At 40.2% G+C, this 144,179-nt stretch overlaps 2 protein-coding genes and 1 long non-coding RNA gene across 3 annotated transcripts; 1 reads left to right on the forward strand and 2 right to left on the reverse strand.

The window, feature by feature from the left end:
* Positions 1–8,780: 8,780 nt before the first annotated feature.
* ATP6V0D1 (ATPase H+ transporting V0 subunit d1) lies at positions 8,781–73,337 on the reverse strand. The gene is made up of 8 exons (XM_075188877.1): positions 73,059–73,337; positions 45,649–45,820; positions 26,798–26,976; positions 26,294–26,373; positions 22,700–22,777; positions 18,471–18,647; positions 16,871–16,948; positions 8,781–11,270 (listed from the first exon to the last, which is right to left on the reverse strand). The coding sequence occupies exons 1-8, from the start codon at positions 73,186–73,188 to the stop codon at positions 11,109–11,111; spliced, it is 1,056 nt and encodes a 351-aa protein (XP_075044978.1). The 5' UTR covers positions 73,189–73,337; the 3' UTR covers positions 8,781–11,108.
* A 16,152-nt stretch (positions 73,338–89,489) lies between these two features.
* On the reverse strand, positions 89,490–96,332 carry AGRP (agouti related neuropeptide). Its single transcript, XM_075187538.1, has 4 exons — positions 96,264–96,332; positions 92,009–92,195; positions 90,355–90,443; positions 89,490–89,961 (listed from the first exon to the last, which is right to left on the reverse strand). The coding sequence occupies exons 2-4, from the start codon at positions 92,178–92,180 to the stop codon at positions 89,779–89,781; spliced, it is 444 nt and encodes a 147-aa protein (XP_075043639.1). The 5' UTR covers positions 92,181–92,195; positions 96,264–96,332; the 3' UTR covers positions 89,490–89,778.
* Positions 96,333–130,865: 34,533 nt separating this feature from the next.
* LOC142103500 (uncharacterized) lies at positions 130,866–132,246 on the forward strand. The gene is made up of 2 exons (XR_012679378.1): positions 130,866–131,206; positions 131,240–132,246. It is a non-coding gene; the product is annotated as an uncharacterized LOC142103500 (long non-coding RNA).
* The last annotated feature ends 11,933 nt before the right edge of the window (positions 132,247–144,179 follow it).

Genomic DNA, 144,179 nt, shown 5'->3' on the forward strand with positions numbered 1-144,179 from the left:
TTCCATTTCATGTTCGCACTTCTGCCTTACAGCACTGGGGTCATGAGTTCGATGCCCAACCATGGCCTTATCTGTGAGGAGTTTGTATGATCTCCCTGTGTTTGCGTGGGTTTCCTCCGGGTGCTCTGGTTTCCTTCCACACTCCAAAAACATACTGGTAGGTTAATTGGCTGCTATCTAAGTGTGTGTGTGTGTGTGTGTGTGTGTGTATGTGTGTGTGTATGTGTGTGTGTGTGTGTGTGTGTGTGTGTATTTAGACTTTAAGCTCCAATGGGGCAGAGACTGATGTGAATGAGTTCGCTGCGGAATTAGTGGCGCTATATAAATAACATGATGATGATGATAATGCCAATTATTCAAAATGGCAACGGACGACTGAATATAATAACAATAAACTAAATATATACAATATATCAATTGTAAAACGCTACGGAATTTGCTGGCGCTATATAAATAAATGTTGATGTTGATGATGATGAATATATGAGCAGACCGTTGAGGTGCACTCAGTCATTTGTTATGCTAATTGAAGTAACAACTGATGGCCAACAACCCTCAAAGCAAAGCAACAGTCACCTTAACACGGAGGGAGTTACACAAGGATCTCATTGTCAATTGCAGAGGGTGATACCAAGTACATTGCAAATGATAATTACCAAAGGAAAGAAAATAGAAAAGGGTCCTTTTATTAAGCACTTATGAAACTTGCAAAAGTCAGGTCCATGAGTGTTTAATAATGATACGTTTTTCATTCCTTTGGTATCTATTGTGTGGGAGGGAGTTGTAATCTAACTGACATTACTGTAATACAAATAATTAAAAATGTTTATAACAGAAAAGACATTACGTGAGCTTGTAATTTAAGAAAATGTTTTAGAAACGCTTGACAGTATTAAAGGATCAAAATATGGATCTGTACACCTTCGTGCGTGGATCCAGACATATAGACATATAATCAGTACGTCATGATATTAGTTTTTCTAGTACTGAATGATGACAATTATGTTACTGGGGCACTTACACTGGCACCTCTGTGTTACCTACTTTCTCTCTGCAGGGGCGGATCTAGAAAACTACTGTACCTGGGGCAATTTGGGGGGGGGGGGCGATTTAGGCCCCGCCCCTTTCTAACAGTTTAAGCTGCCGACGGCTGCACACTATGTGCAGGTCCGTCCAGCCGTGACAGGCAGGGACAGTGTGCTGCCCGGCTGCTCTGATTGTGTTTTAAACACAATCAGAGCAGCCGGGCAGAACACTGTCCCTGCCTGTCACGGCTGGACGGACCTGCACATATTGTGGGGTCCAGAAGAATACTCGTCCACCAGGTAAGTGGCTAGAGGACTGTCAAAGGTGGTGGTAGTCAGCATAATGATGCTTATGAGCTTATGATGCTAATGATGCTGACTACCCCGACAGGACTTACCCCGACGTCTTCACAGCGAACGGCTCCTTCCCGACCAAGTTCCAGGATGACTGATGTCACCAACGACTGCAAGGCATCGCGACGAATGAAGACGCCGGCGAGAGTTGATGACATCAGCGGAGACCGCGACGCTGTCACTGGTGCTCTTAAGGAGGTAATGTAAGTATGCGGCTATGGACAATGTACTTAGCAAAGCAAGTATTATAATACATTAAATAATACATTAACGAGATTCACCTTCATTTGAATCTGTTATTTGAGGAGGTGCTTCCTCAACCTCTGGCCGCAACTCTCTCTCTGTATTTGAACATCTTCACATACTTGAATTAAAATAAAATCATTATTGTTCTGATATATAATATATTTTTTTTAAAAAAAACTCTTTATATTTTCTCTTCCTTGTTATTAACGTCTCTGAAGTGGAATACTGGGCTGTCTCCAAACATCTCATTGTTGCAGTGGGTATAGCCGTATGGAAAATAGACACTTGTTTATAGAAAAATTGAGATAAACAAAATGATTTATTCAATATAATTACTAACTTATATTACTTTCTACGGAAGCTGCCTTGTATAGTGTCTGTGTGTGTCCCAGGTGTGACCAACTGAGGTCACATGACATGTGAAATAGCACCTGATTGCAAAGGGGCTGTGAACATTACAGCACCGTGAAGTAGTAATGTGTACGTCTAACCACTGTTTGGGGAGAGAGTTAATGCATACCTGCCAACTCTCCCGGAATGTCCAGGAGACTGCCGCATTTTGCGAGTCTCACGGACTCCCGGGAGAGTGTGGCAATATCCCAGATCTGCCCACTTCACTAGGAAGTGCCCACTTCCTAGTGGAGTGGGCAGAATTACCTCCCAAATGTGAATCGCAGCGTTTGGCCCCACCCCCCGCTGTCAAATGACGCGTTTGCGTCATGACCTCACAGGGGGCAGGCCAAAAATGATGCACATTTTGGAGCCCCGCCCCCATCATGCCCACCTCTCCCTGAAACCAACTTTGTCAAGTTGGTAAGTATGAATTAACGTGTGTCTGGTATGACTAAGTTATGTCACATTGCATTTCAAAATAGCACCTGTTTGTGTCCCAGACAATTATTTGTTATACTGGGTTGGTTGTATGCTTTAGTGTGGTATGAGGGTGTGTATTGGTTATATGTGTGACACATGTAACTTGAATGTACAGACAGTATCTAGGGGTGGTTGTGCAGTTACTTTATTGTGTTTTTTTCTGTGGTGTGTATCTCCATCTTTGGAGTCAGACTGGATTGCCGGCTTCAGAGAAGAACATCCTGTTGCTTTTTCTGTTGGTAGATAATGATATTTTACTCAACTGTACACGGAAAAGGTTTACCATTCAGCTTCTAACCTGTATTTTCCAAATGACAATAATAATAATAAAAAATGGCTTATTATGGATTTCCACAAAATGTCACTACTCATTTTGTTCTATGTAATTCCAGGCTGTAGTATATATACAGTATATACATATATGTTTGTTTGTTTTTAAATAAGCAGTGAGTGAGAAAAAAAAGGGTTGGAATACACATATATATACACACACACACACACACACACACACACACACACACAGGTTTGTTGCTTTGTACTTACTGCCATGCTTGGCAGGTCTATCCAATGTGATTTTGGGAACTGGGCGCTTGGAACGCGTTTCTATGCCAAAAAAACAAATCTTGTCAATATTGTCAGTTTCTCTTTCTGTATAAGTGGAAAGCCCCTCTGTGTCAACGCTCCTGCCACAATCACTGGAGCCAAATGTCCACCAAGCTTGAGTTACCAGTCTTTGAAGGCAACTTTCAGAGATTTACCGCCACCTGTCCCTTTTGCATGTCATTTTGCTTTTGCAATCTTGTCCTTTTTTTAAAATTATTTTACAGTTACGGACAGTGGTGGAAGTGGCGGTATACGGTGGTATGTCATACCGCCACTTTTTCTACTGCTTCATTGTAAATCTATCAAATTCCATTGACTTACACAACCATTCCATTTTTCATACCGCCACTTCTATATGTCCACTGGTCACAGTACCTTACTCGACTATTTCCTACGGTTTCAAAGGCTACACCAAATACACTCACAGCTTCAGCAGTGGAATGCCATGTCTTGTTCTTCTGTTGGTGGCTGGAAACATCATCATCATCACCATTTATTTATATAGCGCCACTAATTACGCAGCGCTGTACAGAGAACTCACTCACATCAGTCCCTGCCGCATTGGGGCTTACAGTCTAAATTCCCTAACACACACACACACACACACACACAGACAGACAGACAGGAACAGGCAGACTAGGGTCAATTTGTTAGCAGCCAATTAACTTACCAGTATGTTTTTGGAGTGTGGGAGGAAACCAGAGCACCCAGAGGAAACTCATGCAAACACGGGGAGAACATACAAACTCCTAACAGATAAGGCCATGGTTGGGAATTGAACTCATGACCCCAGTGCTGTAAGGCAGAAGTGCTAACCACTACGCCACTGTGCTGCCCACTTTTCCCAAAAATTACGACATAATTTTAGATAATTCTATCCACCAAGATTTCATTCTGGAGCTCTGCGGGTTGTGCTGTTACCCTCATCAGGATCCTCCTCCTCTTCGTCTATAGCCCTTGGTTTTGCATGCTGGCTTAGTGATGGCACAACACTGGCAATGAAGTGTTACTATCTTCCAGCTTCTACCTCTTCTGCGATTGGCTGCTGCTCTTCTCCAGTGATGCCTCTGAGTTCAGTAACAACTTCTCTCTGGCTGACCTGTTGAGAGAGGTTTACCTTACACTCTCTAGCCATCCTGCTATAGTTTTTATTTAAAAATAATCCATTAAGCTACAACACACTAATTATATCAAACTAAAATAAATAAAACTATTTCACTACGTCATTATCTATTCAGCTACTCTATACTAAAACCTTCAATATCAAACTGAATATAGCTAATAGCTATCCAATATATATATATATATATATATTGGCGTGAGTTGGTCAGCTTAACATATATTGGAATGTTAGTTTCACATATTGCTTGTTTTAATATAGAAAAATAGTTAGCAAAGCATTAATGTGTTTGGTTTAGTCCAGAGTATCTCTGCTTTTTGTCTATACAATGTGGGCAACCCCCTCTTGCACCTCAGTCTGTACATGGAGAGTGCAGAAGATCTATGTCCATTTTTGTTTATACAATGTAAGTCCCATTACTCTTGCACCCCATTCTTTACATTACTGCTAGTGCCTGGGAAGACTTGCCTTTAAAGCTTCGTGCAGGTAAGCCTTTAGCCCAGATTAAAAAGCATAGCATTTGATCATGTTAGGACTGACTAGAAAAAGAAGACTTTGGCGTGAGTCGGTCAGCTTAACATTTATTGCAATATGTGGAACAAACAAGCCCTGTTTTAATAAAGAAAAGTAGTTAGCACAGCATTATGTGGTTGGTTGAGTGCTGATCACATGACTCTGGTAACTTATTCAATCAATTCATCACAGGCTATTAGCCGTGTTAAGTTGTTTAAGCAGTTTGGATTTCTTATGTATATACAGATTTATACAGCATAGTAAAAGTTACTCAAGATGTGAACATTCTACCTGGAAACACTGCTATATAAGGACAGCATTCAGCAATCTCCTATAAGCTCCTATTATCCTCCACCTCCTGCACCTCAATTGAGCACAGCCTGGATCCTCCCCTGCTGAACGGTTTGTCAGCCATGCTTCTAACAGTTGCATGTTTACTATGACTTGGTTATTTTATATTTGCTCTCGCTTGTGTTCCCACCTTCGTTCCACAATTGGTACTCAGTTTATCAGGACACAAACTTGCTCTCCAGCACCTCTTAGTCCAATAATCTTACACAACCACCTCACTGTACCTTCTAGAATGCCTAGATATAGGCCCTCACCATTCCAGGCAAATATCACTGTCAAACCTGTGTTTTACTCATCACTACTGTCTTCACTACTTTCCATTCCCTTGCTGATGCTATGATCTCTTTTCCACCACTTTTCTCACTTGCTGCCTCACCATTCACTCATTCCACTCACTTTATCACCATCACCTCACATCACATCTAACCTCTCACTGTCCTTCTTACTGGCACTTTCAATTCTCTATCTCATGCTCATCTCCTAACCTTATAATGCTATGGTCCTCTTCCCCTCTGTCCATCCTTCTTATGTCCCCCCTCTTCCTAGGTCCTCCTCATCTTTCTCCTTTGCTCCTCTGCCCCTACTCTGACTCACTGTCTGGCTCACATCTTTCCCTCTCTTCTTAGCCACCCTCACCCCATCTCGCTTTAGTCACCCTCGCTGCTCCTCAGTCTGCTTCCTTCTGTTTCTACCTATCCCTCCCCATCCTCCCTCCCTCAAAATCTTTTCTCTCATCACTCCTTTTTCCTGTACTTGTCTTTCTCCCACACACCTGGCCAGTAAGATGATGGCAATGACATCCCACCCCCCTCCCCAGCTGCTCTCTTTCTACCTTTGCGGTACACTCCAAGCACCGCGTCCACCCAGTCCACCACTGTTTGGCCATTATATACTATGCTTCTGGTCCCGGGCTCAGTTCCTTGATCACTTCACCACCCGTCTCCCTCTCCCGCAACTTGGGGGACTTTAATACCCCTCTGGACAATCCCTTCAACCTTGCTCCTTCCAAACTTTCTCTCCTCCTCCCTTGGTCTCTCTGAATGGACCACCTCTCCCGCACACTGCAGTGGCTCCTTCCATTATCTGGTCTTTTTCCAGCTTTGTATGGTCTCCGACTTCAAAAATTCACCTTTCCCTCTCCATAACCACCCACCAACCCCTCTCACCTTCCCATCCCCTAAAGTTGCACTCACCAGGCGTAATCTGGACACTTGATGCTACCACATTCTCCTCTTCCCTGATCTCACTCTTCTGCCCCATCACCACCCTTTCTTGCACTGATCAGGCTGTCTCCTTGTACAATCACACAATTACCAGTGCACTTGACTCTCTCGCCCTGGCTGTCCACGCCTCAACTCCAGCACTCACCAACTTACTCGCTCCTGTAACCTCCAAAGTTGAGTTCATACGTCATGACATCTCCTCCCATCGATCCCTCTCATCGGCCTTTGAGTCGTTTAAAGTAATGTAGAAAATGTAGTCATCAGGGAAATGACTACCACTGCATATAGATAGCCCCATCTGTGTTGCAACTTATGGTCTGTTTGATCTCAAACACTTTTCCATTTGCGTTCGATTTGAACCTGGTCACCGGTTACATTGTATTCTGAGTGCTTATCCTGCAAGCTCTACAATCGAGACAATAATGGAATCCTTTTGTTTTTTCAATATTCATCTGGATCTTGGAAGGGGGTATGTAACTCTTCGGCAGGATGTTGCATATATTGTTTGCTTTTTAAGAATGATCCTTGTTTTTTTTTTCAGGGAGGAATTTCTTAACTTTACTATCAAGCCCTAAATTGTGCCAATGTCTCTTGATGCTACTTTCCAAAGCTTCTATGTTGCTATTCTAATGTGTTATAAACTCATTTTCTGGAATTGATTGGGACTTATTCCATTTATATTGTAGGAGTTGTTTTCTATGAAGGGATTTCACTGTGCCCAATGCATAACTAACCATTTTCTTGTCATAGTTTCTTTCCAGAAAGGGAAAGAATGTTTTAGTTCCTTTCCTTTGTTCTTCAAAATATATCCTCTATGATGGTTACTAGTTGCTGGTATAAAGTTATTGCTATCCACTTCTTTAGTGTCATTTTTGCCATTAAAACCAATATTGCAGGTGTTATATTTTAAATGTAAATAGAATCTCTGTGTACATTAGATTTTTAACTAAATGAAAAGGAAATTAACACCAAATAAGAACATTTTGCCAAAATGTCAAGTAGGTTGTATGGAATGAACTCTAAGGGCTAGATTTACTAAGCTGCGGGTTTGAAAAAGTGGGGATGTTGCCTATAGCACCCAATCAGATTCTAGCTTTCATTTATTTAGTGCTTTCTACAAAATGACAGCTAGAATCTGATTGGTTGCTATAGACAACATCCCCACTTTTTCAAACCCGCAGCTTAGTAAATCTAGCCCTTAATATCTGAAGTTTGTTTTAATCAGTTACCTTCCACCTCTGCCAAATTAGAATCAGAAACCAAATTAACTATGCCCCTGATCCGGCCACTCAATCTGTTATGATCATGTACATTTTACATGCAGCAATTCAGTGCTGGCCATGATGAACAGGACTGCTGGAACTATGAGGAGGTACAGGACGTTTATGCAGCTATCTCTTGAAGAAAATGAGGTGCATTCTTTAATATAAGTCACTGTAGCAAGCTATAAGAATAATGTTTATTTTACAACCTCCAGAGAGATTTTGAAAATGAGATAATGTGTAGAAGAACAACTTAGAGAAATAACAGATGTATGCTTTAAAGATCTTAACTTGCTACTAAACTTATGTGGGATTGCTACTTTAACTATGTATAAAAGATAAAGTCCACTTGGACAAAGGAAAAAAACCTGGTAGTTCAGATGATAATTGATTCACGTTTCTCCAGTGGAATTTGGCCTCTTTCCTGCGATATCTCAACCATACAACACAGCAGAATGAACTAAATCATCCGCATCCCAGCTCTATACATAGATGCATTTTGCCATATTCCATTCCTCAGGAGGGGGAGGGGAGGGGGTGGCAGGACATTAATACCGGGGCTTCCTTCTCTCCTAAGATGTCTGTTGCCATGTAATGGCATTAATAAAATTTATTGAGCCATTAATAAAAATTCACACTTGTGGGTGAAAGAAAAAACAATCTAATGTGATGAAATGTTGTTGGTTAAAGTAATGGATGGTCTGTCTTTGGGGTTAAATCTGGTCTTTCCTCAGTGAAGGAAGCCATCTTGTGGACTGAACCATTATTTATGAGACGGTAACCCATCAATTCGATAGGTCACTGTTTCCTAGTAAACGGACAGACTCCATTCTCCAGAGCAATGGTTCAGCCCACCAAATGGTAGACCTGCTTTATGCTGCAGTACTAGATCCCTGGTTTGTAGTAACTTAGACAAAGATTTTTTAGGATTTTTTTTTTTTTGAAACACAGAAGAACCTTCCCTAAAATGATGTGAGGCAACAACAAGTTTAGGGAGCACAAACATTGCTTTATACTTGTTTGTGTTTTCTTTCTTTTTAAGTTGAACCTTATAAAGTCAAAACAGGAAAATAGCTAACAGAAACCAGAAAAAAGTCACATAAAGCAAAAATGGATAAAATGCCTCTTCTATCAACCCCTTAAGATAAAGAAAAATATTGGAAGGATCGGAGATTGAAGCTGAGCGTTTTAAATAACAATGAGCGATGCATGCCGAGGTAAACATTTTATTACCACATACATATATATTTATATATTGTCATCATTTTAGAGAGCATCCATTCACTGAAACAGAAGAATTTATTGTAAAACATCCATTGCACAATTAGAGCAAATCGGACAAGGACTCCCCAGGAAGATCTACTCTTTAACACTGACACATAGGAAATGTAAAAATGTCACTCTTGAGGTCTCCAGCATAGGAATGAAATAAATACCCAAATGAACTACAAGTGGATGGCCAAAACAATAGTGGAGGTTCCATCTATAGGCATACATCTATGTAAGCAATTTGGGGCAGGATGTTCCTATTTATACGTGACATAAAAAGACAATGAATATAAATCCAATGAAATTCAGTTATTAACTGGACTTGTTTCGACTACCAGACTTCCCATCTAAAAGGCATTAACAATGAACTTGATCATGTCATTCTTCTTTTAGCCCGCTGTATATGGATTCACATTCTCAGTCTAAGTTATATATTTCATGTTTATGGAATGTGAGGCTGCAACATAATTATTTATCATTTATCTCTTAGCATCCCATACAAATGGTAAATAGAAAAATATGGTTGTGCCTTTGTTGGAAAAAAATTAAAATAATAATAAAAATAAAATAATAATTCATACCAGCAACCTGAAACTTTAGGTTTCTATTATGCAAACTAAAAGCTAAAAATGTAGGATAGCAGTGAAATTAAAACGATTCCTGAGAAACTGGTGTGCGATACAAGAGCGATACAACAGATGGGCCACTGGAAAGCATAGGCTTGGATGGAGATGGTGTGCAATAAAGCAGGCACCATCTGCTGTGGTAACCAGAGCACAATTGCCTGTATGAAAGTAATATTCATGACTGCCCAAGTGCACTAAAGGGAAACTTTGATATCTTGCCAGCATTATACACATTGTGGAGTGTATGGTGTATTAAGATATCGCTCATGCAGATCTGAATGTCACATATGAAATATAATGTTAGTTTTGAAGTGTGGTGTAAATATAATAAACCAGATACACACATTTCCCCCCCCCCCCCCTCCCCCTCGCTTTAATTAAGACACGTTTGCTTCTACAAAGTGATTTTCAATGACTTTTAGTTTTGCTCATACTCCTTACATCATAGAACACAGTGTCATTACCCTGCGCACTTCTTTTCTGTGCTCTGTCCTGGGCGGAGGGAACAGAGCTGAACACACTACAGAAAAGGGTTTTGTTCAAACGTGGTAATTGCTCTTTAGTCCGACCGCTACCACAATATTTACATACAAATATTTTGAAAGGCTGTAAAACGCAATAAAAACATTACGAGTACAAACAAACAAAAAAGATTGAATTTGTAGAAGGCTGTTACAGGAAGTAAGCGTCCCCTTACTCAGTTTCTTATGAATTCCAAAAGCGGCATTATTACTACACAGAAAATAAGAAAAACTAAACCTTGTAGCCACTGATGTACTATTCAGCTGGCTGGGAGTGACATTTTTATTAGTGTAAACACCTATTATGATACAGTGAGAGTTACATCATACAATACAACAAATATATTCCTACTCTATAAAAGGACCACAATGAACATGTCCCATCACATCTAAGATATCCTTTGCGACCAGTTCCTATCCCTCAGAGGAGTCTCCTTTAATTACACTTTGTCCAGCCCCGACGTGTGTGAGATTCATTGTGAACTCCTCACTCCGCTCCCGTCACTTCATTGATAAGTATTTCTCTAAGCCAGGGGTAGGCAACCTGCGGCTCTCCAGGTGTTGTGAAACTACAAATCCCAGCATGCCATCTATCTGCTGGTTATCTACTGGCAAAGCATGCTGGGGCTTGTAGTTTCACAAACAACTGGAGAGCTGCAGGTTGGCTACGCCTGCTCTAAGCGAAATGTTAGAGACAGAGGGAGCAGAGAAATGATCATTGAATCACAACACACCAAGGCTGGTGCTGAATGATAATGCAGATTCAGGTAAGAGAACTAAAGCCCGACATTGGTACAGCACACATAGTGTCTGTGTACATACACACACATCTATATCTATACATCACACATTTTCATAGGAAGATTCTGAAGGGTTAAACCGACTGTTAACTCCTTCACAGCCAGAGGGGAAGGCAGGCCTTGCAGAGACTAAATAAAAACCACCGGTGGTTACCTGCCATAAATAGAGCAAAACCGGCTGCTGATCAGTTAATAAACGTCGCCGAATCTTACAACTTTTCGTCACACCCACTTTGTGAATTGGATCAGACCGTAAGGCAGAGGAAGTGTCTGCGGGGATAGAGCAATGGTGAGGACACGGTGTGCTGAGAATGTCTTTTTTTTAGAAGATAGGAATGTAGTTGTCAATCTTGGCTCGGTGCCTCTGGGCGATGCACTCGGCAATCCACACAATATTCCGGCACTCTTGCTCCTTTAGCTTCACAAAGGCATAGAATACACCAAAGTGGAACTGGTTTAGAAAGGCCAGTTTATTCAGTTTCACCTGTGGAGAGAGACAGATGACAGTGGTCAGGAACATCCAAAGATCAACAAGTACTGACAAGGTACATTCCATGCGTTGTGAGATTCCGCATTGTATAGCTCAGTAATACGAGTGCCTAAAGGAACAGCAAGTGCAACATTGGAAAAGAAATACATAAATGGGCGCACGTAAATATAATTACTAACGTGTTTCCTGCACATTGTTACTGCAGCTCTTCATCGCCACCTTAAATAATTACATATTTAAAATACAGAAAGAGTTGATGTTCAAATGGAATCGCAAATGGAATCGCAGAATACCAACAATCAAAATTAAGTGTTTGTACTTTTAGATTTTGAAGGGGATATGAATGAAAGTCTTACTTAAAGATCTTTAGCATTTGGCCAAATAGCAAATAAAAAACACTGATGTTTAGGTCAAGGTATCAAACAACTTCCTCCCCTGGGTTAGTAAACAAGACCCAACTATATTTTATAGTTGGTCGATTTACATATAGTGCACCTGCAGCTCTGTATAGCTGAATAATGTAAGATAAGACTATAAGGGAAGCATTTTTCCTTTGCACACTAGAACACAGGTCACATTGTGAGCCTGTTGAGACACTATTGTGAAGTACTTATGAAGAATTACAAAATATAATAGGCTTGCACTCAGCATTTGCTGGTTACACATAGGAGGAATTCAATTGGCCGCCTTACTGCCGAAAGGAACGCAGCCTACGCGCTAGTAGTGCGCATTATTCTGTCAGAGATTACTGTACTTATTATGCTGGTTTTTGCTTGCGGCTCCCTGAAATTACTGTATTAACGGTAACAGAGCGCAGGCTGCGTTCCTTTCAACAGTAACACAGCCAACTGAATTCTCCCCCCAGCTACTATATGGCAAAAGCTCTTCCTTTTTAATTGTTGGTTCTGATATTGGAACCATACTAAGGATTTTCAATTGTGTCCCTTTAAGAAAGGTATGTCATAACACACACAGAAACCCGCACAGTTGCCATCTTATACAGATGCAATTATTACCCTAAAACCGGCTATACACAGCAAGGACAGCACACACCAAGTTCAGAACTGTGACATGACTTCTCTTTTAAACACTCTCCCTGAATGGGCTCGTCTGCTGCTTGCAGTGATGTGGGCACCAGACATGCCCCAATGGTTCCGATCACGTAACGCAGTATACTTTAATTACACTGAAATTGGCACACACTTCAAGACCATATCTACCTGTAAATGATTTATGCGCAAAGATTGGACTCCTATTTTTTTATTTTTATTATTAAAATTGAAAGACACAATATGGACGTGCTAGAGAAACCAGTTTCAAACCCACTAAAATCTTGGCAACCCTACTTGCCCTTGGCATAAAACACTGTTATTTTATTGTGTGTAAGGATTGTTGGCATGGTATCAAATTCGTGAAGCAGCTAAAATGTTACTACCCTGTACATTAAGCAATAAATTGTAGATTTAAAGAACCTTCTACTCAGTCAGCTCTTTATGAATTTTCCAGAATTACTGCATTTTGTTTTTATATTTTCACAACGAAAAAAGGACTTCTATGAACAGATTGGAACAAGAGACATATCAAGCGTAACTCCTATATGTTTTTAGTTGTTCAGAAAACGATCCACTGAACTACATTTCCCAGAACACCAAACATGCTAATAGCAGGCTGGACATTCTGGGATATGTAGTTCTTTGCCAGTGATGTGGATTTAAGGTTGACAATTTTTTATATTTTCATTATAGTCAGACCAGCTCTATTTAATGATCTGCTATTTGTTTTACTTTCAGCTGCTGTATAATGCTAAACATGGTATATATGAAAAATGCCACCCCACATCCTACCACTGACAAGTATATTATTTGCCCTGCAAATGATATTCCAAACAAGACTTTTAATAGGCTTATATTTCCCATTAAACATGGCACAATGATTTGCTGTTCCATTCATTGGTAGAAAATGCAGTACATCAGTACCATCAATATTTGGTTAGATCATCACAATAGTTCTTGTTCAGCGAAGACAGAGTACAACTGATATATTATTGTTTTCTTAAAATGAATATATAATGTATGCTACACAGAGCTTCAACAGTAGTAGTTTCGTATTGTGTTTAGTTTCACTACCATTGCCAAATAGGTCACAAAGTTCTGCAGTTCTTAGTCAACATAAACACCTGTTATTCCAGCGAAAATTCGGCCACTTAAACGTTGGCGTTACTGATGATTAATAAGTGAAACCAGCTATTTTTGATCAGGTACAGTCATGTGAAAAGTAAGTATACCCTTGTTCATATCTGTGTTATGTAATGATATATAAAAACAATCATCTTGTCCTCAGCAAATCATAACATCTGATAAGTCTAATATTATGTGACAAATAAGCAAAATTAAAATCTGTTATGGGTTATTTGTTGTTGAGTAAATAAGGATAACCTTAAGAACCATGTGTTATAAATAAGTACACCCTATAATTCAGTAGCAAGAACATTTGAGGACATCAGTTTATGCACAGCTCTGTAAAGCTCCCATCCCGGCATTTTAATGCTTTGACTTGACTGCTTTCTTTTTCAACAATCACTAACTTTAATTGTCAGAGATGGTCCATTGAGAGGTTTCCTGGGGCCTCTGGCTCCAAAGCGAGCCCAAATCATTACTCCACCCTTACTGTGCCCGACAAATAGGTTGTTGTGCATTAAGACTAAACATCTCCACTTTGGACTCAGAACATACGACCTCTGGAACGATCTCTCCTGTTTAGATACAACGTTGCGTGTGTAAGCCATGCTGCAAGGTTTGTTTGTTTTTGGAGAATCGCTTTCTTCTGGTCACCCTTCCATGAAAGCCTGGTAGCTTTTGGGTTCTTCTCGATCTCTCTGAGCACCATAAAGTCTGATCTTTAGGTGATTGTTAAGGGACATCCACTACTGGAAAGATTGATAACCGTCTGCACTGTTCTCCATGTGTAAACAATATTTTACAGTAGAATAAGCATGTACTTACTTTTCCAAACAAGGCTTCTTCATGTTGGCTTACTTTTTTGCTAAAGTCAAATCTGTAATAGTTTTTTGTCACATGATATTAGATTTGTTAATTATGTCCTGGTGTGTAATCCCCACCGCCAACAACAAAAAACAAACAAAAACAAAAAACAAACGAACACTTACAAAATCTGTTTTTCTGTTTTGTTTATGTCCTATTTCCCGCGACCAGGTCTGACTACTGTGCAACATTCAACATTACACAAATAGTAGGTTCTTGTTTTCCTTTTATGTTTACTAAGAGTTGTGATAACGAGATCTAAAATGTCTATGTAACAAGACTCTTACCTAGAAATTTAATTTAACCCATTCTGACTACGTAACAAGTATTAAACTACAGAGTCCTCTATTTAGTATGCCATATGTAGAACCTGTACTATAAAGGCTACAGAGAGGGAGATTAGCATTTATGCTAGATTTTACACAGCACATACTAATTAAAAACATCACAGTTAAAACGTTGACATGTAAAATGAGTACAGGGTTGTAATGTCAACATGAACAAACAAAAATAAAAAAAAGGTTATAAATGTAAACAAGCAAAAAACAAAAAAACAAAAAAAAATAAAACTAATCACATCGTGCCACCCTAAACAGCCCTAAGTACTAGCAAAATCCCCCCCCCCCCTCTGATTTTACCATTACCAGCACTAGGCTTTGACAGGCTGGGATGGTGGCACAAAAACCGTGGGGTCCCCCTGCCATAATTCCAAAAAAGTATAGGTTTAACCAGACTCCTGCTCAAAGCACTTGTGGCTCCTCAAGTGCCAGCATGCCCTGGCAGCCATGGGTATGCTGGTGTTTGTAGTACTGCAAGCGCCGGTATGCCCAAACACTTAATGTCAGCCTGGACATGTAGTGCACCAGGGACAAAATGGATTTCTACACTTAAATAATGATTATCCCACAATCACCGCCCTTGGGGTGTGGGAAAAGCCCTAGTGCTACTACAGCTGGTTAAACCTACTGGTGTTTAACTGTTTGCGGACCCGATCTCCCTAGGGTATACAGCCCTGTGCTGACTGGCTTGGGGCTGGTTTGGCATTATGGCAAGGGGACACCACACTGCGGGTTTCCCTGCTATAGTACCACCCAGTCCAGGGGTACCCAGCCCCATGCTGGGTGGCGAGTGTGGGGTAATAAAAAAAAAAGTAAATCCAATTAACAGTAATAAACTATTTTGTCTCCAGCGCACTACAGATCCCAGCAAGCCCAGGCTGCCATGAACTGTTTGGGCATGGTGGTGAATGTAGTACAAGCCCCATGTTATCAATAGGACTAGCGTGCGTCATGATGTCACTTAACATTTAGGGGCAGAACGTTTTAGCTATTTAATATGGGAAGATGTTTCTAAATGATTTAGCTACTGGGATTGTCCTAACTGATTTCATCAAGAAACACATTTTGACAATGAGTGATGCATTGATGTCTGTCGTGCAGGACTGGTCTACAGGGTGTGCACAGAACAAAAAGACTAGGTGAGAACAAAACAGATTGTTGCTTCTGCCAAAACACACAAAATAACCCGATACACCACCTAATCAGGACTTTGTGCTGCTTTAACAGAATGTACAAGTGCAACGAAACAACTAAAAAAAACTCAACTCAATAAAAAACGCTTACACAGCAATCACTAACAACGGTGGTAATAGTAAAAACGATTACCACAACCCCGACAACCAGGATAGCTACAAAGAAACACCGCTTAGAACAAAAAACAACATCAATCTAAACAGAGACTTACCTACAAAGCAACGCTGGATATTTCCGATGCCTGGATCATGCTGACCGCAAGTAATTCCGAACACAGACCTCTGCGGCAGTTGAGTTCTACGTGACCGAACAGTGTGACCTAGATAACTGTTCATTTAAAGCGGCAATGACGGGACCCCGCTGGTCAATTGTTGAACACTGCAGTCAGCATGATTCCGGCATCGGATATGTTCAGCGTCGGGGTTGTGGTACTCTGGGAAAACGTAACCAACCCACTAACACTATAGAACTTTTGCTTGATAAATACAACAGACAACCCTGTGAAAGCCATGTCTATGAGACTGTGTTAGGTCATTTAAATGATTGAACCCTGCTGCAAAGAGGTGTTAGACCTGTCCTCAATTCTTGCAGCAGTGAACGGACTCAAGTGAAAAGCCGTAGTAACGAGCACCGAAACGTTTGCCAACGGTTTGTGCGTTCCTGACCTCGATGCATTGCAGGTGTCAAAGACAGAACATTTCCAAATGATCAGAAAAGTTATTTGATACTTGAACAAGAGAAAAACCCACAGTCAGCAAAGCTGCAGATGGATCCATTTATACCATGACAAAATTTTCATAGCACAAAACCATCTGTAAAAAGAGAAGGTCTGTGGGCCAAACACAGAACAGAAATAGCGAGAGCTAAAAGTGTTCATCTGGATCTCATCAGTTTCCCTGCACGGCTAATGAAGACCCAGAGACGTTCTACCGCAGCTTTGCTAGACACAATGCTGCTTGTACACAGCTGTGTGCGCGGAGGGTCAAGCTACGAGACATGGCTTTCCTCAACATATTGTTACCTCGTGTTCAAAGAATCTGTCTTCAAGTGTTTTATCTCCAGGATTGTTTCCTGCGCCTTCAAACAGCAGTTTGTACTCCTGAGAAGAGAGAAACAATATAAAACAGTGAATGCATGTTACAATATGCACATACATAAACACACATTTGGCTATTGATTTAAAGGGGACATATTGCCATAAGACAACACAGGATACGTGTGAATCATGCTTGCCTATTGTTCACAAAACTCCCTTTTGTTATAGGACTTTTAACTTGCCCTTTCGCACTCATTTTCTGAAAACTCCTCCCTGATGCCAGCCACATCCAATACACAAAGGAGAGAATCGGCAGGTATTCCAAAATCTAATAAACAATGGTGCCCGCAGGTGTAGTTTTTTTTGGAGAACTGAACTGGGGGGCCTGGTCTGCAATAATGCAAAGACTACCGTGGTCTTCAGGCCAAAAAGGGGGTAGCTTGAATGACCGCGACATTGTGGCCCAGGAGTAGAGAGCCGGGGGTGCCAGAATATCACATGGGAGTGGTGACCCAATTTGACAGATTAAGGCACTTTGTTTGAACCCCCACTTTGAGCTGCACATAGCCTTTTGTGCTGGGCAGTAGCAACAGGCTGGGGACGTAATTCACAATTATTCATCAAATTTATTTTCTCACCTGTCAGTTCACTTTTTATTTTTTTCCACAGGATTGGCAGGCTAGCGGCCCTTGTGGGCCCCATGGCCTGCCAATCTAGTCCTAGTGGCTCCCACCTGCCTGAAACCTCCAAAGCCCCCAGGGGGGGGGGTCAGAATATTTGGTGCCCTAGAGGAAGCTTGGAAAGGATATGCTGGGACCCATTTTGAGATGCTCAGCTTAATCCTCTGTCCACTCATGGGTTATGTAGTACCATCAGTAACAGTCAAGTAAACAAATTAAAGATTTAAACAAGGTACACTGGCATCCTAGTCAGGTTATCTCATTTAAAGATGTGTTACGTTTCATCAGGTTATTTTTTTTTATTTTTATTTTTTTTACAAAGGGCCAATAATACAAGTTACAAGATAAAACACTGTTTTCCAATTGATTATATTTCCATTAAATAAGATAGGATATGAAACTATAAGTATGTTCCTTTAGGTAGGCTTTTCTGATATTTTGTTGTGAACTACTCAAAACAACACTTGCAATAACAGGCTAAACACCATTGTTTAACTTGTTTATATTCCTTTTTGTGCTGTGTTCCCTGAAGCATAACAAAAGCTCAAAATTGACAGTGCCACCTACTGGACAGGTGAGGGACTACGCTAATCAGATGCATACCTAAGCAGGTTGTGTGTTCCATCTTAGGACAAGCATGTTCATGGTACAAAGTACAATTCAATAAGAAATATGCAAGAGTACCAATCTCTTAAATGCAATTGAGATTTGAGGATGGGCTGTAATTAGTTTATACTGAAGTTCCTGAAGATAGGTCCCTAAATATCAGAAATATTTGGCAGGTGTTTAAGAAAGGGTTACAGCATGTGAAGAAACTATACAGTATCTTTAATCCAAATGAAGCCACCTGACAGCGGTGTGTAGTAGGAGGATGTTTAAATTAGCAGTACATAATATTTACTTACTGGGTAATAGTCAGCTACTGTTTTCACTTGCTCGTAGTCATCAGCTCTCGCCAACTGAGCCAGTCCTTCAGGGTACAGCTTACCGCAGTGTGGAAACAACTTGGCACGGTCTTCCTTGGAGAGCTCCGTGCCAAATGAATTAATTGTGATTATAAATGCCCGGCGGTCAGCTTCAAACTAGAGAGAGAATATAAAGTACCATGGAATGATGCTTGTACCACAAGTACACCAGAAAAAGGGCACAACGATGTAAGATACACATAATAGAAGCAACTAGCTTGCATTGTTACACAGTAGACTAATGTAAGAGTCATTGCAATATTTTTAATAGTCTCTCTTTAAAGACTACACAAACAATATGCAGTGTGTATAGGTGTCTCAAGGAACAACAATAAACAAAAAAACTCTTTGAAGTCATGTGGGTTAGAGTTAAGGCTATGGAAAAGGTGAGGCTTTAACCCTTTCTTTGCTGCCACGCAAGGATTCAACTCATGACTCACTTTTATGCCAGCAGGCCAACCTTTCTTTTTTTTTTTAATGCTGACTTTTCACGTGTCCTCAACTTCAACGCCAAGAGAAGAAATATGCACCATTTTAAAATGTTTAAAACACAAAATCAACAATTTGTTACTGACTAGCAGTCTACAGGAGGTAGTCTCAGTCTCTAACATTACTGATCTCCATGGTGAATGTGTGTACACACTGAAGCACTGGACATCCTAATTTGCACATGCATCCAGCGTCCTAGTGACTGCAGAGGATTTGTTTACCATAGAGACATTCCTACATGATTATTTATAGGGCACCCCGTGAGGCACTTCATCTGTAGTTTTACAGAGTGTGTACAACCCCTAAGGCTGCAGAGATGTGGACTTAAGGAAGCTATAAGAAATAATACAAAGCCGGTCACAATTTAGAAAGGTTACTAAAATATGCAAAAAATCACTATTCAAATCACTCCCCTACAGGCAGTACTCGCTCACCTCTAATGTTAGATCACAAAGGCGGTACATAATATTACAAAACAAAAAGAGAACATGTAGCACACACTCAGGAACACGGTAAGTTAGCAGGGGAACCCCGACAGCATCCCCTTTTTTTCTTCTTCTTCGGTACGGCGTTGTAACATTTTAAAATCAGAGTCCCTGCTCTCTGGATAACAAAGAAAGTATGGGAACAAGTGCAGGGGATGCAGGTATGGGGCAGAGAGGCCAAGCTGCACTGGTGCTCCAACTGTGTAGGTGCGCGCAGGCAGACACAGGATTACAAGTTCCTGCCGCAAAGCCCTGCGTTCCCGTAACCCATAACGTCCCTCAAGCACATCACTGCGCCTCCATCACCTCTTCTTTCTACCCTCCAACATCTTGGACTGTTTAGCCTCCACCTCCTCTAGTACCCACCTGGACCAAAGAGCCTAATGTCACATCTGCCCCTATTATCTCTCATTACCCCCTCCCTCTAGAATGTAAGCTCTTATGGTCAGAGCCCTTTACCCCATGTCTCATATCTGTCCATACCATCTTCCTTGTAGTCCCAGTCATCTTTCTATATGTTAGGCAGAATAATAAATGTTTGGCTAAAATGAACAGAACAAATCTCCTAACTGTACCCTTGTTATTAAATTAGCCTTTTCCGTGTATGTTTCATCTGTATGAGTATGTCAGGTGCTGCAGAATCTGTGGCCCTATGCAAATAAACAGTGGTGATGATGTTATGTGGGAATTAGGGGGGTTCCAAAGTCAATTTCAAACGATCAAATTCCATTGACATTTTCCATACTGCTACTTCTAAATTCCCTGCTCGCCCACTGGTGACATTAGTTTTTAATAGTCTGAATACAGTAAATATCCGTTTAGAGAGTAGCGTTAATAGAACTGAAAATGTATAGTTAGGAATTCTCCCGGGTTGGAAATTTTAGGAGAACACTTATAACTTGGATGCAACAACTTTATGTGGGGATCAGTCCCACAGATACTGTCCAGCTTGTTGTAAGGTGCTAGCACAGCTTCACTGAAATCCTGCATGTCAAAGAAATTCAATGTTCCTAGCATATAAAACACTCCTTCAACTCCCAGAATGTATCCACGGTTTAAACACAACCAATAGACAAAGAGCAATCATTACTCCGGTGATACGATAATGAGCGAGGTGGTATTCAGAGTTGTAAGACTGGTAATTTATTCGATTAATCACTGCTGCACAAGTCTGGATTATGTATTTTGATTTGATATTATGCTACGGTGGGGCAGCACGGTGACTAAGGGGTTAGCACTTCTGCCTTACAGCACTGAGGTCATGAGTTCAATTCCCAACCACGGCCTTATCTGTGAGGAGTTTGTATGTTCTCCCAGTGTTTGCGTGGGTTTCCGCCGGGTGCTCGGGTTTCCTCCCACACTCCAAAAACATACTGGTAGGTTAATTGGCTGCTAACAAATTGACACTAGTCTGTGTGTCTGTGGTTGTGTTGTGTGTTAGGGAATTTAGACTGTAAGCCCCAATGGGGCAGGGACTGATGTGAATGAGTTCTCTGTACAGCGCTGTGGAATTAGTGGCGCTATATAAATAAATGGTGATGATTCACCCATCTGATGAATATTGGATGCTCCCTCTTAGAGGGCCTTTGCTTCTTTGACTACTCTTTCTACTCTCTGGATTGGTAGGCACATCTTGCAGACAGCAGCATTAAAACACAAATGGAAATGCTTGGAGTGTGTTCTTTCTGCTAGATCATAGGTGGACGGAGCCATCTTCGTTGTGATTCAGAAGGAGAAGTGAAGGAAATTCAAGTCCTTTTACAGGAAATAAAGGTGCATTTATATGCTTCATCCTTACAGCAGCCTACAGATCCATAAAACTATGTGCATTTGTACGAAAGTAGCTCAAGAGCGACAACGCAAGTGAGCATTTTTTCTGGGGGTTTGTACGATTGTAAATCACAGCATGTTTTGTTCCTATGAGTGACAGTGCATTCAGAAGGCTGCTTCTGTGCCCTGTCTTCCCGTTAGTCCTGGCACACTGTTATACTGTGCTAAGAATGCAGTACATATAGGGGCTTATTCAATTGTTGCTCCGGCCGCCGGGAAAACGAGCGCGTTAAAACTATTACTGTTTATATGGTAATATTGCGCGTAAAAACCGTTAATACGGTAGTTTACTCGCTGAATTTCATCTCGCAGCTCAGGGAGCTGCGAGATGAAATTCAGCGAGTAATTACCGTATTAACGGTAATAGTTTTAGAACTGCGGCCGGAGCAACAATTGAATATGCCCCCTAGTGTGTTGGGCACAGAGAGGGAGGTACAGTAGGGGGTCACAGACAGACTTTGTAACATACTAACAATGTGCTCATCATTTGGACTGTATGAGGGTCAGAAAACTATATGTTGGTCACTTTTAGTTATGCTATGTTAATATGCTGTGTAATGCATGCATGGATATTCCCATAAGAAGAAATACAAACACATTATATTTCCCTGGTTTCTAAAGGTGTCATTATAACACTCAACATTTCTGGTTCCTAACTGTCAGATACATTATTAATGGTCTGCCTCATAAGGTCAAAGTTTGGCTAATAACGTTATTTGTTTGCACTCAGCATGTAACTGGAATTACACACTTCCATTGTTATTTATTTGCAAGGCCCCACAAAACCCAGCAGAGACGGTCATAATTACAAATTACACATAGAACAAGACAAGGTTGATGAGTATATGCAGATGTGACACAAATGGGTAGAAGGGTCCTGCTTGTGACAACTTACAGTCTAGACTCTAGACGAATATGGCAGTGCTGAGACAATAGGAGCGAGCAGGACTTAGAGCGGGCACAGGTCTGGAGAAGGTTGAACATGCAGAGGGAGTAGTAACAGGTGGGAGTAGGATAGGTTACAGTGAAGAGGTGGGTTTTGAGAGAGCACTTGGAGGACTAAAGGTAGGGGGGAGTGCTTGGTCAGGTGTGGTATGGAAATTCATAAGTGGGGGATCAGCACGGGAGACATCTTGGAACAGAGAGGAGGTTACTAGAGAGGAGCAGAGGCGTAGGTCTGAGGCAGAACAAAGTGGGTGGGAAGGAGTGTATCTTGTGATGAGGTTAGAGAATGGGTAAGGGTTCTGGCAACGTTTCTTTTTCTTATTATAAATGGATACATTGCGTACCTAGGAGCCAATACATCTATTGCAACAAACATTAGTAGCTATTTCCATACTGATGATCTATGTAGCAGGTCTGTACCTCGAGAATGGGACACATAGCATCTCCAGTAGTGCCTCCTAGTCCTTTGCAGAACTTGTAGAAGGATTCCAAGTAAGCCTGCAAACCAGACATAAAAGCAGAAATTAACAGGCATACACATACATTTAATGCACTCAACATACATGTGTTAAACTATTTACAGTTAAGTGTGGGAACATTTAAACTAAACATAATAATGATGAAGGGCATTGAAAGACCGACTTCTGCTCAGAACATAGCTTTTTCCATTTTAACTTCACATCATTGAGGTTACGCTGCTCTAAACCATGACCAGACAATACTGTAGCAGTTCCCATAAAGAGAAGCTGGCTGATTTTCTATCCAACACAAACTAGAAAAAGTTACTTTATTAATCAGTGCTCTCCAAGCTGCTTATAGAGAGACCTGCACACACACATATATGTCTGTATTTAGATAGCAAACACAGTGATTTACAAAGTACAGTGTAGTACAGGGTGCAAGATACATATAAATAAAAGTGAAATACAACAGATCATTTAGTATACATATATGCGGTAAATAAATAAAGACTGGCTAGGGAAGGGCATTGCCGTTGTGAAGGGAGGAACGTAGGCTAATGTTAGAAAGTATGGAGTTCCTGAGATACAAAGTGGCATAAGAAAAGCTTATAAAGCAAGACAATGCCATGGTAGTAAGGGGAGCAATAAGTAAGCTGGTCACAGAAGAGTGTAAGGAACAAGTCGGCATGTAGGAGATTAAGTTAGAGCTGTTCAGAGGATGCAACAGCAATAGAGACCCAGAGGACAGGTTATATTCTAGAAATGTTACAGAGAAGGAAACAGCTGAATGTGACCGTTTCTTAAATAAGTCAGGAAAAATGACAAGAACAAAAATCTAAAATGACTTCTAGACACCAAGCAGGAAGAACAAGACAAATGACTATTATTGTCGTAGATAGGAAGGCCTAATGGTGGGAGATTGTTTGGGTGGAGAGAAGTACTTTTGTTTTTGAAATGTTTATTTGTAGTTGTCGCTCTGCTATCCATGTTTAAATGGCAAAGAGCCAAGCTAATAACTGAAATGAAGGAAACAGGTTAGGTTGACATATAGGAATGTGTGTGTGTGTGTTGTATGTGTAAAGGTGAGATTATAAACTGATAACTTAAAAAAAGAACAAAAAACTGTCTGTATGGGTAGACACAGAAAATAAGGAGGAGGGCAGATCAAACTTTACGGTGCACAGAAATACTAAAACAGAACCAAGAAAGGAGGAGAACCGGGAGTGCTCTTTCCTAGTGATGGCGATAGCATGCACGACTGAACCAGAAGAGCAGCAATAATGTAGCTAATGAAAGGCAGAAAATAACGGAGTAGAGGTCTTGTGACTTAGACTATCTAGATCAGTGATGGGCAAACTATGACCCGCTGGCCAGATCCGGCCCACTTAGAGGATCTATCCGGCCCGCCAATATTTTTAAAAAATGTAATTAAAATATGTATAAAAATATTAGGGCCGGCCCTGTGTGTCAGAAGCTTCATTTTTATGCCTTCCCAGCTATTTCCTCCATTACACTTCATCCTCCTTCCTAAAAGGACACTTCGTATGTCAATCACTCAAACACCTGCCCGCCCCCTAATGGCTGAAAGTCATGTGAGAAGAGATGGGCTGGGTCATATACTAAGGCGGATTTCGATTGGCTGCTGTGTTGTCAGTTAGTGGCTCACCAGAAAGACGGATCTGCAACAACCTGCTGAAATAAATGCTGTGTCTGTACGATCGCTGCACTTATAGAGGCAACACTGCTATATAACACCCTCCCCTCCAAAACATTTGTATTATATATTTCGATATTTGAGTCTTTTAATAAAATTATATTGGCCCGCCTAAAGTTTTTCTTTTTTATTTGGCCCGCTCCTGAAAAAGTTTGCCCATCACGGATCTAGATCCTTAGCACAAGCCAGACTGGTAAGGATGAAAGAGTTTATTACAATAAAGGTAAAATATAATATGGGATCTCAAAGCAGTTGGGAGTTGACTGGAGGATGAGAGGCTGATCTGCGACTTCCAGGGTCGATTGAGGCCATAGTGGGCTTTATCATTATTGGTTATATAACTGCGTTTGAAACCAGAAAGAAAATATAAAAAGTGTGAGTGAGTTTAGTATTTGAGGCGATATTGATATTAGACAAGTGGAAAGGTGATTAAGAATGGGATGGAATTTGCAGGTTGTTAAAGGGGAACAATGGAGCAGTAGGGAAACTTTTTCCTCAGTGACTAGGAATGTTATGGAGGGTACATACGGACTGGTTCAGAAGATGTGCTACAACTGAGGGAATAACCCTTCTAATGGGATCCAATCCATTTTCTTTTTAAAAGTAATCAACAAAAGCTTGAGGGGAGATGATGGTTGGAAGAGTTAGACGGTTTCAACAAAGAACTGAAAACCATAAAGCGGTGATGTGGGTTAGACGTATAAGGAGCACTATTTGGCTAGATGGAGCGGTGCATTATAGTAGGAAAGAAAACAAATGTAATAAAAGAAAGTCTGCTAGAGATTGTAATTTTCTCCATAAATGTCCTGTGGGGCGAAGACCACTATTTGGGATTTATACTAGGATTTAAGGCGTGTGCAATGAGGGAGTACCAAACTGATGAAGATAGTTGAAGAGGGTGGTAGATGGCTAATTGCCAAGTAATTAGGATCAGATTCAGAGATACCAAACAAGTTAATATCAATAGAATTCTTAGGCCTTGAAGATCCCCTCAGCAGTACAAGTAGGAATTAGAGACACTTTTAGATAGGATGAAGGTCAGATATTGAGCCAACAACCCTTTGACCAACATTGCTATGTGACCAGATCATATAGCCCACTAAGCACTTGTCACCTTTGCAATCTGGCTGGACTGTGTTTGAGTAAGTTGCACAATATACTTTGGAATGTGATTTTTACTTATACACCGGCCACATTTCACGTGTTTATTATGTTATATTTTATGTGTGATTTTTTTCATTTTAATTTAAGGCTTCTAATAAATATCAAATGTAAATACCACTATAAACTAGTGCTCTCTTGTTCATTAATTTGTTGGTCTTTATTGTAGAACAGGTACAGGCAGAGCCGTAACTAGGGCTGTGTGACAAGGGCGACAGCCCAGGGCGCCATGCTGAAGGGAGGGGTGCGGTTCAGGAATATTTTAGGCTAATTTGGTTAAAATTGAGGGCTAGGGGGACGGCATTTGTCTTTCTCGCCCCAGGCGCTAGAATTCTAAGTTACAGCTCTGGGTACAGTGCCTGTTAATGTTGTAGGAGCGGTTAAGTGACGCACCCTATTATATTCATTAGCGCCTATTCATTTACTATGGTTTTCTAGATCATACCTAAAGAGTCTATATAGGCGGCTTTAGGACCGGTTGCACAACCGTTATATTTGTAACTTGCCATCATTATTCCACAGTCGTGGCTTGAACCTTTTTATTTTCTGCTCTCCACCCCTCTCCTTTATTCCCCCCCCCCATATCCAACTTGTTTTATCCCTTTTCTTCTGCCCAATAGTATTTACATTGGTTGTTAAACTCAAACTCCCACAATTGGAGACAAGTTCTGCACGTACCTTGTAGAGTGTGTTCCTGATGATTTCAATGTTCATTTCATCGAGATCTTGCTCCGATATGCAGTCTTGAAAAAATGCAGCTACAAACCAAACACATAAGGGTCAGAGATGTACATTAATTCAGGTTAATGATGGGCATTACCAAATACACTACAGTGTTGAAACTGCCACAAGCAGATGGACGTAGGTCCACCTAGTTTGTCTTTTTTTTTTTGTGTTTTTTGATTCTGTATATTAGATCAAAGTTTTAACAATAACCATATGTCTGTCCCAAGCACTTCTGAATTGTTCTACTGTCTGAGTTCCAACTTCCACTGCTTGGAGACTAGTCCACAAATCTATCACCATTTTTGTCACTTATGTTACAGTTTTCCTCTCTCCCATTTGAAAGTGTCTCTTAGTGTAAGTACAGGTATCTGATCTGAGAAGAATGCATAAAACCACCATACAATCATAAGCTCATACTGGAATTTCAGAAAAGTGGATCAGTATGAAGACTTTTACCTAAAGGAGTGTCCACAAGGATGGCATTGTATAGTTCTGCTGGTGTCTGGGCGATGTTCACAGCTTCCATCTGTTCAAAGCTTCCCAAGGGGTGGCACTTGGGTACAAGCTCCGAAATGGAGCGCTGGTGCAGGGTTCCCGTAATCAGCAAGATGACATTGTCGATCATGTAGCTGTACCTAGATGACAACAGAAAAAAAAAGTTTACAGAGGTCAGCTTTCCCCCATATCGTCGGGCCTTACCCCATATCGTCGGGCCTTACCCCATATCGTCGGGCCTTCTGACTTACACTGGCAGCACATTAGGCTTGGCCGACAGATCTGTGTCTAGCATGTCCTCATAATAGCTTAATAGAACAGACTGGTAATGACCACACATTCAAAACAATTATACCTAATGGTAAACTGCATTTTCCACCAGACAAAATGCTCTTCCTCTGGATCAACACAGTTGAAAGGTACAAAGGGTTGTGAATGTGTGGGGTTGGTTTAATGGACACATACTCTGCTTTACATTGGTCCTCACCGACATGACCACAGGCCCGTTGTGGGATTTAATACATTAAATAGACCCTATGCCTGATGGTGCAGATAAGAAGACTTCAGAAATATCATCAATCCCTAACAAAATTCAAGACATTTCTAATATAATAGTGTATCGCCCTTTATTTATTCCACAAAAGATTCTCTCAACTGTCCACCCTAACTACAGGTAATTTAGGTTATTAGGAGGTTTTAGAATTGCCACTGATGAAATGATCACAATGAAGCAAGTTCTTAAATCATCACCATGTTTTGGCTAAGAACCACCTCCGCCGCCACCACCACCACCGACCCCAACACAACATAAGAACAGCTGTTGTATTAGGCATTAGACAACATTAGGCGATAATGGTTATAGAACAGTGCCATAATTTGTGATAGGCATGCAGGTTATATACTGTCAGAGGGATATAGCCATTCTGATAATGCTAAAGCTGTCAACAGTCAACTATCGACAACAAAAATATGACAGTTTGCCTGTCAACAGAGTTAAAATGTCGACATTGGGATTGTCGACAGGTAGTGAAGGCTACAGTCACAATATCGATATTCAAACGGCAATGTCAGTGACAACCCGCCGGCACAATTACTGTCAATTAAACACTTGCACATTAACACATAGATAAACAATAAAAAACACAGCCTGCACCCCACAGAGATTAACTGGCTGTAATGTACTGTTGCAGCACAGTGGCTAAGTGGTTAGCACTTCTGCCTCACAGCACTGGGGTCATGAGTTTGATTCCCAACCATGGACTTATCTGTGTGGCGCTTGTATGTTCTCCCCGTGTTTGCGCGGGTTTCCTCAGGGTGCTAGTAAAATCAACCTTAGACTCTGTGTATGTTATGGAATTTAGACTGTAAGCTCCAATGGGGCAGGGACTGATGTGAGCGAGTTCTCTGAACAGCGCTGCAGAATTATAAATAGATGATAACGATGATGGTGGTGGTGGGCCCACCGGCTGTCACGTACATTGCCGCATGAATGGAGACTTTGTGACAGTCCAGATATTGACATTTTAACCCTGTCGACAGGCAGACTGCCACCCTTTTGGTGTCAGCAGTCTCGAAAGATCGTACCCAACCCCTTTCAAATGCAATGAATGTCCCACGATGGACTCACGTCAAACATCTCTACATAAAATCATCCTGTGCATTAGCTGGTGGGAGCAAAAGAAATAGATTCACAATATGTGGATGGCAGCAGCTGAACTTAAGGCATCTGTATGTAAAATGCCATAACACTTCTTTCCCCAGTGATTAAAGGAAAACAATACACAAAACACAAGTCAGAACAGCCTGGTACTCCTTCCCACAAACGCAGGATTTATATTTCAGCGTCTGGAATAAAACCATGTGTATCTGAGGGTTTATTTTTCCATAAACATCTGAAAGGAACATTTATGCGTGTTGACACTAAGCTGCAGACATGGATATTATCCATTCCTAGATAGATAAGCTGACCAGGCATAACTGGAGAGAAAGGACACAGCTCTCTGCACACACTGATCTGTATAGAGAATGATGAAAGGTTGCAGGAACTGCGGTAACAGGGCAAACACAGCAGTAAAGCTGGACAGGCACCTTCTACCTGTACAGTGGGAACTTTAACCTTTATCACTACCAGAGCTGTGCAATCCTTGTCCTATATATTATTACATAGCTTCTGAGGACATCACTTCCCCTTCACTCAATGACTCACACTATTATTCATATTAAAAGATCAGAAACTGTCATTGAAATAGGTTATGCTAGACACATGTATATTACATATATTACATATTATTTTTTAAAAATCTTAATCTACACAAAGAACGTTGTTTTTGTGAAATATGTATAGCTATAAGCAAATGAGGCTCCTTGACGCTGGGATGCAGACTTAAATGATTTGATCAAAATATGAACCGATACCTCACGTTTCAGATATGAAGTGATAAGGATAAGCTCTGACAAAAATTGTCTATGTTTTGCATACATATATGGCGTTTATATCGCCATGTAGCTGGTACCATATAGAATATAGGATTAACAGAGCGCTGGCTTATTTCTTCTCTGGCTTTGTCTCAAAATATTGCCTTATATTGTCTTAGCAGCTGACCATCAATCTATTTAATGCACATTTGGGTGTGGCTCACAATCCAGCACTTGCTAGATGTAAACCCCTAATACTTTTGAGGTGAGTGCATCTGTTTTTAACTGCATTTTAATGCCACTAGAAGCATATAGGTCAGTGTAGGACCTGAATACAATGAGGTACCCTTGATGCTGGTATACAGACTTAAAATGATTTGATCAAAATATGAACCAATACCTTATGCTTTCCTTTAGCTATATAAAGTCATGGCCAAAAGTTTTGGTTTTCACAAAATTAGCTGCTTTAGTGTTTTTAAACCCTTTTGTCAGATGTTTCTATGTTATGAATGCACATTATGTATGAAGTAAATTTAGCAGTTCATAAGTGTCAAAGGCTTTTATTGACAATTATATTAAGTTTATGCAAAGTCTCATTATTTGCAGTGTTGATCCTTCTTTTTGAAGACCTCTGTAATTCGCCCCGGCATGCTGTCAACCAACTTCTGGGCCACATACTGACTGATGCCCAGCGATTTTTGCCTAATCAATGCTTGGGTTTTTGTTTGTCCACCCACCCCTTGAGGATTGATCACAAGTTCTCAATGGGATAAAGGTCTGGGGAGTTCCCTGGCCATTGACCCAAAATTTCGACATTTTGATCCCCGAACCCCTTCATTATCACTTTTGCCTTATGGCAAGGTGCTCCATAATGCTAGTAAAGGCATTGTTCGTTACTAAACTTCTCTTGGAGGATATTTTGGTACCATTCTTTATTCATGGCTGTGTTCTTAGGCAAAACTGCGAGTGAGCCCACTCCCTTGGCTGAGAAGCAATCCCACACATGAATGATCTCAGGATGCTTTACGGTTGGCATGACAGAGGACTGATGGTAGCGCTCACCTTTCTTTCTCTGGATTAATGTTTTTCCAGATGCCCCAAACAAGGGCATCTGAAAGGGGATTCATCAGAGAAAATGACTTTACCCCAGTCCTCAGCAGTCCAATCCCTGTATAGAATATCAGTCTGTCCCTGATGTTTTTCTGGAGATAAGTGGCTTCTTTGCTGGCGTTCTTGACACCAGGCCAACCTCCAAAAGACTTTGCCTCACTGTGCTTGCAGAAGCACTCACACCTGTCTGCTGCCATTCCTGAGCAAGATCTGCCAAGTGGTGCCCTGATCCCGCAGCTGAATCAACTTTAGGAGACAGTCCTGGCACATGCTGGACGTTCTTGGGCACCCTTAAGCCTTCTTCACAACTATTGTGTCTCTCTCTTTGAAGTTCTTAATGATCCGGTAAATGGTTGATTTAGGTGCAAACTTACTAGCAGCAATATCCTTGCTGTGAAGCCCTTTTGTGCAAAGCAATGATGACTGCACGTGTTTCCTTGCAGATAACCATGGTTAACAGAGGAAGAATAATGATCAAGCACCACCTTCTTTTTAAAGCATCCAGTCTGTTATTCTGACTTAATCAGCATGACAGAGTGATCTCCAGCCTTGTCCTCGTCAATACTCATGTCAACGTCATCTGTGTTAACGAGAGAACCACTGACTTGATGTCAGCTGGTCCTTTTGTGGCAGGGCTGAAATGCAGTGGAAATTTTTTGGGAATAAAATTCATTGTCATGACAAAGAGGTAATTCATCTGATCACTCTTCATGACATTCTAAACTATATGCAAATTGCCATCATAAAAACTGAGGCAACAGACTGTGAAAAATAATATTTGTGTCATTCTCAAAACTTTTGGCCATGACTATACACATAGATATGCTGTGTTAAGGATAAGCACTGACAATTTTCTTATTATTACCTAAATGCAAGAATTGCACCTCAAAAATTAGTTCAGTTAAATTTGAGTGGCCACACTGGAGAGATCTGGTGATCCGGGGCTGGTCTTGCAGTGCCTTATTACAGCATTCGACCAATCATACCATTCATATACCAATCGTGGTCACTGACCAACTTCATTTGAACCCAGGAATTATTTTAAGAATTCTTGGTCACTGGTGAGTGGTGGAGGCCCACAATGCATGATTTGGAACCAACTTGTTTTAGACATATGTGGACATCCCACATCATACGCCAATTAACCAAGACACATCTAAACCAGATGGTTTTAAAATAATAAGACAACCATTTTTATTTGATTCAAAAACACCATTGGTGACTATTTCCACCACTGTTCTAGTAAAAATGATTTTATTTATCAGCAAATTTCTGCAACACTGAAACTGCAGAATTCAAAACTAAATTTCAATCGCACCCGGTAATATTTTCCCTACATGGCTGGAGTACTTGATTGACCCCACACTACAAAATGTTATAATTAGAATCAATCCAGAACAGCTATCAAATTATGTCAGTTTGTGAAAACTCTCCAATACTTACAGTGCTACTATACTTTTAACTTTAAAACAAAAACATCATGACGTAAAACTTATAAAAGAGGACAGTCAGTCACGGACACTGCAGAAACTCCCTCTTCAGTGACCTTTCTGGGCAAAAAAAACAACTCCAAAACAGTAACAATGTACAGCCAAAACAGACACAATATGATGACATTATCCTAGTGTAGATTTTAAAGGGACCTACAAATATTCTTTACTTTCTTTTTTTTAAGTTTGGCATAGCTACAGGGCTACACTTGCGGCTCATCCAGCCTTCAAAACGGTCACAGAGGTGTGCCATGTGATCTTCCTGCACTGGGCAGCATAGCTCACATGGCGCGGAAGGATTGACAGGCCTCTGGCAGCATGCAGGACGCCTGTTGCCTACCACTGGTATGAAATATGTATTCTCTACCCCTATTGATTCCAGTTTGATGTGGCAATGAAGTTGTAGAGAAGTGGACTAGCTTGTGCCACAAACAATAGTACTATCATTAACATTTATTTATATAGCTCCAGCAAATTCCGTAGCGCTTTACAATTGGGAACTAACAGTAATAAAACAATACTGGGTAACACAGACAGAGGTAAGAGGACTCTGCTCGCAAGTTTACAATCTATGGGATAATGGGAGTTTGATACACAAGGGCATGTGCTACATCATATTGCATATTTTTCAGCCAGAATACAAAGGTAAAAAGTATTCAGTGGGCTGTATGCTCAGTCACACAGCAATGTTGGTCGGAGGGTTGTTGTCTTGTGTTAGCTGTGCAGAGAGTGGCATTAGGGTAACCTAGAGAGATTAAGATGGTGGTCGAGGAATATTATAAGCTTGTCTGTAGAGGTGGGTTTTCACAGAACACTGGAAGGTTTGAAGACTAGAGGTAAGTGTTATTGTGCAAGGTAGGGAACTCCGCAAAGTGGGTGCAGCCTGAAAAAAGTCCTGTAACCGAGAATGGGAGGATGTGATGAGAGTGGAAGAGAGACGTAAATCTTGTGCAGAACGGAGGTGTCGAGTTGGGAGATATTTTGAGACCAGTGATGAGATGTATGTCGGTGCAAATTTGTTGATGGCCCTGTATGCTAGTAGAAGAATTTTATATTGGATTCGTTGAAATACAGGCAGCCAATGTAGAGACTGACAGAGTGGCTCAGCAGAGGAAGAACTACTTGCAAGGAAAAGCAATCTAGCCGATGTGTGCAAAATATATTGTAGGGGTTCAAGTCTGACTTTGGGAAGACCAGTAAGTATGGAATTGCAATAGTCGATGTGGGAGATGATGAGTGCATGAATTAAGGTTTTTGCAGTGTCTTGTGTGAGATATGTGCGTTTTCTGGAAATGTTCTTTTGATGTATGCAACATGATTTAGATATAGAGTCGATGTGGGGAATAAATGATAGTTGTGAGTCAAGGATTACACCTAGGCAGCGAGCTTGCGGGGTGGGATTTATGGTCATGTTAGCAACAGAAATAGAAATGTCAGATAGGCAACTTCTGTTTTTGGGTGGGAATATTATGAATTCTGTTTTTGAAAGTTTGAGTTGGCGAGAGGACATCCAAGATGAAATGGCAGAAAGACAGTCAGTAACACGAGACAACACAGATGTTGAGAGATCAGGAGCGGATAGATATCACCTGCATTCTATCAGCATGTACTATACTACATGAACAACAGAGTCTTGCTGGGTAAAACTTAGAAGTGGGCCCTCCCCATAGTGCAAGTTTTGCACTGGTACATTCTTCTATTCATGTAGAGTAGTACATACTGATAGCATGTAGGTATAACGGTTACTATGGTTTATGATTATGTCTAGCTCCCTTCTCTGTAACTTCATTGCTGCCTCTAGTAATATAAAGTATACCGATCCGGATCTCCTCTGGGCTACTTCTTTCCTCTTAGTCTTTGCTTCCTCGTCCTTCACTGGCCATGTCTACTAACTGAAGAGTTTCACCAGTGGCCGCTAGAGTCATGAGATGTAAAGTGAAGTTGTGTGTCCGCCAGTTTCGAATTGCTTACTGCCAATTACACTTACATCATGTGATATGAGGCACTCACCGTATAACTTTCAGCCCCCCAATAATGGTGCTCTGTCTGCATTTTGGATATTTCTTTAACTCTAACATTTGCAATGGATCAGCATCTAGAAATAACCTCTAGTTGAAGATTTTAAAACTGTATTAGGAATTAAAATCCTGCTATAATATATACCTATTTACTGACAGCCATATAACACCTTTCCATATAGTTAATGAATTGTAATTATGCATATATTCCTTATAGCCAGTACAAAACACTCTATTCTCATGAACCTCCCTATTGCGTGTTCCTAGACTGTAATTATTATTATTTTGTTATTCTGTTATTTACAGACACTGGGAACTGCCATAGGGACTAGAATTGCTCCAAGCTTTGCAAGCCTTTACATGGATTTATTTAAACAGGAATAAATCAGAGACAGTCTAGAGCTCTATGGCAGGTATATGGACATTCTATTTTTTTCTAATACCACTTCTCTTGGTCCCTTTTGTCACAAGGACTTTAACAAGCACATATCATTTTTCATGGATAAACTTTCTGAACATTGCACTCTTGGTCAGTGGCGACACTATAGTTACACTAAAACAAAGAAGTAGGTTGCAAGAATAATTACAGTTTTTTCATTAATTAAATAACTTCTTGAATATCATTGGGCTACTACTCTCACACTCAGACAAACAATCCTCAAGCGACCTCCGTTGTGGCCTAGCAGGGCTGTGTGCTTGATTTTATGCCCCTGTTAGCAAAGGGTGTGGCTGAAAGGGCCAAACAAACTAATTAGAAGAAGAGGTGTCCACATACATTTCTCTTATTTATGTGGGATCTTTATGATTAGATCAAAGTTTCTTGAAGGCATAAATAAGAGAAAAAGCATGTGGACACCTCTTCAAAGAGGTGTGTATAACCATTTCAGCCAACAGGTGCATGAAATCAAACATGCGCCCCTGAGATCTCTACAGCCAAACATTACCAGTAGAATGGATTGTACTGATGAACTTTGTGAACATCAACTGTCCGTTCATCAAATTTCTGCCCTGCTAGAGTTGCCCTTGTCAACTGTAAGTGGTGTTATTGTGAAGTGGAAACGCCTAGGAGCAAAAACAGCTCAGCCACAAAGCGGTAGGCCACACAAGTTAACAGTAATATAGTCTATCCTTGGTTGCAAAACTCCCTAAAAAGTTTAACTGCCTCTAGATACAACGCCAGCACAAAAATTGTTCATAGGGCGCTTCATGGACTGGGATCCTATGGCCAAGCAGCCATACACAAGCCTCATTTTGTTATGACTGGTTGCTTTTGATTGTATTATGCTCTATGCCATTAATGTGCTTTTTGATCAGCTTCATATTTGCACATACAACATTTAGGTGTTATGTAATTTTCTTGTTTCTCTTAGGGTATATTTTATGTTATTTCCATTTTCTAGATTAGTAAATGTATATGTATGAATAATCGGGGACCATTTTTTGATGCAACTTCATTAGATTGGATGGTCTTATTTTTACTTGAATATTGGTGTTTGGTTAAAAAGAAAAAAAAAAAGTGCCAAATAGAAGAATAATAAAGAATAATAATAATAAAGAATAATAATAAAGAATAATGCAATTAACTTACCATTTCTAAGTTGCCCACTAAACAGTGCCATCCTGGGCACACCCTTAGTTTGCATAATTGGTATTTACAGCCCTCTGAGAAAATAATAGAAAGGGTAATTGCAATTTTGGTGTTGAACACAAAAGTGCGGCCAACTCTCCATCAGACTCAATGTAATTTAGGCTAATCCCTACTTGAAGTTTAAAGACACCAGTTACATGGTTACCAGCCGTTTCTAAATTACCATCCTCTGCATGGCCGGCAAAAAGCTATAAAAACTATTAAAGCTCTTCTTTTCCTCTCTATGTTGCCACAGCGTCTAGAAACCAACATATTGAGGAGAACATTTGACACAACCAAACTGTCATGGATGCTGCTCTGCTTTCCATCATATACAGGGTTATTGCTCCATGTTCTGCACTGCAAGTTACAGGGAAATGTAATGCAAAAGACAGAGAAGTTGTCAAAATAAAGTAAATAAAACACAGGAGGCAAATTCTAGAGATCACAGAGAAAATAAACACTCAGACACAAGTGGGGGCAGACATTGATTGGAATCACATGTCAGGAATCCTAACACACTGATTAGGCCCATCGAGATCCAAAAAACATAAATATAAAAAAATAGAGAGAAAATATAAGCTTATTTTTTAAAGTACCATTTAATTTGGCTGTTATCAGGCTACCCACTTGAACAATGCAATTGGCTAAGGGATCCCTAGGACAACATCTCCAGTTGTCCACAGCTTAGTGCTGAACTAAAAGCATTTAAAAGTCTCAATTTTTGGAGAAAATAATAACCAATCAGATTCTAGCTATCAATTTCTAGAAAGTATTAGATAAATGATAGCTAGAATCGGATTGGTTGCTACACCTGAACCTTTTACAAGTTTTGATAAGTTTACCCCTTAGATAAAGTTTCCAGTGGATCTATAAGTGATAAGACTTACAAGAGCCTCTTATAAAAGCACCCCCTCCAAAAATAAGAAAATAAAAAATATTCTACCTGGTCTCTGACCATTATAACTAATTTTTATAAGAGAACACATATCGGCTATTCCTCTACACTGGAAAAATGGACAGTTAGGGCCTGATTCATTAAGGCACACAAACTGAACGTATTGTGCGTTTTTCTAAAAACGCAATTAATTCAGGCATACGTCTGTCCACATTCAACCAGGAGCAGATCTGAAGAAACGTCACTTGTTGAATATGGGTCTAGGTACGCTCTGAATATGGCAAATGCCATAAGAACAGACAGACACAATACACTGTTCCACGTATTTATTGTACGTATCCTGCAAAGTCCCAGCAGAAGGCACAGAAAAAAATAAAAGTATTCAATTATTGTCACCTGTTTTTAATATAGGGCCTGATTCATTAAGGAACTTGGTCAAGAACATTTTCTTCCTTAAGTCTCCTGGACTAAACCATGTTAAAATGCAAGGGGTGAAAATGAGTTGTCTATTTTGCACACAAGTTAAATACTGGTACTAACGCAATACACACTAACGCAATATGTGACCGAGCGGTCGTTTATCGGATGATTGGCCTGATAATCCTCTTAAAAACCTCCTGTGTGTACCTAGCTTAAGCCATCATTTATCCATGAACTCCCCTAAAGGCAGTACATATCTATAGATTTTTACATGTATTTAATGTTTAGTTTTATTTGGACAACACTTTAAAATGGAGATGATTACAAATCATCTTTTGTTCGGCCTAATTCATGTTGTATATAAAAAAAAAAAAATAGCATTTGGTTTGGTAATTAGAGGCCCCAAACATAGTGCGAAAAAATAAATTGGCCAAATAAAGAGAAAAAAAAGAAAAAAATGAGAATAATTTTATTATGTCTGTTTAATCCTTTCCATAACAGTCTGTTTACAATGCACTGGGGTGAAGGGAAACCATAAAACACCTCTTAAAGACTTTTTATCTAGAGAGACCGGATTGCACCTTTAATCTCTTCCTGTAGTTGTACACATTTCAAGCGCTATATTACAAGGTCTGGTGTTGACAGTTTTACGGAGCAGGATGACCAGATCTCTGTAAAACAGTCACCATGTTCCCAGTGAGCTGTAACATCTGAAATAAATCAAGTGTCTCACAAAAGAACATATTCTTGTCTGTGAAACATGAAAAAAATAGCGAAAGAATATTCTCTTCACCTATCGCTGACTGTATACCTTCTTTTACTTGATAAAATTTAATAGTCTTAGCAAAAGACCAATCAGATTTTAAAGAGCTAAAGAAATGTCCGTTTTATTTATTTTTAATATCTACCGAATGCCATATCTGCCTACTCTTCCAGAATTCCCGGGAGGCTCCCGAATTTCAGGGAGTCCTCCCGGACGAGTAGGCAAACCTCCCACATTTGCCAAAATTCACAACATTTTATAGTGGGGGTGGGGCTACGGTGAAGCAACAACATCACCACGCCCCCTCCTACCGCCTGTCACATGACTTCTTCCCCAGCTCTTCCGGGGGCAGAAATTTTAAAAGTTGGCGTGTATGCTGAATGCCAAGATGATTTGCCATTGTTATTAATCATTTTTCCGTCCCTTCAGGCCTGCCAAAGCAAAGACAAAAGCATAATGTTTTATCTACACGTTTAACTTTTTCTTTTCTTTAGCCGTCATAATTGAAAACATGAACGTAGCAGTTTCACAAAGGATTAACTTCGGTTTCGATAGCTGCACCATTTTAACAATGGACACTACTAGCCATAGTTACAGGTCTTGTAGTGAGTAAGGAAGAGAGGACTGTGGGAAGTAAGGATACTACAATCTGTTCAAACATACAGTGGTGCTAGAAAGTTTGTGAACCATTTCAAAATTGTTAGAATTCCTGCGTAAATGGAACTTTAAAACGTGTTCAGATGTTTATCCAAGTCATAAAAATAGATAAAAAGTACCCTAAAGTGCAAATAATACAAATAAAAATATCTTTTTCATTAATTAATTGATCAAAATTATCCAACAATAAATTTACTTGTTGGAAAAGTACGCTTTCAGTAACTGGTGTGACGTCCTTCAGCAGCAAGGAAATTGTTCATTCCTCCTTACAGAACTGCTTTAACGCTTATGACTTAAACTACTAAAGGATTACTGACTTATAACAAAATGTTTTATATAATAGCTATTTGTAACATTTACAATGTTCTGTGTGTGCGTTTGTTTGACACAAAAAAGACTTCTCATCACTAACGCTATTGAAAAACATTGTATCTTGACGGTCAAGCAGGCTACACACATTTCAATCCAGCCACAAGGCCAGAGAGCAGAGCTATGGTGGCCAAACTGGATCACCAAGTATCACTTTTTCTAAGTTTAATGCGTGGAGGACACTGGAGATTGTTTGTAATGCATACACAGACCAAGCAAAACGAAAATGGTAACATTTTAATCTCAAGGAATGCCTGTGGTGAAGGCTGAAGACAATAAGTCATCCCTGGACAGGTGCTTGAGGAGAAGTCAGGAGAGACAAGGATGGTGACAGACATAACATCCCCCTCTGCCTTCACATCTTCACCCTCAGTAGCGCTCACTCATGCCACCATTCTGCTATATACTGTTTTTTAATGAAAATAAATGAAAAAAAAATTAAAAAAAATAACAAAAATAGTCGTGACCCGTTTAAAAAGCCAAGTGGATTTGTAAACATGGAAACAAACATTGGTGGGGGGGGGGGGGGGGGGGGGGAGAGAAAAACACACTAAATTTAAATTAAGCACAAGTTTTACCTACTGCATAATAGCCTGGCGTGGAAGGCTAAGGAGCGCTACTAGCGTATTGGTCTATGGCGGCCTGAACTCTTCATCAGGTCCTCACTGTGGGTGTACTTAGCAGTAAACTGTGATTAAGGGGGAATGTCTAGTAGCATCAGGATTAGGGATCGATATGATCTTGTTGTTGGTGGAGGGAGACAGGAAATATGTCTTTATACTTTTTAAAAAAACGAAATTACCTCATATTTATTTCAACAATGTGCCATTTTGTATTTTTTTTCCCAACTGAGCAGTTAGACCTGTTGTAAAGATGATTTATTGCTGGTGAGGTAAATTAATTACAAGGTCTTCTGTTTCCTCATTCTCCTTTGCATACAATGCTAGTGGCAAAGGAGATGGAAAAAATGGCTAATCAGTAAATTCTGTAAAAAAAATAAATAAAATAAAGTAGCTGTAGGTGTGAGAGTCTTCTCTGGAAACAGATTATCCAAGGAGGACTGAAAAGAAATAAGATACTGAGGTAAATCCCTGCTGCTGTTAATGTCCTACACAGATATGGTCACCAATTTCATTTTCCTACAGTCACTGTGAGGAGAACTGCTAAAAATTTCAATGAGGAGGATATGACCAGGGGCAATATGGGAAAACACAGTGGTCATTATAAAATGTAATTTAACATATATAAGGCTCGGTGCTCCAAATAACAGCAAAGCATTATGGAAAGATGTTAATGCCATAATTCCGAGCCACAGAATATAAATTCATGGTAACCGGTCTGAGAAAACAAACAGTACTTTCCGTAAATACTGCCATATTACAAAATGGTTATGCAACATTTATTTACAAAAACATAGAACATTTCCATGTGCCAATTAACACCACGTTCCTTAATTCTATGGCTGTGAAAGCAGCAGGAGACATTTTCTTGAAGCACTTAACAGTGTTGTCGGAAAAACATTTCTTTCCTATCTGTGGTCTGGAACAATTTAATCCTATGGGCTTTGAGACAGAATCCATTAATTATTTAACTATGCGACTAATAAATGTAAGGAGGGTTAAGGAAGAGTTTATAGACAGGAAATCAGTTGTGCCCTTAGATTTTAGTTACTGGGCACTAAAACTGGCAAATTATCAAGAGTTGTCATGGAGAGCAGTGATAATCAGGACAGGTAAAGATTACACACATTTGATGTTTATTAGTAGCGGTCACTAGCATGTAAGCTCCCCTGGCAGGGTTCTCTCTCTATTGTCCCTTCTGTCTACTATCCATCTTCCTCATATTTTACACACACTCATTAATGCTCCTTAGATGTAATGGTTTTCATGTATTTGTGATCATGCTCAATATATTCGTTTTATGCGTATATGTAGGATTGTCAGGTACACACAAGGGCAGCACGGTGGCTCAATGGTTAGCACTTCTACCTCACAGCACTGGGATCATGAGTTTGATTCCTGGCCATGGCCTTATCTGTGTGGAGTTTGCATGTTCTCCCCGTGTTTGTATGGCTTTCCTCCAGGTGCTCCAGTTTCCTCCCACACTCCAAAAATATACTGGTAGGCTAATTGGCTGCTATTAAATTGACCTTAGTCTAAATTCCCTAACATACACACAGTCAGAGAGATACTAAGGTCAAATGGGGCAGGGACTGATGTGAGTGAGTTCTCTGTACAGCGCTGCGGAATTAGTGGCGCTATATAAGTATCTGATGATGATGAAGGGTATTCAAAATGGATTAAAGCGGTTATTCAGCTTCTTCAGTTAAAATGAAAATGACACTTTCCATCCATTAGTAAAGAGCATAATAAACTCAAAGGGTCATGCAGTAAACATATTTGGCCATAGAGTTAGCAGTAAATCCAGACAAAGTTGTAAAGATGGGGCAGGATGACAAATTATAGGTCAAGCCGAGCATTACAGCACCTTGTGTCCTTTTATGTATGGTGTACACAGCCCAGGTCCCAGGGATTCTGAAACAACACTACATACAACTCATTGTGGTTTGGATAAACAAGGTAATAAACAATATTTTCTGGCTGTAGCTGTTCTCTGCAGGTCTCAAAGTGTAACATGGAGAATGCGTCCAGTTCTAGCGTCCCTATATGTAACTGAAATATGGTGTTTGACACATGTCCTTTAGAAAACCCTAATGTTCTAGAACATTTTATTCAAACCTATTTGATTGATAATAATGTCCAAATGTGGGCTAAGCAAGAATCCCAAGCAACACTGATACATGTTGATCTAGGAAGGAGATGGGAGAATGTTATTCCTACATTTATTATTAATATTACCGTTTATTGATGTGCGCCACTAATTCTGCATAGCTGCACAGAGAACTCACTTACATCAGTCCCTGCCCAGTTGGGGCTTACAGTCTAAATTCCCTAACACAGAGACACACACACACAGACTAGGGTCAATTTTGCTAGCAGCCAATTAACCTACCAGTATGTATCTGTAGTGTGGGAGGAAACCGGAGCACCTGGAGGAAACCCACGCAAACACGGGGAGAACATACAAATTCCACTCAGATAAGGCCATGGTCAGGAATTGAACGCATGACCCCAGTGCTGTAAAGGCAGAAGTGCCAACCACCTAGCCACCGTGCTGCCCCAATAAACCAATAATTGCCAATTACTAGGAGAGCAGGTGACAAGACATTTATAGATCAAAAGTTACGACAAGGCTATAGAGAGCTCACACTATAAACACATCAGACACATCCTTATGGTGTTTAAGAACACCCCAGACTCCTACACGCATGCACAAATTGTTCCTCAAAGCCAGGCTCGTGTTACTCCGTGTCATTGTCCACACCTGTAACTTTGCTCCCAAAAGCTTTCATTATGCTTGTCTATGCTATAAATGTTTCTGAACACACGGCCCTGTCAGTGCTAGAAGTACACACACAAAAAACTTGGCACCAGGCCCCCTACACAGGACCACTTTCCTCGGCCAGGAGCTGGGGAGCAGGGCTGTGTAACTGTGGCTAATTATGAACCACAGCTATAAACTTTTGTCAGTGAATAACTTGAAGTTCTGCCAGATGGAGGACGCCTGCCAAGTTGTGGGAAATTCAGTTTACTTAGTAGATCCTTAACCAGAGCAATTGGCTCTGACCCTTTCAGGATTGGAGGCATCCAGCTTACATCTGCACTTACATAACAGAGGTGGGGGACAACACACAGTTCCTGAACATACAAATAAAAGGATTCGGTGCAACGTAAGGACATACGCAGGACACATTATGTTTGTGCATCAACAATTGTGTTTCGTATATAAACACACAGTGAAGGTAGTTAAAAACATGTAGTGCAAGTACTTATTTGGGACATCACGCTTCACACGTTTGTGCAGATACAACTGATTTTCTTGGTAAGCACATGGATTAGCAGGTCAGGTTGGTGGCGTTTGCAAGAGCGCAAACATTTGCGCACCAACGTACCTGGTTTTGCATTTAAATTGAAAAAACAAAACATTTTGCTGGACAGAATTATTTCAAATGAGCTAGCAGGGGTGGAAAAGGTGCATTATGGGGGCACCCAGTGTTCTACAGGTCGTTGAAGATTTTTCTTCCCGCAAAAGGACTTGAATTCTCAGGAAGTACTAGAAAACCAATCTCTATATTATACTTTAAATGGGACGCACATTGCACCCTGGGAGGTAAGCTGCACTTCTACATTCTACTAATGTAATCAAAAGCTTTAATAGTGACACACAATAGCGACAGGTAATAAAAGAGCAGGGGGTAAATGTATCAAGCTGAGAGTTTTCCGGCGGGTTTGAAAAACCAATCAGATTCTAGCTATCATTTATTTAGTCCATTCTACAAAATGACAGCTAGAATCTGATTGGTTGCTATAGGCAACATCTCCCCTTTTCAAACCCGCCAGCAAACTCTCAGCTTGATACATTTACACGCAGATGTTCCATCACACAGTGATGTGCAACTATGGAGCATTCTGGGGGATATATTAATTTTACTTTATTTGCCTTTATCATTACAAGGTTCAGATTTTTCCAAACACCAGGACAGTTCATACCTTAGCATCCGGCCTAAGTGTCCAGTTTAAGTGAAATGCAATTTATATATCGTGAATAATATTATTTCATAGTCTATATATAACCAAATAAAAACAAATTCTGAAGACTGGATAGATTGAAACGTTGGATTAACAACGATTAGCTATTTCAAACTTGCAGCTAGGACAATCTGTGTTTTAGGACAGATGCGCGTTTGTATTTATTAGTATAACAGATTAAATATATTTTGGTTTTATAGGATTACATAGAGAATAACTGGAGGACAGCGGAATCACTCTTCATGATTCTTCCCATAAATCCTTCCATGCAACAACAGACGTTTACTCCCAAATCTACTCTTATTATTTTTTGAAAATGAGGTACGTTGTGATTTCCATGATTGTTGGAATAAGTGTAAATAGGGGCAATGATGGGTGGATACAATTTGGGGGTGATGGTGGTGAATGGCCTTGAGACTTAGGGAGAAGTCTATTGTGCTTGACACTCCTGCAAAACATGCCAGTGTCACACAGAGTAAAGCTAGGTACACACTACACGGTTTTCGTCCAATAATCGGCTCAATCAGCCGACATACGACCGCTCCTTCAAAAGTCGGGTCAGTATGTGCAGTGACACGATGGTCGAAAGTCTGCCCAAATGGACGATTGTCGCCTCATTTGGTTGGTCGTACCGTTTAATATTTCCGTTCCAATCTCATTTCCGTTGTGCAGTGTGTATAAACTTCCGACCGATCCACAACAGTGAGTACGAAATTACAGTCATTGCTCACGACAACATGGCTGTAAAAAGTTGCTAAAGGGACGTCCGCTCTTCCCTATATCGTCCTAAACAAGGCTAGTGTGTATGCAGTCCATGGACCGAGCGATCGGAACATCGATCGCATGTAAAATCGATCGGCATAAAAAGTTGGTGAAAAATTCTGTAGTGTGTACCCAGCTTAAGTAACATTTGGAGCTGAAAAGGATTTGAGGGAGAAGCTCTGTCATTTTTTTTTTAAATATTTCATTTATTGAATTTATTTAGTTTTGTTTTTTAGGGTTAAAAAAGGTACCGTAATTTAATTGATTACTTGTAATAGTGATGCTATTGCAGCCGGCATTGGATCACTATTACAATTTAATGACTATTGTTTTGATATGGAAGTGTGTTTTTTTTTAAATCAACATTGCTCAAAAGGTGCAAATCTGCACTAAATGTCTAATCATCCAACCAAATATTTTATTTTAACTGTCTAATTTAAACAGCTAAAGGCTAATTGCAAAATGGTTGCTATAATTTTGGTGCAGATATATACATCAACTATATTACAATTGTTTAGTTTGAGTAAACAGCTATAAAATTAGTGTCATGAATTAGAGCCAGACTTCTGGGGGTATATTTACTGAACTGGGGGGTTTGAAAAAGTGGAGATGTTGCCTATAGCAACCAATCAGATTCTAGCTGTAATTTTTGTAGAATGTACTAAATAAATGGCAGCTAGAATCTGATTGGTTGCTATAGGCAACATCTCCACTTTTTCAAACCTGCAGTTTAGTAAATATACCCGCTGGACTTGTTGGTGCTACAGGTGATCTCTAAGGAAGCAGGACATCTAGGTTGGAAGAGACAAGTGATTGGTAATAAGCTTTGGCTACCCAGACATACTCCATGTCCTCTTTATCACATCTTTCATGGTACGATAGCTGTCAAATACAGCGGTTGGGCTTCATCAAGGAAAGGTGAAGAAACCCTTAAGATGAAAGCTAATCTATTCTAAAAAGAGACTTGGGGCTAGATTTACTAAACTGCGGGTTTGAAAAAGTGGAGATGTTGCCTATGGCAACCAGTCAGATTCTAGTTATTTATTTAGTTCATTCTACAAAATGACAGCTAGAATCTGATTGGTTGCTATAGGCAACATCTCCACTTTTTCAAACCCGCAGTTTAGTAAATACACCCCTTGATTTGCCCAACATGACCCAGCAAATGAAACGCCCATACCTCAGCAATGTTCTAGAACAATTATGGTATCGGCTTTGAAACAGATCACACAGTAAATGCTAATATGTACAATGTTCCATTTGAACATAACACTAAGTATAATACAATATACAGTAAAGCAGTGATTATAAATAATCAAAATCAGCATAGCCTAATCAGAGTCAGCTGCTTAAATCCTGTCTATGTGCACCAGACCATACCAGAGGTATACTCAGGACATAGCATAAGCACGGTATAGACTACCCCAACTTCTGTCAACATACAATGAGTGTCACAAGGTAAAAAGCACTAATCGTATATAATCCCTTTGTTGATGAATGAAAGGCACGCCTCATAATCCAAAATGAGGATTAGCACAAATCTGTTTGTTACAATTACCATGTAATAAAGAGGTTAAGTTTCGAAGGCAGTCAAGACACAATATGCCATTTGTGAAGAGAAGCGGTTGGCTTACGTGATGAAATCCATGAAACTGGCAAGCGGCTCGTACGACTGATTCCTCATGTGTCTGAACTCCACCACCATCTTTTCCTTCAGCTTATCATCAATGACTGAAACAGCGAGGGGCGAGGCTTCGTTAGCCAGGAACGTTCCATAGTCTGTGCTCTGAAGGTGCAACTTAAGATCTGCAGGACATGATAGGAAAGAAAGCATAAAACTATGAGACCATATGACCACAGGTGTCTTACTTACACCTCTCCACTAGAATAAGGGCTCAGTCAAAAACCCAAAAACCCAATTACCATGTTACATCATATTTTTCAATGTGAACCTAAATTGGAGAGTCCTGTGAAAGTTTCTCTTTGAACCAGTGTTGAAGTGGGAACAGACAGTGCGGTTTACATATGATGGCTATAGGTAAAAGATGAAGCAGTTCTAATGAGCTATGCGGTAGTTTCAGACAACACAGCCACTAATCACACAAATCACTGTGCTGGACCATAATGACCATCTTATCAGGGCAAGCAGAAAATTCACAGGACAATAACCGTTATCCGAGCACATGTGGGTATCTCTCACCACACTAACTGGGCATCACTGGAGCCTGCCCCTTGTTCTGCATTTTTGGTGCCTGGGACATGGAGACTTGTCCAGGTGCACCTGGACAAGTGACTTTAACGTGTCTCAGTGCCAGATTCCACAAGAATTAAGTTATCCCTATCCCAGTGTGTGAACAAGTCATTATACAACTGAGTAACAAAAATGCTGGATATTCCCATTTCTTTACAGACAGAATATGCGACTGTAGAATACAGACATATATACACTTCCTCTCATGACAACAGTTCAGCGTAGACTCAGACTGAGTGACAACATTCCTAGTGCTGAATCATAGGAAATTAACGAGTAACGTCACATTTTAGAGATACACAAAATTCTGCACTTTCAAGGGCCGTCTCTTTATCACATATTCACGCGGGAATGATGAAAAGAATGAGTGTGTTGTTGATTTGTATGATAGCTGTTAACCAAAAAGTGCCAAATGTCAAAGAGGTGATTTTATGTAGCGTAATAGCTATGGATATTACATGTACCGTTTTATTGACTGGGAACTAAGCACCTATTTTCTTTGTTCTTTAAAACGGAGGACATATGAGGGCTTGCTCACAATGAACCTCTATTAATGCGCTTCTCAGGTGTTAATGCATGCCCAAAAAGTGCATAAAAACAGAATAAATGGTTTCTTATTGGCATGCTCCCACCATAGTGTTCGATAACGAACACTACGTATAAATTTTAGAACATGGCTTGACCCACGTCTCATGCATTAACACAATACCAGTGCAGTAGATTGTATTGATAAAAGCACAACCTTAGAGCATACAAAGAGCATTAGTAAAACGTTACTTTTCATGCCTTTTACCCCCTTTCCAAATGCACATGTGTGACCGAGCCCTTAATGTGAATGAATAAAGTGTGCGAGACTAGAGCATCCTGCAGCCAACCAGAGATATAGAATGTTAACAGTAACACACATTATTTCAGCTGCTCCCAACTCCTGGACGACTCTATGCAGATAAGCTCTATGACCTATAGTCAATTTGAGCATCTAAACCAGGCCTGTCCAACCTGCGGCCCTCCAGATGTTGTGAAACTACAAGTCCCAGCATGCCCTTCCAGCTATCAACAGTTTGTCTACTGGCAAAGCATGCTGGGGCTTGTAGTTTCACAACACCTGGAGGCCCGCAGGTTTGACAGGCCTGATCTAAACGTTCACAAAAGCAGCAGTGATGTGAGGACCCAGGTCACATCAGTGCAGGAAGATTGTGGTGTCTATGTGAGAATAAAAGTTTATGCTCCCAACTCCTCAAACTAATTCTCCAAGAGAATATTAAGAATGGGCAGCAAACTGTAAATAGCAAATATTTCTGTTGAATTACATCCATATAAAAATATGCGAAAAATAAGGTTTCAATTTGCAAATAAAGTTGTAAAAGAAAATATTTTTTGTTTCCACTTCTGGATGGGATCTGTTACCATCACAGATTATTGGCCTGAAATACAGTAAGCAAAAGACATAAGAATATGACCAGTTAGAATGGATCTCCCAGCCAATTTCTGTGCAGATTCTAGGAATAAAAAACAAACAAAAAACAAAAAAAACACAAACTCGAAAAGTTAGCTGTGCAAAATCAAACAAAATTAGCATTTCCCATCCAAGGCTCCTTGCTTCCCTCTCTGCAAAGTGTAAAATGCTCCTGCATTACCTTTTACAACCTGCAATGAAGCCAGAGATTCTGGGGGACACGTTAACCGGAGAATTTTGGGTGCTACATGTCAGACAGAAACAAAAAGCAATTTTCAGTTCCCACTGGCAGAAGCTAAAGTCTCTACATCCAGATGGGTAGCAGAGCAATTTACTGCAATTTTACTGCAGACCCATTTGCCAGAAAATAGAAAGAATCCTAAAAAATAAAAGAGCAGGTTACTAGCAGTGCAGCAGAGCATAGAACGTGGAGCTGGGTACGGAGATTCCATGCTCTCAAGTATATTCAGACATTGGGACAAACATGCCTGTTGTAGAAGTGGGTTAGTTGACCAGGGATTTTTGGGTAGAAGCTATAGAGATTAACCCATACTTACCAACTTTAGTAAGTTGGTTTCTGGGAGCTTGCTGGGGAGGTTGGGCGTGAGGCTCCAAAATGAGTGTCATTTTGGCCCCACCCTTGTGACGCATTGACGCGAACGCGTCAATTGACAGCTGGGGGCGGGGCCAAACGCCACAATTCACCGGGAATCGCAGCGTTTGGGACCTAATTCTGCCCACTTCACTAGGAAGTGGGCACTTCCTAGTGAAGTGGGCAGATCCGGGAGATTGTCACACTCTCCCGGGAGTCCGTGAGACTTTCGCAAAATGCGGGAGTCTCCCAGACATTCCGGGAGAGTTGGCAAGTATGGATATACCTGTATTCGTAATGCTTAGGAGAGGTGTTCATCGGCATGTAAAGTCTATGTGACAGACTGTTTGCCACTGAACCTCCATGCAGATGTGACCAGATTGTAAGCAGTTCAAAGCAGACATAAGGAGCAGATATAAACTCTACTTGTACAATTAGCATAATGGCCCCAGTGGGACTGTGAAGGCAAAAGTGAGTCACATACATTGGCACACTGTCAAAAGAGAGATCCTTGGTCGGGGACATAATATCAGATGACAGCGACAGCAGAGGCGCAATGCAAGTGTCCATATTATGGTGCTCAATCCTATAGCGGTTTTTAAAAAATGATAGTTAGCCTCCCCCTCTGACATATAGGACAGCACAACTGATGTTCTCCAGCTATCTATAGAATCCTGCAGTGGATGGAGTTCATCTCATTAGCCTGATTAGATGGTTGCAGCGATTAGGAAACTGTTGGTGACAACCTATACACAATCCATTGGATCAGTCTTGAGCAGCGATAGGCATTGGGGGGCCCTCTAACCTTCAGAATGGCTCACATTAACTTTACTCTCAAGAAGAGGTTAAATAACTATAATGAAAAGACATATTTGTAATAACAATAAATCAGCAGACATTCTAAACGAGTGATACAAGCTATAACAAACAAATCAATATCACAGGCGTTGCAAGAACGAAAAACAAATTAAATCAAGTCCTACAACACATTTCTTGAACTATAGTTGTTTTCGACGGTCAGAGCAACAAATACATGTCCCAATGAGCCATTCAATATAATCACATGGACGTTTAATTGCTGTGTTTATTTTTTACAAGTTAATGAGCCAGAAAAATAATTAATTGCATTCTTTTCTGATATGCATCTAGAACCCCATGTGTATATGTCAATTCAAATTAACTCACGTTTTTGTGCATGGCATGAACTTTTAGTACGGTCCTCCGTAAAGATTTCTCAAAGCAGAGAGGTGTTATCCTTCTAGTACAGGAGTCAATCACCGACTACCCATATAGATAATTACAGGACCATGCTCATTAAAAAAAAAAAAGAACTAAGTTCACCAATCTAAGGTCTCCCTAGAGTCTCGGGCAGGTCTGACCAACCTGTGGCTCTCCAGGTGTTGCGAAACTACAAGCCCCAGCATGCTTTGCCAGTAGATAACCAGCTGCTAGCCAGCAGGGCACGCCGAGACTTGTAGTTTCACAACACCTGGAGAGCTCTGTGTGCTCCCGAGACCGTTCCTGTGACATCAGAATAGGAAGTGTGTCAGCTTTCAGCACATTGGCTCTGAATGATCACATGACTTAATGTCACGGGATCTTTGGCCAACAACAACCAATTTAAATAAGGTCAAAGATATTTTAGCAGGTAGTAGTTAGTAGACAGATTTCTAAAAATATATTTATATTAATAACTTTATGTGGCAAATAGGTTTCTACTCAGGCTGAACTGTTAATGTCAGATTTTGCAAACTCGTAACTTTAATTAGGGAGACTTACACCAAATTATGCAAGCTGCACTACCCAAAGAACTACCATGATATCCAGTGTCCATTCTGCTATTCAAAATCATCCAAGTAGGAGCTTTCTTTGTTCGTTTCTGCAAGAACCTATGGCTCATTAATAATCCTTATGCATCATCTTCTGGCCTGACTTTAAGAAAATAATTATACAGATCATCTGAGGTCATTGCAAACGTTGAGAACTCCAAAGCGCTTTTATCCATCTAGAATGCGCCTTCCTTCTGTTTGTTATCTCTTGGAACTGCTGAACTCCTCCACATTCTATTCTCATCCCACATTCTCCAGCCCCTCTTTTCTTTTTCCAAAACACATTTCTGTAGTTGGTCACTAGCTACAGCCAACCTAATTACTACGGCCTTGGTTCGATTTAGTGTGCTAATGTGAAATTTCACTTAATATAAAACAAAAATCTCAATTGAAACAAAACAAAAAAAAAAAACCACTTTACCTGTAACAAATATCTTTCCAGACAATGGTTTGGTTAGATTAGTAAAACTGAAGGATGTGGCCCTTCCTGTTATCAACCTAAAAGTGCACCACCCACATGACTCACATAAACGCCTCATCACACTGTGTGGCAGAAGGAACGGCTTGAGGGTAAAGACAACAGTATCGGATGACGGTTTCACACATATTGAACATTCTGATACAATTTTTGCTTACTGGAGCATTCTTTTCGCACCACGATTTTCTCCATCCTTGGCGACCTTAAGTGTTACATTTTTTACCTCATAACAAGGACAAATGTGAATATACATGTATAGTTAGTAATCCAGGGCTACTGGAGGATGGTCTAGCAATTATTATAGGACTTCCCTTACAGTTCTTGCAGATATCAGAATTTCACAAATCCCCATATATGTTTAATATTTCGCCTTTAGTAGGTTCAAATATGTAAAATGAACTATTTTAATGAAACTTAAGATATGGTTAGCACTGGTGTGGAACATGAGTACTAAGTGCATGAAAGTCATTAAAAAGAGCAAAGCAAAAAACAGGAGTAACTTTGCACCTCGGCAAAACCATGTTGCATTGGAGGGGGAGGTAAATTTAAAATGTGGGGACAGATTTATAGTTGAGGTAGGGCATGTTCTAGAGCAACTTTACATTTCTGAGCAAAGATAAAGCTCCCTGGTATTTGTGTGCTACATGACCAAAACAAAAAGTCAGTATTTTCTTTAGGTGCAAAATAATAAACTAATTTCCACCCTTGCATCGTAACATGGTTTTGTCCAGGATAAAATTTACTCCTTTTTTTTTTTTTGTGTCTTGCTCTCCTTAATGATTCTGGCCTTAAGTGAATACTTACATATGATTTACTAAAACTTCTCGGACCTACAGAAAGAATAAATACATATTTTAACTCCCTAAGGCCACCTGTCTTTTCACAAATCCACATATATGTTTTTAATATTTCGCCAAGTATGCAAAATGAACTATTTTAATGAAATTTAATGCAGATAAAATTCTAGTTAAAAATCTTTGCCCTCGTTCTTTCCACCACATGCTTCTTTCCAATTCTCTGATCTCCAAAGTAGATCCCCACTCCCCCGCACTACATTTTCCCAATAACTTCAACTACGACATTTATACCAGTCAGGGATAACGAAAAATTGGCTTTTAGCATTTGTTTAAATTGCATTTGTAGCTCACCTGATTGAGCTAGAGAGTTGGGCAATCTCTCAGTTTAAGCCTCTTTTTACTTTCATATGATATAAAACACAGCAGTATGTATCAATAAAAAATAAAAACGTAATTAGCTTTTTGAGGAAATCAATTTTGAAAATGTTTAAGGTTTATTGAAACATACTGCTGTGTTATACATCATATGAATGCCCATAAAAAGAGGTTTAAAATGAGACTTTACCTATCTTTCTAACTCAATTAGGTGAGCTACAAATTCAATTTAAAAAAACAAAAACAAATGTTAAAAGCAAATTTTTCGTTAAAAAATTGCAGTTTTACAGACATATTACTTCAAAACCAGTTTATTATACCAAATTTAATTGAAATTAGAGAATGTAAAAGTAGATTTTTTTTCTAAAATTATGTTGATTTGAATGACCCTTGGAGACTCTGCCAGAATGGTTATTATTTCAAGTTTATACCAGTTGGGCAGCACGGTGACTATGTGGTTAGCACTTCTGCCTTACAGCACTGGGGTCATGAGTTCAATTCCTGACCATGGACTTATCTGTGTGGAGTTTGTATGTTCTCCCCGTGTTTGCCTGGGTTTCCTCTGGGTGCTCCGGTTTCCTCCCACACTCCAAAAACATACTGGTAGGTTAATTGGCTGCTAACAAATTGACCCTAGTGTGTGTGTGTGTGTGTGTGTGTGTGTGTGTGTGTGTGTGTGTGTGTTAGGGAATTTAGATTGTAAGCGTGCGTGTGTGTGTGTGTGTGTGTGTGTGTGTTAGGGAATTTAGATTGTAAGCCCCAATGGGGCAGGGACTGATGTGAGCGAGTTCTCTGTACAGCGCTGCGGAATTAGTGGCGCTATATAAATAAATAAATGATGATGATTGTTCCACATCTAAAGGTCTTATTTAAAGTTTATACCAGTTATACCCTTAACTACCATCTAAAGTGATTGAATCTGCTAGCAACTCCAGATCCTACAGCGTTCCCTCTCTCTCCCCCTTTTTTATTTTTCTTTTACCTCTCCTCTCATTTCTCCCCTACCACTCTTTCCGTTGTTCTTTGATCCATGTCCTTCTTTCTTGATGCACATCATTGTACTCTGACTTCAGCCCCTTACCGTGCAGTAAGTACCCCATTTCTATACATTCTCCCTTCCCTGTTCATCATTCTATCCATTTGTATCACACTTCAATCCATCCTAAATGCTGCTGCAACACTGATCTTCCTCTCTCACAGCTCCACATCTGCTGCACCAAATCCCTACACTGGCTCCCTGTGTCCTCCAGAATCCAATTCAAATTACTCACCTAATTGCAGAAAACACTCTCACAAGGTAGTCACTAATGATGCACAGCAATTAAAGTACCATTATAAATATTTGTTGATTGTATAAAGATCTCTAAATGTATGTATATATATACACACACACACACACACACACACACACACAGTGGCGCAGTGGTTAGCATTGCTGGGCCCATGGGTTCTATTCTGCCTGGAGTTTCCATGTTCTCCCCATGCATACATAGATTTCCTCCAAGAGCTCAGATTTCCTCCCAGAGTCAAGAAACACACGGATAGGTTAATTGGTCTGTGACAAAAGTGACCCTGGGGTGTTTGTGTGTGGTAGAGAATTTAGACTATAAGTCACACCGGTAAAGGGAAACATTCTCCATAAAACACAGCATAATACGATCGCACCATCAAGTACAAAGATAATTATTATATTCTCCCCCTGAAGGATTCTTTAAAAGAAGTTTCAACAATTGCCTGGAACAAAATGTTCTCAATCTGAGCAGGTCCTCAGGCCCTGAGGGAAAGACGCAGAGGAGCGCTCAACACTTTTACTTGCACCAGATGTCAGAAGGAAACTGTCCAATGTATCTTGTGTCAACATTCTTAGAAGACGGCAGTGCTGAAATAGACACAAGCTGACTAGTACACACACGATGGGTATACAATTAATACAGTAAGAATGTAACACATTTACATGGATCTGCTTAGAATCAAACATGCAAAAAAGACAAAATATTGAACAGAATATTGTTAAAGGTTCCTTTTAACTTTGTTTTCCATAAACGCTACAAGAAACAAATCTTCAAGTTATTCCTTTCAGAGGGCCCAATTTTTCCTGCAAGTGTGTGTAAATATTAATGCAAGTTGTCATATTAATTGCTGGATCGCAACAGAGCAGTCAGGTTACTATGAACGGCAGATTGCAGGACAATAACAAACAGGTCTCTTCAATAATAGCACCAAGTACAGTGTGGGTATAAATAGGACCAGCAGCTGGAAAGTTCTGCACTAGAATAGGATTATAAGAACATTTTCATAACAGTATTAACAAACATAAGAGGTTTTTAGTCTGACTATATTATACGTATATAAAGTCTTGTGCTGAAGATGATCTCATACAGAAAAATAATCTAAACAAAAGATGTACATGGAGATATATATATATATAATATACTCTATTTTTAAAAAAAAAATATTACACACACCCCGAAGTGGGGGTGTATACAGTGCTATGCCATTACCCCACTTCTCCTATGTCTTCATTTTACATATGCATAATAAAAATATATATATATATATATATATATATATATTCTGGTCTCATGCTCTACTAGAGCGTCTAAGGATACATACAGATATCTGAGAAGCACGTACACATTGGTCTCATGTAATATAGTTTGGATAATGGATACTGTATTGCACATTAGAATATTATATATAATATAATCTGATAAGCTACTTGCAGTCTTGTGCCTTATGCAGGTCTGATAATACTACAAATATCTAATACAATAAACAGTACCTTTGCATCCCCCTCTCCGGCAATTATCTCAATCTGACCACAGCGGTTAACACCGATTCCTAATGGGCAGCAAGTGGCCTCCATTGAGGAGATGGGCATCATTTCTAGCACAGTGCCAGATTCCAACATGGACTCTCCATAGGCTCCACTCACATCACAGAAACATAGAATTTGACGGCAGATAAGAACCGCCTGGCCCATCTAGTCTGCCCAATTGTTAACCTGTGGTAACCTCAAACGCTATTTGATCCTTTAATCTTTGTAAGGATATTCTTTTGTCTATTCAAAGCCTGTTTAAATTGCTGTACTGTAGTAGCCTCTACCACCTATGATGGGAGACTATTCCACTTATCCACTACTCTTTCGGTGAAGTAATTTTTTCTCAACAGCATCCACCCAACGGCAGAGATAGTGGATAATCACTGTGTTCACCAACATGTCAGTGCTGGCATTAGTATAAGGTAGTCTTTAAGGTATTTAGACAGTGAGTTTAATATGCAAAATATCCATAGAATCAAGAAGCACCTGTCAGCTAAAATGTTATTTTGCACCTATTTATAACCTATTCCATGTACAAGCAGCCCGCACAAAGAACACAATGCATGTGCAAAAGTCTTTATGCATGATCCATGGCAGTGGTGGTAGTGATATACGGCGATATGCCACACCGCCACTTCTCCAACCGCCTTCATTGTAAAACTATCAAATTCCACTCACATACATACCCATTACACTGTTCACACCGCCCCTTCTAAATTTCCACTTTGACCACTGAGCCACAGGAAATATATTATCCTGTCTTTCCGGATATTTACCGGCTACACTCTGCATGTGAGGGAAGGATATCCCAAATTTATGGCATTATGATTGATGCTGCCTTACCGGCGCAGAAGCACCATGAAACAGTGGGAGAAGGACCTTGGACCCCTGTCAGATGATAAAAAGTATATTACACCAGTGAGACATGGTAAAATGTTCTCTTCTGTTTATTGGAAGGGGTTGTGGCCATACGAGCACTCTTCTTCCAATTTGGTGTCTACTATAATGGCCCCCTATTAGGAATAAATCCATGCCCTTTTAAATAGATTATTAAAGGCCCGGTAGACAAGGACCCTTGGGTGTTCCTTCTATGCTACTCTTCCCCAGAACTTAATATGGTAAAAAGCTGGCATCACATACCCTAGCTGCAGCAAAGTACCTGTTGCTAAAAAGTGTAAAAACTTACTCCCCCCTTCCTGCTCTAGCAGCCATGGTATAAATCACCTATTATCTCCATGATAGGTCAGAGGGCTGTTGTCTTGTGTTAGCTGTGTAGAGGGTGATGATAGGGTAACCTAGAGAGATTAAGAGGGTGGTAGAGGAATATTATAAGCTTGTCTGAAGAGGTTGGTTTTCAGAGAACACTTGAAGGTTTGAAGACTAGTGGACCTATCCTTGGAGAACACACAGTACTGTAAGAAAAGAAAGGTCACTATGGTTCTCCACACATAGTGCTGCAATACTTTTGGTCTTTACAGTATTAGTTCTACTATCTGATTTTGAATTAATCCTGCACAAATTTTGGGACTAAAATTTAAAAAAAGATGTCACTAATTTGGATAATATAATTACACATAAAATGATCCAACAATGGTGGGTTACTGTGATTTATTACAATGAGAGATTTCTTATTCTATTAGGTTTCATTTTTTAACTGCAATCATTTCCCTGTAGCATGTGCAGCCGAAGTGTGGAAGTGCTGATTTGCCTTATCGGTCTCCTCGCATTTCATTACAAACGTGGCACAGGAGCCAGACCGAGCAGGCAATCTAGCAGTTTGTGGAAGAAAGACCTCAGTCTGTTACCGGGAGTTAGTGCCCGTCTATTCCACTCTCTGGTAGAGGAACAGAAGGACGTCCACCACCATGCTCACCACTACAAAGGGGCAGATAAGATATAGGAGAGTTGCCCGAGGCAAGGATGCACAGGGTTTTCATATAGTAGAGAAAACCTTCTTATTTGATGGTAATCAAACAGGAGGAAATTAGTTACGTTTATACAATTTGCACAGCCCCAATAACTTACTACAAAAATACAACCATCTAGTTGTCCTTAGTTGAGGGAGATAAAATATGTATTTTACTCAGTATTTATTTATTATTTTTACATGTTTTCTGTTTTGTTTTTAAAACCAGCAGACCCATAACACACAATCGTTGGGAACGCGATGTCTCAGTGATGTCCCTGGTTCCCGTAACCTGAAGAGCTATGTTACCAAAACCACAGACACAACAGATAAAACAGGCTATGCGAGTATTCTGTAAAATGTCCTTTGTGCCGTCAGGAAGACAAGGTAAATGTCACATACACTGAAGCAGACCACACATACATACACATGGAAACAGGTTTCAGAAATATGTAGCTGGAAATAATTAGAGAACACCGTGACCCATAAATACAACAACTATCTGCTATATAAAAAACCCATGATCACCTGACGTAACCACAGTGCAAAAACAATTATTTGGTTGTTCGTGACCTTTATGGAAAAAAAGAAAAAAAAACATGGGCACTGCGTGGTCACAGGAGGACAAGTATGAGTGAGGGGAACAGACACGCGCAGTGTAACTTCCTTCAATGTGAGACTATCTAGCAGCACATCTAGTTCATCATCGCTCCGGCCTGCAGCCCAGAGCTTGCTGAACATCTTGTCCAGTTCCACATCAGTGACAATATACCTGGAGAAGCCAAATGTGGACAGCAACAGCAGTACTCTGCTGCCACCTAGTGCTGAAAAAGGTACATGCAGGGCAGCCAACTGAACTTATGTAGTAATACACTTGCATATTCAAACTGAAGAGAAGATAAAATTACAGCTTTAAACAAATTAAAATCTTTAGAAAATAACTACTATCCATATATTACTGTACTATTTGCACTGTTGAGTCATAATGAGGGCTGGTACAAGAAAAAAACAACATTAAAAATATGATACTTACAATGAGCTTAAACAAACAGTAGGCTGTTTTTTTTACAAGAACACAACTAAGTAAAACTGCCACATTTCTAAAACAGTTCAAATTATTGATACGTGTGTCTAGATATAGCCCAAGCACTAATTTATTGTGAAATAAGAGTTCTGTGTTGCCACTTTATAATAAATATTGGTACAGAATACAAAACTGTAAACTGTGTAGGTGACTGCTGTTTTAAACACTTAGGTTCCGTTAAGTTAGACAGCATGTTAAACCATGTCTGTCATAACTATGATACAAAAATAAAAGAATCAAATACAGCAAAAAAAAATAAAAAAAATAAACACCCCACCAAGATAAAGGAGTTTGTCAGGACAATTCTAAAGTTATATAAAGAGATTTCAGGTGTTATTTAACACTCTGACGTCCTTATATAACCATGCGGTTGAAGTGAAAATCTTAAAAACTCCATGTAGACAAGTCTAGACAAGTAATAATTAAGTGCTGCTTCAAGAGAAGGGATAATTATTATTAATTTTTTGTTTTTTAAATGGAGCGCTTAACCTATATCTAGAGGTCTCATGAACATAAAATACCAATAAACATACTGTTCTAAAGTTTTTATTGGCACATAAAAACTCATCTTTAGCTATTTATATAGCGCCACCAATTCCACAGCGCTGTACTTATTCACTCACATCAGTCCCTGCCCCATTGGAGCTTACAGTCTAAATTCCATACACATACACACATCTAGAGAGTTCAATTTTTAATAGCAGCCAATTAAACTACTAGTATGTTTTTGGAGTGTGGGAGGAAACCGGAGCACCCGGAGGAAACCCACGCAAACACGAGGAGAACATACAAACTCCACACAGATAAGGCCATGGTCGGGAATTGAACTCACGACCCCAGTGATGTGTGGCAGAAATGCTAACCACTGAGCCACCGTGCTGCCCAAAAGAAGAAAAAAAAAGAAAAACAAAAAAAACCTGTCTATAATATTACCAGTACCAACAAAGTTTTCACACTTTTGTAATCATATAAATAAAGTAGCAATTGGGAGCAATGACCAACAACTATCCTAAAGTTACAAATACTAGAGACAGTGACAGGGATGTAGTTGTGTGATAACAGGGTGGTCTGTGTGCCCGAAGATTCCTCACTGCAATATGCTGGAAAGTTTGTTTTGTTTTCTAAATCAACATGTATAGAGACAAAGGGATATATTTACTTATCTGCAGGTTTGAAAAGTGGAGATTTTGCCAATCAGATTCTAGCTGTCATTCTGTAGAATGTACTAAATAAATAACTAGAATCTAATTGGTTACTATAGCAACACCTCCACTTTTTCAAACCATGTAGATTAGTAAATATACCCCAAAAACTGTATACAGCAATTTGTCTCAGCTGAATTTGGCAAACTTTGAAGGCCCCAGGGGAGGAAGTAGAGGATGAGTAAATGGAGTGACAGAAGTACTAGTTGGCTTGTGATACAGTTTAGGGTGGAAAAGCAAAGTAACTCTGACATTCCCCCCCAAATATATGTATACATCACAATCTAATGCAGCCAGAGAGGCCAATTCAATCACCCGTGAAGTTCCATAGTAACTTGCAGCCATTCTACCGCACTATGTGCAAGGTAATAATCGCCACTCATAGATATGCCAGCATAAATTAGAAAGGTTGTCATTACTGTAATTGCTGATAATACACTCAGGATCACAGCTGCAAAGTCACTACGAAACCTGGCGGAGGACTGAAACGGCACCAGATAGTGTGAAAAAGTAAACCCTAAACAAAAAAAAAAACAAACAAACATTTCAGTTTGGAAAGTGGACATCAATTTTTTTTCGAACAAAACACTGTTTTGTTTCACTCTGGAGACAAGAGACAGGTTGTGTTTTACAGGACCACAAAACTTACATTTTCAAAAAGAAGCCAAGAACATAAAATACATTGTTCAAGTATTATTCTTGTCACCTCACTGCACTATAAAAACTGTTACCAGCCCACTCCACAGATAACTCGGACATTTCAGCTCCTGTGTTTCTATGATTATTATAAGAGTCATTGGGGGGTATTCAGTTGTTAGCGAGATGCGTTAAAATTTCGCGCTCGGAAAAAAAAATAAAAATACCCGCGCTCGTTTTTTCCTGTTCGAGCGCGCGTTTTAAAAAAACCCCCCTCAATTCAATTGTTTTTTTGCATTCACCCCCTCGCGCTCTATTATTGGTCCTAGCGAGTTTGAAATGAGCAGTGGTTAAGGCACTCATTTTACTATACAAAAATAAAAGTAAATTAATGCAATCAAGAATGGCCCCAGCACTGCAAAGGAGATTGGGCCCCTACACTGCAATCAAGAAGGGCCCCAGCACTGCACAAGAGAATGGGCCCCCACACTGCAATCAAGAAGGGCCCCAGCACTGCAAAGGAGATTGGGTCCCTACACTGCAATCAAGAAGGGCCCCAGCACTGCAAGCAACAATGGCCCCCCCAGTACAGCAGAATTAAAGATTTTACAAGGAGGTACATTTTTTGAAAAATTTACAAACATTTCTTGAACACTGGCCAAGCATGGACATTTGTAAGGTACAAATATTTGTGGGACAGTGGGCAAGCCGAACATTTTTTTCGAAGGTACAAAATAATTTTTGGAACTTTGCGTAAATTAGTGTGTGTAGGTAAAGCATCATAAAACTGAGGATTTCGTCCATGGTGAGTATTTTGTTTTTTGTCTTTTTCAATAAAAATCTATGGTGTACATGAGGGTGTTTACTGCATTTCTTGGGGTTTTATTATTTTTAATAAAGATTTGTGGTTGGAATGAGGGTGTTTTTTTTTTTTTTTTTTTTAACATTTTGCTTTGTGGAACTACAGATCACAGCCAGCCGTGGGTGTAAGAGCATGTTGGCACTTGTGGTTCTACTACAAGTGCAAGCATGCCCTGGGTGCTATGGGTACGCTGGTGCTTGTAGTTAGACAAGTAGCAGCATGCCCACACTATTTCGGACAACATGGCTGGCTGGGACATGTAGTTCCACAAATCAATTTTTTTATTTTTTTTATCCAAAATCCCCATTTATTACCAGACTACCCATAGCCCAGGGGTAGTAGGAAGAGCCCTAGTGCTATCGGCACTGGCCTGGGTGTCCCTAGGGGGGTGGCCCGCTTACATTTTTCAGCGGACCACAATCCCTAGGGAATCCAGGCCAGCGCTGAACAGTCTGTGGGTGTTTAGTCATTATGGCCGTGGGACCCAAACTGCGTTCCCCCCCCCCGTTATAGTGCCTATCACCCCGGCTGGTTTGCCTAGTGCTGGTTCAATTAAATTAGGGGGAACCCTACGTCAAATTTTTCACACATCAATAGCCTGCCAGCACTAGGGCAAAGACTAAATAGAGTGGGGAGCAAATAAAATGTGCAGCCGCGATGTCCGGGCGTAATTAAATATAGACAAAGTTTGCGACAGCGCACAAGAACCACTAAATAGTGGTGAAAGTAGTTCTATAGAACGTATACAAATGTAACACTCAAAAGATCGGTGGATAAAAGATTAAATTACTATATTTATTCACCAATCACATATAATATACATGTAACAAGAGCTGTTGTATAAAAACCTTAAATATAATACCATTACAAGCAATATGGCCAATTGCTAAATTGATAACGCATATAATGCTAAAAAGCAATTTAATTTATGAATGTGTTTGAGTTCTGATTGAAACAAAAATATTGGTAGTATCAGATGTTTTCTGGCACTTATTTTATGGACACATTCATAAATTAAATCAGTTGGTTTAATTAAGAGTTTTTTCAGAAAGGGTTTAAAAATTTGAAGGCTGTGGGAGGTTCTAATTAGCGGTGATAGGGAATTTCGTAAGTGGGTAGCAAAACGGGAGAACTCCAGTAAGCAGGAGTGAGGGGAGAAGAGACAAGACACAGGTAAAGAGGTAGAAAGAAGAGAGCGAGAAGGAGCAGTTTGATATGAGAGTTGAGATGTATGAAGGAATGGACTTGGTGAGGGCTCTGTAGGCAGGCCTGGCGCTCCCATTAGGCAAGGTTAGGCAGTTGCCTAGGGCGCCGGGCTCTGGAGGGCGCCACAGAATGAAAATTATTATAAAAAACTGTGCGGCGACCGCTGACCTTTCACGGCCGCCGCACAGCATTCAGATACATCTACGGGGAGGGAAGGGGGGGGGAGAGGCTATTGCTCACCACCGCCGCCTCTCTGGTCTGTCTCCTCCCCTCCACTCACTGACTGTCGGGCCGTGACATCATCATCACGGCCCGACAGTGTCAGTGAGTGGAGGGGAGCCGACGGAGCAGAGAGGCGGCGGTGTTGAAGCAAGGTAAGGAAAGACGTGGAGAGGGGGAGGAGGGAGCCGATTTTCAAAGTGTTCCTGCGGGGGGGGACGCCGATTTTTGCGTGTGGGGGGGCGCCGATTTTGACAAAGTGCCTAGGGCTCCATGGACCCTAGCACCGGCCCTGTTTGTAGGTGAGGCCTAGTAATCTGAATTCAATTCTGGAGGATATGTGGAGGCAGTGTAGAGATTTGCAAAGTAGTGTGGCAGATGTGGATGGCAATTACTTCTCTAAATATGTTTAAGGGGCATTTCTCTCCAAAGCGGAGTGTAGCATTGCATCATATTTAGAAATAGACAGTGACATCATGTTGAGTTCACTTCCAGTACCGAAAGTAGCGATGGCTGATGACGTCTCCTCTCTGCTAGGACGGTAGGAATCAGATAAGCTGTGGATTAATTATTAATATCAACCGTGACAAACTGGATGATATATTTTGTGGATATACAAGACGGAGAGGCGTGCAGCGTTAGGACTGACTCTGATATTATATAAAACACACAATGCCCATTATTTCTTCTCTCAGTACATACTGGACATTACAGGATTGGTATGGAAGCAATTACAAAACGGTCAGCCTACAGAAGACTTATTTCACATGTATTAAAATCTGCTTAATATGTATGTGGCTATTTATTTGAAAGTGCTATGTACATGAGCAGGTGGCCACACTTACTGCACATTTATTTTTTATTAAACTTTAAATAAAACGTTTTGTGTGCAACTTGTCACATACTTGTTGGAGCTATTTTTACACTGTCCAGTAGATGGCACTGTCTATTCCACTTTCTGGCTGTGAAGTATCCAGACTTCAGGCTGTTGTGCAACTACATCAAAAAGCGACAGTTTCAAAGGGAGAAAGGCTGGAGGCTTCATTAGTAAAGTACTCCAAAGCTCAGACACGCCCACAACCAAGGAGCTCTTTGCTCATTTTGTAAGGCATCATAGACACTTGTACAGACGTTAATGCAATCATTGGGTGAGCGGGATGTCAGATTGGAGGAGGTTACAGTAGTCAAGGTCAGAAATGATGGAAGAATGCATAAAAATGTCGATAGCATCTTGGGTAAGAAAAGGCTGTAATGTGGCAATGGCTGAAGGATAGAGAGGGGAGAGAGAACTTACTCTGTAAGCCTCAATGAGGAAGGGACTAATGTAAATAAATATTATCTGAAAAGTAGTGTACTATATATTGGCATAATATAAGTAATAACAGTGAACTGGATAGATCAGTGGTTCCCAAACTTTCTCAGCTCGAGGCACCCTTAGGGTCACCATAATTTTTCCAAGGCACCCCTAAGCAAAAATAATTACCGGGTAGTCCCGTTGTTTAAGTAGTTGGGTCAAAATGACGTAAGATGTATTTAGACCCCTTCACCATCACATTGTGTTACTTTATCATATCACTCTGTATCCCCCTCTTCGCCATCTCACACCCTGTGTCCCCCTTCATCAGCTCACACTCTGCGTCCCCCTTCATCAGCTCACACTCTGCGTCCCCCTTCATGGTGTCTCTCTCTGCGTCCCCCTTCATCAGCTCACACTCTGCGTCCCCCTTCATGGTGTCTCTCTCTGCGTCCCCCTTCATGGTGTCTCTCTCTGCGTCCCCCTTCATGGTGTCTCTCTCTGCGTCCCCCTTCATGGTGTCTCTCTCTGCGTCCCCCTTCATGGTGTCTCTCTCTGCGTCCCCCTTCATGGTGTCTCTCTCTGCGTCCCCCTTCATGGTGTCTCTCTCTGCGTCCCCCTTCATGGTGTCTCTCTCTGCGTCCCCCTTCATGGTGTCTCTCTCTGCGTCCCCCTTCATGGTGTCTCTCTCTGCGTCCCCCTTCATGGTGTCTCTCTCTGCGTCCCCCTTCATGGTGTCTCTCTCTGCGTCCCCCTTCATGGTGTCTCTCTCTGCGTCCCCCTTCATGGTGTCTCTCTCTGCGTCCCCCTTCATGGTGTCTCTCTGTGCGTCCCTTTACTTCCTTTACTTGATGGGTAAGTTTTTTGTTTTTTTTTCTTCTTCTTCTTCTTCTTGCTAGGGATCACGGCACCCCTGTGACAGCGCCGCGGCACCCCAGGGAGCCGCGGCGCACACTTTGGGAACCGCCGGGATAGATCATTGAGTGTGTGGGTAATTGTACTGCCTCCTTATATCTGGATGTGAAATTCACATTATAATGCTGATCAGCAAGCAGCTGCCTCTATTGTGCAATTTATCCCTGTCAACTATACACTTCTTTCAGGAAGACATATGGGGCCTGAGTCATTAAGTAAGGCAAAAAAAAAAGTAAATGCTCTCCGGGACAAACCATGTTACAATGCAAGGGGTCCAAATTAATTTATTATTTTGCACATAAGATAAATACTGGCTGTTTTTTCATCTAGCACACATATACTTGATCGCTTTATCTTTAACAATGTAATATAAAGTTGATCTAGGACATGCCCTACCCCAACTATAAATCTGTCCCCACATTTTAAACTTACCTCCCCCTCCAATGCAACATGGTTTTGTCCAGGAGCAAAGTTACTCCTTTTTTATGCTTTGCTCTCCTTAATGACTCAGGCCTATGATCACAATGTATTTTGTACATGGAATCTTTAGTTTCCTTAACATCCCTGCAATGAAACAGAATTACCCACATGACATGATAAATGAATGTCTTCCTCTAACACAAACATGTAAACACACATAAGAGCATCGCTCTAACTAGCGCTATTAATAGATGCACTTTTCTAGTAGGATGTCCCTTTTAGCTCATCAACAATGTGCACATGTAGGTGAATCAGTTGTTCAGTTAGCCGTACAATAACTCGGGAGAGCCAGGGAAAACCACTGGGCTTGGGCTATGCATCAAACACAACATGCTAAGTGCTGGCTTAGATGAAAGCAGACCTGCTTTGTACAATTCAGTCTTGTGCCCAGCTTTTTTCAGACTTGGCAGCATATTATACTTGCGCCTCCTTACACCTTTGCGATGTGTAAAAAAAGAGAGACCAACTGTGGGGTACCCCGAGGCTGCTACCACCAGTTGACAGGCTGGGCTGGTGATCGAAACAGGGAAACCTACAGCGTGGGGTCCCACCTGTCATAATGCTGGATGGTTCTAGCCTGTTCAGCAATGGGTTGAATTCCCTAGGGAAATCAGGAATTAAAAAAAAAAAAGCCACCCTAGAAGACAGTAATACCCTGTTGTGGTGGATTTAAGGCAATACATTTTAAATTAATAGATCAGTATTTTTTTTTTGCTGGTGCAGTACTCATTCCAACAAGGCCCTGACATTGAATAAATAGTTTGGGTATAGTGGCATATGTAGAACTATAATGCCAGCATACCCATGACTGCAAGAGCATGCTGAAATGTGGCAAGTTGTGAACTGCCTGACCACACATGATGACATTGCTAATATTGTTCTGCAGATGTTCAATAACTAGATCAAAATATAAGCACTGTAACAGCATCCCAGGATGCTGAGAATCCCATTGTACTGATCACATGCTGTCCTTAGCAGTTTATTCTACACATGCTCATAACAACAAAAAAAAAAGAAAGAGCAACTTTGCTCCTGGACAGCCCAGGTTGCAATGGAAGGGGTGCAAATACATTTACTTTTTTTTGCAGGCAGGGAAAATACTGTCTGCCTTTATATGTAGTGCACAAATACTGGACAGCTTTATGTTTAAACTGCAATTTAGAATTCAGCTAGGACACGCCCCATCCCAACTCTAAGGGGTATATTTACTAAACTGCGGGTTTGAAAAAGTGGAGACGTTGCCTATAGCAACCAGATTCTAGCTGTCATTTGTTTAGTAAATTCTAGAAAATGACAGCTAGAATCTGACTGGTTGCTATAGGCAACATCTCCACTTTTTCATACCCATAAATCTATCGGCACACTAAATTTTCCCCTCTCCCCTGCAGTCCAACATGGTTTGCTTATGTGCAAATTACTATTACTTTATCTCTATGCTTTTCTCCTAACTGTAAATGAATCCCAACATCCTGCAGGTATTATGCTATAAAAAGGGCTGAACTGCTAATGTTGGGAGAGCAATCTGCATGAGGGGGGGCACTGTCCCTTTATGCAAGATTGCTTTCTAAAATGTATCATATATACCCTACTTTAATAATGGTCCTTTGGTCATTCAAAAAAAAATAAAAAAAATTCCCTGATATCCCAAACTTGATATTATTTGAAAGCCTACAGGACCTGATGACTGATTTTCTGCCATAGAGCTGCTCTACATATTATCATCATCATAAGTTGAAAGGCACCACAGTGCTCCGCAGCGCCGTACAGTATGGTAAACAGTACATACATACATAAAACAGGGACATACAAGGTAGATAAAATAAACGCAGACATGAAAACAAAGGGTATGGAGGATCCTGCCATTAGAGAACTTACATTATACGTGGAAGAGGGCACAGCTGAAACAAAAGAAGCAAATGTAGCTCAAAGTGGAGATTGGGACAGTTGTGAGGGTGCATTAGTGTGAATAGTGTTATCAGGGATAAGGTCATCTCTAAAAAAAGAGATGGGTTTTCAAAGAGCGTCTAAAGATTTTAAGCCTGTGGGAAAGTCTGATAGGGAGTGGTAAGGAATTCCATAAGTGGGGAGCAGCACGGGAGAAGTCTTGTAGGCGGGAGTGAGAGGCGGTTACCAGAGACAAGACAAGGTGTAGGTCAGAGGTAGATCTAAGAGGGTAGGAGGGAAAGTATTTTGATATGAGATTTGAGATGTATACAGGGGTAGTGTTGTTGAGGGCTTTATAGGTAAGGGTGAGTAATTTGAATTTGATCCTGGAGGACACAGGGAGCCAGTGTAGGGGTTTGCAAAGCAGTGCAGCAGATGTGGAGCGGTGAGAGAGGAAGATCAGTCTTTCAGCAGCATTTAGAATGGATTGACATATGGGTGTCCGGAATGCCAGATATCAGGAGGTTGCAACAGTCAAGACGGGAGATTATGAGAGAATGCATAAGAGTTTTGGTACCAAGTTGAGTAAGATAAGGGAGTATGTTTTTAAGGTGGAGTCAACAGGACTGGGAGAGTCTGGATGCGAGGAATAAAGCAAAGGTTGGGTCAAGTGAGACACCAAAGCAACGGGCTTGGGCTACTGAGGAAACTGTCTACATACTACATGCAGCTTCTTTGATTGGCCTGAACTCGTCATTTTGCTCTGGGATGGTGAAGAGTTTTCTTTACCATATTGTTGCAAGATGACAAGTGTGGCTGACAAGGGACTGGTAGAGGGAAGCCCTGTTTGTCAAGATACAATCTTCAAGTTGGCTATTCATCATTGTACAGAATATGGTATATGCATTACATGGCCTCTGTATGTACACAATCAAAGCATATACACAAGACAAAGTCAGCCCAATTCAGTTTACTAAAATATTTTTTGATACAGCTAAAAGGAACGTAATCTCACATCATATTGAGCAACAAGTTAACCCGTGCACGATACTCATGCATTCTAGTCAAATCAAGCTACTTAAGGTGTTAAAAAGGTTCTTGTCATGCATTTGGGCCATAGCCCAGGCCTCCTCAGGGGAAGAGCGTTACTTCCCGACGCAAGCGCCCTTTTTTAACGTGGTTTTGTCCACATGTCACCACCTCATCATTCTTCTCCATCACCTCATCCTTCATTTTCATCGCCACATCTATCCAGATGTCTATCCAGACACAGGGATCTCTCACAGCGGTCCTGAGTATCACAGTCCTCTCGCTCGGTCACCCCCGGCAACCACCAACCACTCCCAACTGTCACCCCCGGCAACCACTCCCAACTGTCACTTCTCCTTCAAGAAATATATATATATTTTTTCTAAATCTTTATAAACACTTTTAACAATTAACAAATTAAATTACCAAATTAAAAACATCTTAGTATACCAAATTTCAGCCCTTTCTGAATTTTTTTTTCCACACACACTAAGAATTTAGTAGGTCAGTGTATAAATCCGCCCAGCAGGTGGTGCTGCAGCTTGGTTTTATTTTTTACACACACACACACACACAGACAGACTAACACACGCCACTAAGCATTTATATTATAGATCATGGGCTACAATAAAGTAACAGGAATGCAAACCATGTGATCATCAGCAAACATCACATGACTGAAGGGAAAAAGGCAAAAAAATAAATGAATAATGAACAGCCTACAAAGAAGTCCACTGTGACTTAAAGGGGCTGCCTACAGTTTGCATGTTGCCAGAGCTGCCCCTTGTAAATTGAATAGTTTTGTACAGACAATACTATTCAATTTAAAAGGGGCAGGTCTGGCAACATGCAAACCATAGACAGCTCAGTACAACGCGTCAATGTCTATGAAAAGTATATATGGAATTTATAAATATTTATCTTAGCCATTATGTGCAGGAATTTAAATCAAAAATGTGTACGAAAAAAAAAAAAAAAAAGTGGACTGCAGACTGATTAAGGGTATAATATAGAGTATGCCTCTGAAAACATAATGAATACCTCTCTAAAGCAGCAAAGGATTGTACCAAGTAATTATTTGGTAAAGAGAGGAATAATCGGAGTTAAGCTAGGTACACACTACACAGTTTTCATCCAATAATCGGCTAAATCAGCCGACATGCTGTTTTTTCATGTAGCACACAAATATCAACTTTAAATTTCAGGTGTACAAATAAGCTATCAAGTATTTGTGTGCTACATGAAAAAACAGTCAGTATTTAACTTATGTGCAAAACAGAATACTAATTTGCACCCCTTGCATTGTAACATGGTTTTGTCCAGGAGACTGAAATAAGAAACTTCTTAATTTAAGATCCTTAATGAATCAGGCCCATAGTTATTATATACACACATACATACACTAAGATTAAACACACAAGTGATGTTTGTTTATAAAAGAAATGACAAATTGACTCTATACATTACAAAAAAATACAGATCATTGATGGTTCTCGTCATCAGAAATCACTATTAATTGTACTAAATAATTATTTAATAGTATTTGGATTGCGTTAAAGTAGTAGTAGTAGTAGTAGCAACACAGCCAATACTCTCAAACTACCTAAGAGAACAGACATGTGGTTGATAAATATTTAACAAGAGGTATGTGCAATACTGATGTGAAGTGTACACAGGGTTGGTGTAAGCTGTGACTGTCCAAATCTATGCCTTATAAACACGTTCCACTAACCTGCTATTGAGTGAGAGAGGGACTGGATGACTAGGGGGCCCATTAGCTCTGAGTCTCCTTCCACAAGTCCCAGAAGGACCCACAATGTTTCCCTTTAATCTTTCTTTTCCCACCACTTTTTCTCCATTATTTTGTATATTAACATTTCCATATTTCCGTAACAGTTCTGCTTGTTTGACACATGTTATTATGGTCTGACCTGTTTTTTTTGTGTTTATTTGTATATACTATAATTGTGGTTAATAAAGATTTATCTTGAAACAAAAAAAAAAAATACTGACCTAGTCACAGACAAAAATTGGCAAAGTTGTACACCAATCACATTACTGCCCTTCTCTTAATATGTGACCAATACACGAGTTACTGTTTAAGTAATGTGGAATAAATATTATACTCAGAGTTGAAGTCTAACAAAATGATGTGTCTTTTTATGGCTTGGCTATAATTTATCCAAGCACATCCAGCAACCTTCTAATTTACCATCACAAATCAAGACAAAGGTGTGACATGACTTAAAGACACCTACAAGTTTTGTCAATTAGGTGCACACACACCCTCTTATGCACCCCTTTACTCACCCGCACCATTATCAGATTGCAGTAACTCACTGCCAACACTTACAGATGGCAAAGGGAGTGGCATCTACTAGTGGTTCCCAAGTGGAAAGAAGATTTGGGCTACCCACTTAAAATCTCTGTCCTAAGAGCTATAATGACTTGGGTCCAAACAGCGCTGTAGGCGATCTTCTCTCCTGGTCGTCAGAGCTGCAGAACCAGTGGCTGTATTCCAGTAACGTTGGAGGCCAAGGGGCAAAAGGAGAAAGATGCAACCTCTTTCAGCACCAAGTAAGCACAGTGGATAAAAGCAAATGAAGGGAACACCAAGAATTTATGATGTTATTAAGAATGCAGGCACCATATACAGGATTTAAACCGGAGTTGAAGCAATTTTGTTTGCCAATGGTGCTCTAAAAATCCTAAGTTTGCATTATAAATGAACTATGCTTTCAAATTAAGGGGCCGATTTATCAACGGGTGAATGCCCAATTGCCGGACAAAATACCTTTTTTCACTCAACTCTATATATGAAGGGGGAGGGGTAACCACCAGTGATAACTCTGCCGGCGTTAAGTATTTAGTATTGAAGAACCGATTTATCAAGAATTCTGGAGGTAGTCGTATACTTGTGCTAAAAAATAATAATATTTAAATCAAGTTCTTATTTTTCTTTTCCTATATTTTGTAATTGCATTGGAACTGGAAGCTCAATCTTGGCTTCTGCTGGCATGCATGTGCAGGTCCAGCCCATGATCAGCGGAGCAGAACGGAGGCTTAAAAAACTATAAGTAACTGATCACTTTGGATAGCTCAAACTGTGGAAGGTGAGTGATGCTCAACTGCCATGATAATAAGATATTGTTAAATCGTGCCAAAAAGTAATTTTAATAAATAGGCCCCAAGTATTTTTTAATTATTATACCCGATTAAGAGGCCACGTTCAATTTCAAGGATTTCAATCACAATATTCTACTAAAGTCATCTAGTAACAAAAGGATGCTAGCTCCTGTCCTCCCTTCTCAAATACCCTATACAGAAGGACCCTTGGTCCTTCCTCCTTTGCCATCCTATTCAAGATGTTGATATCCACTCTGCGAAACTGGCCTCGCATGTCCTGGCGGCCACTAAGTGCTTGATAGCCAAATTATGGAAAAGCGCAGCACCTGCCGCTTCTCATCCCTAAAATCCTATGTTTGGTTCATTGCTAACAAGGAGAAAATCACCTTCCACCTGCGAGATAAAGAAGACAAGTGTCACCAAATCTGGGCCCCCTGGTTATATCAGTAATGCCCCCTGCATGCTCTCCCCCTTATGGATTGCCTCTTCCGTACCAGGGACTCCTGCTTATAACATTCCTATAGGTGGAGTCATTCCCTTCGCTCTATGAGGTACCTCCTTGTCTTAGTTTACTATGGCAGACGACCACCCCCACCCACTATCCCTTTAATAATTTGAATATTGCTTGAGCCAGCACAACTTTTCATTCAATATGTTTGGTTATGCATAGTAATTCTAAACATGTGTTGTGACAGTGTCTGTTGGATTTTGTTTTGTTATTTTTTCCATTTTCTGTTATCCTCCACATGATTGCTGTCACCTGTGTTTAATAAAAATTTTGAGTTAAAAAAAAAAAAAGGATGCTAGATCATGATGGAAGGGAGTGTGAACCGCCCCATCCAGTCCAACCATTCAAATAAGTATCACAATGTCAGGGTTGACTGCCTGGAAAAGCAGATGTTTAGTTTACTGAGAAAAAAAATATATATACAGGAAGTTAATTGCAAAAGTAAAGAAGCTACATCCAAGTTTGTATTTTCACTTCCACAAAAAGATCTAGAAAAACAGCTGATATTCTGAACACTGGTATTACCATGTATTTCACGTACAGTTAACATACAAAAATTCCCAACACTGTGTGTGTATTTAAATATACAAACATAAAAATGTTTCATCATTAGTAGACCACCATTTACATTTTCTGATTCAATATTATCTGAAAAACTACAGATATGACCTGTACACAAATGAGGAAGAGACAGAATCATCAGCATTCTAGTAATGTAAAAGTAAAGATGGCCCCTGACTCTATACTTCAAGATTACCAAGTCACTATAGAGTCCCATGTAAACTGCATCTGTAACATGAACATGACAAATCAAAGTATATATATGTTAAGTTTTTTATTTTAAAACTACTTACATAAGTACACTATCATCTCAGTTTTTTCCTGAGTAGAAGTGGCCATGATGGTTGTTCTTAGAGGAATACCATTGTTATATACCCCAAGTTCCCAAACTTTTGCAGCTCGCGGCACCCTTAGAGTCTCCATAATTTTTTCAAGGCACCCCTCCAAAATAATTACTGAGCAGTCCTGTTTTAGAAGTAGTTGGGTCAAAAAAACGTAATAAGTATTTAGGTCAGGACAGAAATACTTATTTAGTTGTATGCAAAAATAATACACATAAATCCAAGGGAAAATAATATTTTTATATATTTTTTTTCAATTCTATTTCTGTCAAAGAATAATTGACAGCTAACTCACACTGTGCCCTCCTTGCTGCCCCCTCTGCATCCACTCACGCTGCCCCCTCTGCCCCTTCTCACGCTGCCTCCTGTGCTGCGGCCAGCCAAAGATGAAAAAAACCCAAAAACTTACCAATCCACGCGGCGCCCGGGACTGAGCATTCTCCTCTCTCCCGCAGCTGACGAGAGAGTCGGATGCTGGGTCCCGGGCGCCGCGCGGATAGGTACATTTTTTGTTTTTGGGTTTTTTTCTGGCTTGCCCGCAGCACCCCTGTGACAGCGCCGCAGCACCCCTGGGAGCCGCGGCGCACACTTTGGGAACCGCTGCCCTAAGAATTAATGTGCTGCTATTTCTGACCACAATTCTGATTTTTATTAGGATTGACCATAGAAAGGTGCTTGGAAAAGAGCCAAAGAATGTAGCCTAGAGCTGGCGGAGAGATGTAGAATCTATGACATAGGTAATGAATGAGTGCCTGGGGTGGGGGGCTATGGGGGGAGCAAGGGTCACCAAGTATAGCCACAGATTTAGGGGAGAGGAAGTAGCCCCAGCCAATATCATGATGACCCCCCCCCTTTATAATGACCTGACCCAAGACTCCCCCATTATAATGACCTGACCCAAGACCCCCCCTATTATAATCACCTGACCTAAGCCCCCCCCATTATAATGACCTGACCTAAGCCTACCCATTATAATGACCTGACCTAAGTCCCCCATTATAATGACCTGACCCAAGACCCCCCCATTATAATGACCTGACCCAAGACCCCCCCATCCATTATAATGACCTGACCCAAGACCCCCCCATTATAATGAGCTGACCCAAGACTCCCCCATTATAATGACCTGACCTAAGCCCCCCCATCCTGATGACCCACCACACACACCAGTACATACACCCAGATCACTCACCCTCCAGGGTCTCGCATTGCACCAGATTCAGGTAGTCTCCCTGTGACAGGATCCCGGCCTTGAACCCGCGCACCAGGCCTTCCAGGTAGCCGCTGTCCACGTTGAAGTAGAGCTCGGAGAAGGACGTCATGACGATGACGGCTGAAGGGAGAGATCGGTGTCCGAGAAGCCGCAGCTGAAGGTGGATGACGTCAGTACAGCGGCCGCTGGACCCGGAGAGCAGGAAGGAGTCACGTGAGTACAGCACCACCTGTCACATGACCAGCCCGCTGTCAAGGGGGTGGAGGGCTTGAAGGAAGAGCTAATCAGCATCGCTTCTCGGCTGTGACGTCTGTACCCAGAGCGAGGCTTGACCCGCTGCCAATAGTGATAGTGGCGAAGGGGATTGTGGGTGGTGATGTTATATGTAATTTATCATGCACCAGGGTTAGGGCTATCACTGGAGTGCAGCATATTTATAAAGGCTTGTCATGTTTTCTTATAGAAGCGAATTTGTCTCGATTTAGAAGCAATATATAGAGACCAGGGTGATAAATTGAGAAACTAGTAGTGTCTCCACCAGATTAATGTTTAAGGGTGGGGGGGTAATTTTATCGGAATAGCAACCCCATTGGGCTTAAAGGATCTGCATGTTGTGTAGCAGGTGGGATACTTGTGAATGGTGAGCTGGGGATGAGATTGCATTGGAAAGCGAGTTCCTTGGATGGCCACAATGTCTGCTCTCTGAGATGCAAAATATTTAAGGGCCAAACTGAGTTTATCGGGAGAATTTTATGCATTTGGCGTTTATGGATACATACTGTACCATTTAGTGTCTGGAAACTTGAGCAGAGGACTGTTGTATGGGTAGTAGTCGGTGGGTGCATGTCCTTGAAGCAATTATGATAATGACCGGACAACAGGCGGGAGGTGGGGAAGCAATTACTGTGGAAAAAAACTATAACTAGATAACATTAAAGGTAAGGTAAGGGTAAGCTAGGAGATCCTAAAACTACTTAAATCTAGAGAACTTTGAGGCGTAGGGTTATATTTACTAAACTGCGGGTTTGAAAAAGTGGAGATGTTGCCTATATTAAACGATTCGATTCTAGCTTTCATTTATTTAGTGCATTCTACAAAATGACAGCTAGAATCTGATTGGTTGCAATAGGCAACATCTCCGTTTTTCAAACCTGCAGATTGTTAAATTTACCCCTTAAACTCTGAGTTCCATCATAGAGTATTAGGGCTAGATTTACTAAGCTGCGGGTTTGAAAAAGTGGGGATGTTGCCTATAGCAACCAATCAGATTCTAGCTATCATTTTGTAGAAGGTACTAAATAAATGAAAGCTAGAATCTGATTGGTTGCTATAGGCAACATCCCCACTCGCAGATGAAAGGCAAAGTCAAATAACAGGCAAAGGGTTAGAATTTTTTCAACCACATATTCTGTGTGACCATCCACTATCTCTGGAGCAGGTTTACCAGGCTGTTTCCTGGGAAATCTCCCGGATGTATAAGCCGTCTTCAGTAAGAATCCATGGGATGTACAGGGTATCCTTAAAGAGTTTGACAGTTCCAACTGAAAAGTTACTGGATTCATTTTTTTGATGATTTTTAATGAACCAATGTATCTGGTTTCGAACTTAAAATAAGGCTGACAGAGTTTAATGTTCTTAGTGGAAAGCCATACCCTGTCCCCTTCCTTGATCTTACAAGGACATCTGAAGCAATCCTTAAACAACTTGGCTCGAGACGCAGGTTGCTTCAGTAAAAAGTTTTTTTTTTTCTCCATATTCTCTTCAGAGAACGAGCAATGTGTCCAACCTCAGTGTGGGTAGGTGTTATGATGTCAGAAAATGAAACAGACATGGGATGTCTACCATAAATGCAGAGAAAAAGGGGCATAACCAGAGAAAGTGTGTGGTGAATAATTGTAGGCAAATACCGCCCATGGCAGGTATTCCACCCAGTTGTTATGTAATTCAGAGATGTAGCATCTTAAGTATTGTTCCAAAGACTGATTTACCCTTTCCGTCTGCCCATTAGTTTGCAGGTGATAGGCTGATTTAAAAACTTAGTGGAACGTCTAGCAAGGCACAAAATGATTTCAAGAAGTGGGACACAAATTCAGTACTTCTGTCTGAGACAATATTAGTGGGTATGCCATGTAATCTGAAAATGTGTTGAATGAACAGTGGAGCCAAAGACTTAGCAGAGGGTAGCTTTGCTAATGGAATAAAGTGAGCCATCTTACTAAAGCAATCGACTACCAGTTACAATTACACCCTTTAGACAAAGGCAAAACCGTGAAAAAAAACATTGAAATGTGGGTCCATGGAACACTGGGCATGGGTAAAGGGATCATCCATCTCATTGGTGAATCTTTGGGTACTTTAACCCTGGAACAAATTTCACAGGACTGAACAAAGTCTCTTACGTCTTTCTTCACTGAAGGCCACCAAACAGAACAAGAAAGCAATTTAATAGTTTTAATGATATCTGTATGTCCAGATATTTTGTTGCCATGGACCTCAGACAACACGGACTGTCTTAGAGCAACTGGAACATACAACAAATTGGGAGGCATGGAAGCTAGAGCCTGATCCTGAACTGCCTGTAACTAGGATGACAAATCGAGAGTTAGCCCTGAGACAATAGTTTTAGAAGGAATGATAGAAGTGTTATAAAGGGGAGCCTCATATTTCCATAGGCAACTTCTAAAAAAGGGATCTGCGTTCAAATTCTTAGAACCAGGGCGATATGTGATCACAAAACTAAATCGAGAGAAGAGCCCAGTGCGCCTGTCTGGGATTCAGCCTCTTTGATATCTTAATGTATTAGAGATTTTTGTGATCCGTGTATACCGTAATGGTATGCATAGCACCTTCCAAACAATTTCTCCATTCTTCAAATGCCAATTTAATGGTCAACAACTTGCGATTTCCCATGTCATAATTAATCTCTGCCCCTGAGATTTTCTTGGAAGAGAATGCACAGAGGTGTAACTTCCCATTAGACCCAGACACTTGTGACAGAAATGCCCCTACACCAACATCAGAAGCATCCACTTCAATTATAAAAGGCAGCTTTGTATTTGGATGCTTAAGGATGGGAGCAGAAGCAAAGGGGTTTCTGAGAGTCTCGAATGCTTCAATAGTTTCTGATGGCCAAACTGCTGGGTCAGCTTATTTCTTAGTCAATAGAGTACTGGGTGCCAGTATAGCTGAAAAATTCTGAATAACTGTTCGATAATAATTAGCAAATCCAAGAAATCTTTGAATGGCTTTTAGGTTATTGGGAAGACTCGAAGTTGTGATGGCCAGGACTTTAGCTGGATCCATCGTAAACCCGTTGGCAGAAATCAAATACCCCAAAAATGCCACTATAGAGACTTTAAACTCACACTTCTCCAATGTGGCATATAGGTGATTGTCTCTGAGTTTCTGCAATACCAAACAGACTTCACGGTGTTGAGACAAATATGTAGAGTTGATCAAGATGTCATTCAGATACACTATGCCAAATTTACTCAGCTAATCACGTAGTACATCATTGATCAAGTCCTAGGAAATGGCTGGTGCATTAGAAAGATCGAACGGCATAACACAATACTCATAATGACTGGAATGAGTATTAAAAGCGGTTTTCTATTCTTTGCCCTTAAAAATGCGTATCAAATTATATGCTCCACGTAAATCTATCTTAGAAAATACAGAAGCACTTCTTAACTTGTCAAACAACTGGGAAATCAATGGCAGATGATATTTGTTTTTAATGTCGATCTCATTCAGACCTCTGCATTCAACGCAAGGTCGTAAATCTCCATCTTTCTTTTTGACAAAACAAAATTCCGGCACCAAGGGGTGATCGAGAAGGTCTTATGAACCCTTTCTTCAGGTCCTCTAAATTATAGTCTTCCATGGCTTTGGTCTCTTCCACAGAAAGAGAGTATAAACGAATCTTAGGAAATTTACAACCGAGCTGAATATCAATAGTGCAGTCATACTGCAGTGAGTGATGTGGTGGTAGAGTATTGGCAGCTTTTTTGGAGAAAACATCATCAAAATCTTGTTACTGCAGTGGTAGTGTGGGACCTGGTTTAACCGAAGCAGTAGCAATCTTAACAGGTATTGCTAAGCATGTATCCTGGCAAGTTTTTCCCTATGTCACAAGTTCTCCTGTGGACCAATCAAGGACTGGATTGTACTTGATAAGCCATGGGTACCCCATAGGGTACTTGGACAAATGAATAAGATAGAATGATGGAGATTCTTTATGGAGTGATCCCACGTCCACCCATAAGTAGATGCCCATCCAAAACGCAAACAGGTACTGGAACTTCTAATGGTTGGGTAGGGACAGCAAACGTCCATTCCAGAGATATATGAAGAAAATTTCCAGCTGCTCCACTGTCCACAAAAGCTAGGACATCAATACTCCCAAAGTACAGGGAAATCTGGGCAGGTAACTGGAGGGAAATTTTGTTCTGTGACAGGTAAACACCTAGATAAACTTTCCTTGAGAGAGAGATGAACTTTCCTTGAATCCCCTGTTAAACTGAGTCAGAGATAGGGAAAAAGTTCTGTGAATGTGATTCCTTTTCCAGTCTTCTTTCATTTATCCACTGATCAATGCGGATTGCCAAACACACAAAGAACTCCAAAGAATGAGGAGCTGGATATTGTACCAATATGTCCTTTATTAGTTGAGCGAGATCCAAACGAAACTGACTGCGGAGAGTTTGGTCATTCCAATCACCATCTGAGGCCCATCTGCAAAATTCTGTACAGTATTCGTCTGCAGAAAGACGTCCTTGTTTCAAAGATCTAAGTTTAGAGTCTGCAGAAGCGACTTTGTCAGGATCATCATACAGAAGGCCCAAGGCTTGAAAGAGTAATCTACAGATAACAAATGACTGTAAGGGCACAATCCAAACGATCAGGTGGATCTCCTTGCAACAGTGAAATAACATTACCCACTCGCTGCTGTTCAGAACCAGAAGACCGAGGACGTAGTTTGAAATATAATTTACAACTTTCTCTAAAGTTGTGAAAATCTTTTCGGTTGCCAGAAAAACAATCTGGAAGATGAAGCTTGGCTTCTTGAAAGGGTACTCCCAGAGACTTGCTCATGAACAGATAATCTGGCTGAAAAATCTTGAACTTTCAGATATAGAGCTTGCAGTTTATTAGCCAGCACTTGTGATGAGGATTGAGAAGTAGGATCCATGGGGGTAAATCCCAAGTTTGCAGACTGGTTATAATGTCACAAATCACCCTATGAGTTAAGTTATCAGAACCTGTTGTTGACAGGAGCTTCACCTTTAGTAACCCATTTTCCCTTGGAACCAGATACTTCACTTGTACTCTGTTTTCCCCAGGGCTTAAATAGTGATAATTTAAGGTAGGTGCATTTCTTTGCAATTGTCAAATATTTCTGGAAAATTATTATTTTGTGCTGCTACAAATGAACTGTGTTGTTCGAAGCAGTTACTTTGAGCTACCAGAAGGTGACAGTGGAGTTCTACAAGTAGCAAACTGTGCTTGTAGATTGTAGTCTGGGAGAAGGGTTTCTGTTTCTTATCCTTATTATATCAGACTACACAGCAATAACAAGTCCCAGTTAAGATACTGTAAAGTCAAGGTGGTACAGATACAAAGGCTGGAGAAGACTAATGCTACAGCTTCACATAGCCTTCAAGTTTTCATACAATACAGAGCTGAATATATAACACCGGACAAATTAGTATTCAGATGAGTCTTGTTTTAGAATATATCAGAGGGTTATTCAGCAGAGAGGGATCCAGTACTTCTGAAGCTGCAGTCAGCTCTGCAGCCAGTCTACAGATGGGCTCAAGAAGCAGAAAGCTGCTCAGTGGTGAGGTTCCAGTGCGGGATTAGCCTAGAAAAATAGGGGATTGAGCCACTGATACATGCAGACACTTTGCAAGATGGTGTGTGGTGATGTGCTGATTTCTGCGGCACTCAGTGCAGCTTCTGTTCAAGCCAGGTAGGTTTGAGGGAGACAGGAACAAGATCTCTCTTTCAGGTGGACCAACATTTGTAAATGCCCAAAAACAAGGTCGCGGTTTTAGAGGCCTGCTGATGTTGGCGAGACAGTGCCTTGTTACCAAGTTTTGCTGCTATTGCCCACCGAAAGGGGCATCAATGCGCTCTGGTGAGTTCACCAGTAACTACTAAGGAGGAAACCAGTGGATTTGGTGAAGTGGATTTTTCGATGGTGTTAGATTATTATAGAAGCTGAGTGGAGGACTCAGGATCTGCTCAGCATCGACTCAGAATGGCTTCTAAGCCACGTGCCCCTAAATTAATTTTTGTCTTTAACTGACTAAGCAAATTAATGTCAAGTACTGTTTTCACCCCTTCTTCCTCACCACCTTGGCTGGGGATACAATAGTAATTTCACCTCCTTTGTTTGCAAACTACCCCCAGTCTTTTAAAGCACCAATTAATTTCACTATATTATACTGGCTATTTTAGCTTCAGTCTGTCATTATACAAATAGAAGTTTTGGCTTATTTGGTAACGCCCTCTCTAATTGTCAGGATTCACTAGGATGAGTGGGATCCTTCTGTTCTAACTGAGCTTGTCGGTACTGCACCCAGAGGCGCGGAATGTAACAAAGCGGAAGGTTTTCACCAGAGGTTCCCGCAAGGGAATTTGGGCTTTGCAGTTTCCACCCTGCAGGTCGCGGCCCTCTAGTGGAGTTCCCAGTGAGCAGTGATAGAGAACAGAGTACAGAGAAGAAGGTAGGCACAGCTAGCCACTAATGAGTAAGAGTGCTGAGCGATGCTCAGAGGTAGTCCGTAAGCGATAGTCTGTGGTAGCACACTTAAAGAGTAGACAGTGAAGATCTCCAGTAGATACCTGTCACGGGCACTAGGAGTCTTTACCCAGGGATCACCAGGTGATGGACTTACCAGAGTAGTATAGATGGTAATATGGTACTCTGGCAGCGGGGTGATCACGGAACAGGAGACAGCAGATGGTAGAGAATGCTCGTGGAAAGTCTATGACTAGCAGCACTGGTAATATACAGGAGTAGTACACGAGGAACTGAATGGACAAAGGAAACGTGAGGGTAGTCAGTGGTCTGCGGTAGCAAGTTGTACCACTGCTATAGTGAGGAGGAATGTCCAGCAGCAACGAGGAGGTGATGAGAGTCAGCGGTCTGCGTTTAGCAAGTTGTACCGCTGTCTATGTGAAGGAATGGAATCCAGGTGGAGGTATCCGGGAAGTCAGTGGTCTGCGTTAGCAAGTTGTACCACTGCTATGTGAAAGGATACTAGAAACAGGTGACTCGGGAAACAGGGATCAGTGGTCTGCCTCTAGCAAGTTGTACCACTGAATATATATGTGAGGAGGAGCACGGGGAGAGAAATGCAATACAGAGTATACACGGGCACACTGAACTTGATCCCACGATGATATGCACAATATAGTAATGACTGAACAGCACTGCACAATAATACAAAGTCACAGGAACTATCCGGGCAAAAGGTAACACAGTCAAATGATGGCAATAGTCACAGCGGATAGTAAACTCCAGGGGAGAACAACTCAGTCCAGCAAGATATGCAATACACCAGCACAGTCAATGAGAAGTATGTATACCGTGGTTCAGGAGCAGGCTGTCAGATAGGAGTGCAGAGATACCTGAACGGCTGGAGGCCGGCAGGATGCGAAGTCCCAGGAGGGTAGAAGCGGTAATCAAGTAGGTGCAGCGCACAGGTAGGTAGACCAGCGGAGATGGGAACAAATACTCAGGAAACAGTAGTATATAGGACTGGACACCTGGAGAACACTGAAGTGTAGAGATGGTCTAGACGAGATGAAAGCAGCGAGGCGTTGATTCGATGCAGACAGGCGAGTTGACACAGGCAGGAACACTGTAGAAGCACGGAGAGCGGATCAGCTGGCTGCAGACACGAATAGAACTGAAGGGTAGCGGCAAGCAGGACACTGCAGGTACACGGAGGCAGCGGATAGGAATCAGCAGGTGCAGTCTCGATGAAACACGGGAGAGTTGAGATGAGCTGGAACTGTTGAGCACGGAGACAGCGGATAGGAATCAGCTGGTGCAGTATCGATGAAACACAGGAGAGTTGAAGTGAGCTGATAACTAGTGCACGGAGGCAGCGGATAGGAATCAGCTAATACAGTCACGATGAAACACAGGAGAGTTGAAGTGAGTTGATAACTGTAGTGCACGGAGGCAGCGGATAGGAATCAGCTAATACAGTCACGATGAAACACAGGAGAGTTGAAGTGAGTTGATAACTGTAGTGCACGGAGGCAGCGGATAGGAATCAGCTAATACAGTCACGATGAAACACAGGAGAGTTGAAGTGGTCTGGAAACCACAGGAATCAGCAGAGCTGAATACACGAGGAAACACAGGAACACCTTCAGAGGCTCATGGGAATGAAACTCCAAGATCAGGCAACGTGGTATTGACCACAGGTGCTTAATATAGGGAGTGTTGCCTGATCAGCCAATTAACTAAAAGGAACATGAACTGAAGGTTTGAAAGGGCTGCACATTCGCAGACCCTCAGGATGGTGGACGGCCACGGTTCCTAAACACACGGGAAGAAGCACTCAGTCTGGTGAGTGACAATACCACTAACGAGTGGAGCAGGTAATAGGTGATTTGCAGCAGCACACTTGGAGAGATGGTAGCAATGATCTGCAATAGTTGCCACTAACGAGTGGAGCAGGTAATGGGTGATTTGCAGCAGCACACTTGCAGTAGAGTGCATGAGATGCTTCCAGGCCAGGAGTCTGACGAGAAGAACCAGCACTGAGAGGTGCTGGGAGGAGCCTTATAAATGAGAGGCAACCAATGGATGAGCGGAGCAGATGAGCACAGGTGAGATGATCACCCCTGCATGCGCAGAGCCGTTTGCCGACCCGATAGCCGTGGAAGAAAGCGGGGAATGAGGAATGAATAGATGCTCAGGTTACCGGGTGGCAGCCACGGGTGAGCGGCGTGTGACAGTACCTCCCCCTTTAAAGGTGGTCACCGAACACCTAGGACCAGGTTTCTTGGGAAAATTAGAATGATATTGCTACAAAAATAATGGTGCTTTGACGTCAAAGGAGCGCACCCAAGAACACTCCTCAGGACTGAAGCCCTTCCAGTCCACGAGGTATTTAATTCCGCCCTTACACTTCTTGGAGTCCAGAATCTGTTTGATCTGGAACTCATCAGATTGCTGAAGGTCGGGAGGGTGAGAAGGAGTTACATGAGATGAGAAGTGGTTGATGATGAGAGGTCTTAATAAAGAAATGTGGAAAGTATAAGAAATGCGAAGAGCAGAGGATAGCTGAAGCTTGAAACAAATGGGGGTGATCACCCGAGAAATCTTGTACGGGCCAATGTACCGGGGAGCAAATTCATACATGGTACTTTCAGACGGATGTTCTTGGTAGAAAGTCATACTCTGTCTCCAACTTTCATGGGAGGAACAGCCCTGCACTTCTTATCAGCAAAAAACTTATAGCAAGTAGAGGATTTCTTTAACGCCTTTCACACCTGAGACCATGTAGAAAGAAAATCCTTCCATAGATAGTTAACTGCAGGGACCTGGGTGGGTGGTAGGGCTGAGAATTCCGGAATGAGAGCGTGTCTTCCATATACAATAAGAGAGTGGCATTGGTGGATTCATGAAAGGCGTTGTGTACAAATTCGGCCCATGGAAACATATCGACCTAATTGTCCTGATTAGCGGCGAGAAGATTCTGAGAAATGTTTCCAGATCTTCATTAACATTCTCGGTCTGGCTGTTGGTTTGAGGATGGTAGGAGGAGGAAAATTTTAGGCAGATGCCCAGGAGATGAAACAGAGATCTCCAGAATTTTGATACGAATCGGACTCCGCGGTCAGAGACGATTTCCATGGGGCAGCCATGCAAGCGAAAAATTTCTTTAATGAAGTATTGTGCCAATACTAGAGATGCTCACTGACCCCCGTGTTTTGGTTTTGGTTTTGGATCTGGATTACCTTTGTGTTTTGATTTTGGTTTTGCCGGAACAACCCTTGCGTGTTTTGGTTTTGGTTTTGTTGGGTTTGGTTTTGCTATTTTTTAAAAAAATTCAATTTTTTGAGCTAAAACAACACTATTTAGGTATTATTTTGTACCTACATTATTATTAACCTCACTAACACTAATTTCCAGTCATTTCCATTCAGTTTTGACCATCTCACAGGTCACAATATGCTTTTCATACACTTTCAGCCAAATACTGCAGCGATCTGGCTGAATGGTAGGCGACAGAGCAATGACTCAAACACACGGCAGTTCCTACCACCAGTTCCTACCACATCTAGGAAACATTGCAACGAGTGCTTCACATTTTTCTTGGATAAGTGAGGTAATTCTACAGCTAATAAATGTCAAAGAGCGCTGAACCAGGGTACCAGACAACGCACTAGAAAGAGCTATTTAAATCCAAAGTAAAAAGCCAGTTCATCAGTGAGCTTAGAATCAGCCCAAATAAACTGCTTTAAGGACGCTATTAATCAAAATGACCACCCTACACTTATAGTGAAAGTTACAAAAAAGCAGCCTGCAAAGACTTTACGATAAATCAAAATGACCAAAGCACCTTTTCTCCTTGGGTGTATATTACGATAAATTAAAATGACCAGAGCACCTTTTCTCTTTGGGTGTATATTACACGTTACACTTATAGTGAAAGTTACAAAAAAGCAGCCTGCAAAGACTACGATAAATCAAAATGACCAAAGCACATTTTTTCTTTGGGTGTGTATTACACCCTACACTTATAGTGAAAGTTACAAAAAGCAGACTGCAAAGACTGTACAATAAATCAAAATGAACAAAGCACCATTTCTCTTTGGGTGTATATTACACCCTATACTTAGTGCAAATTCTGAAAAATACAGGTTAATCCCTGCTAGGCCCTCCTTAAACAAGCTATCAATGGCCTAAAGGCATCTTAGACCAACAGTGATGTGAAGTGAATTCTACACTGTCAAGATGATGTCGTCATCATCATTAGCATCATTATCACCCTCATCAGTGTGTACATCATCATCACAGACAATTAATTCATCTCCGCTTGAATCCGCTATTAGAGAAGTGTCAGTGCTTGGATGTATTTGCCGGTAAAGGCCTTCCTCGTGGAAGTTGTAGTTTATTTTGATGAACATCATCTTTTCCACATTTTTAGGAAGTAACCTCCTAGGTCGATCACTGACAAGGTTCCCGGCTGTGCTGAATACTCTTTCTGAGTACACATTGGATGGTGGGCAGCTTAGGTATTGCAAAGCAAGTTTGTACATGGGTTTCCAAATGGCTTGCTTTTCCTCTCAGTATGGAAAGGGCCTGTCTGACATTTCCATATCAATTAACTCTTGAAGATAATCCTCCACCATCCTTTGCATGTTAATAGTAGGATTGGATGGAGTTATGACCGAGGTCACACTTTTTTTGGTAAAATCTTTCAAACCAGCCCAGATGTCAAACTATTGTGGTCTGCCACCTGCAACATCCCTGCTTGTCTTGGAAAGTGCAATTTTTTCCGAGCAGCAGCTGCTCCTGAAGGAGGAGACGTCGTCAAGCCAAGGCCCAGTTCAGCAGACAACTTGCTGACCAATAGCTCCTTGCACCTGTTTTTATCTCGGTCATTTTTGGAATCATAGAATCGATGTAGGTCTTAAACCTCGGATCAAGCACAGTGGTCAAAACATAGTGATCCGACTTCAAGATTTTAATAACTCTTGGATCATTGCAAAGCGAATTAAGTACTTCATCTATAAGGCCAACATACTTTGCAGAATTGCTTTCTTTCATCTCCACTTTGTCAAGCTGCTTTTCCAAAAGTCGAATTAAGGAAATGACTTGGCTCAAGCTAGCAGAGTCTGAACTCGCTTTACATGTCACAACTTCAAATGGATTCAGCACCTTGCAGAGCACAGAAAAGATTCTCCACTGTCCTTTCCCAATGTCATGGCTTGTGCAATACGCTTGTATGGCATCTCCTGCACCTCTCGGTTATTTTTCAACAAGCTCTGCACCACCAAGTTTATTGTGTGAGCAAAACAGGGAATGTGATGGAATTCACCCAGCTGTAATGCTCGCACAATATTGTTGGCGTTTTCAGAAATAACATATCCTGGGGAGAGTCTAAGTGGTATAAACCATATATCAATGACATCCCTTAGTTTTTGTAACAAATTATCAGCTGTATGCCTGTTAGTGAAGCCGGTGATAGAAAGAGTGGCCTGCCTGTGACAAATGTTACGTAGTGGTGTACATGCTGCTGCTGTTTCTGCTTGTGAAGGCGAATGACCAACCCAGTGGGCTGTCACAGTCATAATTTTTGGTTTGGCCACTTCCACTTGTCCACATATCTGTGGTTAAGTGTACCGTGGGTAGAATGGCATTTTTGAGCCCAATTAGTACATTTTTACGAACGTTTTGGTACAGTTGCGGAATAGCTTTTCGTGAAAAATGGTGTCGCAATTGAATTTTGTAACGGGGACACAAAACATCAATTAACTGTTAAAAACCAGCTGCGTTTATAGTGGATATTGGATGCAGATCTAACACTAGCATAGTCGCCATGGCGTCTGTGATCCGCTTTGCGACTAGATGATTGCTGTCATATTAGCTTCCTCTAGCAAAAGATTGTTTTACAGTTAATTGTTGTAAAGTACTAGTGCTCTTCTTCTTGGGCTTCTTATGGGAGGACGATTCACCCCCAGCAGCAGCAGTGGGACTAACGCTCAAACATTCCTCTGAGGAATCCATAATAGTGCAGGAGTCATCGAGCCTTACCAAGTGGGATGCAGGGCTAACTCCGCTCACTACTGAGGATATTGATGATGACGGTGTTGTGGGTGTAGATTGCAGGCATCGAGATGTAGATGAGAGAAGGGTCCTAGCTGATGATGGAGTGCTTGTTGTTATTTTTTTGCCATAACTTTCAGCTTTTCCCAACACCTTGCCATGAACTCTCGTCAAATGGCGTAACATGGATGATGGTTAAGGTCCCTCCCTCGACTGACTGTGGCTTTACATACACTACAAATGGTTATACAACTGTTGTCAGGATTTGGGTAGAAATATTTCCACAAATAAGAAGTGGATTTTTTGGTTTTATGCCCAGGCATGACAATGGCCTTCTTCTTGTCACGTGCCAGAACTGCTTCCACTGGTGCACGACAAACACAAACAACCTCATCCTCATCAACATCATCATTAGCGCCCTCGTTGGCTGCACAAATATCACCATCATCCTCTTCCAATTCCAAAGTGACATCCTCAATTGGTGTGTCACCTGCTACACTTGGGCTGTTCAGGCACACATCAGCATAAATGCTGAAAGGGCCCTTCTTTATGGGTACACTATCAGAATGGTCACATTTTCCTTTAATGCCTTACTGTTTTTTTGCAGCTAGGCTTTCACACGTAACAGTAGTTCTGCACCACTTTTGGACTCCGAATTACTTGGTCTTGCTTGGTCACGCCTCAGTAACATTTTTAGATCTCGCACTAATAGAGAAAGGCGAAGGCCTCATTCTTTCTCTGCCACTGCATGTGTAGAATGGCATGTTGGCAATTTTTTTTTATCGGCATTTAACTTTTCCTCTATTACAGCGCTTTTTCTCTTCAACACGGTAAAAGGTGTTTTTTGTGTGATTTTTTTTTTTTCCCTGACTATGTACTTTTACATAGGCTTTACCAGATGACATACAGGACTGGTGGCAGCAGGTGCTTGCTGCTCCTGCTCATATGTGTAGTGCTGTGAATCCATTTTAATGAGACCCCAAACACTTTGTAGTGCAAATTCAGAAATATACAGTGCTGCTATCTTACAATTTCAGCACTCAGCAAATACAGTTTTTTTTACGTGGGAATATGACACCCCAAACACTTTGTATTGCAAATTCAGATATACACTTTGCTGATATATTACTATTTCAGCAGTCAGCAAATAGTTTTTTTAGAAGGGGGGAATATGACACCACAAACACTTTGTAGTGTAAATTAGGAAAATTGCCTCCTCTATTTTCCTCTCTTCCTGCTCTATTCCTGCGACCTAACCATTCTCTGTTCCTCTCTCAAATGGCGCTAGATCGCCGTGGAGGCGGCTATTTATTAATTCTAAAACTTATGAGATCCAAGATCTGACGACGTCACAATGACGTTTTGCCTCGGTTTGGAATCCAAATAGGTGCGAGAGTACCAAGCCGTCTCAGCTCGGTACTCGGATTCCAAAGTTCGAGCAGGTTCGGCTTCAAGCAAACCGAGCCCGCCCATTTCTTTAATTTGTATACACATTGAAATGATTATAAAACTTAACAGATTATTATTAAATATAATTTAAGTTAGCAGGTTTGAATTTAACAATCAGGGCATTTGCCAGTGGATGCCAAGCTTAGGTTATGTATTCTGCTTTTCACATTTGTTTTAGAATTCCTGATATCCAAACTGAAGATTAGCAGAAATAGTGTACTTGCTACACAAAGAAAGCAAACCAATTAAACATAATGTTGCAAGGATGCCCGGTTTTCTATTTAAAGATTTTTGGAGATAATCCACAGCACCACCCAGGGTAAGTAGTAAACTGTACCTTGCCTGCGAAGTGCTATCATTCTTATCAAGGGGCGAAATACTTTATTTTGGATCTGACAAGAATGCCCTTTGTTATAAAAGACCCAGCAGAATTTATCCTGTGGCAGATCCGTGATAGGCAGCTAGGTTATGTAGGTTATTTAGACCGTGGTCTGATTACATTAGATACACTCAGGTATACAGGAACTTATTTTGATAGCTTCTAGCTTGTAGCGTTTAAAAAACAAGAAATGGGTTAGGAGATGCTGATGCACACATCGAGCATGGGATAGGAGTATACATCCACACACCGTACACAAAGGTAGTGATATACAATCAAATATATAAAGAACTGGAAGTTGCTCAATCAATTTATAGGCTATAGCAGGTGCTTGAAAGGGTGGGGTTCTCCTGAAAGGAGCAACACACAGAGAGATCCCCCAGCACACTGCTATAGCCAGCAACAGATCTGCCATTTCTACTGTAGATAAAAATGCAAAAGTTTTAATTGCACACATTTGCAAATGTATGTTAAAGCCACCCGCCACTCCTCGACAATCAAATATGTTACACACTAAAAAGGAATACAGCTACACACAGGATTCATATGTGTGCTTTTGTTGTGGTCAGGAAAGAGATGTATCAGGAAGTAATATAGAGCCTTATAGTCATTATTGTCAACTTTGGCAGTATGATCGCTGAGAGGGGGCTCAGCATGGAAGCATGGCCACGCGGGTCACGACATTAGGCCCCACCCCTGTTAAACTTTCGCAATATCGGCCTATCACAAAAGGGGGCGTGGAAGGGTGATGCATTTAGCCCCGCCCCAAAACACTTCACCAACTAAGAGGGCACATTTTGGGAGAGTAGGCAACAGTTATGCGTTTTGATGTCATTGCTTAAAATCAGCAAGTTCTGATTTAATCAATTCTGTATTTACCAAAAACGTGTATAGGACATTCCTACTGCAAGTTATTAGGCATATTAGAAGTCACCTGAGTTTTCTGTGTCCTGCACTTTGCTTACAACCTTCTTATATCATGTAATTGACATTAGGAAGTATACATATATCATGTCTTTGTAAAAATATATCATTGAATATCAAAGAGCATTGTCATCTTTATGTCATTAAATGTACATAAAGGAAACTCTGATTAAAACCAGGATCAACAGAGCAGCAAGATAGATAATAAAGTTGACATACAGGACATTCATTTTAATATGTCAGTTTAATGAATAGGGGTCTCTCATGCAAGAATATAGAAAATGGTGTCTTAATTTTGTAGCTAGTTTAATCAAATGAATTGTGGTACAGTAAGATAAATCAGAGAAAAGCATGTTCATAGATAAAAAATAACAATACATTTGATAGCTAACTAAGCAGGAAAATGATTAAACGTACCACCTTGTAAGGACCACCAAACGCTTAATGAATATTTTTTCCCATCCCCCAATCATCATAACCGTTACCCCATAGTATGATAGAGAATTATCCAGTATGTCTTCCCTTAGCCCCTTTATGTGTTTGACACCTGTTGGCTGTATGGTCTTAGAGATTAGGTAGACCCACTGTGGGGAAAATTAACGTTAATGTTGACAGCTCCTGAGAGGAAGTTCGAATTTAGACACCCACTTTACTTGCTGCTGATAACTGTGGTTTTCTCAGATTCAAGTAGGAACTGAAACACAAAAACCTTATGGATTTGGAAGAGTCTATACACTACCAATATTGTGAATATTTGTTTTATAAATCTTAACAAAGTATTACAAGGTACAAGTGACTTTGTTTCAGGAGCACAGTATATATTTCTACATAAAACTATTTCACGTTTAATGACAAGTGTTGCTGAAATGGCTTTTTTATTATTTGATATGTATTTTGTAACCCAAGATTAGGGTCTTATGTATAAATCTGATGTCTATTCTACTGAGAAAGGAGCATTAGAACTAGCACATATAGAGACATAGGTAAGTACCAATTCTACATATTATTATATCTCGGAGACAGTTTATATAAAGCAAGTAACAAATTCATGTAGAGAAAAAATAGAGGTAAATATACAGTTTGATCATATTACAAAGCATTATATAGTAGAGCCTTCTTCTGGGCTTCCAAATGTGCATATACTGCTAATTCTTGCTTTGGTGGCAATGGGTGCTAGTTTTTCTGCAGTAGCAAATAGCATTGAAGAAACGACAGTAACAGGTAGCACATGGGCTGCAACAGGGCAGGTGCCCAACACAGGACTCCAAAAGCTGGACACATCTCCTTGGTGAACGCTCTTCACGGGATGATACTTCCAGGGATAGTGCCTGATGAAGAGAAAAACTAGATATTAAACCATATTAAACATAATAGTCTTTAAATTTACTGTTAACTTCTTAAGTAACTATGGCTGCAAACAAAAAGATATTGGTTCCCTGCACTCACCAAAGACATTATTAATTCTATTCTAACTACACCAAGTTAAACTCTGTATTTAAAACTTGGAATGATAGTCGAGATGACGTCTAATCTTGATGTGACCATGACCCCATCGTGACGTGCATCCCCGTCCCATCCGTCCCGTTGCTGTCTACCCAAATGCTGGGAGGTATGATACATGAGTAATGTTTCTGGTTCCTAGTGAATTGATCAAAGCCACCACTGTGTGTAGGCAACAGTTAACTTTCAAAGATTTATTGTGTTATTATTTAATGGGTTACCCTTGGGTCCAGTAGGCTGTAATCCTCCATTAGATCTTCCTCAGCAGCTCCTGTGTCCATTCTGATCATTTCTGATCTTGCCAAGCTTCCTGAAAGGGGCAGATGAATTATATTTGTATTAGCAAATAAAGCTCTACTCCAGATATGTAGTATGCTCAGGGCCGGATGTCAACTGAAGGGATTTTAACTGAGGTTGATAAATGTCATATTAACCTGCTTCTGGATGCTTTATCTGAGGGACATGAATTAGATGAGATGGGGATGGAGTGTCCCGGGTAGTGTGACAGAATTACACATGTCCTGTGTAATCGGGCAAAAAGCCAAAGTGCATGTCTTCAGAACTTTCTACCTCTCCAACACAATACTCTATCTGATTTTTATTATCATTAATACTAATTAGAGCTCATTGCTGTTAATTGGGAGTAAACGCTGATGGCATTGCAATCACAAACCACCAACAAAGCACTAGAGACTTTTGAATTTTCTATATGAGCTGTGCACAGACAATATATTTCCCTTTTCATCAAGTAGGACTGTATATGAAGTGGGTGAATTTCTATGGATGCACATTATCTTTACATCATCAGATTAGATATATTGTTTTTATAGGTGTATATTTAAAAGAAAAAATATTTTTATGTTCATAGTTTTGTATTATATGTGGATTTTATTACTACATACAGTATTGTTATATATTTTTTTATTAAATGAACTATATTTTCACTTTCATAGCGCTATATAATATTGTTTATTACTATAATTCTTCTATATATTAACAGTGGTTAGTATAACATTATTGCTGCCATATTGAATGAATGGATACTTGCCTGGATTTTCTATGGACATCTTTAATCTTATTTTTTAAAATAATGAAAGAAATTCCAAGGTATTACAGATTTTCCGATTGATTAAATGCAATTAATCGCACACAGTCAGAATCCTGTGTGTGGCATAAATTCAGTGTATTCTGTGTAGGTGCTGAGAAATGTAATGTAGTGTCGGGGTACTGAGGCTTGGTGCCCCACTGATAATCCTCTGATAACCTGATTTCCCAATAACAGCAATTCTGTCAGTCGACTGGAGAGTAGAAAAATGAAACTCAGACACATGGTTAAGTCTCAGAGTAATGAAGGTGGGTTTCCTTATCTTGCTTAGCAGATGACTGATCTAGGCGTTGGCTTCAGATTCCAGCAAGCAGAAATATATCTGGTCTTTATTATTTTAAGTTATAACAACATTTTATAATTCACTTATCAATAAAGAAAATTTCATTTTCACCCTCACCATAATTTTAACAAACCATTATTTAAAAGTGCCCTTTTCTGAGAAAACATTGGCTATTTTCATCTGTATTAGCTTTCCATATAATAGTTTATATTGTTAGACATAGCTGGCCTTTTTGAAAAGCCAGTTACGCTAAAAGTGCTCATAGAAACTGCTTCCACTTTTAAAAAAAATCAATAAGGTTTTTTTATTCTGCTGTTTGTACAAAGAAACCCCTCTTCTCATTAAGGCATTATATATAGGCTATATATATTGTATAAAATTATATATTATGTGTATTGTTTACTACTGTAGATTTCAGGTATACAGTGTTTCAGACCTTTTGTGGCACCTTATTAACAAAAGATAATAACAATAATATGTCTATTACCTGGCACGACCAGCCCGGGCTCTTTCACTTTGTGTAGTAAACCTGGATAGTTGTATCTGCCCGTATAGGTGCCAGAGTTAAAGTCCTCAAGTCTCCCAGTGCCAGAGTCTGACGTAAGCATGGCCTGAATTGTTTGGGCCAGAGCCACACACAGCAGGACTGTATTGAACATTGTGCTTGAAGAAGTCTACACAATACATAGAAAAATACTTACACAGTATAATATTGTTTACCAGAGAATTCTTAATCTTTTTGCAATTTGAGCAAATTGATATTAGCAGTTTACTTTTCTTATATTCTTCACTTTTGTATTTCGACTCTAATTATATACAAGTACCATTTTTTACGTCATTTTGTTTTTTTGTTGTTGTCCTTATTAACTCTTCGTGTTTGCAATCAATCGAGTTTGAACCTTTCTTGGTAGCCCCTATGGATTATATGGGTCTGAGTCATTAAGGAGAGCAAAGTATGAAGAAGGAGTAACTTTACAACTGGGCAAAACCATGTTGCATTGGAGGGGGAGATAAAATTAAAATGTGTGGACACATTTATAGTTGGGGTAAAGCAAGTCCTAGATAATTTTTTAATTTCAGTGTAAAAATAAGAGCCAGCATTTTCCTTACATGCAAAATAATAAACTAATTTGCACCCCTTGCATGGTAACATGGTTTGTCCAGGAGCAAACTTACTCCTTTATTTTTGATTTGCACTCCTTAATGGCTCAGGCCCTATATGTTGGACATCTGTTCTCTATCTATTTACAATATATCTTATTACAGTCTTTTCAAACCTGTGACTTACCCAATGACATGATTTTGTGACACATAAGTGATAAAATACTGAAATAAATAAAAGCCAAAATATTGACTACATTTGAGTATTTTAAAATCATTGCTTTATTTGTAGATGAAAACCAAAGAGCAGGATCCTGTTTGTCCTGTGATATTAAAATCTGCTATTTTGAGGCAAATGTGCATGTGTGTCTGCTCTCAGGAGAGAGAAAATCTTCTATTTGCAAATATTGTTAGATACACTCTGTTAGAGAGTGTATCCAACCAATGGTAGAAGATTAGCAGGAGATGTAATCTACAATTATGAATCTCTGACCAACAGGAAATAAAAAATCAGTGCTAACATTGGTTTCTTAATTAATATCTAAAGAATTAAGTAGTTTAATTACCAATAAAATGCACATATATAAACCCTGGTGCAATCAGTTAACCTCTGTTAAGATATAGTTAATTGTGTCCACTTATATAAAATTAAACTGTTTCAATTTAAAAATAAACACCAGTAAAGCAAACAAAAAGTACCCTTAGACTTGGATCTGAGGCAGTGGCAGATCCAGGGGGGGGGGGCGATCGGGACGATCGCCCCCCCTAGCAGACACTTGCTGCCAACGGCTGCACAGTATGTGCAGGTCCGTCCAGCCGTGACAGACAGGGACAGTGTTCTGCCCGGCTGCTCTGACAATCACAATCAGAGCAGCCGGGCAGCACACTGTCCCTGCCTGTCACGGCTGGACGGACCTGCACATACTGTGCAGCCGTCGGCAGCCTAAACTGTTAGAAAGGGGCGGGGCCTAAATCGCCCCCCCCCCCCAAATCGCCCCGGGTACAGTAGTTTTCTAGATCCGCCTCTGATCTGAAGGAATTATCTGGGCGCTAAAATAGGTGAGTAACTTATAAATATATTTAACGCTCACTTAATATTCATATATTGAATCAATCAAAAACCTCTAAACTTCTCTTAAAAATAGAAAAAATATCTTTAATAGAACACTAAATACCAATTCACAAAAATAAAAAATGCAGCCCCTTTTAGGATTAGTGTGTACTAAACCAATGCCAAAAAAACCAAAACAAAAAAAAGACACTTTTTTCTATATTATATTATTGATCACCAACCAGCTTATAATTAAAAACACCTTTTTATTATTCTTATTCTATTATAAAATCACCAAAATGAATCATACAAAAATATAGCCACATAAAAACCATAAAAAAATATATTATAATTCCACCTTGTTAAAGAAATAATGTTTTCCTGTTTTTAAGAGTCAAAATCCATATATTCAACACTGGGGGTGCACTCCCCAGTTAAATATCTCTTACATTACACAAAGAATGTGTCTTTTGCGACAAAATACTGATTGTATATATCCATAAGTAAATCTCCCAAATACTTCTGGCTGTGTAGTATAATGAAATATTGAGTCACTAATTTAAACAGTTTATTTTGGGCTTTTAAATCCTACTCATCCAAACCTACGACCACATCAATAGTATAACTTTTTAAACGAGCCTTATTTCTTGATGGAACAGTCTGTGATTTTAACAGAGAGCTATTCCTATCTCTGGAATAGTATAAAACTTGCTCTTCACCAACCAAACCCATCCCATCTTATGGGACTCTTGCTGTCTTATGGGGAATTGCAGTATCCAGATTTAACAGTGATTCTACCAAGTATTAAAACAAGGCAGATAAATACTTAGGTAATTAATCAATGCCAATTTGTTACTTGTAATAAATTAAGAGAAAGGGTTGTTTATTTGTCATTAAAGAGTATTTTTGGCTGATCATTGGTAACAATTCCTCAATACATCCATTTTATTATAATAGTGTAAGATAAATATTAAAATACTTTTTATAGCCACTGAAGACATATTTTAATTCCATGATGTAATAAAATAAAATGTGAAATTGCCAATCTGGGTAACTACTTTTTCAAACCACTGTATCGGCATAAAAACACCACAAGTATACAACTACATGTAAAATAGCACACTTACATTCAATTGCCGGAGAAGTGGCGGCGGACATCACACATTGACCGCAATTATGGTAAGAATCTCCGCTCATTTTTTAGGAGTGCGAGTAAAAATTAGTGGACACTTCTGTCAAATCTCCGCCTTGAGGTGTCTTGTCTACTTTCCCGAAACACCTGGCGTCTAATTGAATCTCCCCCATAGAGTTTTACGTTTGTACTTATAATGAATTGCTAATTCGCAATGCCCAATAGCCAGGTTACTTTTGCTTGTGTTTTCTAAAGTGTGCAATCTTTATTGCAAATAAATGCCTGATCATTAAGGGCACGTAGCCCTGTAAAAGACATTAAAAGTGGAAAGGACAGGACTCATGATCTGTCATACTAAGTGAAAATGCTTTCACTTAGTACAGCATATGTCTGTTATTACAATCTGTGGAGTATCAGATGACATATATAAAAATATGGTAGCAGGTAGGAGTGTCAAACTGGTTCTTACCCTGTGTTTTATGCTGTCTATTTTCTCATTCCTGGAAAGTGGATTAAAAATTAGAATACTTACATAGATATGTGTTTACTGAGTGCACAGTATTGTTGTACTTTTTTTGTTGTCCTATTTTTGTGTTTATATTATATTGTACTATTTTGTCATTTTATAGATATTTTATTGTTTTAAATATATTTGTTGAAATGCACAAAATCATTGTTCCCCATGTAGAACTGAAGCAGGTCTGTGTTTTCTGAACATGTCCTATCATAATTAATTGTGGTTCATTGCACAATTAAATACATTTGTGTGCTAAAATAAACTCTCACCACATCTCCAGCACATTCACGTGGAGACAGCTCTATTTAAAACGGCTTATGTTTCATCTGGTTACCATAGGTTCAATATGTGAAAAGAGTCAAATGCTGAAAAATCTCAGAACATGCTTGAGTATACGATATTAAAGAGGAATTGCAACCTGTTTTACTAACTGCATCCACTGGGCAAATTGTCCTTCAGTAGGATTAAACATTATTTTGCAAAAAGAAGAAAAATAAAGAAGTCCTTTTTAAGATCATTTTTTTTTAATCAACTTTGAAAGCAAAAACAAAACCAAAGCAGACCTACGCTACAGTGCTCCCTCTCAAGTGCTTGAATGCATGTATATGTCACCCTCTTTATAAAAACACCCCTGTGTTTTAAGCTGGCTTTATATAAATGGATCAGTGTATGTAGAAAATATTTAATAAACGTAGAAAAATCTACTTAAACACCTGATCAACAAAGAAACAATAAATAAATAAATATAAAATATATATATATATATATATATATATATAAACATTTTCACAGATAATATAGATTAAAAATGATCTAACAGATGTCACACATGTCATCACAAATATTATGTTTGCAGTTATTTTTACATAATAATGCCTCTAATGCATTTTTATTTTAAAGGTTAAGCAGTAGAATAGATTGTAGGAATGGGAGTAACTTACGTGCGGTGTCTCAGGATCAAGTCTTGCTTTTGGGACTCACACGAGAATTAGATTTATATAGAAAAATATCTATGTTACATGCGGTGACGTTAACAGGGACAACAACAAGTAGGATGGTTTCTCTGCTAGCTAATGGCAAACTGCAGAGTATATTATGGAGTCATTTATCAATTAAATTCTGTTCAGGACTCATAATATTCATTACATATGATTTATTTTAAAAGCACCTGTATTAACTCATCTGTTTTGATCCCATTTGCTGTCACTGTGCAATGGTCGCACACTGCTTATCTCTGGAGTTGGTCATTAGCTTGTTTTGACTACTTATGGTTGAGTGTAAAGTCAAGTAGCAATTTGTTCTTTAATAAATCTTTTCAGAAATTTAGATGACTAGTAAGAGTAAAAACTAAAACCTTTAGGAAATACATAAAATTGTTGTAGAACCTTAACATAGTCAGCCTTATCTTGTAAAAGTTCTTGTGAAAGCACCAACATAAACCACATTTCTGAACTTGGAATACAGCAAGCCAAATTTAACTCATTGATGGCCAGATCTATTTTACACTTCAATAACCAGATATAATTTCTTAATTTTCAACATATAAAGAACAAACATCATCTTCATCATCATTTATTTATATAGTGCCACTAGTTCCGCAGCGCTGTACAGAGAACTCACTCACATCAGTCCCTGCGCCATTGGGGCTTACAGTCTAAACTCCCTAACACACAGACAGACAGACAGACTAGGGTCAATTTTGTCAGCAGCCAATTAACCTACCAGTATGTTTTTGGAGTATGGAAGGAAACCGGAGTACCCGGAGGAAACCCACGCAAACACAGGGAGAACATACAAACTCCTCACAGATAAGGCCATGGTCAGGAATCGAACTCATGACCCCAGTGCTTTAAGGCAGAAGTGCTAACCACTTAGCCACCATGCTGCACCGTTTTTCTGGATAGAGGGCTATCTTTTGGGAGCTAGTTGGACTTTATTTTTGTTTTATAAGCCTAATATAGGGAAACTCAGGAAATTATAGAACAGATGTACTTTTCTTTATGATAACTTACAGTTTGCACTTCTCAATTGTCATCAGTTGGCGCTGCAGTCCCATACCAATCAACATGTACCTCATGATCACCCTCTTATCAGCAAGGACAATAATGCTAGATGGACAATTAACATATTCATTTTTATTTGTGGGGCTTCCAAAAGAAAAGATGGTGTAATTTCCGATTTTGTTTCAATGTCACCTTGATTCCTGTCCGCTTTACAAAAGATTTTCTGCTTTAGGTAATGTATGACTTTTATTTCTTAAATTGAAAAGTCTGTTTTGGCTGTTGCACAGATGCTGTTGTTTTGGAAGCAGACATAATTACTGGTTTGTTATGCAGCCAATGGCACCAAGTTGCCACCAGTGAGTTCATCAGCAGACCACTCTCCACTCTCCACTGCAGGCGGCCATCTTGCTCCCGCCCGGGAACCCGTGACAAGTGAAGTATCCTGATTCTGTCAAAAGATCTGCCTGTCTCTGCCTCAGTCCTTTGTCATTCTCTGTTGCCTGATAAAATCTGATTGGTCAAAAACAAGTGGCCGCCTTGGCACAAAATGACAATGTGCTGAAATTCAACAGATAATATTATATATTTTCATATTAAACCAAAAATATACACCATATTTACATGTAAATGTTTAGTAGAATCTGTAGAAATGATTTTGCACACAGAACAATATTTCTCTTCATATTTGCATTCATGTATATTACAAGGAGCTGTCTTGTAAACTACTCAGCTCAAGTAAAATCTAATTCATACATGGGACAATATTTTTGTTCCACCCAATCATCATCATCATCATCTATTTGTATAGCGCCACTAATTCCGCAGCGCTGTGCAGAGAACTCATTCACATCAGTCCCTGCCCCAATGAAGCTTACAATCTAAATCCCCTAACATACACACACAGACCTAGAGAGACCAAGGGCAATTTAATAGCAGCCAATTAACCTACCAGTATATTTTTGGACTGGGGGAGGAAACCGGACCACCTGGAGGAAACCCACACAAATACAGGGAGAACATACAAACTCCTCACAGATCATCATCACCATTTATAAGGCTATGGTCAGGAATTGAACTGATGACCCTAGTGCTATAAGGCAGAAGTGCTAAGCACTAAGCCACCGTGCTGCCCCAATGGCCAAATAACCATGAACATTGTAGAATCCTCATATGGTTTTACCAAAAAGTGACTTTGGAAAATTGGAGAAATTTTTTTGCTGAGAAAAAATAGATTTATAAAAAATGCACTGTATATTGTATGCTACCTCTTTAGCATTGTAGTGTAATATTGCCAAACCTCCTCCATCCGGTGACTCGGTACTCAATCTATAGCATGTTGGTAAGCAATCAGTACTAAGAGAAACCGCATCATATTTCCATAAACAAGATGAAGTGCTTTACATTCCGCAATATTTATTGTGTTTTTCACTTTGCATTACGTTGATGTTATATTATGTCTGTGTATATTAGTCATGCAATAAATCTGTTTTTAATCAGCCATTTCCACTGAAAACAACTCAAGCGAGCTGATCTCATTTGAAACTCAATTTATGCTCCACAAATAACCTGTTTATCCACTTTTTTGACTCCAGAATAATGACAAGTATAATGAAAAAATCTGTGAGTGGAAATGAGGGGAAATGGTTTTTATTTGTAAACAAAATGCCAGATATTTAAATTTGTGTGTTTACATGTGTGGGGTTGTACTGTCCATACTTTCAGTTAGCTAAATTTAAAGGGAACCTAAAAAAATAGTTTTTTTCAAATGTAGAGTTCACCTATTGAGAAGGTGAATATAACTTATCTGTCATATAGAGCGCTAGCGCTATATGAGAGCACCTATCTCTACATCCCCCAGAATGTTTATTATGATTATAAAATTATTGTTTTTAGCAATCAATTTCCCTTGGTGGATATATTTGGATGACAGTATATATATCTTGGATTTAAGTAGCCAGACTACAGGTATGGGGAAATTCTAGTTGACCAGAAATCCCCCTAGTGGACCAGTGGTTGATTGATTGATTGACAGGCTGGTTCCTCCCATGGGGACATGCAGGCAGGATGGGAGGGACGGATCTGGATGATCCGCAGCCACACGCAGTAAGGTGGCTCGTTCCGGCAGATGCCTGTTGCAGAGGCAGGCAGATTACAATCGATATATGGAAGTGAGGACATTAACATCCTTTTAATCAATCAGACAAATTTACCATATCCACTACATGATCTGGATCAACATGCTATCACTCAATACACTATATCTTAACTTGCTATATTCTATTTCACTGTATTTTATCCTACACTTAACATTCTAATGAGTGATACTGAATCCCATTGTAATGCTATTGAACACAATGACCCAGAAGATCACACCCCTGGACATGTTGATTGGATCATTACACACCTGGAGACACAACTTGTTCTCATAAGAAGCTGAATGTCTAATAAGTGACAATTCTTTACATCCCTGAAGAAGGGAGATATACCGGTGAAATATCAATGTATTAAGGGGATCAAAGTGCACTAACTGTACAGTAATCCTGTATATGCGGTTTAGGGTAAAAGCAACCCGATACACTCTTAAATGAAAGATTAAGTTCAAATATCCCAGCACTCAATACAAGATGCTTAGTAAATGTAGTGGTTGTTGGAAGTAGGGATTCTAATTTGGAATATCTAAACATGTACCATATGTTTCTGTATAGCAAATATTCAATGTCCATGTGTCTAGGTGGCATATTTGTTATGAACCGCATTTTAAACACGATTCATTTCATACCTTATCACAAAGATAAGGAAGGAAATATTGTGACTATTTATTAAAGTTCTTGTGTTAGAACTGCAGTCACGAAAAATTGCTGTTCCTGCGTGACCTGTTTCCTATGTCCTCTATGGTCACTATCGCAAAGTGGCCACCTTTGTGCTAGCGAACGGAGGGGAGAGCAGTAAGATGCGGTGAGGGATCCGAAGATCCCTTCACTACAATGCTATCCCCATAGCCATCAATGGCTAATGCCAGTATGAGCTGGTTTTAGCCATGGGCAACAAGTTCTGAAAATCTTTACTGTTTAAAACTTGTTAAAATGCGCTAAATAGTAGTCCCCATAGATAGCTATGAGGACTGCTTTTATGATATCCGCTGCGATGCCCTATTAATAGATTTCAACTGTACTTAAAAATGCGGCTATCCCCCAAAACAGTCATTTCCAGGGGATCTATATGTAAAAACTGGTTGATATATCGGCTCCTCTATCTTAAGATCTTGTTTGTTCCGATCAGCAGTCTATTTATAGTGATAGATTTCAAATGTGTCTTTGTTTCTCTGTTCTTTATATAATTAGGCTTGTTCAAATCCGTTTAATTATGACATGAACAAAAGAGAGAAAGGGCGGCATAGTGAAGTATATTTGCATTGACTATCTGGTTTATGCACTCATATGAATACATGGTTGTTCTCACTTAATATACATGTGTATCTTTGCCACGTTGATGCAAGTCACCTTATGCTCCGTCTGCCTCGTTGGATTCCTGTATGTAGCTCCCCATTTCCATAATCCTCCCAATAGTAGATGTTAGGTAGATTATAGGGGAAAGAATGTGGACACAGATAGTGAAGTATTTCTCTGAAACGAGTTGGAAGGAGCCACATACATACTATCCACAGTGGAATGCATCGTTGCTGTGATGACTCGGAAAAGCGGTGACTATCTGCAAGTATTATTGTTAGATTAACTAAAACATTTCTTATATTTTAACCAAATGGATTGCTTAATGTACTAATACTTAAGCCCTTAGACATGTAGGCTCATGGGACCAACTGATCTAAGGAGGATTAGAGCTGCAAGAGGACAGGCAGCCACCTACCTTGTTTCCTAGTTATTTGGATTATGTATACACATGACTTTTGGGTATAAACTGATATCCTATATCTGGTTTTCATTGCAGGCAACTGGAGCTCTGCTTGAGATGGACATACTAATTATTTGATTGATTGGTGCAAAGTTTGTGTGGGCCACAATTAACATATCGCAAGAATTTATAACTTTAAAATTGAATTTCTTCCATTTTGGACATTATCCTGGGACATTGTATTGTTTTTTTTTCCTGGAGTGAACATTATACCCTTTGATTGCGAATTGGACATATAGGCTACTTTTTCTGACTATACTATCCTTTCGATCTTTTGACTTTTTGGGATTTTAGACTTGTTGAGCACATTGGTTATGTGTTCATTAAGCAACCTAAATGCTGTTACGTGCCATTTTTTGTGTAAAATCGTTCTACGCGTCCCCAGAAACAAACCATATGCCAGAGAGCGCAGCTGTTATGTACTTGCCCTTAGATATGTCCTCATTCAAGATGGCCGGGACTGTCTCATGAAGATTCCATCTTGGATCCCATTTCCTGTTTGGACCTAGAAAAGGCACTTCCTGTTATGAAGCCTTTGCACGAGTATTGTGTTTGTATCTGAAACAGATTCTTCCACAGAACCTTGCTTCCTTGTGATTTGGACTACAAGTACTTTATACTTCCACCAGACCTTTATCCTCTTGTGACTTTGGACTTTATTTGTTGGACACTGGAGATTTATTTATATACCAAAATAAATCCTGTTTATTTCAGAAATACCTGGCTATTGGGTTCCGTTTGTGATACCAGAAGTGTGACAGGATACTCGTGCCCAAAATGACGGACCCCGCCGGTACAGAACCAACTGCTTTACAGCAATTTTCAGATCTCAGTTCCCACATACATTCAGCCTCAAGACAACTACAGGAATTTCATGCAAAATTTCAAGAACTTGAGACCCAGTGTACAAATAATTTTCAACTGCAAAACCAACAGGTAATTGAGTTGCAAATAAAAGTTCATGAGCTGAAACATCAAATAGCGTTACAAAATGGAGTTATTACAGAACTACAGATGCGGCTTCAAGAAGTTAATGCTGTAGCACCTTCAGCTACAGTACATCAGCCCACACTCCCACTACCTCCGGCTCGATTCTCAGGTCATCGTAAAAAATACAGAGGTTTTATTAATCAATGTAATATGCACTTTAGTTTACATCCTACTTATTTTTTGACTGATGTACAAAAAGTGAGTTGTATTCTTTTATTGTTGAAAGATGATGCCTTGGCATGGGCTTCTCCTTTGATAGAAGCAAAAAGTTCAATATTACAAAATCTTTCTAATTTTATGGATGCAATGAATCAGATATTTGATGATCCAAATCGAAGTGCTACTGCTGAGTCAGTTTTATTAAAAATGCGTCAGGGAAGACGTTCAGTGGCTGAATACACCTCTGATTTCCGAAGATGGATCTTGGACACAGATTGGAATTCGGCAGCTAAGTTGTCTGTTTATCGAAAGGGGTTATCTGAGTTCATTAAAGATGAATTATCTAGAGCTGATGCACCACTGAATTTGAAGCCTTTGTTAAACATTGTATTCGTATTGATGCTCGTCAAATGGAGAGGAAACAAGATAGATGGAGCTCCATGTGGACTCATCCTAATTATCCAGAACCACAATATCAAATTACTCTGGAACTCCTGCAACACAGCAAATTGAGGAGTCTGAGCCAATGCAAATAGATACCATTCGTAAACAGATTTCTATTGAAAGAAGAGATCAACGACTACAAGAAAACCTCTGTATTCTGGTAAATCTGGACATTATGTATCTAATTGTTCTCAATGACCTCGCAAGACAGTTGCTACATTGATGGAACCTAAAGATTCTGACCAGGAATCTATGATTTCATGCTGTTCACATCAACTGAATGCTATTATTCCTCAAATCTCTTCACTGTCTACATTTGAGAGAGAGAACAGAAGAATAAAGAATAATTTTTCAATTCCAATACAACTTGAGATAAACTCTCGATTTATTTCAACCATGGCAATGCTGGATTCAGGAGCCAATGGAAATTTCATGGATATAGATTTTGCTAAACAAAACCATATAGTATTTCAAGAAAGAAAGACTCCTGTATTGATGGAGACAGTTGATGGATCCCCTCTGAATTCTGGTCCCATCACACATGAGACAGAACTTATGTCCCTGATGATAGAACCCAATCATAAGGAGGAACTCACTTTTTTTCTCATCTCTTCTCCAAATTTTGCCATAATTTTGGGTCTCCCTTGGTTCACTAAAAATAACCCAGCCATTAATTGGGAGTCTCAAACCCTAACGTTTCAAGATACTATCAGTGTGGTCCTTCTTGTACAAAAAGAGAATCATATCTCAGTTTCCCCCTCTTCTGTGGAGGAACAATTGCCTGTTCAATTTCAGGATTTTGCACATATCTGTAACAAACAAATGCTGGCAAATTACCACCCCATCGACCATATGATTGTCCCATTGACCTATTACCTGGGGCTGCTATTCCTTTTGGTCGGATTTATTCATTAGCTGAACCTGAATTAAAGAAAATGAAACTAAAGGTTTTATACGACCTTCAAAATCTCCAGCAGGGGCTCCTATTTTTTTTTGTGAAAAATAAAGATGGTTCTTTGCGTCCATGCATTGATTATAGAGATTTAAATAAAGTTACTATAAAGAACAGACATCCACTTCCTCTCATCCCAGAATTATTGTAAAGACTGCAGACAGCAAGTATTTTCAACCTAATACGCATTCAACCAGATGATGAATGAAAAATGGCTTTTCAAACAAAATATGGACATTATTAGTACCTCGTGATGCCGTTCGGGTTATGTAATGCCCCAGCTACTTTCCAACATTTTATAAATGATGTCTTTTGAGATTTGCTTGATCTGTTCATTATTGTATATCTTGATGATATCCTTATCTTTTCTAATTCTTTACAAGAACATTAAGAACATGTTTGAATTATTTTGCAACGGCTACGCACAAACCAATTATACATTAAGTTGGAGAAATGTGAATTCCATCGCACTTAAATAAAATTTTTGGGTTACATTATATCTCCTCAAGGACTATGTATGGATCCCTGTAAAGTGCATGCTGTGGTAGATTGGCCCATCCCTATAAATGTCAAAGATGTACAACGATTTATGGGCTTTGCTAATTTTTATTGACGCTTTAAAGAACTTTTCTGGAATTGCTGCCCCCATTACTCAACTCACAAAAAAGGGTTCTTCCTTTCAGTGGTCACCAGCCGCTGATAAAGCTTTTTCCATTTTGAAAAAAAAGTTCACATCAGTTCCTATATTAATTCATCCGGATCCTACACTCCCATTTGTTTTGGAAACTGATACATCGGATTCAGCTATAGGAGCAGTAATTTTACAAAGAGTAGGAGAAAAGATGTTACTTCACCCCTGTGCTTTTTATTCAAGGCAAATGACTGCTCCTGAAAAGAGCTATGATGTGGGAAATAAAGAACTTCTTGCTATTATAGCTGCTTTTGCAGAATGGAGACATCTTTTAGAAGGTGCAAAGCATCAAGTGATAGTCCTCACCGATCATCGGAATTTGGAATTCCTTAAATCAGTAAAAAGATTATCTCCCCAACAAGCTTGATGGGCTCTCTTTTTGCGATGTTTTGATTTTCTAATTTCCTATAGACCTGGATCGAAGAATGGAAAAGCTGATGCCCTCTCAAGAGCATATGCGGAGAATCCTCAACAGGTAAAGCCTGTTAAAACAATAATTCCTGATTCAAATTTTTTGGGGGTTATTTGTACAACTGAGTTATTAACAGAGATCAAGAATGGATATGATACGGATTCTACCCTCATGAATCCTCCAAAAAATGTTAAATTAACTTATGACAACAGAGTCTGGCATATCAACTATACGTTCCAGAAAAAGCACGGTTAATGGTCATGCAACTATTCCATGACTCTAAATTAGCAGGCCATAAAGGACTCCAGAAAACTCAAGAACTGTTAAGCCATTCATTCTGGTGGCCCAACTATAAGGAAGATGTAGCAAAATATGTATCTTCTTGTACAATGTGTGCCAGATTTAAGACTCCTCGTGCTTCTCCTTTTGGACTATTACAACCTTTGCCAATACCTACACGTTCATGGGATTCCATTTCTATGGACTTTATTGTAGACCTTCCAAGATCTAAGAATATGACCACTATCTTTGTGGTAACCGACAGACTGACAAAGTTGGCTCACTGTATACCCTGCCAGGGTATTCCTACAGCAAAAGAAACAGCCGACTTACTTATAAAATAAGTTTTTTGTTTGCATGGCGTCCCTAATGATGTGGTGTCTGACCGAGGCGCTCAATTCACATCACGATTTTGGAAACCGTTTTGCAAATCCCTTGGCATTTTAGTGAACTTGTCCATCGTATTTTATCCGCAGTCAAATAGACAAATGGAGCGAACAAGCCAAACACTTGAGCAATACCTTAGATGTTATATTTGTCACCTACAGGATGATTGGGTTGATATCCTCCCCATGGCTGAGTTTGCATACAATAATTCTCAACATTCGTCTACATTCTATGCTAATCTAGGATATCATCCACATATATGTCCCAATCTACCGTGTGACTCTCCAATTCCTGCTGTGGAAGATAGACTAACTCTTATGCAAAGTAATCTTGAATTATTAAAATAGACATTGAAAACTGCTCAAGAAAGATATAAACGTGATGCTGACAGATCACGAAGGGCTGCTCCAACTTTTAATATTGGTGATGAAGTATGGTTGTCAACTAGACATTTAAGGATGAAGGTACCATCTTCTAAGTTGGGAAGCAAGTTTATTGGTCCATATAATATCATTGCACAGATTAGTTCAGTAGCTTTTCGATTGGATCTTCCTGATTCCATGAAGGCACATCCTGTTTTTCATGTGTCATTACTAAAACCTTCAGTTAAGAATCCATGTCGCTCTTTGCCTCCTCCTGAGCCAATTCAAGTTGATGAGCATGAGGAATTTATAGTCCAAAAGATCCTGGACTCTCGTATATATCGAAATCAATTACAGTATCTGCTACGTTGGCAGGGGTATGGGCCAGACGATGACTCTTGGCAATCTGCTAAGGATGTTCATGCCCCTCTTTTGGTAAAAACATTTCATCGACAGCATCCTGGGAAGCCTGATCCTAAGTCGTCCGGAGGACGTCGTTGTGAAGGGGGCATACTGTTATGTACTTGCCCTTAGATTTGCCCTCATTCAAGATGGCCGTGATTGCCTCATGAAGTTTCTATCTTGGATCTCTGTTATGAACTTGCCCTTACAATAGCCCTTATCCAAGATGGCCAGGGCTGTCTCATGAAGATTCCATCTTTGATCCCATTTCCTGTTTGGGCCTAGAAAAGGCACTTCCTGTTATGAAGCCTTTGCACGAGTATTGTGTTTATATCTGAACCAGATTCTTCCACAGAACCTTGCTTCCTTGTGATTTGGACTACAAGTACTTTATACTTCCACCAGACCTTTATCCTCTTGTGACTTTGGACTTTATTTGTTGGAAACTGGAGATTTATATATATACCAAAATAAATCCTGTTTATTTCAGAAATACCTGGCTATTGGGTTCCGTTTGTGATACCAGAAGTGTGACAGCAGCAATGACCAGTTCATGTTTGAGCGCAAAGGACCCTTACGACAGCCTATGATTTCATGGGCGGAATGGGGACTGGGCGTATGTATGTACAGTAGTCAATGTACAGTAAGGGCGTGCTAAGCTCGAGTGCATGCAGCAGCGTCCGATTCAAGCTTTGGGCATCTCAAATGTACATGTTTATCTGTCGCATCATTTGCATCAGCTACAGGTGTGGTGTAAGTGCCGAGTGATAGTGATAATGGTCAAGTGGGCATGCTAGTATATATAAGTGCCCTTATGACGTAGCTTTCCATCCACTCCATGTTGAATACAGATGTGCATATGGCAGATTTACGTGTGTTTTAAAAAAACACAATGCGTTAGTTTTGCATTCCTTAATGAATCAGGACCACTGTGCACCGAGCCAAACATTCTATATTGTTAGTTTTGTTATTCAGTTTTCATTCATTTTTTTGACACCTCCACATTCAGTGGTGGGATTCAGCTGATTCTCACCTGTTCGCCAGAACTGTCACGAACGCCCAGCCTGTCCCAGATACAGCAATCTGAACAGCTGGGCGTGACTTGAGTTATCTTAGTTAATTAACAATGAATACACCTTTTCTGCCACAACAGCTGGAAGGATGCAGGGACGCAAGTTTTTGGTCATGCCCTTTTCATTCCAAAGGGCATGACCAAAAACTCATATAGCCCAAATGGGGTGATAAATGCGGACCTCTCATGGGCCTCAGGTGACAATGGGATCTGCCAGTACCCTCTACTAAGATCCATGATACTGATGTAACGTGCCTGGGCAAGCTGATCTTACAATTAACCTATCCTAGGCATAGGATAAGCATCAAACACTGTGGTGTCATTCAACCTCCTATAGTCTACACAGAACTGGGTGCCCCCACCACTGGGGCAGCTCAAGAACTGCAAGACTTTTGAATTACCCCTAGCTGCAGCATCTCATCTATCTCACTTTTAATGGCTTGAAGCACTTCTAGAGAAGTACAATATGCTGGCTGTTTGAGGGGGGTCTGATTGCCTGTGTCTACATGATGTGTCACTAAATGTGTTTTTCCAGCTTTCCCTGTGAAATGAGACTAATAAGGCCTTAGCTTGTTAGCTAGCTGCTCTAATTGGTCGTCAGACAGCTCTACACTGCAGTGAGCATCTGCTAGGGAGCCTCCCTCTCTAGCAACAGCTGCTAAACCCACCAAGGGGTCAGACTCCTGAGCCAAAAGCTCATCCTATTTCATCTGCTTATAGTCAGGGGGCATCCTGGAACTCACACTTCCACCAAATAAAAAATAGAAAAGAAAACAAGAAAGGAGGGGAATAGAAACTATTTGCGCAGTATGTCTTTTAAGATTTTGCAAGCCTTGAGCATAATCTCCTGTCAATTAGGATGCTGACTCTCTCTAGAATCACACACCACTAATTCACTTAAGTTCTTATGATAAAAATAAAAATATTATCAATCCCACCAAGCTCCCAACCAGTTTGACACGAATGCCAAGCCTATCCCAGATACAGCAATCTGAACAGCTGGCCTTGACTGGTGTTACCTTAGTTAATTACCAATGAATACACCTTTTCTGCCATAACAAAGGATTTATTATGGTGTCCTTATGTTCACCAAAACCACTTATTAATGTTTCACACTTAAATCACATACCTATGTAGCATGAGCCTCCCTGGGCTTCGTAAGTTCACAAAGAATCACAGAGAGTACGCTAGATAAAATATGTTTAATCTGTAAGATGTTTCCAAGACTTATTTACAAAAAGGTAATAAACAGACATACAATAGGTTGCACAAATGAGTTTCAGAAAATAAAATAGGAAATAATACTAGAATCCCTACTTACAAGTTCAGGAATTGACATGTTAGGAGTACACATTTAGAAAAATTACACATTTCAGTCATGGTAGACCCTACTCAAAGAAATGGAAAATCTGAAACAAAGGAAATTAAAAAAGAAATATTTACTAAAAGTACTGAAAATAATCTGAAAATATGTTTAATTATTGACGAAGCTTCAATGATATCTTGCAAAACAGTTAATACACTTTTCTTAAAAGATGAGGATTCAGTTACATCACCAACAATTTTCATTGAGCTAGTTGAATTGGAAAAACAAGACTTCCACGTGTTAACACAAAGACCCCCCGCCATTTAAATATATGCAGGCAGAAACTGCAATCTTAGGGGCTTATTTAAATTTCAGAGTTATTAATCCAAGTAAGAAACAGTAATGGACATATGAGGAATCCTATCTCAGACAGTTATACTCTCATAATGACACTTTGGTTGCAAATAGGAAGCACAGATGGACAATATTGTACCATTGCCTGTTGTAAATCTAAAGTAATAAATAACCACAGTATCCTTGCTCTGGTTAGGTTTAAATGTAATGATTGAATAATTATATTTTGCTATGAATACAAAAATAAAAAAGCAATATTTACAAGGCAATAAAAAATGCATTGGGGTATATTTGCTGGTATATAAGCCCGCCCTCTTAAAGTACGCAAGTACCATAGCGATGAGGTACTGTAGAAGACAAAAAGCAAAACAAATGGTTGTGAATCCTTTCTCCAATGGCACATGAGATGTATACAGCTCAATTAAAGTTTACTGGCAGTAAATATACAGACCGCCAAAGGATACAAAAAAATAACATTGAGTCTAACACAAGGGCAGGATATTATAGACAGTATTGTGGTATATACACAGTGGCTTTCATTCCCCTCAATCTGAGTGTAGCTGTGCTCACCGTGTGGTAAACAGCATCTTAGCCAGATATAACCATTGATCTTCATTGATCACTATAGTAAACGCAGGATAGACCAGTATAATTACCAGAACACTACTAGAGCTAAATAACTTGCAGTTTACTGAATGTCTAGTGGTGGGCGGTCAGCATTGCATTATTCATACCCACCTTATCCGAGATCTTCATGCAGACATCCGCACATAGGATCTCCTGGTTCAGTTTATTTTCTGCAAAGAAGTTATTAAAATTTTATATCAGTGACCACTTAAGATATCAAGGGAAGAAAAACATTCACCTACCACATTACATCTTGTTTTCTTACTCTACATAAAGTTTCTTTTTCATATGAACACTTTTTACAGCTGTGAAAGGACTGGAATATTAGAGGACAATGACCCTATCCACAACAATTTTATAAAAATAAACACCTAAATGCAGGCAGGGATAATGGACATAAGATTTCAATTCCCTGCACTCTGTGTATGTGTAACGTTCCTCAATGCTTCTAACTGGGAGAGGGGACATCCCCAGCAAAGGTCTGCTGAAGCACAAGGGACGATCTCCTGCTCAGGCTGTTAGATGTTAGATGCCTCAACTGATCTATAGTACAGGAAATTAGGAAAACTCATTATAAATGCTGCTCACAAATACTGAATAAGTTCTTACCCAGGAGCCTATTAAATATTCGGAGCTCCACAGGATGAATATTGAGGGTGTTGGATCCTGCATTTAGATATCCTTTTGCCACGTGCTGCTTCTTCCTGCTGCCACTTTTTGAAGAGGTGCAGGGAGCATGGAGGTGGCTCATTATATCAAGCAACTTAGACTGGTAGACACAATCTGAAAAATATCTGAAAATGAAGGTGGTGTTACTTGCCGGCCAGAAAAGACTGCCACAGAAATAGATATAACAGCTACTTTCACCCGAACCTCTCATGCGGCGCTGCTTTCACACCCCACTATGGCAGTAGCCAATCACACACTGGACAGATTGAGCGCAGGGGCGACTTTCGAACTGAAACAATCTTTCTTTACTAGATAGAAAATGTGCAGTAGTCACCTCTGCAATCAGCCCAGTCTGGTAACTGCTGTCTGTATCGGTAACTAGTGTCTGTAGGATTCTGTGATGTAACAAACGTATTGCCATGATTCCGGGTGACACCACAATTTGCCTCTAGCACCATTTGCATATAAAATTTCCACAGACAATTAGCTGATCCCAAGGCTTAGGCTGGTTTCTTATTCAGCCATGTTTGTAAAGGGTTAATTTACTTTACACATAGAAATACATAGGAGGGCATGTTCCGCATATAGTATAACTGAAGCCAGCCAAGTCCAAAGTGATTTTGATCATGAAAATTGTCATTGAAAACAGGAATTTCAATGGGCGCAATGTGGTACAGTCTTGGACTATTCACTGTATGAAAGACATAGTAGCTGGGCCGGAACTATGGTGATTGCTGGGGGTGCGATCACTAAATTATATATTTCTTTATGAACTACTAAGTAGTATGACTTGCAGTACATATATGCAATTTTATGTTGATGCTCTTCTCTTCTCCATAATAAACCTCCTTTAAACACATGAAACGTATAACTTGTACATTGACATAAGGACAGACACCATTGTAAATTTTGTAAAAACGTCACAGTTTAATTATAATTATTTTGTAAATGGGTGGTGGAGAAAGTAAACTGCAAGTTCAACTAAACCAGGCTAATGCTAACTGGAAACAAGTGGATGGCCAACTGGCCTAGTATCCACCAAAAACACCAAGGGTGAAATCACATAACTGTGAATGGCCGGGGCTTATACTGACGTCAGAGAAACAATGCCCCCTCTGGACTCACAAGGCTGTGCCCACACAAACAGATGAAGGAGTCCCCCACACAAATGACCAAGTGCCAAAGTGCTTCAAGGGGGGAAGTAATCGACTACCAATTACCCAAAGCGCTTTGTATTAGCCGCTGACTGCAACTGTGACCTCAACTGGAGAAAACGTTAGTTGTGTGATGGGTTTTTGTGAAGCAAAGAGGCCAGGTTTCCCAATGGTGTTAGGGAATAGGGAATCACAAATACCTCTCTCTTCTCATTGGCCAGTGGAACCCGGTCTGAAAAAAAAATCGCCGGACTATTTTTTAACCATTAAGGTAAGTGCCAAATAGAATCACACAAACATATAGCGTTTAAGTGTTCATTCGCTATAAGGGCCTCTCATAATAAATACAAAAACAATCACTCCATGTTAAACCATATATTTTAGCATAAAGTATAAATATTATATATAAATGTTTAGCATAGTCACACCCATCGAATGGTTTGCATCCCTAAGCTCATCTCACCATTTTTTGTTTCCTACCCCACATGATGTGTGCTTTGTGATTATATAGCTTGGCTCTTAGAAATACAATAAAACCAGACATCTATAAATAGGGATAGAAGCTCAAAAGGAAAATCAAATGAAGCATTTTGCAGGTATAATACTTTGCTTGAGAAGGATTTGTAAAGCGATTCCTTCTCATTTAGCTCCTAATATCACTTCTTATATCTCCCTGCCATTTTTCTTACACAAACCAATGAATGCTTCAGTGCTCATGACTAGTGTGCTCCAGGACAGTAAGCAGAAAGATACATGCATGAAAAAGTGTGTTTTCACCCATATGTTTAGTCGGACGTATATCACAATATGTACAGCTATATCACTAGCATTTTATGGACCATAAGCAAATGTCTGGAAGAATGGTAAGACTTTGCTTAGATGACATTTTCATTAAGTCCTGAGAGGACCTCTTGATACATGTAGGGCAGGTGTTGGGGAAGATTCAGCAGGCAGGTCCTTCAAACAGGGTGGAAAAATGGGGACGTCAGAGGTGCAGTACCTGGGACATTGTTTGGGGGGAGGAAGCGTTAGGCCAGAACCAGCAAAGGTAGAGTTAATCCAAGACTAGTAAATAAGAAATATATATGCAACTGTGAGTTTGTGACCACAAAAAGCCGTACACAAAGATTATAATTTAATACTGGTTTTATTGTAGATAAATCTTTACAATTCTTCTATAAACATAAAATCTATCTAAATTAGCAATCCAGGACTGATCCCCTATGCTGTGGGTTCGAATGGGATAACCCACCAGCACTATGCAGTGGTGGGGCAAAATTACATTTTAAAGGTGTATATTAATAAAAGTATATGTGTCTGTGGTGCTGGGTAGTGTCCAGTGTGCATTGCTGAAGGGGTTATGTAGAAATGCGTAAAGTGATGTGTGTATTTAGAAAATATTATATAAAATTTGTATAAAACAAAATTAACTACATGTCACCTCCCTAGTGGTTCAGTGTCTGGTGGCAGGTGACACTGGTAGGATTGGTCTTTAACAGCCAGTTACTGCCAGTAAGAAGGAAACCCAGCTAAACTATGTAAGTCCTTCATCTACAAAAATAAACACCAGAGTAAGCCCATCTGCTTACATACCCCTATTAGAACATAAGAATAAACCATTACACAGAGAGAAATATGGAAGGATTCAGGGGCCTGGGGATGGGGAGAAGGCATAATTTTCTTAGTGGCACATAAATATATGGTACATAATATAATATAAAACATATTAAAAATACAAATATAACAGTATTTAGTAGTCAAACTTATAAAAGAATAATATAAAACTCAAAAATCCTACACACAGTATAACCTAAATATTAAAATATATATAACCATTTTTTTTCTTCTTGTAATTATAAATTTTTTAAGCATATAGCATAAGCAGCTATATCTATATCTATCTATCTATCTATCTATCTATCTATCTATCTATCCATCTATCTAATAATGAAACATTTGGTGGTAAATCAGCGTCAGTCTTCAGCTTTACAGGCTCATGAACAGGGGAAACGTGTTGCACTGAAGGGTACAGTTACCAATCCTCTCCTATCAGATATTTTCATGCTTGTAAGGAATTTGCAGTATGTGCATGTTTTATACGAAGAATGGGAGATCTCTGGTATATTTGGCTAAATCCAGAATTAAGATCACAAATTTATGTAAAAATATGGATCTTTAAATGGCTGACGTTGACAGAAAGATTAAAATTAGAATACTTTAAAGTCCATAATAATGGAGATTGAGGGAACTGGGAAAGGGTCATTATTCAGTAGTTCTTGAGTCTAAAATAACATATGAACTGGTGGAGGAGGTTGGAAGTTATAGGGTTGGATGTATACAATGGTAAAGCTTATCCAATTGTCAGGGGTCTTGGTTGGTATTTCAATATTTCACAGAAAAATGTTATTGTAATAAAGGTTTGTTTGTTGCAATTGTTTGACTAAAAAAGAAACACAAAACTCCTGCACTGAGCTTAATCAAACCACGTTGTCTTATAAGTCGCAGTGGTAACAAAGTATCATGCCAAAATCCTATCTCAAAACAAGTATAACAAAAAGCCGAAAACAACACTAACTAACAACTGGAAAAATATAAACATTTTTCAAAAACACTATGGCAGATTAAAGACATTTAGGAATAGTTCTTTATGGAAATACAAAATGTATTACATCCTATACACATATAAACTAGATTACATGACCACAGTAAAAATTATTAATGTAAAAATGAACATAAATCACATATAAATCTTAAACTCCCAAAACTATCCTGAAGCATTTGGGATATAGAAGTAGGGACCAGTTATAGCACAGTAAAATTCAAATACATTTACTTTTTCTAAATGTGGAAAAGTTAATTGGTAAAGTATATAAATTATAGGGATGTACAGAATCCTGAATTTGGATTATATTGTGGACAATAGCTATCAGTTTTAGGATTTGCGTTCAGTTGAATACTTAGGATTCAGCCAACAGAATCCGATTGTGATTTTCCTGGTGTATTTGTGTGTAGAATGTTGTGGATAGTGTGTCAGTACAATATAGGTGTTTCCTAGGTTAGTACCTGTAGAATCAGATAATCACAACTTAACCCTTCAGTGCAAGACATGAACTCACCCTGCATTCCACATGGTGTTAAGTCTCAGTTCCCAGCGCTGCCATTGTCTTGGTTTCCACTGCTGTTGTTCATGGAAACCACTCTGCCGCTCTTTTTGAGTATTCACCTCCGCAGGGACTGAAGACAAGATCTCTGGGTGAGAGATGTTTGTTGTCACCTCCGCAGTGACAGGCGTACTGGTAAACAGCAGCATGAGCACAAACATATAATAAAATATGATTGTGCATCATCATTGTCGATGCAGGTCTCTCTTGTCTCCACCTGCGGTGATGATGTAGCATACATAGGAGTGAAAGGAGGGTTGTCATCAACTGAGGCATCTGGTGTTTCTGCTGGGGATGGTTTGAAGTCTGAGAACAATGTGCAAAGAGCCTGAAGCTGTTCTTTTGCTGAATCTTCTGTTTCCTGTAAGGGAAAAAAGTTTAAATAGAATCCAAACCTGCTAAGAAAACTATTACTGATATTAGAAAATGTAACAAGGATTAGTTATTATTGCAGGCCTGGATGTTCTGTGAAATGTAACGTAATCAGGGCACAAATTGTGCAAAAATAATGAATTTTACTAGCGTCCTTTACCTTTTAATAAACTCATTTCTGTTGGTATAGACCACCCACCACCACCCCATCACCACCAAGCCCATGGCCTCAACCTCAACTTTATTCCATACGTTTAAAATAAATATAATTTGAAGAGTCCACTGATGGGAAGACTCATATTTTTCGAAAGTTCTATGTATAGTTTATACCTCCAAGATGATATCTAGAAAACATAATAGGTATGGTGAATCCGGTCTTGTTCGACTCTAATAAAACAGGTGGGAACAAAAAAGTTAATGTTAAAACATAGAGAATATGAGTTTTAGAAATAAATGCGTTTCAATACAGAGCAAACTTATAAAATAATAATATAAAACGTAAAAATCCTACACACAGTATAACCTAAATATTAAAATATATATAACTATCTTTTTTTTCTTCTTGTAACTATAAATATTTTAAGCATATTACATAAGCAGCTATATCTTTCTGTCCGTCCATCCGTCCGTCTATCTATCTATCTATCTATCTATCTATCTATCTATCTATCTATATGAAACATTTGGTGGTAAATCAGCATCAGTCTACAGCTTTACAGACTCATGAACAGGGGAAATGTCTTGCACTGAAAGGTACAGTCACCAATCCTCTCCTATCAGATATTTTCATGCTTTTCATGCAGTATGTGCATGTTTTATAGGAAGAATGGGAGATCTCTGGTATATTTGGCTAAATCCAGAATTGCCACATGATGTTAAGTCTAAGTTCCCAGCGCTGCCATTGTCTTGGTTTCCACTGCTGTTGTTCATGGAAACCACTCTGCCGCTCTTTTTCAGTATCCACCTCCGCAGGGACAGAAGACAAGATCTCTGGGTGAGAGATGTTTGTTGTCACCTCCGCAGTGACAGGCGTACTGGTAAACAGCAGCATGAGCACAAACATATAATAAAATATGATTGTGCATCATCATTGTCGATGCAGGTCTCTCTTGTCTCCACCTGCGGTGATGTTGTAGGATACATATCAGTATACAATACACATCAGTACTAAATTGTAACCCCTGTGTAAGTAGCATTCAGTAAAGATTGGAGACTCAGTCAATCAGTGCACAAAACATTTTTATTGTATGTTAAAATGCAATTGTGGCTGCCTTGTATGGACAGATTTAATAAGGATCATCAAAATGGCATTACAGTCACAAATTAAGGCAACATCTGGACTCACGAAGAGTCACTCTTCAGCACTCAGGAGAGGAAAAATCCCCTGTGGAGGAAACCTCTGGGAAACCATAACTTCAGGATCGCCCTTCCCCAGAATCCAAACTTCCAACTAGCGAGGACACTGAAAAAGCCAGAAATACGCACAATAAACCCAAAGGGAAAATTTTGCCACTATAATGCACATCATGTATTTATGTACACTGTATTGTTAATACTAGAGATTTTAAGGGTTATGAAAGATTTCCTTGACCATGCAAGGCAAATGACTAAACACAATAACTTACCTTCACAACATCAGCGTGGTCAGGGCAAAATCCATGTGACGATCTTCTTTCTGGGGCATCCAGCAATCTAGGAGTTACATGGATATATGAGAATATCTACCATGTATTGTTAATGATACAGGTAATGTATATACATATTAATGATACAGATTTTAGAAGTTAAGAAACAGTCTACAGTTACAGAAGACCTTCAATAATCCAACTTCTTAATTAAAAATTTGGTTAATCTTTGTTCACCCAACACAAACGGTCAGCCAATCTCAATACCTTACAGAAGCGTCCCAGATTTCAATTAGTGGGAACTGATTCTTTGCAGATCTCTTTGCCGGCCGCTACTGATACGCCACAGATCTTTTTGCCGTTAAAACGACACTCTGTAGCTCACTTTGCCAGGGGATCCGACCCTCTGCAAATCACTTTGCCAAAACCCATCTGATGTAGATCTAAACAATTAGAGTTTTCTGGTTACACCAACTATTTCTCTTATTATATTACTTCATTTTAGGAGTTATTTTAGATTTTAACAATTACCCATTTAGTCTTTTTACTTTCAAAAACAAGACAATCCTTCCGAGATGCAAAACATATTTTGTCCTGGTTTTTACCTCCCCAGAGTTACTAACTATTCACCATACAAAACCCACAATATGCAGGTTACAGTAAATACTATAATGTTTTTAATACATTATTTTACAACTATATGTCTTCATTAGCACTCCTTTCTCTATGTTTTTTTATTTCTCTAGATTACCTATAATAAAGAATTATAGACTATGCAGAGATTTAATATAAAAGTGTAACAAACAGTTTTGGATGGAAATTGCACAAACTGCCTTACTTTGGTCCACGCTTCCCAGTGTTGTCTTTGTGGTGAAAATCCATACGACGATCTCCTTCCTGGGTCATCCGGCAATCTAAATGTGGAAAAGTTAATTGGTAAAGTATATAAAGTATAGGGATTTAGAGAATCCTGAATTTGGATTATATTGTGGACAATAGTTATCAGTTTTAGGATTTGTGTTCAGTTGAATACGTAGGATTCAGCCTGGTATATTTGTGTGTAGAATGTTGTGGATAGTGTGTCAGTACAATATAGGTGTTTCCTAGGTTAGTACCTGTAGAATCAGATAGTCTCAGCTTAACCCTTCTGTGCAAGACATGAACTCACCCTGTATGCCACATGATTTTAAGTCTCAGTTCCCAGCGCTGCCATTGTCTTGGTTTCCACTGCTGTTGTTTATGGAAACCACTCTGCCGCTCTTTTTGAGTATCCACCTCTACAGGGACTGAAGACAAGATCTCTGTGTGCGAGATGTTTGTTGTCGCCTCCTCAGTGACAGGCGTACTGGTAAACAACATCATGAGCACAAACATATAATAAAATATGATTGTGCATCATCATTGTCAATGCAGTTCTCTCTTGTCTTCACCTGCGGTGGTGATGTTGTAGGATACATATCAGTATACAATACACATCAGTACTAAATTGTAACCCCTGTGTAAGTAGCATTCAGTAAAGATTGGAGACTCAGTCAATCAGTGCACAAAACATTTTTATTGTATGTTAAAATGCAATTGTGGCTGCCTTGTATGGACAGATTTAATAAGGATCATCAAAATGGCATTACAGTCACAAGCTAAGGTAACCTCTGGACTCACGAAGAGTCACCCTTCAGCACTCAGGAGAGGAAAAATCCCCTGTGGAGGAAACCTCTGGGGAACCATAACTTCAGGATCGCCCTTCCCCAGAATCCAAACTTCCAACTAGCGAGGAAACAGAAAAAGCCAGAAATACGCACAATACCATGCAAGGCAAATGACTAAACACACTAACTTACCTTCACAACATCAGCGTGGTCAGGGGAAAATCCATGTGACGATCTTCTTTCTGTGGCATCCAGCAATCTAGGAGTTACATGGATATATGAGAATATCTACCATGTATTGTTAATGATACAGATTTTAGAAGTTAAGAAACAGTCTACAGTTACAGAAGACCTTAAATAATCCAACTTCTTAATTAAAAATTTGCTTAATCTTTGTTCACCCAACACAAAAGGTCAGCCAATCTCAATACCTTCAGAAGCGTCCCAGATTTCAATTAGTGGGAACTGACTCTTTGCAGATCTCTTTGCCGGCCGCTACTGACAATCCACAGATTTCTTTGCTGTTAAAACGACCCTCTGTAGCTCACTTTGCCAGGGGATCCGACCTTTCTGTGTTTTAATAAACTCATTTCTGTTGGTGTAGACCACCCACCACCACCACATCACCACCAAGCCCATGGCCTCAACCTCAACTTTATTCCATACGTGTAAAATAAATATAATTTGAAGAGTCCACTGATGGGAAGACTCATTTTTTTTAGAAAGTTCTATATATAGTAAATACTTCCAAGACAATATCTAGAAAACATATTAGGTATGGTGAATCTGGTCTCGGTCAACTCTAATAAAACAGGTGGGAGCAAAAGAGTTAATGTTAAAACATAGAGAGAATATGAGTTTTAAAAATAAATGCGTTTCAAAAAGGGACTTTCCATTCCATGCGCAGTTAGCACTGAGACAACGCGCAGCTGATATATGTATATAGACATATCCCGGCTTTGCCTTGGTTACAATAGCATTTCATAATACACACAATAAAAGTACAAGAACAATAAAATGGAGTTCAGCAGCCATTTTGTTTGGCCTGTCACAGTGGTGCAATTGCTTAAAGTTCTGATAGCAAAATGGGGATAAAGAGTTGCCCAAAAACATGGTTCACATCACAGTGTTTCTTTGTGACTTTATTCAAGATGTGGAGTCTTCCTGTGTCCCAGAAACACCAAATAAATGTATTTCTTTCTTTGAGGAGGTGACATAAGTATAGATTTCCTAACACATGATTATTCTGTCCAGTGTCAGTCTAATGATAACAATCACTGGCATTTATATAATATGTGGCCATATATAGTGAAGATGAAATATTGGAAGCTAACAAATGCAACAAATTTTGTTGTAGTGATTGAACTTTTGACTGTTTGTCCATCACAAGAAGTACACAGAACCAGCTGTTGCAGCGATGATGGGATCAGTGAGGATAAGGATGTATGGTGTATAAATCTAATAGAGGAAAAGAGTGAGTCAGTGGAGGAGTTTGTACATCAAGATGTACAGGTTCAGGATCTAGCATTGACACTGCTCTGGACTTAGACAAGAGATTTTATTGTAATTTGGAGCACTAAGCTTAAGATCTATTAAACTAAATGAAAAAAAATGACTCATTATCTTCCCTTCCTCATGAGATTGAATAGCTACTATTATTTCATTGTCATTTCTGATTTTCAAAATTTTCTGGATAAACCATTTCCAGGTAGGAGATCCTATACTTTTTTTATTCATGAAATTGGAAATACCTTGTATGTACTTTCATTGGTATCTGGTAACACTAATTTTGCAAGTGTATTACTGGAAGTTTAGAATGCATTGCTCAAGCTGTTAACGTGAAAAGTGACCCACATATTATATTTTGCTTGTTTTACTATTTTTCTGTAGATAATGTATTGTCCTCACATGAGGGGCAGTTTGGACGTATTTCCCACTCTTCATTTTCCTTAAATGCTGAGTGAACCGATTAGTGCTGTCCGCTTCATGTTAGGGAAGATGTGAGGGAGATGTAGGTGGTTGGAGGGAGGAGCTAGCTATGCTCTCCATGGCCACACCCTGTCCAGTGGGACTGGGCTTCTCTCTATAGATCCTTAAGACTTTCCAGCTCCACTCCCATGTGGCCCTTATACTGGCCCTGCCTGTAGCAGCCATACCCTGTGCAGTGGTATTAGTTCCTCCACTGCTAATACCCAGAGCCGGATTTACACCTCATGGGGTCCTAGGCAAGATATCGGTTTGGGCCCCCCCTTCACACACACAGTGGGCCCTCACACACACGCAGGGCTGCCATCAGAAATTGTGGGGCCCAGTACAAACGAAAGAGTCTGGGCCCCCTCCTTCCCAATGTATAGTGCGGGGTATATTACATTGACTCCATATTAAGCCACACATAGTACCCCCAGATCAGATTATGCTACACATAGTACCCCCAGATCATATTATCATACACATAGTACCCCCAGATCATATTATCATACACATAGTACCCCCAGGTCATATTATCATACACATAGTACCCCAGGATCATATTATCATACACATAGTACCCCCAGATCATATTATCATACACATAGTACCCCCAGATCATATTATGCTACACATAGTACCCCCAGATGATATTATCATACACATAGTTCCCCAGGATCATATTATCATACACATAGTACCCCCAGATCATATTATCATATACATAGTACCCCCAGATCATATTATCATACACATAGTACCCCCAGATCATATTATGCTACACATAGTACCCCCAGATCATATTATCATACACATAGTAACCCCAGATCATATTATTATACACATAGTATCCCAGGATCATATTATCATACACATAGTACCCCCAGATCATATTATCATACACATAGTACCCCCAGATCATATCATGCCCCACATAGTACCCCCAGATCATATTATCATACACATAGTACCCCAGATCATATTATCATACACATAGTACCCCCAGATCATATTATCATACACATAGTACCCCCAGATCATATTATGCAACACATAGTACCCCCAGATCATATTATCATACACATAGTACCCCCAGATCATATTATGCTACACATAGTACCCCCCCAGATCATATTATCTTACACATAGTACCCCCAGATCATATTATCATACACATAGTACCCCCAGATCATATTATCATACACATAGTACCCCAGGATCATATTATCATACACATAGTACCCCCAGATCATATTATCATACACATAGTACCCCAGGATCATATTATCATACACATAGTACCCCCAGATCATATTATCATACACATAGTACCCCAGGATCATATTATCATACACATAGTACCCCCAGATCATATTATCATACACATAGTACCCCAGGATCATATTATCATACACATAGTACCCCCAGATCATATTATCATACACATAGTACCCCCAGATCATATTATCATACACATAGTACCCCAGGATCATATTATCATACACATAGTACCCCCAGATCATATTATCATACACATAGTACCCCCAGATCATATCATGCCCCACATAGTACCCCCAGATCATATTATGCTACACATAGTACCCCCAGATCATATCATGTCCCACATAGTACCCCCAGATCATATTAAGCCCCACATAGTACCCCCAGATCATATTAAGCCCCACATAGTACCCCCAGATCATATTATCATACACATAGTACCCCCAGATCATATCATGCCCCACATAGTACCCCCAGATCATATTATGCTACATATAGTACCCCCAGATCATATCATGTCCCACATAGTACCCCCAGATCATATTAAGCCACACATAGTACCCCCAGATCATATTAAGCCACACATAGTACCCCCAGATCATATTAAGCCACACATAGTACCCCCAGATCATATCATGTCCCACATAGTACCCCCAGATCACATTAAGCCACACATAGTACCCCCAGATCATATCATGCCCCACATAGTACCCCCAGATCATATCATGCCCCACATAGTACCCCCAGTTGATATCACGCCACACATAATACCCTCAGTACATATTATTTTTGTTACATTTACATATGTGCATAGTGTAGGAACCCCCTGTGTGCTCACCTTCTACTCAGCGCGCCAGCCGAGACAGGAACAGCAGCTGTCAGCACAGGCAGTCCCACAAGCCGGACATCACAGAAGAATACAGCCGCCGGCTCTATCACAACCCCGCCCCTGGTGACAAGAAACAGTTCTCAAAATGAAAGACCCGACTCGCGGCACCACCCCCTGCACGAGTCGCGGGGGTGGGGTGGTGCCGCCAGTCGGGAGAGGGGCCACATTTTTTTTTTATTATTTTTTTTTTATATTTTCACTTGTCCCCCCCAGCTGGGCCCCCGGGAGCCGCTAGGCCCTAGGCAGGTGCCTAGGTTGCCTAGCGGTAAATCCGGCACTGCTAATACCGTCTATGAACGGTGTGGGCCAAGTGCCCATTGTTAGGGACATAAAATAGATTAATTATTGATAACAGTTGACTAGTTAACAGTAGTAGACTGATGTACATATAACTAAGTGTTGACTGTATTTATTATCTCATGTCAAGCTTATGACATCTTCCTAAAAAAAAAAAAAATATATTAGTTGATATATATAATGCAGCATTTTAGCTGCAGAGCAGGTTGCCATGGTGATGTCAGTTGTATATATTCAAACTGGCCGTGAGCTCTGGTGCCTGATGGTTCTCACATCTCTGTGGATATTGGACACAGCGACAACTTGCGATTCTGAGAAATTTGAAATATTCATATATTATATAGATTCTGAGCGATTTAAAATTTTCAAATATTATATTACATTAATTAATTTATAAATACCTATATATTTTTATTTATATCTTTTTATATAGCATATTTATATTTAGATCTGTTAGAACATAAGTTACCTATAGTATATCATTTACTTAACAATACTTTACTATAAGATATATTGTGCTTTGATTTAGATAAGTTGTTTAATCTTTAGTATTGTATATTATTGTGCATCTTCTTGATTTTCCCTTTAGTTTCTCAATTTATTGCCCATTTTTACCTACACCTTCTTTTTTCATTTTATTTTCACTTCGTTCTTTGCCGGATATGACTGAGTCGAGGAGAATGGACAGGAGGTAAGTGCACTGAGCCAGTCACTACATATAGTAGGTTATGGGGGGAGTAGTGGAAGGGGTCACACCGGTAAGGGGCTAAATACATTGTGATGGGGGCTGAGGGTATAGTTGTGTCACATATTATACAATACACAATATCACTAGCTTGGGGAATATTTCTGCTGTGCAGTACTAAGTGTATAGATGTGACCTGCATCTTGGAAAGTAGCTACATCCCCATTTTACAGCAGTAATTCCCAAAAGCAGTATGTGTCCCTCATGTGCTAGGTCAGTGTTGGCTAACCTGTGACACTCCAGGTGTTGTAAAACTACAAGTCCCAGCATGCTTTGCCAATATATAGCATCTTATTGCTGGAAGGGTATGCTGGGACTTGTAGTTTCACAACAACTGGAGTGTCACAGGTTGGCCAACGCTGTGCTAGGTGAACAAATAGGAGCATTTTCGCATTAAAAATGAATTATTGTGGTGCATTTATGGATAATACCTCACTTCCCTTATCTTTATTTTAAAATAAGTATTCACTATTTCCATATATAAAATAAAAGAATTTATCACAACAGGACATCAGAAGACAAGCTGAACCCTGCCAAGAGAATTAAACTACATAAAGATCAAAGCCAACATTGCAGCACTGAACACTCACCTAGCCTAGGACAAGAGGAGAAAGCTGCATTTTACAAACTGCTGGGTAGGACTTATTTTCTCAACATTTATTAACATTTATTAAGACTACAAACATTTATTAAGACCGAATTGTTAAAATTATTTTTATAAGCACCATTGCACAAATTTTGGCATCTTATTCCTGTACAACCCCAGATGTCAGTGACAGTCGGAGGGTCCAGTGATATGGGGCCAGTAAATGTTTTGCCCGGTTTCCAGCTCTGTGATTTTTCCAAATAGTATTCACATGTGAGCATTGCTTGTGCAGCACAGAAGTGTCAGCCTATTTCTGCCACTGTAAGGCAGTAAATAAAGCAAATACCTTTGGTATCCCAATATAACATTCTATTGAATAGAACAAAAGGTTATTTCCTGCTAATCTGACAGAGTGCAAAACCCCAAAAATGGTTCCTGTCTTGAAGAGTTTCAGACCACTTATCCTTTATTGTTGTGAACGACATTCACTAACTGTAGATCAATTACAAAAGACACTTGGCAAACAATAAGTTTAAAGTTTGGTTTTGCAAAATGCATCCATACTGATGCTATGTAACATGGAAAATCTGACAGAAAAATGTAAGCAGTAGGACAAGTACCGATAATGGAGATATTTGTGCATTCATTTGCAAAAACAAATAATTTAATTTATAAAGTGTGACGTAAGAGTGTGTACAACTATCAGTTTATTACACAATATCACCTTAGATATTGACACACATGTTTTTAAAAATAAAAAGTACCTCTAGTGAGAATGCCACATATTCATGTTGCAGTACACATGTCCCTCATTACACCATGGGGTCTGTCATCTCTATCAGCTATTGCAAGGGATTTTAAGATGGGAACATTTTGGGAATGCTTCCATCTAATATATTACATATGGGAAACTGAGATTTTAACTACCAAAGCACATTATTGTTTGCATAATGAATTTAGGCCAATAAATTCAATATTCTGATCAGAAGCCACATTCAAGATAACTGAATGAGTCCACTAAGCTTCCCGTTCAAAAGGAGGAACTTTTCATTTACTTATATAGTTATTCGATGGTGACATGTAGAATGAAGCAACAAAATAAAATAGCACAAATGTCAACATCATGATGATATATAAAAACAGTTATATCTTCAGATAATGCTAACAAGAAGAAAAAAATTTCTTATGTCCCTCTACAAAAAAAAAGTGCCAGAAGAAATGATTTGTTGGACCAGTTCCCCTCCCCCCATATAATGAGGGAAACATTTTAACTATATATTAGAAGTACTAGGTAATTGTAATTGAAAATAAATACAGTTCTCTACTTCTAGGTCCAAACTCCCTAAAGCTGAATTTGGTTGAGTGGGGGCCCTGGATCTAAAGGTCAAAGCTTGGGTGGGAGATTTAGAGTTTATATTTCCTGGAACAGACTAACAGGTTGTAGTGTAGAGAGGGGAAAACATCACTATCTTCTTGTGATGTATGTATACACTTAAAGGAACTATTTGAGCCAATAAATTCCATTACTAGTAAGAGGCTGCTAGTTCCTTTGGGGCACCTGTCCCTGCTGTGTTCCTGTGATAACTGATTAAAGAACACATTTTAATCCATCCTCGGCTGTCCTGCATTGAGCCCAGAGTCCTGAGTCAGCACTCTCCTGCTACCCAGCAGTCCTGATCCACAGTCAGTGGTCAGAGAGCATTCAGTCAGCACAACCAGCAAAGAGCTGCTGCAGCAGCTACACTTTGCACTAGAGCCATGAGTGGTTCAAGGTGCCTTTAAAGCAGCCTGGTGGTGGCAGCTATACCCTCCTACACCTGGGGATATCACATTGGTGTCCAGTTAACACTCAAAGATGGTGAGTTGCTGGTTTGGCCAATTGGTGCCAGTCGGAGTAGTGAGTGGTGACCAGCTTCTGGCAACCAGCAACACCCTATAAACCCATTGCGTCATGTTCAACTTCAGTATGAGAAAATTATTTTAGAAAGTCTAATATTCTACATTACTGCACTTATAGCATATTGAATATTATTTTATAGGTCTCTCTGTAGAAAAGCAGGTGTCCATATCAATCAATGAGATGCTGCAATTTTCTAGTAGTTTATACATGAAAGTAAATGTCTGGATGGCAGCTATGGGCAACACCAACTCTTCCTCACAGTTACATGTAGAAACATTGATATAAATATTCCCCACTATATCATATAACATTTGAACATTTCATGCTTTTCATTGCAGAAGAACGTACCATCTACAGTTTCCTGAAAAGGGATTATTGCATGAGAATATCAGACAAGGTACTTATTTTACTGTTACTGAACCATTACTATTTTCCTATAGTTTTATTCAACAGCAGGTAATATATAATTATCAGTCTGATATTATCTTTGGCCAGGGCAGTGCAAACTGAAATAGAGAAAGATAATGTCTGATTGTTTGAATTTGGTTACAAAACTTATTTATACTTTTTGCACCCTGTAAACAATTTAAAGGGGATTTCATCTTTATGGGGGGATGTTTATTTCACATTATGGATGTAGTCCAGTCACTCCCAGTAAGGGGCTTCTCAACATACACCAAAGACTGTGTCTTCCAGAAAGAGGTTGTGTTGTGTCTAAGTTTATCTGAAATGTGTTTATACACTTTCAAACCAACTTTTCCAATTTGAAAATCAGGACATTTTAAGCCATGCCCCTGATTTGCTCAGCCCACATTTAGATTCACCAAACCTATGGCCCCAACTCCTATAGCCATGTCCCTAATTCTTGGGAACACACTCTTTCTGTCACAGGAAACGGAACTGAACCACTGTACAATAGGACTGCTGGGTATGTACACATGTATTTCTCCATTCTGACTATGTATCTGGTATTTCTATTCTAGTACCTACTGGCAATGGTGTTCGTGTACTTCCAGAGAGCCGGCCTCACAGTGAGCGAATACACCTGCATCAATTTTTACTCCGCACTGTAAGTATTTTCCCTCATGATTAATTCCCTCATGAGCCGAAGACATGGGTTATTTACTCACCTAATAAACAGTTTACTGTCTGTCCAGACAATGGAGGATAATGTGTTAGAAGTAAACAATCAAATAACAGAGGAACTATGGGTGTAAAATCAGGGCACAGCAATGTACAGGTCATTTAAGGCCTAGAGATAAATATTTCCCCTCTCCCTAATTTGCTGCAAGAAAAAAGCACATATCTGTCAGCACACCGGGCGGGCAGCACTGTAGGGTATATTTGTTATTGAAAGACATCATGGTCGAAAGTCTCATCTTTTATCTCAGTTTATCATGACAATATATTAATATACTTATCTCTGTGCTTCAACATTAGTTTATCACCGTGGCAGCTGAGAGATACTCAGCTGTGATGGAGAAAAATATCCAGAGCAGTAAAAGTTACTTATCTCTCTAGCGGCCCATGTTCTCCTCTGAGCATGTCCGGGGCCCAGCACACACGTGTAACTAGGAAGCTCGATTCAAAAAAATTCTATATGTAAAAATATATTGTAAAACCAGAACACACCCTCCCAGGCACCCGATAAGTTGTATATATTGCATATAGAGCCTCTGTCCCTCCCAATCTTCCCACCTTGTAAATCAAATCCCTCCTCATATATATATATATATATATATATATATATATATATATATATAATATCTATCTATATATACATATATATATATATATATATATATATACACTGTACATATGAAATATGTTATATTATATTTACAATCCCCCCCTCTCTCTACTCATGTGTATTTATTTCTATCGCTGAGACATTATCCCCATTCTAAGAAAAAGCTATCAGTTAATTAGATTTTTCAATGTATTCCTTCTGTTAATGCCATCCTGAGATGTTGCTTACAGATCAGGGATCATAGTGGACACTTGATAAATAAGACAAACGCTGGAGTGAATATTGTTGGTGGAAATCTCATTAATACATTATGCAAAGTAAAAAGATTTAATTCAAAGTGTTTTCACCAGAAGAGGGACCTACCTCTATGATAGATACACCCTCTATATATTCCACACCACAGTTTATTCACAGCCTGTACCTTATAGAAAAGGAACTATACAAGATATGGCATCTTCATTTTAATCATGGCAATTAAAACATACTTTGTAAATTTATTGGCTATATGACACAGACGTACCTACTCCTAATGGTCTTCTGTTTCTGTAGGTTACTTGCATATAAAATGGAAGAGGAAGAATTTTGTTACCATACAATCTACACTTATGGTGCACGACATGCTCCTATCGAGATGTTCCTGAAGAACACAGAAGCCTTATGGACCAGAATGCAGCTCCGAACATTTGTGACTCTGGAACAGTTCGAAGAGGTGTGTAACATAGTAGGATACGTAGAAGTAGAAGAAAATTCATGGATCACTATGGGGTTCAGCGGAAAATCACCTCTTGTAAGCGTTGTACAGTGTAATGTATCTTAAAAAAACATGTCGCTCCAATTGAACAACATTAAATACCGAAGCAATTTGGAATAGTAATACCGTATATACTCGAGTATAAGTCGACCCGAATATAAGCCGAGGCACCTAATCATACCACAAAAAACTGGGAAGACTTATTGACTCGAGTATAAACCTAGGGTGAGAAATGCAGCAGCTACTGGTAAATGCACAGCCTAAGGTCAGCATCTGTAATCCAGGTGACAGAAGTAACAAAGGCCAGGAGACACTTACAGAATGATTTACTGCCACCCAATGTGGTTATCTTCTGTCAGTAACCAGGGTCTGTGTTAAAAAACAGATTTTCCCAAAAGCGCTAAAATATATGTATACTGTAAGCACAAATTTAATCACAGTAGAGTTGTCCAACATACGTGATCAGTGCATTGATATAAGGTAACAATATCATACCACACGTACATATACACAGCAAGTGCTGTAAGGACAAGTATGTTAGCATAAATATAGCCACTGTGCATTACAGTCCATGATATAATCATGTAACCAGGGTCTAGCTAGAAAAAGGGTAAAATCTCTGTAATCCCATGAAGCACAGTAGCAGAGCTCAGATAAGACAACAGTAGCTGTAAACGGACAACATACCAGTGTGAAGACTCATGCAGGCCCGATTCAACATGCGTGGGCTCTATGGGGCAGCGCTGTGTGTGACGAGGGAAAGAGCTTGATGAAACAGGAGAGATTGGTTATAGCAGCACTGTCCCCCCAATTACATCCAGGTATTGTGAAAGTTTACTTACGCCCGCAGTGGAACGCATGTGCGTTCCAAATGCCGAACTTCCTGTCAGTGGACAGGAAGTTCGGCATTTGGAACGCACATGCGTTCCACTGCAGAAGTTAAGAGCCAAGGCACCGGAGACCAGGTAAGTTCACCCGTGTATAAGCCGAGGGGGGCTTTTTCAGCATAGAAAAATATGCTGAAAAACTCGGCTTATACACGAGTATATACGGTAAGTATTGTGCGTTACACAAGGATGCTGTTTTACTATATTCACACAGCGACATCACTAGACTGTGTCCCAGGGTTCCAAGCTCGTTGTCCTGGTTCTACTCTCTACCCAATTTTAAATGACCTATCACTGCTCAGAGAGTGCACAGCTGTCAGCACTGTGCTGTCAACGACAGGGTACAACATAGTACATGTAACTGACCCCAGATAGGAGGGTACACGCTTCCTAGAGACATCATGTGATGTTCTTCAAGCTAACCTCACATCCCATGTCAATGGAGTCACCATATGGTCTGGGAGAAGCATGTAGCACCACATGCAGACATATAAGGACTGCAGCTGAGACTAGCAGAATATCCCCCCACAGCCTCCACTGCCTACAATCTTCTCTATACACAGCCAGCATCAGTAACTCCTGGGGGACACGTGGCTCAGTGATGACACTTGAATGGCTTCCTTACAGAATGATGTAATGTGGGGAGAGATTCTGTGCACATCAATTTCACATTGGGGTCTCCTGACACAGTTACAGCATATGGGATCATCTGGCACAGTGGTGCAATAATTGTAATACCAACCTGCTAGTGCCTAATGTCAAGGATATAAGTGAGCTCTGTCACTTTCTAAATGGTTATTGACCTTGCCCAATCAGAATGCAATTAGAGCACAATATTGTGACACATAAAGCAGTGCAGGAAGTGTTTATAAGAGAAAACTGGGACACAGGAGAGACTGAGGAGGACGTGACTATAGCAATGTGACTATACTGTACTGTTACATATATTTACTGCAGTAAATAACTACTGATGGGTCTTTGAGTGGTAAATAATAAATTGTTATATGAGGTAAAAATGACGACTTAAGAGCAAGGAGTCAGGTGGGGACTGGTCTGTCTAGGGGATTCTCTGCATGTGAACTGGTATGAAGACAATGCCACTAACACAGTAACTACCCAACATTGTGGAACATTAAACATAATGATATTGTCCATCTATAGATGGAGATCTCTCTTAGTATTTGCCAGTATCATGCTCTGAATATCTAAAGTGTAAAGCATTGGCTCATAGATCTGTGCATGTTGTCACTAGGAAATAGATCAAACGTTTGAGGTTAAATATCAAAAGGGAACGCTTTCCTTATTGTGCATCATATTCCTATTGTCATTATGAACTAAAAACACTGTATCCCAGAGCAATGGTGGTCAACAAAACTGTGGTTCCCAATAGTATGTTTTATATATCTGACAGTCACAGGGCCACAAAACAGATTCTGGACCCACAAGATGTGCACCTCTATTCTAGAGCATGGATGTCCAACTAGCAGACTGTGATCTGAGTGTGACCCTTATAGTCACCTGTGTGGCCCTCTGGCTCCGTATGTTGTATCACAGTTTTCTTATTGTATTGTTTTAGGTGATGAGAGACGAGCACCACTGGGCTTGGCAAAGAAACCGCAATAACCATCATGATGGAGCAATAAGACAATATTCCAGGAGACCGTGTCGTCTGTGTTACCCGCCTCATCCCTTTCCATTTCCCTGTTACCGGCCCTGTGTCCTGCTCTGGAGTATCACCTAAAAACAACAACATTTATTGCAAATCACAAACAAAAATAGCCAATAATAATTCGTCGAAAATTAATTTTTAAATATAGAGGATAAAAGTAAACATGTAGACACAGACACAACATTGTCAGTGTAAATACATCTCAGAGGTGCTGAGAGAACTGCGTTAAAAATATATAACGATACACAAAGCCTAGATATTACAGTGACTGCAGGGACTTCTAGATGTTTCCATTTATATTTTTGGCCAAAGGATTAAACTAAATGACTCTTATTTAGCAAAATTATCAGGTATAATAAGATCATATATGGTAGGAACTCATGTAACACCATTACATAGTACAGGGTATTAGCAGATAAAATATTATAGTACAACATGACAGGATGTAAACTAGAATAAAGATGTTAAAATAAGCAACTGAGATACAATAATTTTCATGTATTATATGAACAAATAGAAACACTTCTATTAGTGTTATACACACAGGTATAATGTTAGTATATGATAGGATTAGTCAGAAAAATACAATTTTAAATATATTGAATTAAAAAGAATAAAATATAATAGAATATTCAAACAGTTAATAAGCAGATTACAACAGGCTATTAAAAATATTGTATTGCATAGGACACTATTAGAATACATGAGCTGATTAGGAAGATGTAAGAATATTGAATGGATACAAAATAAGGTAAGATATCATAAGGTGCTAGTAAAAGTATGATAATATTTAGCAAAAGATTGAATAAAAAAGAAATAGACTATAATAAGATATAGTATAATGTTAGGTTAGGGCCCTGCTGCAAGAGTCTACCTTGACGTGGTGGCAGGCTTAATAATCGTTTGGTCAAAAATATTCAGTTGTGTGGTAATGGTCCATCTCTTCATCCCTTGTAGCCTAGTGAGATAAAATCAACATATGGATCACATCAATATATAGATGGTAGAATAACAACTAGCACCGGTATAGTACATTTCTCCAGGAACACGTTCTCACATTCTTATGTATTCCATGGTGACCTGCCCACCCTTCATAACTTAATGTTATTGCTAGCATAAGCTTAATTACAGAGAATACCCTTTAATTTTGTAATTACATGTCTCCATAATGTAAATCATTATTATTAAAAAAAATAATGTAAAATAAAATATTTCCACTTTCTCATATTTGCGTCTTTATAAGTTTTAGTATTAATTTTATCCGCATACATGATGTGTATAAGTCTTTTGTGCATGTATTCCAAATTGTATTTGCATGTGTACTGGGTGTATTTGAGAACGACGCTAAAAGAGATGTGGAAACAGAGAAAGTGTAAGTACGCTAAAATGGGGAAACAGTGCAGATGAAACATTCCGATACTATGAGCAAATCAACATGGTTTTTATTGAAACAAAGTCATTTGTGCTAGAGAGAGAGTTGAAGGCATACTTGCCTACTGTCCCGGAATTTCCGGAAGGCTCCTGGGGTCCCAGAAGAGTAGGCGACCTCCCGGATCCTTACAGCATTCACTATAAAATTGCGAAATTCAGTGAATTAAATAGTGGGGATGGGCTTAATGACAGCTGTTATGTGCGTATCGTCGCTAACCAATAACGATTGTCGAACCTCGATTTGTGTTTCCAAAGCACAAAGATTTATTCGCAATAAGTGGAAAAATATGCTCAAGTGAAGTAATAGTAAATACAGCCGTTACTTATCGCAGGCGCTCTGGATCCAGTGCAGTCATTCAATCCTGAAGTCTGGGGACAAGATGTCTGCACTCTGGATCACAAGCTGCTGCTTATATACACAATCAAATACAGTAATACAATGAAGATGGTATGGCTTGCATCTATTGGTCCGGGTCTCAGGAATGTTCAAGGGGTCGTCAATCATTGGCTGGTTCATCCTAAGGAATCCAAAGGAGGGGGTCATCTCTGCAGGGGGTATGCTCTGCTCTTCCCGCCATGATTCCTTAGTCTTAAGTAGTTCATAATTCCCTATCATTCATAACTTGCGTATGCACTCTGCGATTCCCTCGCAGAGTGAACCAAACAGTAGGATATGTAACAAGGTTCATTATGATACCACTCATGATGTTATTCCTTTAACCCGTTCCGTGTATTTCACTAATATGCATGTAACTCTGATATAACATATAAATACTACTATATTTTGACATAACTGACTATGTGTTGCAACTACCATTAATGTGTACTATTTTATAAGTATGCGTGTTTGTGCGAATGTATGGTAAAAGACCAATTACTGTTGCTGCCACGTGTAGTGGATGCGTACGCCCTTTCACGCCGTAGCGTGCCCTTGTACGTCGATGCGTACCGTACGCATCTTTTCAAACAAAGACAACCAAGTTTGCTAGACTTTAATTGAAATGACTTTATCCAATTTACTGACTTCGACAGTTCCACCCTTTGATAGTGTAATAAACTATCACCCAATCACCGTTTCAAGTTCAGGATTGTACAATACTTCTCCACAGACCATGATCTCGGTATCTGGTACCACCCTTTCAGTCTCTTTCTCAGTGTTACTCCCATGAGACCGTTTTCCACACTTCAACACAGTAGGAACACATTTGACAACTAAACCAATTGCTAAGATGACACCCAGTATAAGGAGAAGGAGCATACCTACACTCGCAATCATTTCCTGTACCCACTCCCCCAGACCGGAGAACCATTTTGCTGGGTTCAACCATGAGAACCAACCCGCCACCTTTTCCCCAACCTCATATAACGAAGAATTATGGCTCTTTCGAAATTCCCATTTCAGCTGCAAAATTTCTTCCATCTTCCGGTCTATAACCTCTTTAGGGTCTTCCGTATTATTAGTAATGTATGTGCAACATTTGACACCGAACTGGGTGGCCAGTGTCACACAGTACCCACCAGTAATAGAGGTGAGATAATTTAGTACCAGTCTATGTTGCACCAACTCCTTCTTGTACGCTTGTAGCTCCCTTCCAGTATACCTGAAAGTGTCATCATACATCTCGGTGATATTATCTATTAATTTAGCTAGGTCTTGGATATATTTGAAGTTTAATGTTCCCCGAGCGGTCCTGGTGAGATCTAGAGCAACCATAACTTGGAAACCAGCAGTTTCACTAATCAATTTTGTAGCTATGGGTTCCTCACCAGGAATCATATTTCTCTTGCCACGGTGTTCATACTGTGTGTATATGTATGGTGGTGATGTAGTCTTGTGAATATCTACCATTTCTTCATGAGTAATAGTCATGATTTCAGGAACCAGTTTAGCTAAGAAACACAAGCCCTTGGAACTCGGAGTCACCCAGGAATAAGCTTTTCTTCCACAAACAAAATACACATCCTCAGGGAGAACATAAGGGACCGTATGCCCATGAATTATGTCACACAGAGTTTTGATAAAACTACCCATGCCTAGTGTCTCCATCTGCTCTAGACATGTGTCGGCATTAATGACATTTTCACATTTATCTGTAGAGACTTTTCCAATGGATACCTTCTTATGTTTGGTTATACGCCCTAACTTGTGACTTCCATCAACATTCCTGCCTAGTAGTGACCTTGTGAGTCTCTCTCTAAAATGAGTGTGGCGAGCCATTGTCTGATCTGATAGGTCAGCCTCCCAATTCTCCAGGCGCTTTGCATGAGATATGTTTAGGCACAGCAAAGATCTGCCTATGGAGTATTGTCGAAGCGTCAGACTAGGGGACCTAGTGTTATTGTACCTCCCTTCTATGGGCCTCCCACCCCATTCGAGTACTTCGGATATGTTTAGCGGGAATGGCACTAGTCCTATGTTATGCTGTCCTTGAGGCACGTGAGAGCACACCCAACACTCAGTTTGGTTTAGCACCTTACCCACCAGGGAGTGATAATCCTCCAAAGGATGCCCGCCTATATTCAGAGTACTGGGGGACTGGCATCGTTGGATGCATCTCTCGTCAACTAGGGAGTTGCAGAACTTGCAGATACAATACTCATCAGACAATAGCCCCTCACACTGCCTCCGAGTTCCTGAGCTAGCAGACCTTTTCATAACCCCTGGACCAAGTTTGATAATGGGCTGCTCAGGATATCCTATTAACTTTTCTTCGGCCTCCATTTCATCCGTATCACTCCCAGAACTCTCCTCTGTCCTCCATCCTCCTTCACAAAAATAGAATGTCCTAGAAAAAGTAAAAACAAGGAAAATCCTGGAACAAAAGAAAAACAAAAACCGCCACTCCATCGCTGGAAAGATAGTTCTGAGGCAACGTCTCTGGTTCAGGTGTCTCAACTGCAGGCTTTAGGTCTCCCGGAACAGGCTCACAAGTAACAGCTCTATGTCGTCGGTCTGAGTCTTGTCTTGCACTTTCTCCGGATTATGGACTCTCCTGCAGTGGGTGGAATGGACCCAAGTGTCTCTCTCTGCAACCTTCAGTGATGTAGTACTGGTCAGCAGCACTTGGTACGGGCCTTCCCAACGGTCTGTTAAACAACCTGAACGTAAGAAATTGCGGATCATAACATAGTCTCCAGGTTCAACATCATGACAGTTCGTCTCTGGCATACCAGGTGACAGCATTTTTAGTTTTTGTTGTTGTTGTTTCAGCTGTCTACTCATTCTTATAAGATATTGTACAGTCACTTCATTATTACACTTTAAGTCGTCTTGTGGACTCACGATCAAATGAGGTTGTCGTCCGAACAGTATCTCAAAGGGGGACAGATTAAGAGGAGGTCTAGGAGTGGTTCGAATGCTGTGGAGGACCAACGGCAAAGCCTCAGGCCATGCCAACCCAGTTTCAGCCATTATCTTACCTAGTTTGTTCTTGATAGTACCGTTTACTCTCTCCACCTTACCACTGGCTTGTGGTCGGTAAGGGGTGTGAAGTCTGCTACTGATTCCCATGAGTTTACACATATTTTGGAAGATATCACCAGTAAAATGGGTACCCCTATCACTTTCAATGATTCTAGGGATACCGAACCTACACACAAAGTCTTGTACAATTTTCTTTGCAGTGAACACAGCAGTATTAGTGGCTGCCGGATATGCTTCTACCCAACCGGAAAACACATCAATACACACTAACACATACTTTAGATTCCTGCACGGTGGTAATTGGATATAGTCAATTTGTATTACCTGAAAAGGTCCGTCTGTAGGAGGGATGTGGGATGACTCAGTTGGAATAGTTTTCCCAACATTTTTCCTCAAACAAATAAGACATGACATTGCTTTCTTACCAGCCTGAGAGGAAAATCCGGGAGCACACCAGTATGCTCTCACCAGTTTGCGCATACCTTCTTTACCCAGGTGAGTCAGGCCGTGTGCTGCTTCAGCCAGGCTTGGATAGTATGTTCGGGGAGCTACAGGCTTACTTTGTCCATCCCTCCAGAGTCCTGAGGACTCTTGACCACATCCCTTCGCCTTCCAGACCGCCTTTTACTGCAGGGAACACAAATCTTGCATTTCAAATAATTTCTGCATGTCTAATGTCTGAAAAACCATCATAGTCTCGGTCGATAAAGTCATAGGTTGCCCTGCTGCCCATTTAGCAGCTTCGTCTGCCCTGTTGTTGCCCAATGACACTGGGTCTTCTTCAAAGGTATGGGTTTGCACTTTATGACGGCTACTGTTCTGGGTAACTGTATCGCTGTCAGAAGTCCTTTTATGTGTTGTGAGTGTGCCACTGGTGTACCTGCTGCTGTCGTAAAGTTTCTAAGACGCCAAAGGGCCCCAAAATCGTGCACTACCCCGAAGGCGTACCTAGAGTCAGTATATATATTGGCTGATTTACCCTCTGCCAGTTCACACGCTCTCTTTAGTGCTACTAGTTCCGCCACCTGGGCTGATTGAGGTGGACCAAGGGGTTCAGCTTCTACCACATCCTGATCGTCTACAACAGCGTAACCAGTACATAGCTCTCCTGTCTCTGTCTGTCTATGGCAACTTCCGTCTGTATAAAACGTAAAATCTACATTTTCTAAGGGGGTGTCACGTATGTCGGGCCTTGCAGTAAAGGTCTGATTCAGGTGTTCCATACAGTCATGCGTGTCAGTATTCTTGCCTAACTCATCATCAACCAGGGTCTCCTCACCTCCCACCCTTTGTGTCTCTTGAGACACATATGGAAGGTATGTAGCTGGATTTAGGGTGCTACATCGTTTGATGGTGATGTTTGAGGGTGCCATCAGGGCTAGTTCCCACTCTGTGAATCTAGCTGAAGAAACATGTCTGGTTTGGGCTGAATTTAACAGAGCTGATACAGCATGGGGTGTATAGATGGTTGAATTATGTCCTAATACTACATCATCGCTCTTACTTACTAGAAGGGCCGTTGCTGCTACACTTCTGAGACATGTTGGGAGTGACCTTGCCACATTGTCTAATTGTGCACTGTAGTATGCTACCGGTCTGCTAGCGTCACCATGTTTCTGTGCGAGGACACCTGCTGCACAGCCATCAGCTTCTGTACAAAATAGCTCAAAAGGCTTTTCATAATCAGGTATTCCCAATGCAGGTGCTCTTGTCAGACTATCTTTAAGGTTAAAGAACGCTTGCTCTGACTCTTCTGTGTGTACGACACGTTCTAGTTTTGAGGAAGAGACTAGCTCCTGCAATGGTAATGCCAGAATAGAAAAACCTGGGATCCATGACCTACAGTATCCACACATCCCCAAGAAAGTACGAATCTGCTTCTGGCTCTGTGGCAGGGTCATGTGTTGTATGGCCTCAATTCTGTCGGTTGTCAGGTGTCTTAGCCCCTTAGTGAGGCAGTGTCCTAAGTATTTGACCTTAGTCTGACATGGCTGTAATTTATCCTTTGCCACCTTGTGCCCTGTTTGTGAAAGATGAAGCAACAACAATTTAGTATCATGTAAACATGACATAAAAGAATCAGAGCACAACAACAAATCGTCCACATATTGAATTAGAACAGACCCATTGTGGGGTTGAAAGGATTGCAAACAGTCATGTAAGGCTTGGGAGAAAATACTGGGGCTGTCAATGAACCCCTGGGGTAGTCTGGTCCATGTGTATTGCACTCCCCTGTAGGAGAATGCAAAAAGGTATTGGCAGTCAGGGTGAAGAGGGACTGAGAAGAAAGCAGAACATAGATCAATGACAGTAAAATGACTGGCAGACGGTGGAATCTGCATGTGGATGACAGCTGGATTCGGCACTACGGGGAATTGGCTCTCAACAACTTTGTTAATTCCCCTTAAGTCCTGGACTAATCTATAGCCCCTCCCCCCACTCTTCTTCACAGGGAAAATGGGACTATTTGCTGTACTGGCTGTACGAATTAAAATCCCTTGTTGTAACAGCCTCTCAATAACAAGATATACCCCTAGTTCCACCTCCGGTTTTAATGGATACTGTGGGATTTTTGGAGCTATCCTACCACTTTTTAGATTGACCATGACAGGGGCTACGTTTGCCATCAGTCCAGTGTCCTGTCCATCTCTGGTCCATAGGGAACCTGGTATTTCCAGCAACATCCCCTTTACTTGAGATGGACTTTGTTCTATAACAGGAGAGTGTAACATTAACCTTTGAGGGGTGTCCAATATGTCCTGTACCTCATGTGCAACCTTCTCGGGTATATCTAGGAACACACCATCTGAGGTACAGTATATGACACATCCCATTTTACATAACAAGTCTCTCCCTAGCAAGTTAGTAGGAGCCGCTGCAGCCAAGAGAAACGAATGCTTAGTATGCAGAGGCCCGATAGTAACTTCGGCGGGTTTAGTTAGAGGATAATGTAACACTTTTCCCGTCACCCCCATAGCTGGAATAGTTTTGCTGGTCACCTGTAGATTGAAAGGAGAGGTTATCACAGATCGGGCCGCCCCTGTATCTACAAGAAAAGTTTGTTTCCTGCCAGCTATGTCAACTATCATTGTTGGTTCTTCACTCTGACTCTCAGTTAACCTTACTGGCTGTAGACTACAGGTATGACCTGACCCCTAGCGCTGACTATTGATTTCCCGCGCAGCATTTGCTGCCGTAATATGCGCGGGTAGATGTGAGTCTTCTAGTCTATGTGAATCCTTTCTTGGAGGATAGCTATGTGACCCACCCCTATGTGTATTGAGTCTTTCTTTATTACAATTTCTCCTGTAATGTCCTTCCTCGTTACAGTTGAAACACCTGATCACTTTAGGTTTCCTGTTATATGGGTTGTATGCTGGTGGTCGTGTGTGCACCCCTTCTAGAGCCTGTATACTTACCGTCATTAACTTATCACTTTTCTCTTCCCTTTTTCTAAAAAGGTTCTTGTCATGCTCCACAGCAGACTCCCTAAGGAAGTCTACCGTAACGCCTCTCCAATTAGGTAATGTGGTTTGTACTCTCGTCTTTAAATTTTCCCTAAGGCCATCCATCAGTACCCCTACAGCTACCTCTCTGTGATGTGGGTCCTCACTTATGTTGGATATCCCAGTAAATCGTGCGATCACTGTTATAGCTCTAGCAAAGTAATCTGAGGCAGTTTCACTATCCTTTTGTTTAATGGTGAAAATCTTACTCCAATTTACCACTACTGGAAAACAGATGGCTAAGTGTTTGACAATTTGTTCTATATTCCGTTGGTTAATCTCATCAGTGAAGGTGTCATCTTCCTCCAACAAATAAATTTTTGTATGTTAGTATTGGGAGGAAGACACGCCCTCAACACTACCCGCCAATCCTTACTGATTGGTTCGTGAGCATTCCCTAAGTCTTTAACAAATTTCTGACATTTAGCTAACTCCTTTCTAGGGTCCGGGAATTCAGTCATAATGGAACGTAATTCTGATCTAGTCCAGGGACAATGCATTGTAACATTTCTTAAAGGAACTACACATCATCATCATCATCATCATCATCATCATCATTTATTTATATAGCGCCAACATATTCCGTAGCGCTTTACAATTGGGGACAAACGTAATAAACTAATAAACAAACTGGGTAAAACAGACAAAGAGGTGAGAAGGCCCTGCTCGCAAGCTTACAATCTATGGGACAATGGGAGATTGACACATGAGGTTAAGTATACATTTTGCATCTTGGCCCAGCCAGACTGCAAAGGTAGGGTGACTCATAAGCTAAATGATCCTGTCACACAACAATGTTGGTCCGGGGGTAGTTGTCTTGTGTGAAATTGTGTAACAGGCTAAAGGTAGTGAGGTTAAGATGGTGGTTGAGGAATATTATAAGCTTGTCTGAATAGGTAGGTTTTCAGAGAACGCTTGAAAGTTTGTAGAACAGAGGAGAGTCTTATTGTGCGAGGGAGAGAGTTCCATAGAGTGGGTGCAGCCCGAAAAAAGTCCTGTAACCGGGAATGGGAGGATGTAATGAGGGTGGATGAGAGACGCAGATCTTTTGCAGAACGGAGTTGCCGAGTTGGGAGATATTTTGAGACAAGAGAGGAGATGTATGTTGGTGCAGCTTTGTTGATGGCCTTGTAGGTTAGTAAAAGTATTTTATATTGGATTCGGTAGAAGACAGGCAGCCAGTGTAGAGACATACAGAGTGATTCAACAGAGGAATAGCTATTTGCAAGGAAAATCAGTCTTGCCGAAGCATGCAAAATAGATTTTAGGGGTTTGAGTCTGTTTTTGGGAAGACCAGTAAGGAGGGAATTGCAATAGTCAATGCGGGAGATGATTAGTGCATGAATTAAGGTTTTAGCAGTGTCTTGTGTGAGATATGTGCGGATTCTGGAAATGTTCTTTAGATGTATGTAACATGATTTAGATATAGAGTCAATGTGGGGAACAAAGGATAGGCGTGAATCAAGGATTACACCTAGGCAGCGAGCTTGTGGGGTGGGATTTATGGTCATGTTATCAACAGAGATAGAAATGTCAGGTATGCTCTTGTTGGCGGGTGGGAATATTATTAACTCTGTTTTAGAAAGATTAAGTTTGAGTTGACGAGAGGACATCCAAGATGAAATGGCAGAAAGACAGTCAGTTACACGGGACAACACAGATGTCGAGATATCAGGAGAGGATAGATAGATTTGGGTATCATCCGCATAGAGATGATACTGAAAGCCAAAGGAACTTATTAGATTTCCAAGAGAAGCGGTATAGATAGAGAACAGCAGAGGACCTAGCACCGAGCCTTGTGGTACTCCAACTGATAGGGGAAGCGGAGCAGATGTGGCTCCAGAGAAATTAACAGTGAAAGAGCGATTAGAGAGGTAAGATGAGAACCAGGATAGAACTGTGTCTTGAAGACCTAGGGATTGCAGCGTTTGTATGAGAAGAGAGTGGTCAACGGTGTCAAATGCAGCCGAGAGATCCAGGAGAATTAGGAGAGAGTAATGGCGTTCAGTCTTAGCAGTGATCAGATCATTAACAACCTTGGTCAGCGCAGTCTCTGTGGAGTGTTGAGAACGAAAGCCAGACTGAAGAGGATCCAACAGGTTGTTTGCGGAAAGAAAGCGTGTGAGGCGAGTGTAGGCAAGTCTCTCTAGAAGCTTGGAGGGGCAAGGGAGCTGAGAGATGGGACGGTAATTTGAGAGAGAGTTTGGGTCGGAGTTTTGTTTTTTTAGAATAGGAGTAATCACTGCATGCTTGTATAGTGATGGAAAGATGCCAGTAGAGAGTGAGAGATTACAGATTTGAGTTAGAGGTGAAATGAGCACAGAAGACAGGGATCTACCAATTTGCGAGGGAATAGGATCAAGAGGACAGGAGGTAGAGTAGGAAGATAAGAAGAGCGTAGAAATTTCCTCTTCATTTGTGGGGTCAAATGAAGAAAGGGTGTCAGAGGGTAGTGGGAAGGAAATGAGCTGATGGCTTGTTGAGGAGGAGGATACCATTTCTAGTCTGATCTTATCAATCTTGTCCTTGAAGTAGGTAGCAAGATCCTGAGCACTGATAGTAGATGGAGGGTTCGGGGTGGGAGGATTGAGAAGATGATTAAATGTATTGAAAAGGCGTTTGGGGTTAGAAGCCTGAGCATAGATAAGAGATTGAAAGTATGTTTGTTTTGCAGTGTCCAGAGCATTTCGATAGGAGTGGTAGACAGAAGTATATGTGAAGAAGTCATTGGAGCTTCGAGATTTACGCCAGTGACGTTCTGCTTTACGGGACAGTTTTTGAAGATTTCGTGTTGCTTTGGTGTGCCACGGTTGACATCGAAGTCGACGTGTAGTATGAAGTGTCGCTGGAGCCACTTGATCAAGGGCCGTTGCTAAGGTTAGGTGAAAATGAGGTACTGCCATCTCAGGGGATGAGAATGTAGAGATAGGGGAGAGAAGGTGTTGGAGAGAGGTGGAAAATTGTTGAAGATTAATAGAATTAAGATTTGTCACGGGCACTAGGAGTCTTTACCCAGGGATCACCAGATGTTAGGCTTACCAGAGCAATGTAGATGGTAATAGGGTACTCTGGTAGCTGGGTGATCACGGAACACGAAATGATGACCGATGAGATGCTCAGGAAAGTCTATGACTAGCAACACTGGTAATACTGAGGTAATGATTCACAAGGAACTGTATGGACAAGGACACGTGAAGGTAGTCAGTGGTCTGCGATAGCAAGTTGTACCACTGCTATAGTGAGGAGGAATGTCCAACAGAAACAAGGAGGTGATGAGAGTCAGCGGTCTGTGGGTAGCAAGTTGTACCGCTGTCTGAGTGAAGGAATGGAATCCAAGTGGAGGTATCCAGGTAGTCAGTGGTCTGCGGTAGCAAGTTGTACCACTGCTATGTGAGAGGATAATGGAACAGGTGATACCGGAAACAGGGATCAGTGGTCTGACATCAGCAAGTTGTACCACTGCATATATATGTGAGGAGGTGCACGGGGGAAGACTGCAACACAGGATATACACAGGCACCTTATACACGATCCACAGTAATATGCACAATAAAGGTATATATATATGTAAATGACTGATCAGGTCTGCAATCTAGAAAGTCTCTTGAAGTAGTCCAGCACAATGATAACACAGTCAATGATGGCAATAGACTCAGCGGATAGCAGACTCCAGAGAGAACCAAACACAGTCCAGCAAGATATGCAATACACAGCACAGTCAATGAGAAGTATGCATACCGTGGTTCAGCAGAAGCAGTCAGATGGGATTGCAGCGGTACCTGAGCGGCTGGAGGCCGACTGGATAGGAAGTCCCTGGATAGGAGAAGCAGCGGTCTAGCAGGTGCAGCGCACAGGTGAGCAGACCGACAGGGACACGAATCCACAGGAGTCAGCAACACGTGGAACTGGACTCATAGGAAACCCAGGAGAATGGAGATGATCCAGCAGAGGGTAGTAGAAGAGATACAAATCCAATGCTGACAGGAGGGTAGAGGCCAGTGGAACACGTGAAGGCGTGGAGAGTGGATCAGCAGGAGATGGACGATAGCGCTGACCACAGCGGCAGGACTCAGCGGCACACGGAGGTAACCAGTAGCAACCACAGGAACCAACAGCGATGGGAAACAGGAGTGCAGCGCAGGGCAGGAGCTGTAGATCACGAAGTGTAGCAGATGGTAATGGAAAGCGGCAGTCTCGAGGAAGTCACAGCAAAGATGAGATGAGAGTGTAGTGCACGGAGGCAGCGGATAGTAATCAGCTGGCAGTCACGATGTTGAACACAGGCGAGTTGCAAGCAGGAGACTGTAGTGCACAGAGGCAGCGGATAGCAGTCAGCTGGCAGTCACGATGTTGAACACAGGCGAGTTGCAAGCAGGAGACTGTAGTGCACAGAGGCAGCGGATAGCAGTCAGCAAACAGACTTGATGAGAAGCAGGTGAGTGAGGTAAAAGCTGGAGTGCACGGAGGCAGCGGATAGCAATGAGTAAACAGTCACATAGATATAAAATAACGTTGAAGTGGTGTAGAAGACCGTAGTGCACGGAGGCAGCAGATAGGAATCAGCAAACAGTCATGATGACACAGTTGATGGTAGAAGTGGTATGGAACCACAGTAGTAGAAGTGGTTTGGAAACCACAGGAATCAGCAGCACTGAATACACAAGTAATACAGGAACACCTTCAGAGACTCATGAGGAATGAGACTCCAAGATCAGGCAACGTGGTGTTGACCACAGGTGCTTAATATAGGGAGGTTGCCTGATCTGCCAATTGAGTTAAAGGGGTATACACTGAAGT

The sequence above is a fragment of the Mixophyes fleayi genome, chromosome 10, assembly GCF_038048845.1.
Source record: "Mixophyes fleayi isolate aMixFle1 chromosome 10, aMixFle1.hap1, whole genome shotgun sequence".
Lineage (NCBI taxonomy): Eukaryota > Metazoa > Chordata > Amphibia > Anura > Limnodynastidae > Mixophyes > Mixophyes fleayi.

Excerpts from the sequence above, each read along its gene's own strand:
- AGRP (XM_075187538.1), bottom strand. The coding sequence starts at position 92,180 with ATGTTCAATACAGTCCTGCTGTGTGTGGCTCTGGCCCAAACAATTCAG. Across the intron at positions 90,444-92,008 it reads GCCCGGGCTGGTCGTGCCAG|GAAGCTTGGCAAGATCAGAA; the intron begins GTAATAGACATA and ends TGCCCCTTTCAG. Across the intron at positions 89,962-90,354 it reads ACAGCCTACTGGACCCAAGG|GCACTATCCCTGGAAGTATC; the intron begins GTAACCCATTAA and ends TCTCTTCATCAG.
- ATP6V0D1 (XM_075188877.1), bottom strand. The coding sequence starts at position 73,188 with ATGACGTCCTTCTCCGAGCTCTACTTCAACGTGGACAGCGGCTACCTG. Across the intron at positions 26,374-26,797 it reads CCTTGTGGACACTCCTTTAG|CTGCATTTTTTCAAGACTGC; the intron begins GTAAAAGTCTTC and ends TTTGGTTTGTAG. Across the intron at positions 16,949-18,470 it reads CAGTAGCTGACTATTACCCA|GAGTACAAACTGCTGTTTGA; the intron begins GTAAGTAAATAT and ends CTCTCTTCTCAG.